This window comes from Acomys minous (assembly GCF_964271855.1).
Source record: "Acomys minous genome assembly, chromosome: 4".
In the NCBI taxonomy this organism is placed as follows: domain Eukaryota; kingdom Metazoa; phylum Chordata; class Mammalia; order Rodentia; family Muridae; genus Acomys; species Acomys minous.
In genome coordinates this window covers 68,709,992-68,854,170 of record NC_140486.1, presented here as the reverse complement: position 1 = coordinate 68,854,170, position 144,179 = coordinate 68,709,992, and the positions used below count along the sequence as shown (strand labels likewise).

General features: G+C 44.7%; 1 protein-coding gene and 1 pseudogene across 4 annotated transcripts; both read right to left on the bottom strand.

Moving 5' to 3' along the window:
• Nucleotides 1–40,323: 40,323 nt before the first annotated feature.
• On the bottom strand, nt 40,324–55,959 carry LOC311596269 (peptidyl-prolyl cis-trans isomerase A-like; annotated as a pseudogene). The gene is made up of 3 exons: nt 55,933–55,959; nt 54,506–54,618; nt 40,324–41,025 (listed from the first exon to the last, which is right to left on the bottom strand). The product of its transcript is annotated as a peptidyl-prolyl cis-trans isomerase A-like (transcript).
• Nucleotides 55,960–78,014: 22,055 nt separating this feature from the next.
• On the bottom strand, nt 78,015–141,341 carry SS18 (SS18 subunit of BAF chromatin remodeling complex). Of its 3 annotated transcripts, XM_084780219.1 has the most exons (11): nt 141,122–141,341; nt 137,721–137,797; nt 127,346–127,430; nt 107,745–107,898; nt 103,623–103,844; nt 92,436–92,603; nt 91,700–91,804; nt 88,413–88,505; nt 87,548–87,670; nt 84,835–84,968; nt 78,015–79,688 (listed from the first exon to the last, which is right to left on the bottom strand). In XM_084780219.1, exons 1-11 carry the CDS (start codon nt 141,188–141,190, stop codon nt 79,662–79,664), a joined length of 1,257 nt encoding a protein of 418 aa, XP_084636345.1. In that variant the 5' UTR covers nt 141,191–141,341; the 3' UTR covers nt 78,015–79,661. The 3 variants fall into 3 exon arrangements, with proteins under 3 accessions (XP_084636345.1, XP_084636346.1, XP_084636347.1); XM_084780220.1 differs by lacking the exon at nt 88,413–88,505; XM_084780221.1 differs by lacking the exons at nt 88,413–88,505; nt 91,700–91,804.
• Nucleotides 141,342–144,179: the final 2,838 nt, after the last annotated feature.

Here is a 144,179-nt window from a genome sequence, read left to right as displayed (position 1 = left end):
CACATGCACACAAGCACAAAGATATGGAAGTGAGGGAGAACTTGCTGAAAAGTAAAGGCGGTTCCAAAGGAGTAGGAAGGAGATAAGAGAACATTGAGGAGGCGTCATGATCAAAATGTGTTATGTGCCTGTGTGAACAATTCCCAAAGGATATATTTTTAAGATAAAAATAATAATAAAGAAGTGAGGTCATTGCTATGACCAAACCTGACTCTGAGGTTGGTAATATCTTGTAAAATAGGTTCTAGGAAGAGTGTGGAAGAGCTTGAAGATGCAAAGCAAAGCTTAAAACAGATGGCTCTGGTGGAAACTGAAAAAAAGAAAATGCAGATACAAACAGCAGTAAGAGGTGTGCACGTGAACTTTCTAACGGGAACAAGGATTCTGCTGGCAGCTGATCTGTGGCCCATTCTTGTCACATTCAGGTAAACCATCTGACCACATTTCGCCATGTCCTGAAAATCCTTGGAGGGCTAAATTCAAAAGTGATGGACTTTGGTGGAGGAAATTGGTAGAGGAAAATGGAGGCAAGACAGCAGTTAGGTCGCCGCAGGTGGTGTTGGCTGTCATAGGCAGGTTTACAGTGATATCAATGGCCTGAAGTCCAAGATATAAATAACAGCCATTTAAAGTGTGGCTGCACTTAAAGTTTCAGATAAAAACACAGCCAAGCACGCTATAGTAGTTATCTTTCTATTGCTGAGATGACACACCTCGACCAAGGCAACTTAGAGACGAAGGCGTATATCTGGGCTTATGGTTTCAAAGACTTAAGAGTCTACCACGGATTATGGCAGGACACATGAGCCATACAACTGTAGCTGAGGCTCACATCTTCATCCACAAGCACAAATCAGCAAACAGAGCCAGCCTCCCATGACACACCTCTTCCAACAAGGCCCTACTTTCCAATCCTCCGCTAGATAGTGCTACTTGCCAAGGACCAAGTAGTCAAAGCCCAAGACTGTGGGGAAACACCTCTTTCAACCCATGGCAGCTGCTGCAGCTGCTGAAAACACTCAAGAGAATGGTGCCATTAAAGAGAACACCTAGCTTTCCCCAAGCTGGGCTAATAGAAAAGGTGTCTTCAGGGTGAGATCCCACCCATCAAAGGCTGTGGGGTACAGAATCCAAGCCTATTAGCAACTTCTACATAGAACATGTGAATAGAAAGAATCACAGGATGTCCTACCAGAATATTACCTAGAAAAATGTTTTGCTTGCTTTAGTGGTCCAAACACTCAGAGGCCGTGAAAGCCATCACCTGAGGTGTCAGCTGGCACCAAACCTTAGCAGCATACACATGGTGACTGGTTTTCAGCCGTATGGAATGCAAGGGTTATGAAGTTATGAAAGTGTACATCAAGGTACTAGAGCAAAGCTTATGGAGCCAAACAAGGTGTAGCAGGGTTCAGACTCCCTGCAGAGGCCCCTAAAGGGCTTTGTGGGTGAACCCAAGTTGCACTTGAGACACAGGCACCACATGAAGCTGCCCCTCCCCACCCCCTACCCCAAATAAACCCCATATATAGGGTATAAAAGGCAGAGCCATAGAAACAGAGCTATCCAGATTCACAGAACTCCGTGATGCCACCATGCCCCAGACACTGCACATGGGATACAGGATTTAATGTCCGACCTGGTAGGTTTGGTCCCATCTTTCCTCGCCATCTTTCTGGTTCTCCTTTTGAGAATGGTGATGTTAGTCTGCCGCTGGATATTGAAAACAACTTTGCTTTGATTTTTACAAGGGATGGCAGTGATGAAATTAAAAGACTTTGAACCTTGGAAAGTTTTAAACAGTGTTGGAGCTGTGAAGATGCTAGGGTCTTCTGAAGTGGAACGCAGTATGTTTTGCAGTATCAGGTTGGGGGCCCAGGATGGAATACTACAGTTTGAATCTGAAATGAGATCTACCTAACATTTTTGAATGCTCAATTACCAGTGTGTGCTAACTGGAAGACTTCGGAGCCTCAAGAAGGGACGATATGCCGGGTGAGGTTGGCAGGGGTGAGGTTGGCAGGGGTGAGGGTGACAGGGGTGCAGGTGGCAGGGGTGAGGGTGGCAGGAGTGAGGGTGGCAGGGGTGAGGGTGGCAGGAGTGCGGGTGGCAGGGGTGCGGGTGGCAGGGGTGAGGGTGGCAGGGGTAAGGGTGGCAGGGGTGAGGGTGGCAGGGGTGCAGGTGGCAGGGGTGAGGGTGGCAGGGGTGAGGGTGGCAGGGGTGAGGGTGGCAGGGGTGAGGGTGGCAGGGGTGTGGGTGACAGGGGTGTAGGTGGCAGGGGTGAGGGTGGCAGGGGTGAGGGTGGAAGGGGTGCGGGTGGCAGGGGTAAGGGTGGCAGGGGTGTGGGTGGCAGATGTGAGAGTGGCAGGGGTGCAGGTGGCAGGGGTGAGGGTGGCAGGGGTGAGGGTGACAGGGGTGCAGGTGGCAGGGGTGCAGGTGGCAGGGGTGAGGGTGGCAGGGGTGTGGGTGACAGGGGTGTAGGTGGCAGGGGTGAGGGTGGCAGGGGTGCAGGTGGCAGGGGTGAGGGTGGCAGGGGTGAGGGTGGCAGGGGTGCGGGTGACAGGGGTGTAGGTGGCAGGGATGAGGGTGGCAGAGGTGAGGGTGGCAGGGGTGAGGGTGGGCAGGGGTGAGGGTGGCAGGGATGAGGGTGACAGGGGTGCAGGTGGCAGGAGTGAGCGTGGCAGGGATGTGGGTGGCAGGGGTGAGGGTGGCAGGGGTGCAGGTGGCAGGGGTGAGGGTGGCAGGGGTGCCGGTGACAGGGGTGTAGATGGCAGGGGTGAGGGTGGCAGGGGTGAGGGTGGCAGGAGTGAGGATGGCAGGGGTGAGGGTGGCAGGGGTGTGGGTGGCAAGGGTGAGGGTGGCAGGGGTGTGGGTGGCAGAGGTGTGGGTGGCAGGAGTGAGAATGGCAGGGATGAGGGTGGCAGGGGTGTGGGTGACAGGGGTGTAGGTGGCAGGGGTGAGGGTGGCAGGGGTGAGGGTGGCAGGGGTATGGGTGGCAGGGGTGAGGGTGGCAGAGATGAGGGTGGCTCTTTGAAGACTGTGCACATTCCTGATCATGGTGCTCACACTCTGCTCCCAGTCAGTGGTGCTCACACTTTGCTCCCAGTCAGTGGTGCTCACACTCTGCTCCCAATCCGCTGCCATATGAACAAGCCTTTGCTCTGCACTTCCCCCACCATAAGCTCTACTGTGCCGCCTCTGCCATGATGGATCATACGCTCTGACATCGTGAACCAAAGTAGACCCTTCCTGTCAGGTATTTATGGCCCAGTGACACCTACACACACACACACACACACACACACACACACACACACACACACACACAGAGTCACATAACAAAATGAGGGTGGGAGGCTGTATATGCAGTGTATGATGTTTTGCATGTATTAACATAAAGAAACCCATCATTTTGTCTACTCACTAAAAAGAAATTAATTTTAAAAAACAGAGCAGCATTAGTTATGACACCAGCAATTATAACTTACGGCTGCAACAGCTGACTTTCTCAACACTCAGTGGCCCTAAAGTGGGTCAGCCATTAGGTAACTGTCATGTGACCCGCCCCCTTAGTCTTTACCGCTTCTTCCTGGAGTCTGGATGCACCTTGTGAGAAGTCAATGAGGCGAAGGAGACATGCTTGCCAGGATCTGCTTAAGACCCAGAAACCCAACCCCGGGAAAGAGGCAAGTCCATTTGGCTGGTAATATGGAAGTTTCCTGTCTCCTGGCATCCTTTCTCTGAGGCCCTGTGAGCCCCCCTTTACAGGAGTGAAGTCATCCTCTCTTTCCCTCATTCATTCGCAGCATCTTCATGTGTTCAGGACTTATTAAGTCATGAGCAAGGTGCGAGGAGACACCGAGGAAGCATTTTGCCCTCGGGTCCTTGCAGAACTGAGGATCGGCTGCAATCTGCAGTCAGCGGTGCGCGGTACCTCGCTTAGCTTCGGCAGGAAAGCAGAGGTGGTTTAGAACACAGCCATACAGCGAGGTGCTGGAACACTAGTGTTCTGGGTACGCCAAGTTGAAGATAAATAGAATGGTAAAATAACTGCCTTTTTCATTTTAACGTCTGCATTTTCTTTTTCAAGCTGGAACTCACTTTTATTTTAAATCACAACAAATGTTTATTTTCTCTTTTAATGGTTGATAAATTTTAGTTCCTGAATATCCTTTTTTCATTTTTATGACTTACTGTTTACAGTTCTGTTTGTTTGTCTATTTATTTATTTATGTAATCACTTAACCACCAACCAACAGGCAAGCATGGGCTGGACCTAGACCCTCCACACATACATAGCCGGGGTACAGCTTGGTCAACATGTGGGTCCCCTAGCAATGGCGTCAGGCCTGTCTCTGGCTCTGCTGCCTGCTCTGGATCCCTTTCCCCTAGCTGGGCTGCCTTGTCTGGCCTAAGTGGGAGGGGACATGCTTTTTCCTACCACAACTTGAGGTTTCAGGGGGGTTGGTACCCCTTGGGGGCCTCCCCTTCTCCGACAAGAAGGAGATGGGGGCAGTGGAGAGAGGGCCGTTTAGGGTGAGACTGGGAGGAAAGGAGGGAGGAGGCCGGGATCAGACTGTAGAGTGCTTTTTCTTTTTGTAATCACTGGAGATTTTCTTCTCTCTCCCTCTCTCTCTCTCTCTCTCTCTCTCTCTCTCTCTCTCTCTCTCTCCCAACAGTGTCACTCCCAGGAGTCTTCACACTGAATGGTCTTTTCCTCAGCATCCGCGTTGTCCCTTGACCACTCAAAGTTCAGCTGATAGCACTTGGTAAGAAGCACCACGTTTGGTAATGAATGTTTCAGGTAAGATTTAGTCCAACTCCAATTCTATAAAATGTCCATGAAATTCTATTTTAAAAAATCCAAACTGTCTGTGCCTGACGACACTACTCCAGTTGCTGACTGTTCTAGCTGAACGGCCTAAGAGCATAGAGACATGCTTATAAAAGGCCGACCTCATATTATTGGGTAAAAATCCCATAGGGATGCTAGCTTGAGGCTCCTTTGGCATCTCATTAATGTTATGTATGTTTTAACAATTATATCTATTTATAATATAGCAATTATGTGTATGCACCATATATATAAATAATATATAAACAAAACATATAAACATATATGTATAATGTACTGTGATCACATACACCCCCATTATCCTCCCTTACCCTTCCTCTGCTCCTGTTGACCCACCTAGTTTCCCTCCTATTTTCCCGTGAGGAGTCAGACTGTTGTGTGTGGTTAGCAGCACATTTCTTCAGACAGTGCTGCCCTAGATTCTGAAGGAAAAAGACACTGATCGAAGCCAAGAAGTAATGTGATTTATCAAATGAAGTTAACAGCCAAGTGCAGGCCTCTAATACCAGCTTCTTGGGAAGCTGATTCAGGAAAATCACAAGTCCAGGGGGTGAGTTCAAGGTCATCTTGGCAGCTCAGTGCCACGCTATTTCCGAAAGCCAAAGGTCAAGAGGGCTTGGGGAAGTGGTAGTGTAAGAACGCACTGTCCTGGCAGCGTCAGGGCCCTGGATTCAACCCCTAGCACTACCAAAAGTGAAGAATAAAGTGGGCAGCTGCGTGGGAAGAGGAAAAGAGACGCACATCAGGCAACAGGGCCGGATGAAAGTGCGGGCTTCGGTTTCTGTCTTTGGTGTGGATGCTTGGAACACTGGAGTGAATCCTAGGCATGAAGTAGAGCCATTACAAAGGGTTAGGGTGGAGCCCAGCAGTGGAGTGTGGGCTTCTGGTGCTCGAGGCCCTAGGTGTGATCCCTAACATGAAAAGATGTTGTAAAAACCCACACAACATGTGGCCTTCAGACACCAGGCACGGTGGGATGTGGGCACTGAGGCAGCAGGCTCTCTTGAGCCCAGGAGTTCACACGGCCCTCAAGTTCCAAAGGCCAGCACCTACCCCGGGGACTCAACCACCTCAGCTCATCATGGTAAAACATTTCCTAATAAATTAATGTCTGCTTTAAAAAAAAAGAATAATATTGTGCCAACTGTGAGAATGCAGTGTTACACTGGACAAGCAATGAGCATCTAGTGTTGAAGACATTTGTCAATCTTAAAAGAAAGTTAAATTTTAAAGACCCTAACAGGTTCTTAAACTTTCCAGTTCCAACTCATAACATGCAATTAGTTTTAGAATTATGGTATGATGAGAACTTTCAAAACATGAATAATACTGAAATACTTCAAAGCACTTTTTCCTGCTGACCGTGTTTTATGTTGGTGAAGTCAATGCTTACACTCACAAGATCCAGTCGTTTCCTCTGTCAGGCATCCAAAGCTCTAAAAAATATAATAAAATAAAATAAGCTATACTAAATGCATTGATATGCTTCAAATGTGCAAGGAATTAAATTAAACTTATAAATGGGACTGGTTGTCTAAGGACTCCCAGTCTTTCCATTTGAGTTAATTAAATATCTACTCCTAGAAAAGCACAAACTTGCTTGTTCTTGCTTTAATAGATTTGTAAGTTAATATTAAAACCTTAATTAAATGTGTTTCACGGTTATAATTCGTATAAATTATTAATTTAAAACTCAAACGTTCTTCTTATGTACGAAATTCCTAGTCAAGACAGGAAAAAAAAAACCTATACACAGTTGCAAGAGAAGGAACCCAAAATTCTTGAGGAAAAAGCCAAGCCAATTCTTATGTTGACATTATACTTGTCTTGCCACACATTTTTTTCTCTTCCAGAATTTACACGCTAATACTTTGTTTTATCTTTGTGTGTGTGTGTTGTATGTGTGCATATGCATATGCGTGTGCTCATTCATGTGTACAATTGCCATAGCATGCCTGCAGAGGTCCAAGGACAACCCTGGGGCTTGGTCCCTGACTTCTCCTTTGTTTCTAACAGTATCCTTTTGTTTGTGGTGCTTCCTACTTGCTGGCCTGTGAGCTTCCAGACCGTCTGCCTCTCTTCCTGCCTCGCTGTAGGAACACTGGGCCTACACACATGTGCTCCTGCGCTTGGCTTTAGATAAGTCATGTGGATTCAGACTCAGGTCCTTATGTTTGGGCATCAACTGCTTTACTCACTTAGCCATCTCAGCCCGGAAAAACTCGTCTTAACTGAGAAGGTAAAAATGAGATTAGATTTCCTCTCCAGCCCTCATCTGCCTGAATAGGCCACGGCCTGTTGGCCCTTGGCAAAATATATGTGGATGTGTTCACAAAATTTGAAAGCAGAAAGTTGTGTGTGGCCATTCCTCTAAATGAGGAACCATGTTGTCTCAGAGGTGCAGAAGGTTCTGGCAGTAAAGCTTCCTGTACATTGTCATGGGTGACAGCTGAGGTGTAACTCAGTGGCTGAGTGCTTGCCTACTATACACAAGGCTCTAGGTTCAACTCCCAGACTACACACACACACACACACACACACATGCACTTACACATGCATACACACACACAATACACACCACACCACACAAGAGATATACACACTACACTACACACACCATGCCATGCACACATACATCATACTACACACACAACACCACACACATATACACAGATACACACACACCAGGCCACACTGTACCACACACACACACATGCAAGCACACATGCACATGCGCACACACACACACAGGGCAAGGGGTTAAAATTTATATTATATTGGACTGGGGTAAGTTGATTGACAGCTCTAAACTCCCTATCTCATTGTTATGAGAAGTAGTTCTTGGCCTGTCTCCTCCCTAGATTCCTGGCTCAAGCTGTCCCTAAAACATCTACTATGGCCAAGCCAGCAGCCAGGTTGAAACACTGGCGCAGACCTGCCTCCTGCTTTGATGCCTCACACCCTTCCTTCTGAGAGAAGCAGGAGAGAGATGGCTGAAAACACAACTTGAGAGCAAACTGGAAAGCCAACAGCATTTACTTTACTTAAAAGGCAATGATAAATTGGCAAAGATTTAAAAGCAGATAAGTAAATTTGTAAAATAAAGTAGACTCCATCGGGACACAGTCCGGAAGTGTTAGAGATAAAAGCCAAGTCAGGGCATATCCCAAGGCGGGGGCTAGAGCGCAGAAGACAGGAAGAAAAGCAGAAATACAAAGAAAAGCAAGAAAGGGCAACTTACCAGACCACGGAAGTCAAAAGGAGATAGGAGTCCAGCGCAGCCCAGAACGATGGCTCCTCGGAGAGTGCTGGCACCAGTCACAAACACAGAAAATGTTTGGGTGTTGGTTTGGGGAGACAGACAATTGCAGATGCTAAACAGACAACAACTTCTGGATTAAAGCACCAGGTCTGCAGGCAAAGACACGGGACTCCCCTCCATCAGAAGGAGATGTCTCAAGGCTACACAGCTCAGGGGAGAAGGGAGGGGCCATCTCTAAAAGGAAGACAATCATGGCGAAAACCAAGTTTTGTCACCAAAAGCAGTACATCAGATGAGTTTTGGAAGTGACAAGGAGTCAGGAAGCACCAGACACAGAAACTACCCAGGCTGAGGAGAACGGATCCACAGCTACTGCTTCTGCAGTGAGGATGTGACAGTGAACGCCAAGAACGCAATGTATTTATATACTTATTACTTTCTAAAATGTACTTATGGGGGCTGGAAAGATGGCTCAGTGGTTAAGGGCACTGATTGCTCTTGCAGAGGACCTGGGCTTCAAATCCCAGCACCCATATGGCAGCTCACAACTGTCTACAAGAGATCTGACACTCTCACACATGCAGGCAAACACACCAATGCACATAAAATAAAAGTTAATATATTTCAAAAAAAAAGTGTATTTAATTTTATTATTTTTAATTGTGTATATGTAGTGTGTGTGTGTGTGTGTGTGTGTGTGTGTGTGTGTATGTGTGTGTGTGTACATGAGTGTAGGTACTATAAAGGCCAGAAGAAGGTGTCACATCCCCCCAGAGCTAGGAGCCTATAACTAGAAACTGAACTTTGGTCCTCGGCAAGAGTAGTATAGGCCTTAAAAGGCTGAACTATCCCTCCAGCCCTCTCTTTCTTATTTTCTTTTTGTTTTGCAAAAGCATCAAGGAAACTTTAAAGTAATTGATAGAAAAGATCAGAATACACTGCAGGGGACGGGGACAATAAGGACAAGGGTAAATAATCTCACAGGTAAGAACACAGCTTGTTAAAGAACAGGCAGGCACTCGGGCCTGGAGAGACAGTGGCTCAGCAGTTAAGAGAACTGGCTTCTCTTCCAGAAGACCGGGGTTCAATTCCCAGCACCTACATGGCAACTGCACCAGCTCCAGTTCCAACACCCTTCTCTGGCTTTCTAGGGCCCCAGGCACACATGTGGGACACATGGCAGGCAAAATTCTCATGCACATAAAATGGTAAAATATTTCCAAAGGCAAGTACTAGCCCAAGAGAGCTAAGTGATGATGGGAAAGGGGCCACATAGAGATTAACTATTCTCTTTTTAAATGTTTGATTATTAAAAGAAGAAAAATACAGAAGGATATTTGAGAGATAGTCAAACTCATTTTAGAGAAAACATTTTTTTCCAATGAAATTCTAACATTAATCCCAGAGTCCTTGCCTAGGTCATAAGTACATGAACACACCTGATTGTCTTGGGCTCTGTTCACTTTGGAGCAAGTCCTACAAAGCCCACCTAAAGGCCTCCAGCACATGAATCCCTGAACATCACTTCCTCACCGTGCCCTTCAAATAACGTGGTGGATTTTATGTCCTTTGATAAACATGTCTTAGTCAGGGTTGCTATTGCTGTGATGAAATGCCATGACCAAAGGAACTTGAAGAGGAAAGGGTTTACTCAGCTTATGTCTCCACATCACAGTTCATCACCAAAGGAAGTCAGGACAAAAACGCAAGCAAGGCAGGAACCTGGAGGCAGGAGCTGATGCAGAGGCCATGGAGGGGTGCTGCTTACTGGCTTGCTCCTCATGGCTTCCTCAGCCTGATTCCTTATAGACCCCAGGACCACCAATCCAGGCATGGCACCACCCACAATGGGCCGGGCCCTCCCCCCGTTAATCTCTAATTGGGAAAATGCCTTACAGGCTAGCATCCTCTCAGATGACTCCAATTGTGCCAAGTTGACATATCCAGCACACATAGGATTACAATGGTTTGCTTACCTACTGTCTTCTCAAGCCTGGGATGTCAGGGTCTACCTTTGTCTCCTGCACAGCTATGTGAGCACCTCACAGTGTACCTAAAACAGAATAGGCACTCAGACATACTTAGGAAGCCATGCTTAGAAAATACCCAGAACACTTAGAAAATACGATGCTCTGCCTTGTCTTCCTAGGACAGAGTACTATCAACAAGGCTGCTACTTCCAAACACCATTTATCTGTCACATGCTTCTGGAGCCTTGGAAGTCCAAGATGAAGGTCATGGTAGGTACCTCAAAGATGCTGCCTTCTTCTGGTGTCCTCGTACACATGGTTTGCTCTCTGAAATGTCACTTATAAGAGCACCAGCCCTACTCAGAGCTTAGCGACCTCCCAAAGTCAACAGAAAACAATGAAAAAAATACCCTCAGTACCAATAGCTCCTGATCCAGTAAGGGAGAAATGTTTGCAAGGAGCAGCAATCAACATTCTAAAAAGTGTGTGTGTGTGTGTGTGTGTGTGTATGTGTGTGTGTGTGTGTGTGTGTGTGTGTGTGTGTGTGTGTGTGTCCGTACAGTGCCTTGGTGGGGAGCGTGCATGAACTATTTAATTCTAAGAACTCTGCGCCTCAGTTCCATTATCCGACAAATGAGAATAATAACCCTGATCTCGCAGGGGTGGATGGCAGTTGAATGTGGCCCTCAGGAGGCAGCTGCAGGGGTGTGGTTTGCTGTCTGCCTTCATCTCCAGCCTTCCTTCAAAAGGAGGAAGTCTGCCAGGGATGGTGTTATTCACCTTAGTATGAGAGTTTGTATACATTTTTACTTATTATCAGTGTGTGTGTGTGTGTGTTTGTATGTGTGTGTGTATGTTTGTGTGTGTGTGTGTGTGTGTGTGTGTGTGTGTGTGTGTGTGTGTGTGTGTAGTGCCCACATGCACAGGCAGCAGTGCCCATGTGGAGGTCAGAGGACAACCTTCAGAGTCAGTTCTCTTCTTCTACTGTGGTCTATGAATCAAACTCGGGTTGTCAGGAATATACACCTGGACTCTGAGCGGTGGCTCTCTGGCCCGCTGTGGGAGTTTACAAAGAAATTCTTGGTGAGGAACTGCTTTACTTGAGCAGGTGCGTTAGGACTGTGCCTTTAAGGGTGTGCCAGACTCGGATGGGAAGAGCTGGAAAAAGGGATATGACGTGTGGGGGCTCGCATGTGAACACGGGATTTTCTTTGGAGCCCTGAGCAATTTGCTTCACTAGGATCACGGTTCGCTCAGGGAGACTCTAGACTAGAAGTTAGATTGAAAACCAAAACTGGAGTCGGGATGTCTGTGTTCTTCCCACATCCACAGGGTGAACCCTAAGCAAGCCCAAGGTTCTTCTCTGATCCAGGGTAACTAGAGCACTGTTTAAATTCCTGAAATTCAAGATTATATTAACAGTAGCAGCAATACTTAGAGGTGGTCTAGTCTTTCGTTTAGCCATAGACCCTTTCTTTAAGTTTACCAAACACAGCCTCATAAACACTTTCTAACCTCTGAGTGAGATAAAGGAAAACTAATGGCGTGAAAAAAAAAGAACAGGACGCCTAGCCACTGTGCTTTTCTGCTCCAGGAGCGCAGGGCTGCATACTTCCCACAGCTGCACAGAAGCTTCGTGGAACACAGCTGGAAAACCGTGACACAGCTAAACATTCACAACATATTCAAAGCATCTAGAAATAAACAAGAAAAAAGATCAGTTAACCAATGGGAAAGTACAAACTCCCTGGAAAGGACTTACTAGACTTACTAATGCTGATAAAGACAGATAAGAGGAGCCTCTGCGACATACAGAATATGACAATTAAAAGTGTTTTTGTTAAAGATTCACTGACAATGAGACAGGTTAACTCCCAGCAACACCCAGCCTACTTCAAAAAAGATGCTGAGCATCAAAAAAACCAAACCAAACAAACAAACAAAAAAAACCTACTTGTGCAGATGGCTTCAAATGTAGCAAACAAGACACAGGGCAAAATGTCCTCATTTCTACCACAGACAGAATTTTGCCTAAAAATGGGAAAGCTTTGATGTAGGCACAGTCGACGGCCAAACTCTGCCAAGATAGGGTAAGCAAGTCCTCAATAGTTCCTACCTCACCAATATGTCTGTCAGATATATTGGGCCAGAAGAATGAAGATGATGCTCCAGTGTTATATATAGTTTTGGGTGACTGTCTAGGCAGAAAACTGTCTCTGTCATTTTCTCATTTTGGAAGCTGCTAACCTGCGCTCCCAGTCTACTCATGTAATTACTTTTATTCCTTCTCAAGTCTCTTATGGGGTTGAAGACCAGATAGTTTAGTTTTACAATTAAGCTTAGTTATTTAGTGGTTAAGATGTTTTTAGGTCTAGATAGATGCTTTAAATTGATAAAGATGAGATATGATAGATATTGATTTACATTCAGAAATTTAGACTCACCAAGATAGGAAAAATGTTTTCTTCATGGCTGCCAAATACAAATAGCCAAAACACTATGAATGTAACATTTATACCATTCCTGATTGTTTCATGGTTTTTCTTGCTTTAGATTATTCGTTATATATATGTGTAATGATATAAATATATAAAATAAAAAATTAATTTAAAAAAGATAATAATGGGACTGGAGAGATGACTCCGGGGTTAGGGATACTTGCTCTTTAGAGTTTGATCTGGCTCACAACAATGTATAATAAGATCTGGTGCCCTCTTCTGACCTGCAGTTGTACATGCAGATAAAACATTGTATACATAATAAATGAATGAATTTTTAAAGCAGTAGCTAATATAACAAGATGACAAAATGAATTTTTTTTAATAATGCACCCAACATGCAGAGTACAGGAGAGTTGTCAGGATCAATCTAACTTTCAACAAAAGTAATACTGAAAACAGTTACTAAACTCTGAGACCATTTGTCCTCTTTGAAGATTGAAAATGGGTCAATGCATGGCAAGTTAGAAAGATTTGACAGCTACTTTTTAGCTGGAAACTGTTTGGGTGAAAGTACCAGCAAGGAGAAAAAGTCTGGGGGGAGGGGGTTACTCTTATAGATTTCAATTATGAAACAAGATGTTCCTACTATACTACTCAGAAAATTAAGTAAGTGTTCTCTGACCTCGGAGGCAATGGAGAGCAAGGAGACCTTATGAACTGCACCTGATCCCACCCAAGACGTCTAAAAGGAGACGCAGGCTGTCTAGCTACTGACGGGTGAGCTAAAAGAGCGGTGGCTGCGGTGAGGGTGGCGGGAACTCCCAGAGTTCCTGGAGGCAAGAAGAGTTGAACGGGCCAGATGTGGACTGTAGGAAAGAGACAACCAGCCTGTCTTCTTGGGGCTTGTCCAATTGAGCCAACAGGGAAGGGGTCAGGACTCAGGTGAAAGACGTGTGTTCCCAGTGGCTGCATAACGGGAAAGCAGCCAGCTGGAAGTGAGTTCATCATTCTTGTCAAGGGAAAATACAGGTGGGAAGTTCCTAGTGCTTGGAAGACGTCCCAAAGAATCCTTGCAAACATCCATGAAAGAAAGAGCCCTTGTTGAAATTTGCCAGATTCAGGAAGTTACAAACCCATTCTATTATGAAAAACATTCCTGTCGTCTGCTGTCACCCTGTCCCCGCTGCAAGCCTGAAACCATAGAAGATGCCAGAAGAGAGCAAGGGGGGTAGACAAAAAAAATATGGGGTGTGGAGAACTTGAACGCAGCCCAAAAGTAAGCTTCCTGCCCACAGCAGATCCTAGCTGAGCTAGGGAAAGATGTAAAACTTAGTTAGAAATGACATCTAAAATTTTGTTTCTCACGCGGTTCCAGACATTTCTAATTCCTGAATTACAGCCTATGAGTTCATTACTTTTGTCATCACTGTGACCACGTACCTGACAGAAATAACTTAAGGAGGCAAAAGATTTATGTTGGCCCGTGGGACTCAGTTCGTGCTTTCTTGGCCCCATGCACTTGAGCAGAACGCCATGGCGGTAGGAAGCTGTAGCCGAGGACAGATGTGCGTATCACAGCAGTCAGGAAGCAGATGGATGCAGGAAGAGGGATATTACAGCCCCCCGAGAACCCATCCTTTCTGGTCTGCTTCATTTTTCCTTCCAACCCCGCCACCTTCTCGAGCGCACGCATGCGCACATGTGCCTGAGGTTGATATTGAGAATCATCCTCTACTGCGCATCCATCTTATTCGCTGAGGCAGGATCCTGGAGGTCCGTTTATTCTCACTTAGCCAGCTTGCTCTGGGGACCCATTAACGTTACCTTGTGAGGCTGAAGTTACAGGTGAGCCACCACCGTCTGGCATTTATGTGGGTTTCTGGGCATCTGGACTTGGGTCCTCACGCTTGCACTCCAAGCACTTAGCCCAGTGAACCATCCCTTGGCCCCCTGTGACCCACTTCTACCCGTAGGCCCCAACTCGCAATTTTCAGAACTTCCCCCAAACACCACTATCATCATCTGGGAACCAAGCATCTGAAACATGAGCCCGCGGGGGGGGGGGGGGGGGAATGGGCACTTTTCAGATTCAAACCTTGACGCTGTGTTACAACCGAAAGTGACTTGTCACCGATTAAGGACACCCTGAAGAGTTGCAGGGACTCTCAGGGTTCAAATCCGGATGCAAGGGAGACGCATGCCCCTCTCAATACAGTGTAGAGGGCCAGGAAGATAATGAACGATGCCCTCGCGTGCTCAGGTGTTCGTCTGTCAAGCACTGGCGTGGCCAGGAGCACTGCTCAGCGCTTTATTGCATTCTTGCCGTTAAGGTGCAGACACTATCGTGGGAAGAAGATGTCAGCTGAATAAAGCACATCTCAGGTGTTTGTGCCTGAGCATATATGCTTGAAGATACTCAGAAAAAAAGAGGATGCTAAGCTGTGTTAGGATTCTCTAGAGAAATAAAGACCAGGATATGAAGCTGTATGTTCGTTCATATAGGAATAGCATTTCCCTCGTATATTAGAAATCTAAAGGGAATGAAGAAGAGACTGAGGGGAAGGAGGTGATGGAGGAGGGTGAGGGAAAGGGGGAGACGGGTGGCTTAAGGAATTGGTTTGTGCAATTGAATCCCAAACGGTCGGGGGAGAGTATCAGAAGCACTGGGAAAGTTGCGGTCCAGGGTCCATCTACTTGAATCTGGCATGAGAGCGTGGGAGCGGGGGAGGGGGCGCGGTGTTCAGTTTTTTATAATAGGGCATTGATGTAATTTTAAGATGGTCTTTGTATTATAGAGAGTAATCGGCTTTACTCAAAATTTGCCTGTACTCAAAAAACCCTCAGAGAAAAGTGCAAAATAATGTTTGACTGCATAACCTGGACACTGTGAACCAGCCAAGTTGATGCATAAAGCTGGTCATGGTGGAAGAATACACACTAAACTATTGGTGCTTAACTGGGTACTTTTGGGGGCAGGAGGTAAAGGGGTCAGGCCTGACTCTGTCTGCGCATAGTCACTATTCACGCGGAGACCTGAGTAAGGGACCAGCACCGTGTTCCTAGACCTACCTGGACTGAGGAAGACCTGAGACCTCGCTGCAGCTTCACACTGACCCTCCTCTGCCATGCCTTCCTGCAAGGCTAGGAAACTCCAAGGCCAGGGGCAAAAGTATACCCAGAATCTTCCCCTGGAAGAGTAGGCAGCCTGGGCTGGAGAGATGACTCAGCAGTTAAGAGCACTGACTACTCTTCCAGAGGTCCTGAGTTCAATCCCCAGCAACCACATGGAGGCTCACAACCACCTATAATGTGATCTGATGCCCTCTTCTGTACATGTAGGTAGAGTGCTGTATACATAATAATAAAAAAAAAATCTTAAAAAAAAAGAGTAGGCAGCTTTTCCAATACATTCCCAAGATCATTCTCAAGGTCAACCCATACCACTTCCAGAGGCATTTATGGTGCTGATGGGGGAGGATAAAGAAGGATGTGCTGGCATGGATACATGCACACAGCCCCTTGCAGCAAGGTGATGTGGTGAGCTGGGGCCAGCTCTCACCACCACGCTACATTTTGACAGAGAACCCAGAATATCTTGGAATCCAAGCCTCATCTTCCAATTCATTAGGAGTGGTGTTTGTCAACGTAAAAAAAAAGTTGGAGACATGCAATTGAACAAAAATGTCTCCAATCTAGGAGCACTGGACATGAAGGTAGAGACAATTGTTTTGTTATTACACAAGTGTCAAGCCAACACAGGGTACACACTGAAGACAACCTACTGTGAAGCTTCAACAACAGAAATCTCACCCTTTACAAAGCCAAACTGAACATATCCCTTTGCATTCATTTTTCAAAAAAAAAAAAAAGTAATAATTAGCCCTGCTCCGCAGGTAGAGATACTTGCTGTCAAGACCAACATCTTAGTTATGTTTCTATCACTGTGATGACATGATCAAAACCAATTTGGGAGGAGAAAGGTTTATTTCAGCTCCATTTCAGTCCATCATGAGGGGAAATCAAGACAGGAACTCAAAGCAGAACCTGGAGGCAGGAGCAGAGGCAGAGGCCGCAGAGGGCTGCTGCTTACTGGCTTGCTCCTCGTGGTTTGCTCAGCCTGCCTTACTTATAGAACCCAGGACCACCAGCCCAGGGGTGGCCCCACCCACAGTGAGCTGGACCTTTCTACATCACTCATTAGTCAAGAAAATGTCCCCACAGACTCGCCTACAGGCAAATCTGATACAAGACAATTTCTCAGTTGAGATTCCCTTTTCCCAGAAGTGTAGGCTTGTGTCAAGTTGGCAGAAAAACAACAACAGCAACACCAACCAGCACACCCAATGACCCAAGTTCAATCCCCATGGCCCACATGGTAGAAAGAAAGAATTGACTCCTGCATGATGTCCTCTGGTCTTCACATACACATGAGCCCATGACATGCATATAACATGCATAACATACATAATGCATACAAATAAGTAAATGCATAATGGTACAAATATTTGACAGTTGGTCTATTATACAGAGTTTGTTCTAAGTTTACCTGATAATTAGGAAAACCATCTGTATTAGAAGTTTATTAGTCATTTGCATGAAAGCACTTAACTATGTTAATGACAGAAAGAAAATGTGAAAAAACAGGCAAACTGCCACCAAAACAGTCTCCTAACCACTCCCAGACTCTGAAAGCAGGGGTGCTGACCCTCAGAATTCAAGCTGATTCTTAGCATTTTGTTTGTTGTTTATGTACGTGCCTCTTTCTCTCTCTCTCTCTCTCTCTCTCTCTCTCTCTCTCTCTCTCTCTCTCTCTCTCTGTGTGTGTGTGTGTGTGTGTGTGTGTGTGTGTGTGTGTAGGTATGTATGAGTGTGTGTGTGTGTGTGTGTCTGTGTGTGTTGGGGTATATATGTAGAAGTCAGAGGTGGAAGTCAGTTCTCTCTTTCACCATGTGGGATTGAATTAAAATCCTCAGCTTGGTAGTGAGTCTTTGCCCACTGGGCCATCTCACTGTCCCATTCAAGGTCTTTGAGAGAGAGAGAGAGCCTAGGGTCCCAGTGCTCTAAGGTAGCAGTCACTACTGTAAAGCCAGTGCTCAGAATGTGGAAGCAGGGGCATGGATAGTTTAAGTTTGGGGCTGGAGAGATGGCTCATGGGTAGAAAGCACTTGCTGCTCTTGCAAGGTCTGAGTCCGGTTCCCAGAACCCACAGTGCGGTCAAAACCACGTGCAGCTCCAGACCCAGAGCTTCTCTCACCCTCTGGCTCCTGCGCACATGCAGTGCACATACATCCATGCAGGCACACACTCGTATATATGAAAATGAATAAAACATTAACGAGAGAGACAGAGACAGAGAGAGACAGAGAGAGAGATTTTAAGGTCATCCCTGGCTACACAGTGATTTCAACAACCAGCCAATTATGCATCAGAATCAGACACTGTCTCTAAAACATATAAAAAAACAAAACAAAACAAAAAAAAAAGCAACAAAAAGGAGGAGGAGCTAAACACAGATTCAAATACTTCTCAAAGAGGCTGAGAGAGGCCTTACAGTTCTGTGTTCTGAAGAAATCTGCAATAAGGGCAAAGGCGGGCTTTCCTGTTTACAGCCAAAAGAAATGGTGTCTTAGTTTTCACTTTTGCTCACCTTGATCTTGACCTCCACCCTGCAGACAGCTAAACATCCTGTACGTTTGTTTTCTAGCCAGATGTTAGATTGTCTATTAGCATCGCAGATGTTAGAGGTCTTTCCTTCCTTAATATTCCTTTCCCCTCTGTGGTGGTTAGAGTGAAAACGCCCCCATAGGCTCATAGGGAGTGGCCCTAATAGGAGGTGTGCCCTTGGAGGGGAAGTGTGTCACTAGGGGTGGGCTTGGAGGTTTAAGCCAGGCCCAGTATGACTCTTTTCCAGCTGAATGCTATCTGGTTGTGGAACTCTCAGCTACCATGTCTGTCTGCACGCTGCCGTGCTTCCTGCCATGACAATAACGAACTAAACCTGTGAACTGTAAGCCAGCCCCAGTTAAAAGTTTTCCTTTGAAGAGTTGCCCTGGGCCAGGCGTGGTGGCGCACGCCTTTAATCCCAGTACTCAGGAGGCAGAGGCAGGTGGATCTCCCACCACCACCCCTACCTCATGGCCCTCATCCCTCCCACCACCACCCCTACCTCATGGCCTTCATCTCTCCCACCACCACCCCTACCTCATGGCCCTCATCCCTCCCACCACCACCCCTACCTCATGGCCCTCATCCCTCCCACCACCACCCCTACCTCATGGCCTTCATCTCTCCCACCACCACTCCTACCTCATAGTCCTCATCTCTCCCACCACCACCCCTACCTCATAGTCCTCATCTCTCCCACCACCACCCCTACCTCATGGCCTTCATCTCTCCCACCACCACCCCTACCTCATGGCCCTCATCTCTCCCACCACCACCCCTACCTCATGGCCCTCATCTCTCCCACCACCACCCCTACCTCATGGCCTTCATCTCTCCCACCACCACCCCTACCTCATGGCCTTCATCTCTCCCACCACCACCCCTACCTCATGGCCCTCATCCCTCCCACCACCACCCCTACCTCATGGCCTTCATCTCTCCCACCACCACTCCTACCTCATAGTCCTCATCTCTCCCACCACCACCCCTACCTCATAGTCCTCATCTCTCCCACCACCACCCCTACCTCATGGCCTTCATCTCTCCCACCACCACTCCTACCTCATAGTCCTCATCTCTCCCACCACCACCCCTACCTCATGGCCTTCATCTCTCCCACCACCACCCCTACCTCATGGCCTTCATCTCTCCCACCATCACCCCTACCTCATGGCCCTCATCTGCGGTAGAATTTATTCTCCCATATATTATATCCCAACCAGTTTCCCTCCATCCCTCTGCTCCTAGCCTCCTCCTCTACCACCATCATCTCCTCATCTCCCCTCCCTATCCACTCCTCCCTTCAGAAAAAGGCAGGCCTCCCAGGGATGTCAATCAAACATAGCACATTGTTATAATATGATTAGGCACAAATGCTCATATTAAGAGGACAAGGGTCCCCAAACCAGGCAAAAGCATCAGAAACACCTTTCCTCCCTCTGTTCGGAGTCCTACAAAAACACCACACTATACAACTACACCGTATATGCAGAGGGCCTAGGTCAGACTCACATAGGCTCCCTAATAATTCAGATCGGACTCTGTGAGTCCAGGTTAGCTGATTCTGTGGGTTTTCTTGTTGTGTCCTTGACCTCTCTGGCTCCTATAATCCCTCCTTCCCGTCTTCAGCAGGATTCCCCAAGCTCTGCCTACTGTTTGGCTGTGGGTCTCTGCATCTGCTCCTATCAGCTGCTGGATGAAGCCTCTCTGAAGACACTTGGGTTAGGCACCAATCTATGAGCACAGCAGAATATCATTGGGCGTCATTCCATTGGCATTAGATTTGCCAGTCATATCTGGTTCTATCCTAAATCTCTGGCCCATATGGCCTCTGGTTTCTGGTCCTCTAGGCAGTGTCAGGGATGGACTCCCTCTCATGGCATGGGTCTCAAGCTGAACAACAATTTCTGCCCCACATTTATCCCTGCATACCTTGTAAGTAGGACATATTTTAGATCAAATATTTTGGGGCTTGGCTGGGGGCCCTAAACCCTCCACTGGAAGTCTGTAGAACTCTGCTTTTTTTTTTTACTCTCCTTTTTTAAGGTCGAAGTTTGGAGATTCTGGATAGCCTCTGAGCTTGGTATAAAAACAATGGGCTCCCTTTCTCAGCAGGGTGCCCTCTTTACCTGCTCTGGGGGCCCTAGATTCCCTAAGGAGCATCATGGAGCCCTCAGGGAAGATTACAGGTCCCACTCTTTCCTGATAAGAAACCTATTCAGCAAGCACCTGGGGATTCCTGGAGACACCCATCCTATGATGATAAGAGGTCTTGGTATCTTGGCTTCCAACCAATGACCTTTGACTTTTCCGGGAGATCTTCCCCAACCCATAGGATAACTAAGTAGTGCTTTTCCCGTCTTATGATAGGACTGTTGTGTTCCATGCAGATTAAGAATCCTGATATCCCTTGCCCCAGTGAATCAAACACATTCACCTTTGAAACCCTTCCCACTACCCAAGGTCTATAAATGTCTCTGATTCCCAAAATGCTCTCTCATGCTCATACCATCCCTCCACCATGACTGTCTGGGGAAGGGAGGGCTCCTCTCCTCCCAGAAAAACCACCACTGGACACCTGGGGCTTGACTGCCTGTCAGGCAATGATGAAGGAGGTGCCTTGGCAGCCTCTGAAGCCAGTTCTACCACTAGCTCAGTGCTGAACATTGGTGAAACATCCACTGGGCCTGCATCTTACCTTCTGCCTTCTGCCCTTCAGGTGCCCAACCACTTCCTCTGTCGTGCTTAGCAGAGGAAGGGCTATAACTCTCTTGGTATCATCATGGGTTTGTGGCGTTCCCACGTCTCCGCTGCCATCTGGTACTGGCAATCTCATCTTTTAAAAGCTAGCTAACTGTAACACTCAGTGGAAAATTCTTTCTACACCCTGGCCTAGTGCTGGGCCTCACACCGAGCACTCTAAGCCGCCCCTGAGTGAGAAACGGGACCTTTGACTTTGAGGTCCATCTGTTTTCGTCTGAAAGCAAGCAGAGCCTGGACCAGCCCTCAGACACTGGAAGCCAAGCTGTGCCACTACTGGATGCTAAATGACCTAAGTCTTGCTTGGTTATAGGAGATGGCCCATTCAGGCTCCCCATTACTCAGACCCTTAGCTAGGGTCACCCTCATAGATTTCTGGGAGTTTCTATTTCACTAAGTTTCTACCTTGGCCCAGTCACTCATTTCCTAATGACAGGGGATAGTTCTGAGAAACCTGTGGGTAGCCAGTTTTGTCAATATTCAGGCATCAGCGGGCAATTGCAGGGTGGCAAGAGCCCTACAAGCATGAGGGACTCTGTCTGATCCTCAGCATGCACATTAAAAAGACAGACACAGTGATAGGAATGGGTAATCCTGGTGCTAGAAGGGCAGAAAAAGGCAGATTCCTGGGGCTGGCTGGTTAGCTGATGTCTCAGTAAGGGTTTCTATTACTACAACAAAGCAGCATGACCAAAGGCAAGTTGGGGAGGAAAGAGTTTATTTGGATAACTCTTCCCTGTTGCTGTTCATCATGGAAGGAAGTGAGGACAGGAAGACAGGGCAGGAACCTGGAGGCAGGAGCTGGTGCAGAGGCCATGGAGGGATGCTGCTTACTGACTTGCTCCCCATGGCTTGTTCAGCCTACTTTCTTATAGAACCCAGGACCACCAGCGCAGGGACAGCACCACCCACAATGGGCTGGCCCCTCCCCATCAATCACTATGGCCAGATCTTATGGAGGCATTTACTCTATCTCAGTGCCCTCCATCCAGTTAACTCTAGCTTGTGTCAATTGACATAAGATTATCCAACACATCAGCCATAGATGACTTGATGATCTCCTGACCAGTAAGAGACCCCATCTCAAACACCAAGGTGTATGGTGCTCAAGGAACGGTAAGTGAAGCTAATATCTGGCCTCTAAGAATACACGCATGCACATGCATTTAAGAACACTTACAAACACAGTCATCACACACACCATGATGGAAAAATTAAGTCATTCAATGTGGCCTCTGATATAAGGGAGAGGCGCAGTAAATATAAAGTGTATGAGGCTGCGATGTTGCAGCAGGGAATAGCTATGGTAAAAATTGGTTGTGGTTCTAAGAATGGAACCCAGAGCTTTGTGCATATGAGGTACATACTCTATGCCATGTCCCAAGCTCCATGTGGTTGTAGTTACATAAATAGTAGTACACTCTAAATAATGATAAAAATACAGATTTAAAAAACACACAGGCCAAAAACATCTCTGTTTATTATCATTATCAAGTATGGCATACTACCCATATTCCAATTTTTGTTTCTTGTATATGTATGACTGCCTATATGTATGTAAACCGTTTGTGTATCTGGTGCCCTTGGAGGCCAGAAGAGGACATCAGATCCCTGGAAATGGAGTTATGGGTAGCTGTAAGCTACCATGTGGGTGCTGGGAAACTAACCCAGGTCCTCTTAGCCACTGACCCATCTTTTCAACCCCCTACTTTACATAGCTATGTGAGAGCCAACATCTGAGCTGTAAGTTTCTGGCTGCGAAAGTCTGGGCCTGGTGTGGACTTCTGAAACCTCAAAGCCCTTCTCCAGTCATATACCTCTTCCCACAAGCCACACCCACCCCATCAAGGCCACACCTCCTAATCTTTCCCAAACAAGTTCATTAACTGGGGACATGACAGAGACCAGGAAGTCCTGAAGAGCTTGTAAGCCAACTAGCCCAGCACACACAAGAAGCCCCCCTGAAATAAGTTCAGTTCCCAGCACCCATGAAGGGTATCTCACAGCCACCTGTAAATATAGCTCCAGGGGATCCAGCGCCCTCTTCTGTCCTCAAAAGAATGTGCACTCACATGCACATATCCACACAGAGACACATAATAAAAGAAAAACTAAATCTTTAAAAGAAAAAAAAAAGGGAATAGGAAACATTCAGTCTTGGTCCTTTTTCTCTCCCTCATCCCTCTTCCTCCTTCCTAGCAGCTGACTGAACTATGAGAGCTGGAGCTCCTGCAGCCATGCTGGGCCATACAGACAAAGAAAGAAACTGGGCTCAAATAATAATAGTAATAACAATAACAATAATAATATAAAAAGAAACTGGACTAAAGATTGTTGTGTAGTTGCTACACATTATTTGATCTTTCCCTACAAATCTCTCTTCCTCCCCACATCCACGGCCTCTGGATGCAAATGTAGAACTGCTCCCAGCTTTGGCACTTTCCTCGACTCTCTTGTTCCATCAACAAACAATACACTCTTCCCTTGATGCATGCCTGGCTCTTTCATCCTTACAAGGGGCCATTTTGCTCAGCATCTTGGTTGTATCCATCCTGTGGTCCCCATCCCTGTGTTCTCTGTGAGTGATGCACCCTACAAGGCAGTAAAGAATCAACACTAAGGGAGGCAGAGGCAGGTGGATCTCCGTGAGTTTGGGGCCCGCCTGGTCGACAAAGGGAATCCAGGATGGCCGAGGGCTCTGTGTAACAGAGAAACCCTGTCTCAAAAAAGAAACAAAGAAACAAAGAAAAACAGAACAAGAATCAACAGCTGTAGAGCCTTCCAGCAAAGAGGTGATTCAGTCACTCATTCTCTCAGCTGGCTTGTGCCTGTGGTCGGCCAACTATAGACATGTGACTAAGCCATAGCCCCTGCTCTGGGAGAGCCAGCCCTTCCAACAGAGAAGATAGGCTTGTATAAATATGGAGCAGAAATAAATAACTAGATGGAAATTTATTTTCCAAAAGAAAGTCTCAATGCCAAGTTTCTGTCTGCCATTCCAGGAAGAACAATGCAAGCCCACCCAGCGTCCCTTAGGCCCAGCCCACACGTTTCAAAAAGAGTCCCACTGGGGCCCCTGCAATAACCTACAGTGTGCCAACGTATGCTGTAATCTCTTCGTGGTTTCAAAATGCCCATCTATCGCTTCAGCTAAGTGGGATTTGCGTGATTACATTCCTTTCAACTGTAAATTTCTGTGTCCTGAGAAATACGTAACTAATGACAGTTATGGTTACCCAGATACACATACACAAGTGCTTAGGGTGATGGTGCTAGAGATGAGAGGGTGAATCTATGGGGATTTAACAGGGAAATTACCCACAAATGCATTCCAGTAGGAAAGAGACTATTTCCTGTCAGTAACATGCCTGAGTGAGTAACAGCCACAACCAGAACTCTCTTATGCTTAAGGCAAAGCGTTTCCATGCGTGTATTTTGGTTGTTTGATTGTTTTTCTTTTTGAGACAGGGTTTTTCTTTTAGTCCTGGCTGTCTTAGACTTGCTTTGTAGACCAGGCTGGCCTCGAACTCATAGAAATCTAGCTGCCTCTGCCTCCCGAGTGCTGGGATTAAAGGCGTGTGCCACCACGCCCAGCTCCATGCATATATCTCATTGCATAATAGCATCCTCATATTTAATAAAATGCTATGGTTTCATGGTCTATGATTATTTTCTATATCCTTGCTTATCTTTAAATTGTTTACATTTATTTGTGAATGGCTTTTTTCTATTTCTTTTTAAAAGATTTATTTGTTTATATTTTATGTACATGAGTGTTCTAGGTGCATCTATGTTTATGCACCATGTGTATGCAGTTCATGTAGAGGCCAGAAGAGAATGCTGGACCTCAGGGACTGTAGTTACACACTCTGTCGTTATAAGCCAACATGAAGGGCCTGAGAACTGAACCGAGGTCCACTGTAAGAACAGCGAGTGCTCTTAATTGCTAAGACGTCTCTCCAGCCTCAAAAGTGGTTTTTTGATCTCCTCTAATAAGAGACAGAAGAAAGATTTTATAAAGCATGAGAAATCAAGAGACTTAAAACACAAATTAATTACTGTGGTAGACTGGATCAGAATGTTTACATCTGTACTCTCTGGCATCTACGGCAGCTTGCGAACCACCTGCTTGTCTCGTTCTCGTCACCTGATTAAAAGAAGCATGTTCATTTGTCAGGTTCACTTTTTAAATTCTAAGGAGATGTCATTGTACGATGCCTAGGAATGAGACATTGAACAATCTGAGAAGACAATATTAAAGAGTAGATAAATGTATGTTATGTATACCTTAAAATGATGCTCAAAATAGCAAAGCAAAGCACCAACCTATGGTCTGTAGAGAACTGCCTAGGAGGATGATAGATGCCTCTTTCTAGAAGAGATAAAGGTTCTATCTTTGAGTCTCCTGAAAATTTGGCAATCCTGTGCTCTCTTGCCAGACCAGCCAAGCTGTCACTTTAAGGCAATACACAGCCATGTGTCATACAACTCTGAAAGAGAATCTTCAGGGTGAAACCTCAGTCAACACTAACACACGAGCCGAAGAAGGGAAGGCACTGAGGCCATAACCGAACCACAGAGGGTCGCGGAGGAAGCTCTGGCAGAAGCAACCCTCCTCTGGCGCTGCCTCCCACAAACCTCTGAACACCCCAAAGGAACTCAACGTGAAAGTCATTGGCCGCACTGAATATGGATCCCCAACGTACCTATCACCTTCCCACAATGCTAAGCGACAGACCTCGACTGATGATGTCTCTTCCTTCTTTCTCCAAAACTTTGAGAGTGCGGGTTTCTCTAGTTCTCTGCGTGGGTGCTGGCTTTTACCTTGTGCATCTAGGCCTCAGTACTGGACACCGTTCCAGTAACCACTTAGCTCTTCATCCCTAAAAGCAGAAGCTATGCCAAAGAGCAGGGACTGAGGGTCTCTGTGTGCAACCCTGACTGTCTTGGAACTAGCTCTGTTACCAGGCCGGCTTCGAACTCGCAGAGATCCTCCTGCCTCTGCCTCCTGAGTGCTGGGATTAAAGGTCTGCAACCATCACAGCCTGAGTCCAACAAAAGGGATTTTTAGGTTTAGTTTTCGGGAGAATTTGTAACCCACTTCTCATATTGAAATCTCCCAAGATCCAGGAAGTGCATACAAGATGCCCAGGAAGTTTCAGACGCCATTTCATACCCTTCAAAGATCCCACCAGCAGCAGCACCACAATCTAGGCTGGAGAGTGGGCGTGTCTCACCCTTTACCTGTACTTCTTCCACTTAGATGAGTCTGCATCTCTCTTGTTCTTTCATCAGAAATCCGGATCAGGCATCGTTACTTCTGGGAAAAAAAAATTGCGCCCAAAGCCTCTCTTTACAAAGATCGCTCACCCCAGGATCTACGCTACGTCTTTATTTTGTACAGATCTCACTGTTTCCAGGATCCCTTTGTGCACTTAGGGTTTGGGCACATCTCTAAACTCCCGGAGGCTATAGCCTGACTGCTCTTTATGATCCACAAGCCTTACCCAGGGCTTACCAGTTTCTAGGTCATTTAGAGTCTGTTCAACTATCATGGGGGGAGGGGAGCTTAAGTAGGGTTTAACAATTCCAAACACGCAGTGAGGAGAATCTGGCACCCAGATGGTCTTGGAAAGTCTACCTTACGTCCAATGCTCACTAACATGATTGTATTAAGAGATGTAAGAACGGAGGACTGGGTCAGCAGTTAAGAGCATGCATTGCTCTTACAGAGGACCCAAGTTCAATTCCCAGGATGTATAGCTGGTGGTTCACAACCACCTGTCCCCAGGGAGATCAGACGCCTCCTTCTGGCCTCTTCTGGCACTGCACTCACATGCATAAACTCACACAGAGATACATAATTTAAAATAAAAATAAAACCTTCCAAAAAAAAGAAAAGAAAAGAAAACAAGTGATTAATCTTTCTCAATTCAAAGCCTGCACTGGTGATGAGCCAGGGTAGGCATGACCAAAGACTAAGTGAGGTTGTAAGCTTGTTGAAACGTGTCTCTGCTGTCCCTGCTTACACAGACCGAATGAGTTATTCTGCTTATTACACTCCAAAACCTATCTCCCCTTAGCTTACAGGAAAACCTAAAACTCTCTCACTTGGAACCAGAAAACAGAAACATTTATACACTCCTCTAGCTAGTAGAGGAGGGGGTAGGAGTGGGGGGGGGGGGTTCAACTCACTTAAACCCAGAGAGAAAAAATGCAAATGTGTGCTTTGTTTTCCTAGAAATAAGAAAAATGTTCCTTCTCGACTAGAAAAGGGAGAAATAGGAATGACACCTGCTGGCAACAACTGAGCCAAAAATAGCTGGAGTCTGTGGTCTGGGCCCAGCATCCCACCCTGTGTGCTCCAAGGACCCCAGGCTGACCGCAGCCCACCAGCCTGGCATATATCCTGGGTTGGAGGGCCTCATGTAAGGGCACCCTCCTCTTTCTACCCGCCCCCCCGCCCCCATCAAGCTCTTAGTCTGTGATCACCTAGACACTAGATCTCTCCTCAAATTGTAGAGCAGACAATACCAGCGTCAGGGGAGAGCAGGAACGGAAAGCCCTCCACCCCCCCGGCCCCCGCAATGGGATCGGTTTTCAGTGCTTCGCCCAACAGCAGCCCAGCAGAGGGACACATCACTCCTGTCGTAACAGCCTGTAACTCTGAAATATGGAACCGTCCCTGTCGCACACCAGGCAGCTCAAGTGCCCAGACTCCATTGGGCCCCACAGGACTGTCGCTGTGTGATCTATGGTTTGAGGAAGAGATCTGCCTGTCTCCAGACGGCTCTCCCTGTCAGAAGGGTCTCTCCGATCACACATGTAGCTTCCAGCAAAGGCCCTCCGGGTCAGCAATTTTAATTCTGGGAGCTCTTTTCAAAACTGTGCTTAAATGTAAAAATCTAACCTAAAATACACATTTTCTTACTTGGTGACTGAGGTGTGAAATGGAATCATGTGGGATAAGGAAGTGGCGGGGTAGAAAAAAGAAACAATACCAACAACACAGAAATTAGTGTTTCCCAAGCTCCGGGAAACACATGTTTGAGAAAGTTAATTCCCTGGGAAGCCCTTGCTTCTCTGTTGGAGTTGGGGTTTTTTTTTTTCTGTTCTACTCTACCACTTCCCTATCCCATGTGATTCCATTGCATGGCTCAGTCACTGAGAAGAAAATGTATATTTTAATTTTGAAGTGTGAACGCTGTAACGCCTTTGAAGTGTGCACCCGTGCGACAAAGCTGAGTCCCTAGGCCTGACAGCTCAGTCACAGAGGTGAGGGACTGAAGAAAAAGTTGAGAGCCAGAAAAGTTGATTCAGCAGGAACATTCTGGATGGCACTAGTTACTCAAAAACAGGTGGCAGGTATGCCACCGAAACCATCTTAACACAGGAAACGTAATGCAGCTAGTCCTGAAAGGCGGGTAGCAAAGAAAGCAAATGCATCTTGCACATTGATTTTTCTGGGGAGCAGTGCTGTAATGTTTGGGCTCAATGAAAATAATTCTAATATTAATCACTGTGCATGGGAAGAATAATACATCCCAAAGGAAGACATGTCAAATACAGCACTGTTGCTGGGTTTTAGGGTTTTTGTTTCATTTCATTTTGTTTTTTTAATCACAGGTACAGTACTACAAATGACCAGACATACTCTGTAATGGACAAAGGGCAATTGTCTTGTTTTTTTCAAGACAATTATTCAATGCTCCTTGCACTGTTTGCTGTAATAGAGAAAATCTTTAAGAGAAAAGGATTAATGGTGGAAGACACAACACAAGCCTGAGCAACACAGAGCACTCCTGTCTAGTGGACAGGTCTGCGAAATCAAAGCCAGCTGTTAGTGTGTGTCTGTGTGTGCGTGTGTGTGTGTCTGTGTGTGTGTCTGTGTGTGACTGAATGTATATGTGACTCTGTGTGTGACTGTGTATTACTGAGTGTGTGAATGTCTGTATGAATGTGTGTGTGTAATTGTGTATATGTGTGACTGAGTGTGTGTGACTATGTGTGCATGACTGCGTGTGTGTGACTGTGTGTGTGACTGTGTGTATGTGACTGAGTGTATGTGTGACTGTGTGTGTGTCTGTGTCTGTGTGTATCTGTGTGTCTGTGTCTGTGTGTCTGTGTGTGACTGAATGTATATGTGACTGTGTGTGTGACTGTGTGTATTACTGAGTGTGTGAATGTCTGTATGAATGTGTGTGTGACTGAGTGTGTGTGTAATTGTGTATATGTGTGACTGGGTGTGTGTGACTATGTGTGTGTGACTGAGTGTGTGTGTGTGTGTGACTGTGTGTGACTGTGTGTATGTGGCTGAGTGTATGTGTGACTGAGTGTGTGAGTGTGTCTGTGTGTGTCTGTCTTATTTCTCATGTTATTTCCTTTTCAGGAAGAAAAAGAGAAAGGCAGGAAGGAAGGAAAGAGGAGGGGAGGGGAGGACAAGGTGTTTTGTGTCCTAGGTGGGCAAATTTCCATCCAGTAGAGTAAGAAGCTCCAGGCTGCCATACTGCCATGCCATGCTACCAGTGTGCCCAGCAACCCCTCCTTAGCCCTGAAGCAAGCATCTCGTCGGTGGGTTCTGAAACAGCTAATCCAGCTTCTCGCTGCACAAGAACAGAGCAATGACTGTACACTTCGTGGCACGGTGTGTTCTAGAAGAGCAGATACGTGGATGTGGAAAGCCGTGGCTCTCCACCGGGCCTGAGCACAGTAGATTTGCCCAAACAAGGAGCTGCCTGAGGAAAGAAGTTACGTAGTAGGACAAAAAGACAGGAACCTCTGGCTAACAATGATCCCGCTATCTTCCACAAAGGGTCTTTTTGGTTGACAGTTGGCCCAGGTGCACTTTATCAGTGAATTAGTTACATTACCTACTAAGCCTCTCTTGAATCTTTCTATAGCAACTTTTCACTGCACTCTATGACTTAAGACAAAGTAGCAGAAAGTGCCTAAACAGGTGAGAAACTTTCTATTAACAATCTTTACTATAATTCTTAAAAATACAGAATTTTACTCTTAAAATGAGATGTAAGTTTTTTCAAATCATGACTATGGATATTTATCATTTTTTACTTAAAGACAAAATCTACAACTTCTGAGGAATGCACATGCATGAGCAAATGGCTCAGGAGCCATATTTATTACTTACTGTGTCTTGTATTTGAGAGCAACACACCTTAATACATTTTGAACTTTTGAGTTTCTAAAGCGAGAAGAATTTTTCTAACTCCCTCCAGTGACAATTTTATGCTTTTAAAAACACATATAAGTCACAGTCATAGGGAAGGGGAGTAAGGGGAAAATGGGAGGGAGGGAGAAATGGGAGGATACAAGGGATGGGATAACCATTGAGATGTAATATGAATAAATTAATAAAATAAAAATAATAATTTTGAAAAAACACATATAACTGAGCTGAAACTAAAGCGCAGTCTACAAAACAAGTGATTCATACTCTTCGAAGACCATCAAGGCTGTGACAAGGACAGACTGGGAGAACTGGAAGGGTTGAGGAACTATAGGGACATGGCATTGAGCACAATGCACCTCCTAGAGTTCTCTCCTGCTATAAAAAAAATTACTGAGGAAATTAGCAAAGTTTGTATATGGCGGATTAGATAGCAGTGGCACGATGAGGCTACTGCTCTGGTTTTGGTGCCTGTGCTGTGGCCACGCAACAGAGGCAGAATTTGCACACTGAAGCATTTCAGGTCAATCAGTCTTACATCTCCAACTTACACTTCAGAAAACAGTTTAAAATAAAATATGTGAGTAAGCTTTTGCCCCCATGCAATCCACGTGGCCTTTGGCTAGGTGGTATGTGATTAGGGAGAAAAAGAAAGCAAAATGCTAAAGTCAAAATTCCTCCTAGAGAGTATTTTGTCTTGAAAATAACACAAGAGAAAGCATTACTTCAAGGAAGAAGTAGCTGACAATAAAACTTCCAGGGAGAAAGGATAGAACAGACAGTTAAAGTAGGTAACCTGGACGGACTCAGCATAAGCAAAGACTTCTTGTAAGTTAGTTGTTAATAGATCTTCAAATCTGATATCATGGCCTATGGGTATTAGAGTACTGGCCGAGCATGTTTGAGGGCCTTGGTTTGACCCCAATATCCCAAAGAAAAACAAAGTATGAGACTTCAGTGTTTCAGCAAAAGGGATGAAATGCTACCAAAGGAAAGAGCTATCTCTCAAAATGCCAGCCTCTTCTGAGAAAGCTTTGCCCACTCCCCATTAGGCTGAGCACCATAACCACGTGACAAGGAGAGGCCGAGGGCTGGAAAGATGGCTCAGTGGTTAAGAGCACCATCTGCTCTCCCTGAGTTCAATCCCCAGCAACCACATGATGACTCAGAACCACCTATATTAGAATCTGATGCTCTCATCTTGCATGCAGGTGTCCATGCAGATAGAGCACTCATATACCTAGAATAAATGGGTTAGAGAGATGGCTCAGAGGTTAAGAGCACTGCCCGCTCTTCTGAAGGTCCTGAGTTCAATTCCCAGCAACCACATGATGGCCCACAACCATCTATGATGAAATCTGGAGGTCTTTTCTGGCCTGCAGGTGTAGCATGCAGGCAGAATACTGTCTACTAAATAAATAAATCTTTAAAAATAAATAAATAAATAAATATGTTTTAAAAACCAGAGGAGAAACAGATGGCAGTGGGAAAGAACAGCCACTGCTCCTCTGAGTGACAGGGGATCCAGCACAAAACTACACTTAAACCGGGCTTGGGTTCATCAAATCATTTATTTTAGCAATTGCTGTATAGCACATTTTCCAAAAAAAAAGTATAATAATTCCTTAGTTTATTTAGTACTGTATATTTATTCATTCTTTGAGAATCTCATGCATGCATAAAATGTACCTTGATCATACTCACCGCCTCCACTCCTTCCGTTAACTCCTAGAGACCCAGCTCCTCCCAATCCCTTCTCCTCGTCCTCTTCCGAACCCACTGCGTCCAATCCCCATGGGTGTGGGACACCCCCCCCCGCAGCATGCTAAACCTACCAGGGACCACATGTGGGGGTCCGTGGTGTGGTGGTGAGAACTCTGGGTTGAATCCTCAGTGGGCCCTTAGCCCCTTCACACCCCTGCCAGACCCCTCCTCCCAAAGGGTGGGGTCTCCCATCTGTGTTAACTACAAGAAAGAGAGAACGTTCTCACCAGAAATGAATTACGAGCAAAGAAGACAGGCAATGGCCCCCGCAGAATCCCATAGCACCACCAAGAAGACAGACCCCTGTCCGTCTGCTCCTACTCGTTTCAGCTCGGTAATCTGCTCTGAATCTATTGATAATTATCCCAGTCTTTATATTAGTGCGAGGATGGGCTGGCTTCCCCCACCCCTTACATAAGGGTTTCCAGAGAGAAATGAGAATATACTGTAAGACAGGAGCCGTGGGATCGCATTAACTTTTCCATTTTCCCAGTCTGGGTATTTTACCAAACTATATTTAAAGTCAGGAAACCCGTTGGTATAAGGCAGAGTACAAAATCAGTGTCAACGGTGCTTGAGTTCAGCCCAACATGAGTTACTCCAGAAGGCGAATTGTCTCTATTTCTGGATGCTGAAATGCCTAACACGCCCTTGTTAATTAGGACAGAACAGTTATTTCTCTTCATTAGATATAATTTCCCTTTCCCCAAAATTACTCTGTCTTTATGGCCTCCACTCACTTTGAGGCGTGCATTCCCAGGAGCCCCAAGAGCCAGGTCACTTGTTTTTACAGAAAGGAAGTTTTGTTTTCTTACCTTCACACAGCATAAGCAACCCAGCTACCACTTGGTTTGGAAAGTTTAAAGTCACCCATAGCCTAAGATGAGACATTTTACAGTCTCAGTTTTCTCAACCCTATGTTTTGGAATAATACAAGAATCTGTTAAACTCACACCACCTTTTGTTTTGTGTTTTGTTTTGTTTTGTTCAAGTTAGGGTCTCTCTGTGTTAGCCTTGGCTATCCTGGACTCCCTTTGTAGACCAGGCTGGCCTAGAATTCACAGCGATCCACCTGCCTCTGCCTCTCGAGTGCTGGGATTAAAGGCGTGCGCCACCACAAACTCACATCATCTTAAAGTTTAAGACTCTGACAAGGGGACAGATGTGATGGTATGGCACTCATCTTTTATGCATACATCGTAAGCCACTGTGTCAAGAAGAAGGAGGAGGAGCAAGAGGAGGAGGATAATTTAGCATAATTATATTTGATTTTTGCAATTTTAGACTTAAAAAGGAATCTATTAATGAATTGGTAATTGTTTTATTTTTTAATAAAACTGTTAACTTGAACAAACAGACCAAGCAGTCTTCGTGACACTAATCAGTTTAAATCAGTTTGCCATTTCCTTAAAAGAACCTAAGGCTTAGATGAAGGTCGGAGCAGGACCCAGAAGGCCCACAGCCCCTGCATCACCTTCTCTGCCGCCCCGCTTCCCGCCCTCACACACGCCTCCTCCTCTCTGGTCACAGGAGCACCTTGAGGCATCTATATGGTCGCTGAGGATCTTGGGCAACAAGTACTCTTCCAGCCAAGGCGGAGAAGGGGGTTTTAAGGAAGGGGACGGTGAAAGAATATGTGTGACCTGTAAGTAGGGAAGGGAAGTGAGGACAGAGGGGCGCAGGACAAGGAGTAAGGAAAGAGGAGGAGACAAAATGAAGTGTGTATGGAATGCCGTAATGAGACGCGTTGCTTTGTGTGTTGACGTAAAAAGCAAACACACACACACACACACACACACACACACACACACACACACACACACACATATATAATATATATAATTCTCCCCCCCCCCAAAAAAGGCCCAGTTTCTCTGAGTCGTTGGAATCTATCACAAGCTTTTGTTCTTCCAATATAAAATTTTCTATCGCTCAAATTCTTCCTCCAACACATTTACATGGCCTCCTTCTAAGACCATTCACACAGCCACACCATTCATTTAGCCACTCAAGCCTGAATTATATAAACTTGAGGGTGCATAGGCGGTATCTCCGCTCTTGCGGAAAAGCAGGCAGACGCAGTAGCGCACTGTTGGGTGGAAGTCCCTGCAGTTCCTACGCAAGCCTTCAGGCACGGGGACCCCAGAGGCAGGCCCCTTAGCGCGGCTAGCAAAGCCAGCAAGCCTGCCGGGCGCTGCGCCCTAGTGGAAAGAGAACATGAGGCAGCGTGTGAGCACACACACACACACACACACACACACACACACACACACACACGGGTTCAGCAGAGGGAATGGGTGAGTCTTAACGACTTCTGGCTGGTTTCATAAGAAGACTTTATCATTTTCCTCAGCTTCCAGTTAGTACCTCATTGAGACGACTAAGTTTTAAGCACCCGCTAGGGTCAACCTAGCACCACAGTGATGACAACATTACCTACGAATTGGAGATGATCTTCAAAACAGCCGGGGGACGGGGCATTTGCTCATAGGTCTCACTGAGACTTCCACGGAGCTCCTTAAGCTGTTTGCCTCCTGGAAGGCAATATCCAGCTTTCCTCCCTCTGTGGCGTTATATGGGGGCTGAGAGCTCCGTTAGCCTCAGCTTAATTCCTACCAGAACCCTACTGAGCATAGGAGATGCAATTTTTTTAATTAGCTATTTTTTTGCACTATTTTCCCCTTCTTGTCCTCTCTTTTTTTTTTTTTAATTTATACAAATACTATTGCACAAGAGGAATGAGTCTCTGGGAAGTTAGGATGTTTTTAAAGACTCAGGGTTAAAAATAGTCCTCTCAGGCAGGCGGTGGTAGCACACACCTTTAATCCCAGCTGTCTGTCTGTCTCTGTCTCTGTTTCTGTGTGTGTGTGTGTGTGTGTGTGTGTGTGTGTGTGTGTGTGTGTGTGTGTGTGTTCCGGTACACCTGCACACGTATGCACATGAAAGCCTTGGATGTCATTCCTCAGGTGCCATCCTCTGTGACTTTTGAAGCAGGGTCTCTCACTGACTTGGAACTTAGTAGGTAGGCTAGGCATCTCCACCCCCAGTTTTGGGAGTATAGGCAGGTACCACCACCCTTCACATTTGTTTTTTTCCCACAGGGGTCCCTCGATCAAACTGAGGCCCTCAGACTTGCAAGGTAAGCACTTTGCCAACAGAGTAATCCCTTGGCCTTTTTCTTTTTAAAACTATGTAAATCGTTAAAATGTATCCCTTTTAGTGACAGGAAATATTTTTTTGTAACAAAGAAAAAATAGTCCCGAAAGATTTTTCAAACACTTATACATATGAAATTATATCACCTTTTATTTGTTTATTTGGTTGGTGGTTAGGCTTTTTTTTTTAACAGAGTCTTACTACATCACCTTGGCTAGCCTGGGATTTATTGAAGCTAGACCAGGCTAGCTTCAAACCCACAGTAATATGCCTGACTCTGCCTCCCAAGCGCTCGTATTAAAGGCACGCTCTACCAAACCCAGACATATCTTTTAGTTTGTCACATAAAGGATAAAATTAATTTCTGGAAATTATAGTATTCTTTTAACTTTTTTTTCTTTTTTGAGACAGGGTTTCTCTGTGTAGCCTTGGCTGTCCTGGACTCACTTTGTAGACCAGACTGCCCTCTGCCTACCTAGTGCTGGGATTAAAGGTGTGCACCACCACACCTGGCTTTGAAAACAGCTTTTATTGAAAATCACCATCATTTTGCTATGATCTGTCAGTCACAAGCTTGAGACAAGTCAGGGCTAACACGGTTTTGAACATTGAGTTCCCCAACACCCTTCTGCCTTTTCTCAACCTTCCTGAAAGACCCAGCAGTGAGAATCAGAAATGTGTCAATCAGTCAGTAGCTAGCCCTCCGTTTCCCAGGACATCAACCTTTCTGGTTGGCATTCATGGCACTCTGTGGGCCTTCCTGTGGCTCTGGCCTACACTTCCTGTGGCTCTGACCTACACTTCCTGTGGCTCTGGCCTACACTTCCTGTGGCTCTGGCCTACACTTCCCAAGTTGAGAACCCTTCCTTCTACTCTATCACTGAAGAGTCAGTGCTGTCTTAACACGTCCCCAACTGAAGCCACAAATCTCTAGAGGATCATATCCCTTTCACAGAAGGGGCATTTTTGCAACTTAATATCTTACATTTGATTATCACTGGTGCATATTTAAGGGTTGTCTTGCTCATCTTGTTTATTACATATATGTATTAAAAACTAATAAAAGCAAAATAATATAAAAATGAGCATTTCATTTCGGCGTCCTCCCTCCTACAGAACCCTGCAGATGTTCGGCTGCCTGTGATGTATATGGGAGGACGGAATTTGCAACTGCTATAATTAAGCAATACCACTAAGTCACCCGAGAGTAAATTAGAAGCTAAACTAGTGCTGTGTGCTCAGGAACCCAAGATTATGGGCTGAGATCCCTATTCAGCGCACGAAGTCAGCCCCCTTCAAATTGATTCTGAAATAAAAGGTGTTATTTCTATTCCCCACCCCCACCCACCCAAATACATAAGTGTATTAAACATGTCCCTAATATCGATTTGGCATGCCAGTTGTAATCTTAAATTGTAGGGGGAAATGTTTGTGTAAATAGAGCTATTTCTGCTTTGCTAGTACTGTTTCAGCTGTAATGGGCAAGAGAAATGCTCGGCTCTGGATGGTTTCCAGGGCGTTGGCTGGGTTCCATTGACTTAGTAGCAGCGTAAAAGAAGAGGGAGGAAAAGAGACGGAGGGGGAAGACCACCCCAGTACATCTTGTTGCTGTTAGAACTGGGTCACGGTAATGTCGCCAAGAACACCGGCTATCAGGGATCTGAGTGAAGCCGAGTCATAGTTGGCAGCCAAATGCCATTTAACAGGGCCCAGCCCATCATTTCACAATATTAGCAACTGAATGCATGTTAAGAAATCACCAAGTAGATACAAAAGCACAGTCTGCTGCAAGTCACCAGGCAGGGCCATCTCTTCGAGGACCATTTCAATTGTGCGGATTAACACATAATGGCTGCCTAGCTGCCACTGTCAAAATTCAGCATCAGCGCTTTCTTCGGTGATGTAAGCCCTGATAAGGTTCCTGTGCTTCCGTCAACAGCCCTTCACCCTCGCTCCTGTAAGCAACCTTAGATTCGTGAGATAACACATAACAAAAGACAGCAAGTGGAAGGGCAGCTTGGTGGGAATACAGGAAAGAGCAGATGAATCAGATGGAAACATATTATATACATGTATGAAAAGCTCACAGTGAAACCCACTGTTGCATACAACCAATACAGGCTCAATTAAAAACTTGTTTTTAAATTCAGCCTTTGAAACTATCTAATGGACATAGTCCTGGACCCCACCCAAACTTACTGAGTCAGAATGAACACTTTCGGGGGACCCCAAGGGGATCATGTGCCTATTTAAATTTTGTTGGTGGTAGGGGAAAAATGATTTTGTCAAGTAAAGGCCTCAGAATCATCCTTAGGAGAAAAGTTTCTGGCCTCCTCCGTCTGTCTGTCAGCTTTGCTTTCCTTTGTGGCAAGCCACAGAATAGGGAAGTCCTCTTCCCCAAAGCATGTCTGGTCATTGAAACCAGAACACCTGTCCCCAAAGCCAGTCGCAAACCCTGAAACACTACTCTCACTTTGCCTGCACTTTTCTGTGTGGCCCTGGCTGTAAAGAAATTAGATCCTTATTCCAGAAATGCCATGCCCCATTCCTGGGAAAAAGAAACACTACAACTGAGGGGCGGGGACAGGGAATAATCTGAACAGATGGGCATTGCATTGCTGGATCCACTCTTGCCCTGTTGTTAGATGGAAACCATATTTTGTCCCACTGTCTTTCTATGACTGTTCTTTTTTTTTTTTTTAAGATTTATTTTATTACTATGTATACAGTGTTGTCTGCTTGTTTACCTCCAGGCCAGAAGAGGGCACCAGGTTACATTATACGTGGTTGTGAGCCACCATGTGGTTGCTGGGAATTGAACTCAAGACCTTTGGAAGAGCAGGCGATACTCTTAACCACTGAGCCATCACTCCAGCCCCCTCTATGACTGTTCTTGCCTCATAGAAACAAAGCATCAAAGTGGGTGGCTTGCTCTGGGCCTTTGGATCTTAAATCTAAAGGACCCCGAGTCATTTGCTTTTCTCTTGCAACCTTGTCATTTGTTTAGAATGGATGGCATAGGTTTCTGAAAGACTGAAAAGAATCACCTATGTTTTTCAGTCCTATAGTTGAAGAGCTCTGGTCCAAACCTTTCACTCCCACCAAGCTTAAAGGAGCATTTGCTCAAAAGCACTGAGTCCTCACTCGGGCCCACAGCATGACTGAAAGCAGGTTAAAAAGCCCCCACCTCTGCCTGCATTCTGTATCTGTCCTCTCTAAGGATCTTAGCTTTTAGAGCCTGTTCCAGGCATCCAAAAAACAGGTAGAAGATGTATAGTCATTTCCTCTAAATCTGCGGTCATTTTGCAGCCCAGGAACAACAGGATTTATTGAAAATTACCTTTACAAGCTGAGTAGTGGTACCACGTGCCTTGAATCACAGCATTTAGAAGGCAGAGGCAAGCAGATCTCTAAGGTCAAGGCCAGCCTGGACTTACAGAGTGAGTTCTAGGACATCCAGGGCCACACAGAGAAGCTCTGTTTTGAAAAAAGAAAGAAAGGGAGGGAGGGAGAGAGAGAGAGAGAGAGAGAGAGAGAGAGAGAGAGAGAGAGAGAGAGAGGAAGGAAGGAAAGAAAGAAAGAAAGACGGAAGGAAGGAGGAAGGAGAGGGGAAGAAAAGTCAAGGACAAAAAAAGAAAAAAAAATCTTTATGATAAGGGACTAAACCTATGCCCAGGCTACAGTGCAGCAAACAGGACAGACCACAACCCAGATGAGTACAGTCATTCATGATAATCAGGCTGTACACCTGTGCAGAAGCCATCATCTTCTGGGAACCAGATTCTCCCTCAAGCAATAAGGACTTTCTTGAACCACCTTACAGATCCAGAACCCAGATAAAAATCAGTCAGACATCTGGACCAGTATCTTCCTTGTATCTGTGTGCCCAGGCGTAATCCTTCCCCAACTTAAACTAAAGCACACGTGGGTGGCCTGAAGGTGTACTTGGGCATCACTGAGCCGCTTCTGGTGTGCTTCCCACTGCGGTCACCTTGACTAACTCTCCTTCTGCTCCTCTTCACTATTACTGGTCTCTTTGATTGACATATTGGAAAAAAATGATCCAGCCCAGCCTCCCGGAACCTGGCTTTTGCTCTAAACCTGTTGTGACAGGTACAAAAGCTGGTATAATTTTGAAAATCCCCTAGTCCCTGAACAGTGATATCTTTACTGTGCCCCCTTTCCTGCATGTGGCTCACCTTCTTCTACTGTCACAGCATCCCAAAGGTCACAGGCCATTTTGTCAGCCTTCCAGATTTCTCCACAGACACCCTCTGGACCAGGACTGTGTGCCTCCATTCTCCTCTCCAAGAGCGGCTTCACAGAGCTTCTTGGAGCAGTGTTGACAAGATATTAATGTTGTGTGCTTTCAGCTTCCTGCTCAGATTAGCCCTCTTCTGTGCCGACGAATGGCTTTCCTCTGAACACCTGACATTTGTCTCTCAAGCTCTTGGTTTGCCCAAGATTATGAAGGCTCCTATTTTTCATTCAGTTTCTTCTTCTACACACACTCTTCTATTTTTCTCCTTCATTGGTCTGAGTTTAATCCATTTTGAAGTGATAGTCTTTACACAAGGGAATCTCTTTGTAAAGTAACATTTATAAAATGTTATAAATTTATAAACATGGCCATCTTATAAATGTGGCCCATCAGGAATGCGTCTTCCCTAGAGTAATTGCACACTTTTCTTCCTCTGTGGCTCCCACTTTTTCATTCTCCTCTAGTGAGGTGCTGGAGACATGTTTTTCATTCTTCGATTCTGTTGGAAGAGTTACAAAGGATTTCAATATCTAAAGGCCTGGAGCACGCATGATGACTTGTCTGTAAACGTGTTTGCTGCCAAGATTGATGACCTGAGTTAGATGCCCAGGATCCACATGGCAGAGGGAGAAAACTACCCTGGCAACTTGTCCTCTGACCGCCACATACATGCCATGTATAAACACGGGTGCACACACAGGGGGACAATTAATATATAGGGGTAAAGAGTTGGCTCCACCCTTAAGAGCAGCTGTTGACTCCTAGCATCCACACGGCAGCTCCCTATGACCATATATCCTGTCCCAGGGGATATGACACTTTCTTCTGACCGCCTCAGGACCAAACATGCACATGGAACACGTGTGCTGTCAAAATACACATACACACAAAATAATAAAATTTTCAAAATAAATAAGAACACTTAAAAGTTTTAAAAGTATGTAAACATATGTGAGTGTTGTAGTAAATAAAAATTGCTAATAATGGGTTTTTTCTTATTTACTTTTTATTCATAATCATAAACTTAACTCTGCAATCTAGCTAAACTTGGAGGGGAATGAGGACAATATGGAACCCACAGAACTTCAGTGAGAGCAGAGATTACAGGGTACTGGGAGCAGATGGGGGGTGCTCTCCTGTGCTACAGAAGGAATGGTCTGGTGGGTAAGATGCCTGCAAGTCAAAAGACTTAGAGTTGTCCACAGTCAGAAATGGTGATCTTCTTGCTGCTCTTGCCATTCCTATACCCAAAGCACTCCATGGCTTCCGCAATGCTCATGCCTTCTTTCACCTTCCCAAAGACCATGTGTTGCCATCCAGCCACTCAGTCTTGGCAGTGCAGATAAAAAACTGGGAACCGTTTGTGTTTGGTCCAGCATTTGTCATGGACAAGATGCCAGGACCTGTGTGCTTCAGGATGAAGTTCTTATCCTCAAATGTCTCCCCATAGATGCTGCCAGTGTCATTATGGTGTGTGAAGTCACCACCCTGACATACGAATCCTGGAGTAATTCTGTGAAAGGAGGAACCCTTATATCCAAAACCTTTCTCTCCAGTGCTCAGAGCACGAAAGTTTTCTGCTGCCTTTGGAACTTTGTCTGCAAACAGCTCAGAGGAGATGTGGCCCAAGGGCTTGCCATCAGCCGCAATGTCGAAGGACACGGTGGGGTTGACTACAGCAAGAGGCAACAGGGGACAGTGGCATCTGCAAAGACACTAATAATATTTTTATTAGATTAGCCTATAATTATTGCAGCAGTTTTATCTAACCCGCTATCATAATCAATAAAGATACAGACACCTGTTGTATTTTAGAATAGCTTCATCTTACCTGGGACTGGGCAGATATTAACCCTCTAAACTATCCCCATCTCTTCCCAGCCCCCATCCCAGGCCATCTGCCTTATTTATTCCTATCTGGGCTACTTCCCACCCATAATCCCAAAATACTTGCTAATGTTCTTCATCTGGGATGCTTTCCTCCATCCACACAGATTCACGCATGTGCTTCTCCCGACACTAACCCATCTCTACCTTCTTTCTTCCTCCTGCTGTACCTGTGCCCTCTCTCCTCCTGCCTCGTGGTCCCCTGACCCTAGGGGGACCCTGCGACCCTCCACCTCTGCCTCTCTCTCCTGGGTGAAATCCCAAGCTTCAGCATTTCTTATTAACCAATCAACTGTGAGTACGCAGAACAAGGTCTACACAACGAGCACAGGGGTGCAGGAGAATGTGCTCTCTGGGCGGCAACCAGATCTTGGGGACCAAAGATTAGCATCAGAATATATAGCACCCCGATCAGTAAGACAAAGGAAAATAAAAACACAGGTCTTCAGCACAAGAGGACTTACAGATGGCAAAGAGCAATCAATAGCTAAGGCAGGAGCCGAAAGGCCACAGTGGGCTTGGGCCACAGAGGACCACAGGCCAACTCTGTTGATACAGATGTAACACAGCTGCTGTTTCTCCTCACCGACTGGTGAGTCAGTTGCCGCCACCATTACACCAATACAAGATTTCTGCTGCACACGGGGTGGGCTTTTGTTTCCACCTGGCAGTTTCAGTGTAGCTGTGTCTTCTGCAGTCTCAAGCTCATGAGTAACTTGAGCAAATAATGGCCCAGAGGGCTCCATCTCAGGGGGAAACCCGCTAGCTCTGGCTTCCAACTCCACTTTCACCCAGAGTCAGGTGTTTCATGCCATGAGACAATCACCTGAGAGACATCCGGCCAGACTCACTACTTGCTTGCAAGTTGCTTATTATTTTATTATGTTAGAATAAATGTTCCTGGATGAAATATACATACATCATATATATTTTAAAGTATTCTATAATATATATATAGAGAGAGAGAGAGACGTATTTACATCGAGAGCTTTCTACATGCTGGGACAAAAACAACCAAGCATTTCCTATGACTATTTTTTTCTTTTTTTCCAAGATTTTTCTCCTCAAAAATCTATCACAAGGACTTGCCACCCAGATGAAAGTTCCCTGTGGCTCACTCTACCTCTGAGCTGTTCACAGCAGCCCAGTGAACTCTACAGGTTCAAGAGAAGCCTGGAACACAGCTTTGCATCTCCACACAGAGGCGCTCTCTAAGCATCTGAAAGAGTAGAGCTCTTGCTGGCAAATCAAACATCATTTTGGTTTAATAGGTTTCTCAGTCAACTTAGCTTAATTTCTGTCCTCCCGCCACATTTTTCATACAACTTCCAAAGGCATGAACGATTTCCTGCCCTCTTGAAACTCAGTGTGCTCAGCACTGTGGGATTTAATCACATTTTCTGAGCGGCTCCGTGCTGTGCTTGCAGCACTCGTGGGCAGCAGAAGATAGTCTGCAAATGAACTGGGGGGAAAATATGGTTTCAGTTTCCTATTCCCAAGCCTGTAGTTGCCTCTCAACAAGTTTGCTTCCACTCTAGTAGCCAATCCTAACACTTGATCATCCTACTGAGAATCACTGTCCCCAAGATGCCACCAGAGACATCTAGAGCCAGATGAGGGTATACAAGGCCAAGGAAGAAAGTCTGTGTGCTGAGTGCTGGCTTGGGATGGCAGTGGCTGAGCACAGAAGGTGCTGGAGCCCGGGGATGGCTCAGTTAGTAAGACACTTGCCATGCAAGCATGAGGTCCTGAGCCTGGGTCCTCAGAACTCACAGGAAGAACTCAGTACTGTGGTGCACATGTACATCACCGCCCCCTCCCCACCCCCCATGCGGGGACAGGGGCAGCAGGTGGATCCCTGGATCTTGCTGTATAGCCAGGCTGGCCAGTTGTTGAGTTCCAGGTTCAGTGAGAGACCTTGTCTCAAAAAAGATGCTGAAGAACCGTTGAGGAAGACTCCCAACATTAACCTCTGGCCCTCAAACATGTGTACATGTGCATACATGTGCACCTGTATGTTCAAAAGCAAATGCATGAACACATGTATACACACACACACACACACACACACACACACACACACAAAACTGCATATTGCTGAAAGCCCTGGTGCTAAAGCTACCAACGTGCTTCAGCATAGACTCTGAGCAAAGGTCAGGAGCCCTTTAACTAGGAGGACTTTTTTCTTCAGTCTATTCTCCTAAATGCTCCCTGGTAAATTCCCTTTTGTGTACGGCAAACAAAACAAACAAACAAAACAATTTTGTTTGTTTGTTTGTTTGTTTCCAGAACCGTTCCTTGTGAGCTTGCCTGGAGCTCCCTACAACCCCTTTTAGACAGGAGATACCATGAGAGACGAAGCAAAGAGAATTATAAAGTGTAGACAAATGCTGCCTGATTCAATAACTCAAAGCAAGTCAGGCTAGGGCATCACCATCTAGAAAGACAAAGCTTATTAATAATAATATAGTGCTACCACTACGGCCTCTACTTTATACTTTGTAAATTAGTCTGCCAGTTTCATCAGCCACCCTCAGGGTTGGCGAGAAGAGTGCTGGCGCCCCAGGTAATATTTTTTTGGCAACCCCTCCCCAAAACAACAAAGCCAGTCCCCCACTGCTCTCTGCTCTCCATTCCTCAGGTTGCCCCATCTCTCTAATTGGTATTCATCCAACGCTGAACGGGAGCGATCAGCACTTATGATTAACAGCCTTGTGAGACCTTGTGCAAGCAGCAAGAGTTGGCTCTTGTATCCACCATGTAAAAGGAACGCCGGAATGTGAGAGTCTTGTTTCAAAGAGATGCAGATGGATGGCACTGTGTTCCCACCATCTGAGTGGGTCACAACAGCAAGGGATATGTGGCTCGGAGAAGTGGAAGGAGACATCGGAATCCCTCTGCAGGGTCGCTCCCAGCATCTCTGTGTATTGGGAAACTTTGGAAGCTGCACCTGGGCCTCCATCACTCCAGCAGAAATAAATCATTTACGTGTTTAGTGTTGATATTCCCCTTTGCCTGTCATTTATTTTTCATTCTTTTTTTTTAATGTGTGTATATTTGTGGTATGTGTGTCTGTGAGAGTGAAGGACACCTGTGCCCTCAGAAGCTAGAAGAAGGCATTGGATCCCTTAGAGATGGTGTTGAGGGTGGTTGTGAGCAGCCTTAAGCAGGTGCTGGAACCAAACTCCAGACCTCAAGAAAGAAGAGCAGCCAGGCCCCACACACCTTATGACACTCACTCCATTTGCTTTTCTTGCCATGTCCTGGTCTGGGAAGTCCTCCCCTCCCCCCCCTTCACTCCAATCTTACAGCCATGTCTGTGGACACCCTTGTGCATTCACAGTCTTGCTAGAGAAGACACCGCGTTCCCTGCAGTCACTCTAGCCTGAGTGGCCCAGAAGGTCTGTCGCTAGGAAGATACCACATGTCAGAGTCTGATCCCGCCATATGGGGCTCTTCGCTCTGCACTGGAGCTGGGCATGGGATTTCAGAAACATGTTTGGAGTCTCATGGATCCACCAAGTATGTTTGGACTGCACCAGATTTTACAAGCCGTGGAGCACATTGTAAATACTTTTTGGATACTGCTGCACGTTTTATAAATAATTCTGGCAGCGTTTTAATTCTCTAGGACTTCAGGGGTTTGTTATATTCAATTTTTCATTATTTGTTCATTTCCATGTGGCCTTATTTCTGCAAACATGATTTCTTGAAAAATGGAATTAGGTCCAGATTTAGCAAATACAAAAGGATGGTTTGCAGCATTTCTCTCATAAACTGGTTCTGAGCAGAGGCAAAATGAACTCATCTGTACTTAGTGAAGCATAATTGCAAATTTATACATAGGCATTGAAGGGAAATTGAGGTTCTAAATCGCACCCATGCTTACAGCTGCTATCCCATAATCTTTGGGGTAACTGGGTCTCTCTATCGCCCTCCCTTTCCTTTCCCCTTCTCCTCCTCATCCTCCCTTTCCTCTCTCTTTTTCTAGATAGACAGACAGACAGACAGATAGATAGATGTAGATAAATAATGTTAGAGAGAGAGATAATAAATAAATAATGGATGATAGGTAGGTAAGTAGGGGGGAGGGGATAAATAGTAAATAGATCAATCTTATTCAAAGCGCCACCATCCCCACCCTGCGGAAGCCAAGCACACTGGATGAGAGAAAACAACAACCACGTGGCCACAGTAACAAATTCCTTTCAGTGAAACTATGTCTTTTCAGAGCAGTTTGTGTTTAACTACATGGTTCTGTAGGTGGTCCCAGGAGAGAAATCCAGCTCTGCCACTTGATGTAGCCATTCTTCTCATTGCTGTGACCAGATACCTCACAAAAAACAACCTAGGGGACGGGGCAGATGGCAGTAAAGTGGCTTCTGCAACAAAAGCATGAAGAGTGCCTTTGATCCTCAGCACCCAGGCTGGTGGGGTGTGCTCTGTGACTGGGAGACTGAGTCAGAGGCTCACTGGGCAGCCTGCAAGCTTAAGCACACATTCGTGCACACGCACATACACACACACAGAGAGAGACAGAGACAGAGACAGAGAGACAGAGAGAGAGAGAGACAGAGAGGGAGGGAGGGAGGGAGAGGAGGGTGGGAGGGAGGGAGGGAGGGAGAGGAGGGTGGGAGGGAGGGAGAGGAGGGAGGAACCCCTTGAGCTTACTGTTCCTCAGATTATCAGGTGTGTGTGGTGGTTCAGTGAGGGATGTCTGTCTCCCTTATGCTCAGCTATTTGGACGCTTGGTCCTCAGCCGGTGGAACTTTTGGAGAGGGTTAGAAGATGCCACCTTGCTGGAGGAAGTGTATGACCTGGGCCTTTGAGAGGTTCCAGCCTTGCCCCACTGCCACTTTGTTTTCTCTACTTGATCTTTGTGGCTGAAGAGATGGCCTCTCAGCTTCCTGTTCTAGCTGTGTGCAGCCATGCCTCTTCCTGACAGGATGGAGCTACAAGCCAACATAACCTCTTTCTTCCATAAGCTGCTTTTGGTCTACATGGGTTGTTTTTTAAGACTTATTTATTTATTTATTTATTTATTTATTTATTTGTTATGCATATGGTGCTCTGACTGCATGTACACCTGCAAGCCAGAAGAGGGCACCAGATCTCATTATAGATGGTTGTGAGCCACCATGTTGTTGCTGGTCCAGCCCCTGGTCTACATGTTTTATCATGAGTAACTAATACAGTAGAGAGGGTCGTGGCAGAAAGAATGTGAAGTATCTGGTCACACTTGAAGCACAATCAGAAAGCAGAGTAAGGGCTGGAGAGATGGCTCAAAGGTTAAGAGCACAGTCTGTTCTTCCAGAGGTCCTGAGTTCAATTCCCAGCAGTGGCATAGAGGTTCATGACCATCTATACTCTTTTAGTTCCCTCTTCTGATGTGCAGGTGTACATGCAGATAGAGTACTCATATTCATGAAATAAATAAAATCTTAAAAAAGAAAGAAAGAAAGCAGAGTGATGGGCCCTAGCCCACGGCACGCACGCAGTGGTGGTCTACCCTAGCCCACGGCACGGTGCCATGCACGCACGCAGTGGTGGTCTTCCCTAGCCCACGGCAGGGTGCCACGCACACACGCACGCAGTGGTGGTCTTCCTTAGCCCACGGCAGGGTGCCACGCACACACGCACGCAGTGGTGGTCTTCCCTAGCCCACGGCACGGTGCCACGCACGCACGCACGCAGTGGTGGTTTTCCCTAGCCCACGGCACGGTGCCACTCACGCACGCACGCAGTGGTGGTTTTCTCTGCTCAGCTAAGCCTCTCTCTGCAAACACTCTCATTACCTTCATGGTAATTCTATATCTAGTCAAGTTGACAACAAAGAGGCTAAAAAACATTTTGAGTCTTTTGCATGCTTATATTCTCTCCACTTAAAATACCCTTCAAGCAGACGCTGTGGTGACTTTTCACTCCATTACCTCTCTGGCGCTCAGTTGCTGTTTTCTTAGGAACCTCTTTCTTGTATCCTGTTTAAAATTGTAATCTCTCAACCCCAAATCCCAACATCCCTTCCTTTTATCTATGTGTGTGCATGTATGTATACTATTATATTTTATATATATATATAATATGTAATGTGCAGCATATAGTATGTAAAATTATATATTAATGTAATATTGGTATATTATATACATATATATAATATTTATATGCAGTGTGTGTGTGTGTGTGTGTGTGTGTGTGTGTGTTTCAAGACAGGTTTTTCAAGCCCTGGCTATCCTGGAGCTCTCATTGTAGACCAGGCTGGCCTCAAAATCTGCCTGCCTCTGCCTCCTGAGTGCTGGGATTAAAAGTATGTACCACCATGCCCGGCTACATTATATTATGTAGTATACTCTGTATATTATATAATCATATATAAGATTATATACATAATTATATGTAATATATGTTGTATATTTTATATAACCATATATATCCATATAATATATGATATTGCATATTATATATGTTATGTACTATATGTTATATTGTGTATAATTATTTTATTATATGTTTCATATATAATCATAAGATATGTTATACATTATATGTGAGATATATATATATAGATATACATATAGATATAGATAGAGAGAGAGAGAGAGATGAAAAATGACTGGAAAGAAGGAGTCTGGGTACAAGATTGCTGTCAGCCTCAGCATCCCTGGAGTACCTGCATGGCTCCTAGATCTACATTTCTTCTTCATACTTCTGGGCTCCAGGTCCATTCGTTCAGCTAGCTCCAACTCCCAGAAGTGTCTCCATGGGGTCAATGGCTGTGGAAGTCCTGCATCAATGTGATTTAAGGTTCAAATGTCTCCAAAGAATACGTCTCAGGACCAGTCTGCACCTTTGTACAGAACTGCTTTTTTGCAGAATCAAGGGCCTGACGGGCCCAGGTCTATCGTCTTCTCCTCCTCTCAAAGCTGAGAGTGAAGTCAGCTTCCCGAGGCTTGCCACAGGAGAGAGCTGGGTGGTTTTCCAGAAGCAAAAAAAACCAGCATACAGTTAGAATAAGAAAGAAGACACAACAACTACCACAAAATAAACAGCACATGGCATCCAAACCGCAAATCGTGCCCCTAATGCTTTGCCTTTACAGCCCTGGTAACTAAAGCTCACGGAGATAAAAACCCGTGCCAGGACCACAAAGGCATGGGCGCTGCTTAATGCCTCTCTAAATCCTTTATGGCCTTGTCTCCTCAGCTAACTCCAAATTTTTCCGAACCTCGGTGAAGCATTCTTGTTTTGGGGAGCCCTTGCGCTATAGTCTCCCTCCTTCACACTGGTGACGTGATCTCATCAGAAGAACCATGCCTGCCTTGAGCTTCCTGTGAACTCTCTGCAAGCCTCCTTCCTTTCCCTGTGTTTACCAGGAAACCTTACTCTATCCATGCACCCCAGCGCCCTATAGCCCTCCAAAAATTTGATAAATATAACTGAACCAACATAGTGCTTTAAACCTTATTATAATGTAACAGGTCTGTGTCTTATTATTGGGAGCTAGAGCCAGCATAGAAAAAAATCATATGAGTCAATTTTATATCGATGAGGAAACCTGACTCTGATACTTTGTGTACAACTCCCATCCTCCCAAGAATTGGGCCAAACCATCCTGGATATAGGTGACCAAAGGTTCGTAGGTCACCAAAGGTTCAAAGGTCAGTGAAGGTTTATGCAAAGGCCAGAGGGCTTAGCTTTTAAAAAGTAAAATAAAGGATAGAAATAATTCTGAATAGCATGGATGTAATTCCAAATGTAAGCCCAGAAGAATGCAGGGAATTGGATGCTTGGGATGCTTAAAGCACAAAGAAGGGCAGTTCTACATAACAGACACAAAACAACAGAATTGGGCCGGGCATGGTGGCGCATGACTCTAATCCCAACACTCAGGGAGGCAGAGGCAGGTAGATCTCTGTGAGTTCAAGGCCAGCCTGGTCTACAAAGTGAGCTCAGGACAGCCAAGGCTACACAGAGAAACCCTGTCTCAAAACAGAACAGTTCACATGTCAGAAAGTATATCTAAGTAAAAATATAGGGCCAGCAAGATGGCTCAGACTTGAATTCAGTCCCCAGAGCCCACACTGCCAAGAACAAATCCCTGAAAATTGTTCTCCAACCTTCACATACATGCTATGTGGCACATTAGCACCAACATTCACACCACACATACAAAATAATAATAATAATTAATCACAATCATAAAATAGCCATGGAGTAGGATGAGCCTGGAAATGTTGATGCTGGGACACAGGATTGGATTCCCTCTTCAAAGTCAAATACTGTTTACAGTGAAATTTTTGTTTGCTCTTATTTTTTAATTTTTTATTCAATTTTTTTCATAGAATATATTTTGATCATGCTTCCACTCTGTTGGGTTAATGGGGTTTGGGGTATTTTGGTTTGGTTTGGTTTGATTTGGTTTGGTTTGGTGGGAGATTTTTGTTTTGTTTTATTTTTTTTGAAACACGGTTCCTTTGTGTAGACTTGGCTGTACTGGACTCGTTCTGTAGACCAGGCTGGCCTCGAACTCACAGCGATCCACCTGCCTCAGCCTCCAGAGTGAATTGGTTTTTTTTTCTATGCCTGTTCTAGCTCCCATATAATAAGAGAGAGACTGTTACATTTATAATAAGTTTTAAAGCACTATAGCTAGACAAATTATCATATTTTCTAACCCAACTATGCTAGCCTGGCCCACTTTCCAGCCACGTGCTCTGTCACATGTGCTACTTGGCAGCACGCAGGACCTGGGCAGGCTCAAGCCAGGCAGGCTCTCAGACCTAAGAAGAGGAAACGGATACCGGGTCCCACCAACAATCAAGAAGTTTCTTCCAATCAAGACAAAGAGAAAAACAGTTTTCTACAACGGCACGTCACTGCATTTACATTTTTTAAAGGTATAAACCTTCTGATTTCTTTAATCAACCTTACTACATTGTAGACATCATTCTCGTGTAAAAGTTTAATTAGTAACTTTCATGTGTAATACAATACTGGGAAAGGATTTGAGTCAATGTAGAAATACAGTGTTATCTGCATTGTTGTGTTAGTGGCAAAAGGACAGGAAGTGGCCGAGAACTGGGGGTGCATTGCTTGCAACAGCAGCTGACAGCAAGCACCTTGGATTCCTTCTCTCCGACCCAACAGGGCCACCCCTGCTGCCAGTCTTCCCTGGGTTTGGAGGAAGCAGGGACCTGAAGCTCTACTAAAGCCCCAGCAGTTAGGGTCAGCATCATTTCTACCGACCCTTCCAGGAAAAACGTGATGCTATGAACAAGAACCTGCCTTTCAAAATGTCAAGTTACACAGGGAAAATGGTACTCAAGAAAGTAAAAACTATTCACAAAATCCGGGCATGGTGGCACACGCCTGTAATCCCAGCACTCAGGATGCTGACGCAGGCAGATCTTGGTGGGTTCGAGTCTACAAAGTGAGTCTAGGACAGCCAAGGATATACAGAGAAACCCTAACTCAAAAAACAAAACAAAACACAAAAACAAAATACTATTCTCAAGATGTGACCCAGTCATATTTGGACCTACTGAGCATGTGATTTGGAAGGCTTTTTTTTTTTTTATGATTCCCATTGGGAAAACTAATATGATTTTTTTTTTTTTTTTGCCAAGACAGGCCTAGTACTGTTCGCTAGACTGATTAATTTTACATCTGTTCTAACACAAATAGCCAGCGGGAATATTATTTCCAGATTCCTAAAGTTTGATGAACAGCAATGCAATTAATCCTTGAGTTCTGAGGAGAGTGCAATGTGCTTTTTTTCCATTTGAATCTGACTGTGGCTTGCCCTCTGTGTGGCCCCCAAAGCAGAACCTCCGTTCACAGGCCCCTGGCTTCTTAGTAAGACAAACAGATCCTTCTGAAAGCCAAAGCTCAGAGGTTTGGAATCCATTGTGTAGCATGGCAAACGTCGTGAGCATCACCGGAACTGTGGCCCTGGCTCAGCTTTGGAAACATCCTCCTGAGAGGACCACCATTTACTATTCTGCTAATGTTTGGAATTTAGCCTGCGATTAGCATCCTTAGGCAGGTCTAACCCTACTGTGGGAAGGGGACACACACACACACACACACACACACACACACACACACACACACACACTTTAGGTATTACATTTCATTAGTGACTTTAACATTCAGTTGAACACTATTTAAACAGAAAGAATAGAAGGCTCTCAGGCCTTCAGAGACTATAAAGATGAATTAATTATAGTCCTTGCCCCCAAGAAGTTTATAATCTAGCACGAGGATAAGACAGTAGTCTGGTAACTTACACAAGAGAGCTTCAAACAAAATAGAGTGGAGATTCAAAAGGGAAAGATAGGTAGAGAGAAAGGACTCACTGCCACTGAGAGGGGCCTTGAAGGATTTTTAACAGGAATCTATTAAGCAGGTTGGGAGGGAAGAAAGAATGCTGTGGAGGTGCCCCAAGGGCATGGCAGCCATCCTGTCAGTCCTCAAGCGCTGTTCTGCCCGCTCTGCAAAGCCACACTGAATATTAAACTGCTGTGTAGATTTTCAAAATTTGGCTCGATCTTTGTCATCGCGGCTTCTGATCACCCATCAGCAAAGAAATTCTTAAATCATTGAACGCTGCCTGAACAGAAAGAAACTGAAATAAAGCGCTCTAGTTAAACAGCTGCTGTGGAGGCTCTAGGTTGTTTTAACAGTCATGCAGACTGTTTGCCAGCGATTTCACCATGGGGTCCAGGGAGAACCCACGCGAAGGGAGTGCTCAAAGTCAGGGCTCCTCCTCAGCCCCTGCAACTGTGTAACTGTGTTCTTTTTGTTTTGGTTTGGTCAGTTGGTTGGTTGTTTTTTTTCGAGACAGGGTTTCTCTGTGTAGCCTTGGCTGTTTTGGACTCACTTTGTAGACCAGGCTGGCCTCGAACTCAACATGATCCTCCTGCCTCTGCCTCCCAAGTGCTGGGATTAAAGGCGTGCGCCACCATTCAGGGCTTGCAGCTGTGTTCTTATGTAACAGATTACCCAGCCTGGCCTGCAGTGTATTTACCCAGTACCACCTGCCCTCGGAGACAGAGGAGCAGTCACTCTGTGGAATTTCCTCACTTCACATGTATCCTTTATTTCTCCTCGATATCTTTCCCTTAGAGGAAAGCGTAATCTAGTACCCACTATACTAACTCAGTAGAGAAGAGAGAGGTTGCTCAGCTGGTAAAACTGATATTTTGTGCAAGCCTGGTGACCTAAGTTCCATTCCTGAAACCCACACATGTAAAAGGAGGGGGCTGCCGACTCCTGAGATGGCTTCCACAGGTGTTCCAGGGCACACACCACCACCACCACCCAAACAACAATAATAAATAATATTTTAAAGCGCTCAGCAGAACTAACTATATCCAATACCCAGGGTTGTACATCCTCAAGTGTATCTCATAGTTTGCCCTGCTTGCAAAACGAGGCCAATTCGAGTTACCTAAGTAACTTAAACACTCCGGGAAGATTAATTGTTCAGGGTTCATTGAGTGCTTTCGATATGAAAAGCACGACTATGTCACAAGCAGGGCTGTGACTTCAGGGGACACAATAAACAACAGGCAGAAATGAGCTTCCAAAACAAAAGCCCTATTCTCATGTAAATGCTCGATAATAAAGGCTATGTGAGAAAGCTGCTGGAATGTAAAATATAAACAAGCATTTTCCATGAGGAGTCAGCAGATTTTATCAAGTTAATAAATTATTACAATAGTGCGTATAAAATCAGACTCGGGCAGAACCAGCCGGAGAGTACAGTGTGTGGCCCCCGGGCCTTATCTGACAGGAAGGAAAGTCATACTGATTTTGGGATATTCGATCTGGGAGATTTTTGTATCAGGCAAGGGTGATGACCCAGTTTGGGTATGAAGGCTTAAAAATAATCCCAAAGAAGAAGAAAGCCTAAGGAGATGTGTCTGAAAGGTAGATATTTTTAGCCATTCAGGCCTATGTGGTACAAAGAGAATTCCAAAAACTGAATGCAAAAGGAAATGTGTGTGTCTGTGTGTGTGTGTGTGTGTGAGAGAGAGAGAGAGAGAGAGAGAGAGAGAGAGAGAGAGAGAGAGAGAGACAGAGACAGAGACAGAGACAGAGACAGAACGAGAGGGAGGGAGCACACATCCATGTGGACTCCCACAGAAGCCAGAACAGGACATTAGGCATCTTTCTCAGTCACTCACCCTAGAACAGAAAATTAAACAAAAAAACAAACAACAACAACAACAAACAAAAAACAAAAAACAGAAGCTCCCATGATCCACCGGTTGCTGCCCCCACCCCCAAGAATGCTAGGATTGTAGACACACAGCTCACCAGGCCTGTCTGGCTGTGCTGCTTTCCTTCCTTCTTGTTCTCTTCCTTACACAGCTAGGTCCTCACGCACAGCCAGCACTCTTACACACTGAGCCCGCACCACAGCACGCACACACTGAGCCCGCACCCTAGCACTCTCACACACTGAGCACGCACCCCAGCCCCACAAAGGAAACTTTTAAGAACTCCACTATATCCCTCCGATTACCATCACCTTTTCACAAAATGCAAAAGGGCAAAGTTTATTTATAATTACATTTAAATTTAAGGAAAACAAATGTTTTCTGATTTTTACTAGTGTATGTGAGAACAAAGCTATTGTATTTTTTTCTAGAATTGTGATTTGACTAAAAATCCTTATTATGAAATAAAAATCAAGCTGGGAATGGTGGCATGCACCTTTAATCCCAGCACTCAGAAGGCAGAGGCAGGTGAATCTCTATGAGTTCGAGACCAGCCTTGTCTACAAAGCAGAGTCCAGGACAGCCAAGGCCGTTACACAGAAAAACCCTGTCTCAGAAAAAAAAAAAAAAGGAAACAAAGACAGACAGACTACAGCATAGAGTTGCCATATATTAAAAGCAGGTGTGCATTTCTGCTTTCCATATGACACTTACCTGATCTGCGTGTCTGTGTGCTCCTTTGATCTCTCGCCACTTAATCATGGCAGCCAGAGCAGGAAATGTGGCTAAAACCAAAATTGTGCTCCAGGAAGTATATTTCCTTCGTGCCAGAAAGATCCAGCGAAGGGATCATGTGTGCTTTTTATGTAGGTGTTTTGGGAAGGTTCAACTCTGGACTTGACACTAGCAAAGCAAGAACCTTACTGGTCTATTTCCTAGTCCCAAGGAAGCAAATCGTGTTAGTTCCGCTGTGGTAAGAAAGTCCTCTGACAAAAGCTCTGTGCAGGGAAGGCCTTACTCTGGCTCATCAGGAGTGGAAGCAAGGCAGCCAGAGTTTCTGGCAACAAGCCTCACACATCCACAGTCAAGAAGCAGAAAGTGGTGGCGATGCTGTCGCTCAGCACATGACGGATGCTGTCCTTCAGCGCCCCACTTACACAGCCCAGGGTCTCATCCAGGGAACAATACTGCCGAAACATCAAACAATAGAATAAAACAATGGAAGACCCAAAAGTGGGTCTTCCAACATCAAACAGTGAAATCAAAACACCCCCACAGGCATGCCCAAAGGCCTGTCCCTCACACGACTGTGGATGCTGTCAAGCTGACTCTTCACACTAACCTAACCACCATAGTTATATAAACTTTCAGAAGGCGCTCTAGAAATGTATGCCAGTTGGTTAACTTGTACATTCAAATATCACGCATTCTGACCCAGTAACTCCATTTCTGGAAACATGAAATACTGCATATGTATTATAAGTTTTAGTGGTCATACTCTTTCCGTTGTCTTTTGCTTTCACTGTCACATCATTTAAAGACTATTTCATCCTTACTCAAATTTTACATATCTTACATATACAAACATATTTGATCAAGTAAAATGTATTATCATAAAGCCAATGAAAGGTTGAGGGATCCCGGAGAGCTTGCCAAAAATAGCTCTCCGGCAAACGCCAGATCCAGACTTGGCTTGAATGTGGGTTGCTGGTCTGTGAGTAGTGTGCAGAAGTGTGGTCCAAATATCATGAGTGACAATTCTGGGCTCCTAGGCTGCCTGAGACTTCCAAGGCAGCACCAGTCATCCCAGCCACTTCCTGGTTAGTTGGTAGGCATTCTACAGACACAGAGACGATCTGCAGGTCAGCTAGAATGCAGCAAAACACTTCCTGTCACCCTGCTTCCTACAACAGACATACCTGGCCCTTCTGAGGCCAGGCTGCCATTGAAATCCACAGCCACCCTTTTAGGCCGATGGAAGTGCAGCCTCCCACTACTTGGGGGCAGGGGTTGAGTGAAGGCGAGAGATAACACTAATCTTTCTGTCCCTTTTTCTTCACTTCAGTGCCTCACAGTAGGGTTTGCTTTCATGCATTCTCTCTCTTCTCTCTCATATTCTCTCCAGTAAGATTCTCTTTTCCTGGTTCTTCACGACCCAGCTCCAATAGCCTCTCCACGAAGCCCTAGAATTCCCACTTCTCAGCCCTGAGAAAGGGCTCGGCTCTCTTCCCAGAGGTGCCCACCGCTTTCAATGTCCACCATTGCCCCCAAGGACACACTGTCTCGCTCTGTGCTTTGTTGTGTCCTGCCTGCATTTCCAAAACGAGTTAAGACACTTCAGCAAGTGTCCCACCATCATCCTGAGATATCGTTTCCTTCTCTGCTGGCACCATATCACTGAGCAAAACTTCACAACTGGATCAGGCCAGCCAACCGCATTCTCCTACTACACTGGGCCTACTGAAGGATATTTGGCTAAGAATACAAAGTGCTGCCGTTACCTGCTTCTCGGCAAGTACATTCTCCATTGGCTTCCTTCCTGTTCTCTGCTTCCACAGAGGAGCTGATCCAAGCCCTAGCCACAGTCAATAGCCACCACTGAGTTCCTCCCTGGATGCCTGTTAGGCTGGAGTCTTCTTTGGAAGAGGAAGACCATTCATCTAGGATTGTATGAGTTCCTTGTTTTGGTGACAGGAGCCATTTGTGATGAGTGACAGTCACTGCTGATTTGACTGGATTTGAAGTCACCTAGGAGACACTGAGGGCATGATGGCGTTGCAGGGTGACTTGACTGGTGGGGGAGGAGTCGTCCTGAACAGGAATAGCCTCACCCTGGACTGAGTATAATGGGAAAAAGGACCAAGGTAACTGAGCACCAGCATCTCCCTCTCTCTGCTTCCTGATTGCCAGTGTATTGTGACCAGTCACCTCAAGCTCCTGCCACCATGATGGCCCGTGCCCTTGAACTGTGCACCAAAAGAAACACTTCCTGAGTAAACAGGAAGTGCAAGTTAGCAACTTCCAAAATGAGAAAATGGCAGAGACAGTTTGCTGCCTAGACAGCCACCCAAAACTCTCTATAGCATTGGAGCATCATCTTCAGCCTTCTGGACCATTATATCTAACAGACATATTTGTGAAGCAGGAACTATTGAGGACTTGCTTACTCTGCCTTAGCTCTGATGGGGCTGAAGGCCAGATAGTTTAGTTTTACAATTAAGCTTAGTTGTTTAGGGCTTAAGTTGTTTTCAGGTCTAGATAGATATTTTTAGGTTGATAGAGATGAGATATGATAGATATTGATTTACATTCCGAGTTGTAGACTCACCAAGATAGGAAAAATGTCTTCTCCAACATTGCCAAATACAAATAGGCAAAACACTATGAATGTAACATTTATATAATTCTTGGTTGTTTTGTGGGCTTTCTTGATGTATGTAGTTTATTGTATATATGTGTAAGAATATAAATGAATATGTAAAAGTGAAAATATCATAATAATTTTTCTAAAAAGGAAAAGAAAAGAAAGAAACACTTCCCCCCTACGCTGTATCTATCGGGTATTCTGGCACAGACACAGGAAGGGTAGCCATTTACACACCAAGACATAGCTACACACTACCCACACTACAGTGGATGCCGCTGGTGCGCCACTCTGGGGGGCAGACACTCAGTCTCTCAGTTGCCCTGTGAGCTGGCTGCTTAAAGTTCACAGCTACTCCCTATGCTGGATCAGTCTGGTCCTCAGCCAGACAGTCCAGCAAAGAAATCTGCAGCTAGAGTTTCCACTTTCTCTCCTCTATAGGGTAGTGTAGTTCTTCAAGGTCCAGTACACTGGAGAAGTAAGAAGTGTAGGAGAAAGGCATTCCGGTTTTGACATATCTGAGATGTCTATCATTTTAAGTGTAGATTTTCTGCTAAGGAGTTGGCAAGGAGGGCCTGAAGCCATGGTGATAAGACCGCCCCGCCTCTCTGCTGGAAGGCGATGGAGATACGCTTTGTGTTGAGGTAGTGATTTAGCATTGCTTCCCAGGAAATCCCAGCCCCGTCCATGAAGTGTCTCTTCATGCATATGTATATCCAGCTTTGCATCTGTCACTCATATGAAGGATAGGATATACAATAATAACCAATTATGCAATATTCTTTATGGCAAATTACATGCCACCAGTAGACCCTCCAAGTGACTTTGCTAAGCTCTTGTAGCCACAAAAAGCCTGAACTTGCAGTTGATGGATGAGTTTGATGCAGGAATTTTGAGAGCAATGGACTGACTTTTCTTGGGCTAGTTGTGTTTGAACATGGGGCATAAGGTATCAGACTGTCACCAGTGCTTAAGATCAACCGGGGACAGTGGCATCAAGTACATTGCCTTACACCAGTAAGGACAAGACGATGCAGACTCCCGTGGGTGTATGCAAAGCAGAAATAAATCTTATTAAGATTACAGGAAAAGTGATGAAGTAAAAGTTGAGGAATTAAAGAGTGTGGCGCTCTCCTGGGAGTAGGAGGAGTTTCCAGAAGAGGACAGAGGCCAGGCCAGAAGAGGACAGGAAGGAGGCCAATGTGGACCTTTGTCTAGAAAGTGGACAAAGACTGGACAAACTGCTCCGAGATCAATTAATTCTCTGGACTCTGCAGACTGAGCCCACATGTGCAATGCATGTCCACCTGGTCCAGCCAGGGGGCGCTCCTGCTCCATCCACACACTCCATCTAATTAGGACTAGCCACAGTCTCCTGTTGCTGCCTCCAGCTTTGCATGAGTTTCTGCTAACTGCTAACTCTCTTTGTTGCCATAGCTTCCAAGGAGCAGCTGCAGTGTCCTCGGTTATCCCCTTGCCTATACCATGGTCTAGAGTCTCTTTTCCTGAAACGGGTGGAGGCCTTTCGAAGTCATCCTTACAAACAAGTGATTCTGTTATATTAGCTGTATTAGAAACAAGAATATGCAAAGGGGCAACAGTGCCTAGCATGTGTTCCCTAGGGGGATCTCACGGCAACAGCCAGCTGGTCTACCAGCACTGGCCAAGCTTGCTTCTTACTGTTTGTATCTGTCTCTTATCAGGTCCACTTGGTTATTTCATACCCAACAGTAAGCTCTTTGTTCCTCTTCAGCAGTGTTTCTGCCTTGCTGGCCGATTGTAGTCTTTCACCATGGCCTCTCCTTCCTTACAGCCTTGTAGAAGATCACTCCTGCTTCAGGTTCATGTAAGACATAAATGTTGCCTAGTGTTTACGTTATTGGGTAATAGAGAATTAAACAAAGAAGAATTTTCTTGTTCACTAAAAATACCAGCTTTTCAATGTTGCTGTTGGCAGAGCCATGTAGATAGATTATTTTTGTTTGTCTTGTTTTGTTTTGTTTTTTTGAGACAAGGTTTCTCAGTAGCCCTTGCTGTCCTGGACTCACTTTGCAGACCAGGCTGGCCTCGAACTCACAGAGATCCGCCTGCCTCTGCCTCCTGAGTGCTAGGATTCCAGATTTTTTAAAAAAATATTAGAATACTTTTGTAATTTGTCATCTTAGCCACAGTATAATACGCTATCCAGCTTAATTTACATTGTCAACACTTTATACATCACTTTCTAATGTTGAAGCAATCAATATGTAAATTGGGGCCTGGTCTGTAGCATTTCTCAATTCCTCTGGTGTAAGTATCACACTGTGGCTGTGAGCTTTTAAGCTCCAGGCAACAGCATCACTTGGTGGAGACGGGAGTAGCATCCTTTTTTGTTGTTGTTGGCTTTTTGTTCTTTTTGTTGTTGTTGTTGTTGTTTTTATTTATTTATTTATTTGAGACAAGGTTTTCTTTGTGCCCTGGATGCCCTGGAACTCAATCTGTAGACCAGGGTGGCCTTAAACTCATGGAGATCCCCCTGCCTCTGCCTCCTGAGGGCTAAGATTAAAGGCATGTGCCTCCATGCCTGGCCCAGAACAGCATACTCCTATATTGAATTTCTACTATTCAGATATGACAGACACACATCATCTCAACAGCACAAATGGAAAGGAATGCAGCCAAAGAATAATACATTTTAAGTATTTATTACCTTCAAAAAATTTAAGATCGGGTTGGAGAGATGGCTCAGAGGTTAAGAGCACTCTCTGCTCTTCCAGAGGTCCAGAGTTCAAATCCCAGCAAGCACATGATGACTCACAACCATCTATAATGTGATCTAATTCCCTCTTCTGGCGTGCAGGCATACATGCAGCCAGAGCATTGTATATAGAATAAATAAATAAATAAATAATTTAAAGACCATCTATTAAAAAAAAAACAAACTCTACATTCATACCACATTAGCAATGGCTAGATTTAGCTCACAACATTCTTGCAAACCAGTCTTGCAAGATTGGTCTCTTCGAGCTGGGTCACCATCCTATGGCTTTGAAGTAAAGTGAAGAGCTCTGGGGTGGGACAGTGAATGGACCAACAGCAGACAAGCCAGGGGTACGTGGGATACATTCCTACAAGGAGAATATAATTAGAAATATGGTAACAGAAAAGTAGCTGAGGGTGAAACCTTGAAGGACACCAAGATTTAAAGAGTAGACAGTTTTCGTGCTGGGAGTGGTGGTGCACGCCTTTAATCCCAGCACTTGGGAGGCAGAGACAGGCAGATCGCTGTCCAGGAGGGCGAAGGCTACACAGAAAAACCCTGTCTCAAAACAAAAAACAAAAAACAAACAGACAAAAAAAGAGTAGGCAGTTTTCAAAGAGATCGATAATATGAGAAATAGCAGATGGCGATGTAGGAACGGTTTCAGGAGCAAAGGGGCTCAGAGGGGCTGCTAAGAGGGCGGTTTGCAGGAGGAAAAGTAAGCAGTACCAATAATAACAAGAGGTGATGACATCAAGGACGTCAACAAGTTACCCATCCCTTCTGGAGGTCATCTGTTCTTTCGTGCAACGTCTCAGATGGGCATTCTTGTGTTACCGTGTAAATGTGGAGTGTGCCCTTCTCCATCCACACTTTGTCCCCCCACCCCCACCCCCACCCCCGCTGGTGGTGCTATTTTTAGAGACCAGGTCCCTGGGGGCAAATCCTTTGAAGGTTAGACCCGGTCCCTATCCTGTCATTCTCGGCTTCCTGTCTGCCATAGCTAACGTCTCCTGGAGCGATGTGAACGGACATCTCTTCCGCAAAGAGACTAAAGTAACGATTCTATCAAACTCAAACATGGTGAAGCAAGGAGTATATTTCTTACAGATCGTGAACAAGAAGTTTCTTGTGGGAATGCAGTGAACAGAGAACAGCGGCAAAGTCCTACCCCAGCATAAATGACAACCCAGTGCAAGCTGAGAGCCCTTCCATTTAACTTTCTATTCCGTACACACTCCAGCATCATCCAGGATCAGTTGCAGCTGGGAGAGGGGACAGGGGAGCAACAGCCACAACCTCAGTTGAAGGTAATGTACTGCTCTCCCTCCTTCTATTAGGGCAAGCCAACACCTGCATTACCGTTGCCATGGACACAGCTTCCTCAGCACTGTTCTACCCACTCAATGGCCGAGACTACTGGGCCAAGAGAATCTCTATTCCAAAGGGCATGGGACGATCATGTTATGCCTGGTGGGGGAAAAGCTACACTGCATCCTACATGAGCAGAGGAGCCTCATTTACCAGCTGCTGTCAAGCTGCCCTGCCTGAGCAGACAGGGCTAAGCTCTCATGGACTGAGCCCTCTGAAACTGTGGGCAGATCACCTTTTCCTCCTTCAAGTTGTTCTCCTAGGTACTTTGGTCACAGCAGTGCGACACCGACTAACTTACTGGATTGCTTGGAAATCAAGTATATTAGCTTTATTTGTGTAAGTGTGTTTTTGTTGTTTTGTTTTGTTTTGCCTGCAAGTATATCTGTACCACAAGTGTGCCAGGTGTCCATGGAGGCCAAAACAGGCCATTGGCATTGGATCCATTGGGACTAGAGTTACAGTTGTGAGCCACCATATAGGTCCTAGGAACCAGACCTGGATCCTCTGGAAGAGCACTCAGTACTCACTACTGAGACATCTCTCCAGCCCCAAGAAGATAAAGTATTGTGTATAAGGTGTCTGTGTTACAAGGGTGGCTGAGATTCTTATGCTAACACTAATCTTATTATCATAAAGGGAACTTGAAAATGCAGGAGGCTGCGTATGACAATCTCACGTTGATCCACTTAATTCAAGGTCATGATGTCACCCAACACTCCTGGAAATGTACCGCATGGGGTTTCTGGAATGCTGAGAAACACAACATAGGTGTCTGACTCATTCCAGAAAACAAGAAACATCCCACATGAGAGACAGCTTGTGCGATATATCGCCTCAGAGCAGAAGGCAATGTCTGAGTAGTCACTGGGCTGCCTCTAGCAGGAAGCACAGCCTGGGGGATCTTGTGATGTACACTGATTAAAAGGTTCCTCTGAAGGCATTCATCCCCTCTGCAGTAAGGCTGGAGGCACATGCGTGTATGCTCACACTGAGGGAGAGAAGAGCCAAAGATGGAATTCCCGCCACTAGACTGAGACACAGATGACCACTTGGTGCATTAAATTCTCTTTCAAAGGGCCAGGTTTGGTGACACACCCTTGTAATCCCAAATTGGGGGAATAAAGGCAGGTGTGTCTCTGGGCTCACCACCCAGCTTAGCCTGCCATTTGCTTTGTTTGTCTTTTGTTTTTCTTTCTTCTTTATTCCTTCTTCTTGTTCTTCTTCTTGTTCTTCTTCTTCTTATCATCATCATCATTATTTTGGTTTGGTTTTTCCTTTTCTTTTCTTTTTTTTCTTTTTTTTTTTTTGTTGTTGTTGTTGTTTTTCAAGACAAGGTTTCCCTGTGTAGCCTTGGCTGTCCTAGACTCCCTTTGTAGACCAGGCTGGCCTCGAACTCACAGCGATCCACATGCCTCTGTCTCCCACATGCTGGGATTAAAAGTGTGCACCACCATAGCCAGCTCTGACAGCCAATTTGTTACAGCTTTCAGAAGTTTGACTAACACAATAAAGGATAGAGCATGCATTTTACATGAGAGTTCTCAGTGAAAGGGTTTTTTTTTAATGTTATTTAGGTTGTTATAGAGTCTAAAGAAACAGTTTTCTAAAGCAAAAATGAAAGCAATACTTTTTTTTTCTTTTTTGAGACAGAGTCTCACTATGTAGACTTGGCTGGCCTAGAACTCACTATGTAGTCCAGGCTAGCTTTTGAACTGACAGAGATCCACCTATGGAGTACTGGCATTAAAGCTGTGTAATAGCATGCCTGGCCAGTAGTTCATATTTTTTATGACACTGATCTAGTCTAAAGCACTACTTAGTATAGGAGATAGATACATCAGCATTTTATGTTATGAAGGAAAAAATCCTCCCAATTTCAGAAATACTAAATGTGAGCAAAATGTGTCTCAGATCAGATGAGTAATAATAGCATATGGTGTTTCAATTAGTACGTCTTACTCTGTCTTTCTGAAGAGAGCATGTGGGGTGTGTGTGCACATGTATGTAAAGGCCAGAGGTTGATGTCCAGTATCTTTTTCTACCATTCTCCAGCTTATTTTTAAAAACAAGTATTTTTATTAATTCTTTCAGATGTCCATACATGTATATAATGCATTTTTTAAGATTTTACTTTTTCCCCCTTTCTTTTTTATTGTTGTTGTTTTTTGTTTTGTTTTCTTGTTTGGTTGGTTGGTTTGTTGGTTGGTTGGTTTTTCAAGACAGAGTTTCTCTGTGTAGCCTTGGCTGTCCTGGACTCCCTTTGTAGACCAGACTGGCCTCGAACTCACAGTGATCCACCCGCCTCTGCCTCCCGAGTGCTGGAATTAAAGGCATGCGCCACCATGCCCGGCCCTGGGAAGAGTTTTTACTTATATTTTATGTGTGTGTTGCTTTGCCTGTATGTGCATCACATGCATGCCTTTCAAGAGAGAGTCAGGTCCCCCGGAATGGATGCTACAAACATCTGTGAGCTGCCACATGGGTGCTGGAAACTGGACCCAGGTCCTTTGGAAAAGCAGCAATTGCTCTTAAACAATGAGTCATCTCTCCAGCCTCATAAGATGTATTTATGTCATATTCACTTCAACTCTTCCCCCAAACTCTCCCTTCAAGATCCACCTCTTCCCAGCTTTGTGAGTTAGTATTACGCAGTAAAGAAAGCCATCTGGAATGTAACAATGTATGAGGAGGATTCTATAAGGGACAGTTAAAGTAAGACTGCCACACCGCAGAAGGAAGTGGCAATGATAAGGCCATTACATGATCATACACTTGGTGCTCCAGGTTTAAAAAGGGTGTTAGCACACACTTTCCAGAGAGGAAGATTCTAACCATTTAGCACCGGGCACAGAGTGGCACACACAGACTGGTGGGGCATCTCCACACTTCAGTTTCAGTGCTAGAGAGTCACAGGTACTGAATTACAACCAGCTATAACAAGACATGGGAGCTTTCACGATTAAAATAAGATATAAGGCAATAATAAGGTACCAGGCATCCAATATTAGATTATATAATGTTTATTAAATGAGCATGGGAGAGAAGGAAGGGGGGAGAGGTACGAGAGAGAGAGAGAGAGAGAGAGAGAGAGAGAGAGAGAGAGAGAGAGAGAGAAGAGGTAAGAGAAGGGAAGAGAGAGAGCCACAAGGAGGGTGTGTCCTTTTATATAGCTCTGGGCAGGACCACGCCCCCATGGCAGGTAAGCAATGACATCAAAGGTAGGCAGACTGAAGCAGAATCCCAACATTCCTTCCTTTTCCTATAACTAAAAAAAAAAAATGAGGAACATTGGACTGTTTTTATGTAAGGTAAGTTAAAATATATAAATGTAGGTAAAGAGAAAAAGCTTTAGCAACAAATGTCCAGATTATACATTGAAGGGGAAGGAAAAGTTCTGCCCTGAAAGTTCAAGGTAGAGGGCAGGCTATGTCAGCCATGTCCTGCAGCAGACAGGGATCAAAGAATGCTGGGAGAACCTGGCACTGTCTGTCCCATGTCTGGAGCTCACCATTTCAGCCTTTTGTAAATGGATAAGGGATGAAGTAATCGTCCTAACTACTTCCTGCTGAGAGTAGGGCAGCAGTAGGGGGTTTAAAAGGCTGAAATGTTGGCCAGGTTCTGGAGGAGCAGGCTGTTGCATTTGCTGTCCAGGGTCTGAGAGCATCTGGGGCTGGGAAGGGCAATGAAGGTCCAGCTAGGAGGAACCATGCAGGTCCAGCTGGCATGATTTGTGAGGTTGGACTGGAGCACTTGTGGGCAGCTGCTTTGAGGGGTGTCCCGGATATAGGAAGTCTAGCAGGACACTAGAAAACATATGTGGGCAGAAGTTAGCAGGTTAGGGAGAAAATTCCCTTTAGGTGTGCATTTGAAACTCTTGAGAGAACAAGAGAAAAGGCTTGAAAATAATGAAAGAGACTGTTTGAAAAATTTGGGGAAAGCAAAGAAAAGTTTTGAACATAGGGAGCTTCATTCCATTTTACCCAATTGCTGGCAATAATTAAGACGGTTTAGTTTTAGATATGTCCAAGTGTGTTTGCAGAGGTGTGTAAGCTTAGAAGCCCTTAATGTGGATATGGGGATTTGAAATTCTCAGAAGGACCCCAGAGGAGCCTGGAGAAACAGCAGATGGACTGTTTTCCACGGAGAGGAAAATCCCCCCGAATGGATAGTGACTCAAGGAAAAAACAGGTGCAGACTGTTCAGCAGCTCATCAGCACTGACCAGAGACCAAAACAGTACAGCTTGGTGGATGAGCTGTCCCAGGGACGTAGCTACCCAGTGTACCATGGTTTTTGGACAGCTGTGGTGGTGGCAGAGACAACAGCAGCAGCAGGAAAGAAGCTACATCAGAAAGCTCACCCGAGCCAGGCAGTGGTGGCACACGCCTTTAATCCCAGCACTCAGGAGGCAGAGGCAGACGATCACTGTGAGTTCAAGGCCAGCCTGGTCTACAAAGCAAGTCCAGGACAACTAAGGCTACACAGAGAAACCCTGTCTCAAAAAACAAAAACAGAAAGCTCACCAGATAGGAACAGACCTAGTTGTAAGTCAGCAAAGAGGACCAGGCTCAGTCATGAAGACTGGGGCTGGGTACTTCTGCTCCCAGTGAACCACAGGTGTCAACTGTCTCTCGAACAAAGGGAAGCATTTACACAACTAGGAAAGGAGAATTCAGCTGGTGTTGGGTGCAGAAAGGTGGCTATCAGGTAGTTAATTGAGGGGAGCCCAAAAACCAGTGAAAAGGGATAGGAATCTCACTCTCAGAGATAGAAAATAGGTGAGAAACTTAGGCTTTGGATGGGCAGGACTTATCTGGATTCCATTTGACCTGAGAGATGCATTTCCTGTAGCTTACCAGAATCCTTTTAAGTTCATAAAGGGAGATAAATTTTAGATATGTTATCATCATCATTGTTTGTAACCTGTAGAGAAATACACACTGTTAGACATGTACACATTGTAGGAAAAGGCAGTAGACATATAGCATAGCAGAGGCTTGGGAAAAGAACTTTGTGTTAAAAGCACAAATACTCTTTGAGGTAAGTTTAGGAAAGGCAGAAGCCCTGTGGAGGGTATATAATTTAAGCACAATGAGAAACATTTTTTAAAAAAGACAAACAAAAGGAAATGTAAAATCTTGAGTTTGGAACTATGATAGGAACATGTAGTGTGATGTTTTACCATAGTTAGACTAATAAATCGGAGCTCCATTGATCAGTGCCAATACTTTGACCAGTTAATACAACAATAGCATAGTGACAGGATGAATAAAGCATCTTTTTAGACATGTTGATCTTCATAACTTGCATTTACCAACTTAAAACACCTTCTTAGACCTTCTAACATTCTTAAAACATCTTCTTGGAAGCTTTAAGATATAGGTGAAATTGTTGTAGGCAGCTACTGTCCTTTTGCTAAAAGAATGATAACAAGGCAGACTGTATCTAGAACTGACAGTTAAAGTTCGGTCTCCTGCACATGACAAGGGCTGGGAAGGTATCTGAAGCCTCCTATGATAGAAGTTAGCCATGTGACTATGTAGTCAGTGTGTGAGGTTAAAACAGACCTGTAGCGTTACCCTGGATTTGGCGAGGCTGCTGAAGCTAAGAGTCATCTGTACTCTACTAGGCCAAGGAGCTTGAAGGATGGAAGTGTCTACAGCTCTTGGTTGAACCTCCAGTGACTAGGAACAGAGGACAAGCCTGCATGTGAGCATTTTTACATCCATAGGCCAATCTGCGCTGACAGGCACGGCTGTGGACCAGTGTTCCTTTCTGCCTACAGCAGCTGTGGGACCAGTGTCTCCTTTTTGGCTGCATCCGAAACAGGTCCCTGGTGGAGCTGGCTCAGGCTGGCCCCGGCAGGAGGTGGCATTGCAGACCTCTATTTTTTCCCTCAGGGGTAGTGGCTCAGGCCTGTAGAATAGTTTTTGCTGCAGTTGAAGCTTGTCGGGAGGGCTCTTCTTGGGTTTTAAAGATTTTACCAGTTCCTATATGGGGGTTCAGAAGACATCCTCGGCCTTTTAGTTAAGATGGCAATGAGACCACTGTCTATCTTAAGAATATTTAGATGGACAAACTTTGCTTATGGTTTATCTTAATACTTAAAGACTAAGACTTTAAATTTTATCCCTGTTAAGTTGGAGCATTAAAACAAAAGTACAGTTCAAAACCACAGTCCATAAAAAGAAAGCAGAACAGTTTTTTTGTATGATCAATAATATCACATTTAGAATTCTAGGCTAAACATGTTCTAAGGCAGTGATTTAAATTTTAACTGTAAACAAATGAATGTTGATGCAGCATAACATTATAGAATAATTTTAAAAAACATATCAAATCCATTAGCCAGGAAGCCTATAGTTGAATCCAGGTTAGCTGGTGACAGGAGGAATAGCATTTATTTACTTGTCTAGGAATTAGTAAAGACATAAATTAGAAACGACAACAGTTTGGATCAGGGTACAATAAAATGAGACTTCTTGTTGTATTTTATCTAAAAGCTGATAAACAGAGGTTTGGTTGTATATATGGTCCAAACAGCACACGTAATAAGCAATCATACATTTTCCCCCTTAGAGTAGAAAAAGAAATCAGAGACAATTTTTATCTTTAGTTGAGAGCATAGCATTTTTGACTCTCTCAGCCCACATTTTATTAAACTGGCACAGGTAACAGTGGAGCTGGTTACTGCATGTAGGGGTGACTGCTCCTGGCCTTCCTTGGCCCACCTTTGGGCAGGCGGGACTTAGGGAGTAGGGGTCACACCTGTGTATCTCCAGTGAATCTCTGGCACATCTGTTGTGGGAAAGGGAAGGGGCCAGGGCAGAGGCAGGAAGCCGGCTATAGTCACATGATTGTCCTTAAAGATGGTGGCTAGCCACCTGATTGCCCCTAATAAAGATGGCACAGAGGGCAAACGCTCCATCTCCTCCGTCTCAAACCAACATGGCGACTGTCATGGCTGTGCGGGCAGATTTAAATGCTATCAGGGTGTAGTGACTCAGGGTGGTTGAGGACAGTGCAGCCAAGGAAGCATGGCAGCATCAGTGGTGGATTTTTTTTTTCTGACCCTGTCCTGTCTCAGCTTTGTGCAGCCCATGGGGCAGGAATAACCCAAACCTGAAGGATTCCCTGAGACGTGCCCAAAAGATCCCCCAGAGCCCGAGGCTAGGGTCCCCAAGCGCAGGAGCCATGGGGCTGTACCCACCATGCACAGCTGGTGGGCAGAGCACAGCCGGCCCAAAGTTTCTCCCAGCAGAGGGACCCAAAATTAGTCACACACTGTGGTGGGCACTTGATTATCAATAATAGAAGGTCTGGCAGTCCGCTAGTCCATACTGGGGTTCGCTTCAAACAGAGCCACTGTGGGGAAGGTGCCCAGCCATGAGACAGAGTGAATCCCCTGTGTTGGGTCTCGGGAGAGATAGGAGCAGGGGGAGTTGACCCCAGCTTAGAATCAGGGTCTGAAGGCAGGGAGGTGATGGGAGGAAAGGATTCCAGACTTAAGACAATTCTAGAAGAGCCTTTTTCATATGGGCCACCAATTTTATGATTAAAATAAGATATAAGGCAATAAGATAATAAGGTACCAGGAACAGATTAGACTATATAAGGTTTATTACATAAGCACGGGGAGAGAAAGAAGGGGGGGTACCCGAGAGAGAGAGAGAGAGAGAGAGAGAGAGAGAGAGAGAGAGAGAGACAGAGACAGAGACAGAGACAGAGACAGAGACAGAGACAGAGGAGGAGGGAAAGGAGATAAGAGGCAAGAGAAGGGGGTGAGAGACCCAGGAGTCGAGTCTGTCCTTTTATATAGCCCTGGGCAGGGCCATGCCACATGGCAGTGAGGCAATGACATCACAGGTAGGCAGACTGAAGCAGAATCCCATAGGCACTGCATCCAGGAAGCAAGGACAGGCAGGCCATCAGGAAACCAGGGGCCCCATCACTGCTCCAGGGTACCAGAAAGACCGGAGGCCAAGACAAAAATTATTTTGGGAACTTAAAACTTAATGTGGATTTTAAAGCTGCTTGGAACTGTGTCTTCCTTTTTCTTTCTTTTCTTTCCCTTTTTTTTTCTTTTTTTCTTTTTTTAGTTTTTCAAGACAAGATTTCTCTGTGTAGTTTTGGCAGTCCTGGACTTGCTTTGTAGACCAGGCTGGTCTTGAACTCACAGAGATCCACTTGCCTCTGCCTCTCTGAGTGCTGGGATTAAAAGCCTGTGCCACCACTGCCCTGCTTAATCCTTTCCTTTTTTCTCACAAAAATATGACACTTATTTATGTGAGTGCGTGAGCTGTTTATGTTGCGGAAGTCAGGCACGTCTAGTGGACATGTTCTCTCCTTCCACCATGGGGGCCTCAGACTTGCTGAAGGCCCTTCACTCACTGAGCCAGCTTCCAGGTCCTTGTTTACATTAACGTTTGCTGATTTCTGTGGTTGTGGAGGTCTGAGTACTAGAAGAAATCTGTCTTCTCCTTTCTACCATGTGGGTTCCAGGAACTGAACTCTAGTTGCCAGGGAGGGCAGCAACCACTTTTATCTGCTGAGCCATCTTACCAGCTCACAATCCTCTACTTTTTAAATTGCATTACTTTTCTCTTTATTATCGCCTCAAAAATACCTCCAAATATTCCTATCCGAATTTAACCTTAACCTCATGTACATTCACAAATTGAATTTCAGTTGCCTTTGGTTTTTTTTATGTCCATGAGTATTTTGCTCACGTTATGTTTGGACAGCGCATGAACACCTTGGATGGCCTGTATTTGGAGTTATGAGCATTTGTGAGCCATCATGTAGGTGCTGGGAACCAAACCCAGGTCCCCTTCTGTTGCTGGGATTCAGGCCCAGGACCTTTCGGGACGTGTGTGTGTGTGTGTGTGTGTGTGTGTGTGTGTGTGTGTGTGTGTCTGTGCGCGCGTTTGTGCTGGCCCAGAGTCAACGACACAGACTCCAGAAGACAGGCAAGTGGCAGAAGCAGACTCATTTATTGTGGAAATAGGGCATGTCTTTTTTTTTTTTTTTTTTTTTGAGACAGGGTCTCTCTGTGTAGCCTTGGCTGTCCTGAACTCACTTTGTAGACTAGGCTGGCCTCGAACTCACAGCGTTATATCCTCCTCCCAGTGTCTGGTTGGCTCCCAAACTGAGGAGCTGCTCCTGTGGCTCCTCCTCCTTTGGGCGTGCGCCAGCACGTCCAAGCAGGTCTTGGACAGACGCAATGTGAAGGCCCCCTTCTACGCATGCGTGTTGCCAGCCCCACCACCAGCAGGGGGCGCTTGTTCCTGCTCAAGGCAGGTCTCATATATTCCCCCTACACTCTTCAAGAGTAACAAGTGCTCTTAAAAAGAGCCATCTCTTCAGTCCTCTTTGTGTTTTAAAATAAAAGCGTTTAAAGCTTTCAACTCATTTTTTTCCGATGTATTTATTATTGTTGTTGTTGTTGCCGTTATTATTATTATTATTGTTATCATCATCATCATCATCGCCGTTATTATTATTATTATTATTATTATTATTATTATTATTATTATTATTATTATTATTATACGGTGCTCTACCTCCAGGCCAGAAGAGGGCCATCAGATCATACAGATGGTTGTGAGCCACCATGTGGTTGCTGGGAATTGAACTCAGGACCTCTGGAAGAGCAGACAATGCTCTTTACCTCTGAGCCATCTCTCCAGCCCTAAAGCTTTCAACTCTTTTTTTTAAAAGGACTTCATTGTCATCTCACTTTTTCTTTTCTGCTGCAAATGTGTGCATGGTGTGTGCCTGTGTGTTGCCATGTATGTGGGTGCGGGTGTACACACGCGTGTGGATGTGAATGAGTGTTTGCAGAGGCCAGAGGCTGACCTGGGTGTCCTCCTCTCTCACTCTCCACTTTGTTCACGGAGCTCTTCACGGAGCGCAGAGCCCCCGAGTTTGCCTCGTCTCCTTAGCCAGCTTGCCTGCCCACCTGACTTCTTAGACGCAAGCTGCAGCTCTCACATTCTCACAGCAGACACTTTAGCCACAGAACCATCTCTGCAACCCTTTCCCTCTTACATTTTTAAGTGTGCCGTACATTATTGTTGACTACAAATATAGGTTTTGATCAAGAACTTTCATTGTAGCTCATTTCCACTTTTTCAAAACTCTTTGATTTTTTTTTTTTTTTTTTGAGCACAAGCTGCTGAATAATACATTTTCAAAATTCCCGGCACATGTATTATTATTATCAGAAAAAAAGTGGCTTATGCCCTACTGAGCCTTTGAATTGTGATCAGGCAGCGTTTAAATCAGCGAGAGGTCAGTTAAAAAGCAAAACCCAAAACCAACGTATTACATATACTTGAGAAGGCTGTGAAGTGCGCGTTTCTGCTTGACCTGTTAGATTTTCAGCATCATCACTCTCACATATGCTACATGCACTGGCCAGATGTGGCTACTGAGCACCTGAGATTTGGCTACAGACACTAGGAAAAAAAAATGAATGGGATTTTAGTCTTAACCATACAAAGGATACAAAATGTCTCATAAATTTACATGTTGAGCTAGCATGTGAGATATAGTAGAAAAAAATCAAAGTAATTTTTCATCATTTTATACATAGTTGCTAAAAAATTTAAAATCCCATCAGCATGGTTTGTGTCTTCTTTCCTTCGATTCCAGGAATTGAGCCTGGAGCCTCACACATGATCAACAAGTGGCCTTCAACAGCTACATCTGAGTGCCCCTCTACCTCAGGTGACGCTTGAACTTGTGATGCCCCTGCCTCAGCCTCCACAGCTGCTGTAATTACCCCACCAGGCCCCAGCTGACATTATTTCTAGTAGAACTGTCCTATGGTGTCAGTGATGTTTTGTCTGAGCTGAGAACCCCGCATGACGTGGGTTCATCTCCCCCATTTTATACTATGCTTATAAGCCTTTGCTTTATGTGACCCACAGTTATGTCTTAAATGTGTCGTGTTGTTTGGGTTCCTTCTTCAGTGATTTTTATCTAAACTGTACTCAAACGTTGGAGCACCCACTTCTTTCATTTTTTTTTTTTTTGCTCTATTATTTTAGGACTCCATTCGTTGTGCCTCCTGATATATGCAGATAGAATTCTATTGCTTTCATTTGTATTTTTATTTAATTTTGAGACAGGGTCTCATGTATCCCAGGCTGGCCTTGAGCTTCTAATCCTCCTGTTTCCACCTCTAAGTGTTGGGCGACAAGGTATGTACGACCACGCCAATTTTTACAATGCTGGGAGTCACAACTCGCAGATAAGCGCCCTGCCTACTGGGCCACACCCGTCCTTCCGTCCTTCCCTCATCATGTCTTCCATCGTAGGACTACATTTTCTCGATTTCTTCTTCCTTTCCTCTCTTCTGAGTCTAAATTTCTCAATTGGCATTTTAATGATGATTTACATTTCAATTTTGTTTTGTTTTGGGTTTTTCAAGACAGGGTTTCTCTTTGTAGTCTTAGCTGTCCTGGAACTCTGTGTAGACCAGGCTGGCCTCAGACTCACATTGAGCCACCTGCCTCTTCTTCCCAAGTGCTGGGATTAAAGGCGTGCGCCACTACGCCCGGCTTAATGTTACTATCTTCCCTAAAAAGCTGCAAGAAAATATGAAGATTTTGTTCTGCTCACAAAACCTCCTCAGCCCTCAGATTCCCGTTCACACTGCCATCTTGAGCCGTACCATTTGAATTTTATTTATTCCTACAATACTGCTGCAAAACGTACATGCATGTTATCAGTATATCATACATGGCACAGAAGCCGGCAGAATCCAGAGAGCCTGGGGAGGCAGGCCTGCCCACGCAGCTTCGGTAGTTGCCTGGGTGACGGGAGCTTTTGGAATAGATAGCTTCCGGGTTGTGTCCACTGGCTTCAACCCGTGTATTCTATTCCCCTCCCACACTAGCCTGAGCCGGTTGCACGGCAAAGGCAGAGTAGCAAGTGGAAGTAACTTCCACAAGCTTGTATAGGTGTCTGCCAGCATCCCATTGGCCACAGGAAGTTGTCCAAACTAATCTGTCAAGGGCGGAAGTATCAGCTCTATTCCTTCAGTCAAGGGCTCTGACTGTAAGGGGCCCAGCCCAGGGGCATGGCCTCGGAGGGATGAAATCTTGAAACCATGAGAATGATCAGCCTATTGCATTTATCATTTCTTCAAAGCTAGAATAGTTTATCAAAAAATTGTACTTTACCAACTTCATATAATTTATAGCTTTAAAATTCTACACCTTCCCTCTGGATAATTTCCAATTTAAGTTCATCTCCCACTCATGGATGAGGAATCCTCTTGGTTGTCAGTAAGCCTAAAATGCTCGTGTGCTCACTGCAGAACCCTAACTCCTTACTCTTTTGTTTGCAGACAATTCTCGTGGGTAACATACCTTAACTTTGAGGTAGTTTTTAAAAGTTTCCCTCTCAGACACCAATATAATATCTGGATGTGAACAGACTTCATTTTTATTTGATCTGATTGGACTACACGGAGCTTGCGTGTGTACCTGGACTCCTTTGTGAGAAGTTGTCAGCTTTTCTTCGTGTCTTGCTTTCTTTTTTTTCTTTTTTCTTTTTTCTCCCTTCTTCTTTACCAACCCCCTCTAAAGGTTTTGTGTCAACACTCTGCTCTCAGCTTTGCGTAAATTGCTCCTTCGTATTTTTCAAAACAATGTTTCCTGGTGCTCTGGAATAGGACAGTTTCTCACACTATCATCTACCACCCAAATTTTCTCTCCAGGTCTGATCTATAATTTACACCAATTGAGCATTTTTGCAATGACTATTTTTTGCTTACAAGATTTCCAAGGGGAGTTTGGATCTAACTTGTTACCCCATCTGTTTGAAGACCCGTGTGGACTAGGCTTGAGCATCTTAATGCGCCTTCACTTTACATGCTACAGACACATGCGCTGGGCCTGACATCATTTGAAGATGATTCATTTGTGTGATAAGGTTTTGTTTCTCTTCCCCACTTCACCATGCTTCCTTATATACTTTTCATTTGTTTCATTCACTTGGAAACCAAGTGCAGAGCCAACTCTTTGAGAACTTGTATCCCCAAGGCTTTGGGGGATTTTTCTCACCTGATACCAGTAATACAAATGTGAGTGCTGAGTGGGGAGCAAGGAAGTGATGATAGCCACTACTTTATCACGCAGCTCAAAGACATCCTGGCTCCCGCCCGCACCTCAGGGCAGTACCGAAGCTCAAGGAGAGCTTGGTTCCATCCTAGGTCTCCATCTTCCGCCATTCCTATGGACCACTTCCTCAAAACAACTCCAAGTAATTGACAACTAGCTTCTCTTAAAGGGGAAGCAAGCTGACAGCCACACAGCAGCCCCAGCCTGAGCACTGGATCCTGGGTGTCGTTCTATAGGGGACAGTTCCCCAAGTGCCATGACTCATGGTTTAACTTTTCTTGTCGCTTATGTTTTCTTTGCCCTTTTGGTCCACACAGATGCTTAACTGTATTTGGGCCTGCCTTATCTGGCCCTATTTGTTTTCTCCATCTGGGGCAGCAGGAAACAACAGTAGTTACACTGTTGTTAGAAAGCTCACACCAGTACATGAAGGGCCCTCAATCAACCCCCCACCCCCATGAAACACACATACACACATCCCTCAACAAGCCAAAACATCATTAAGGCTTCTTGTTCTTTGTCTAGAAATTATTAAACCCAAAGGTGAAAACGCTTTTGGTGACACTGGTAATTGAACCATCTAATGACAGATTTCAGTTCAATACCACTTAATCACTAGCACCTTTAGGCAGAGTTTACTTCACCGAACCAAAAAGAGTTAAACTCTTCTCATTTGCTGCCTGAATGTGATTGCTTTTTATGAAAACCGGGTTATATCTTATTAAAACTCCAAAAGCTTTTGAAGGGGGTGGTGTTTCAGAAGAGGATGAATGACTGTGAGAAGCGAGCCTGAGAGTCGTGAATAAAGAAAAACATCGCTGTGTTTATTTAGAGAGTATTACTCCTCGGAGCCCGCGCTGGCACTAATGCGTTCTACATTAGCGTGCCGCATCAGGAAATCCTGACTTTTTGGTGCCAAGGGGGTAATTAATATCAGTTCATGTTTTCAAAATGGCTGTGTTTATGTGGGAACGAGGGCTGAGGACTGTCGTAGAGAGCTGGAAGGAAGAAAAGCTGGCTGGGAAGCTAGATCTGGGGAGCAAAGGAAAAGGGAAACCAGCAGGCAGGAAACAGCGCAGGCTTGAGCGCCCTGACACTAGGTCGGAAAAGGAATGCTCCCACCACATTTCCCTGCTCTTACTTAACATAACAGGCATGGTTCTCTAGTGTAGGATAAGGAAGAAGGTAAAATATGTGAGAGCTATACACAATATTTTGATCGACTGTAAGTCCTGGTTATAAAGCCTAATCGTGTCCATAAAACATGAAAATTTACATTACCTCAAAGTGTTTTTCCACAATTTAGTTCATTTTCCCCTGAGGCTATGTAGACAAAGCCTGCTTGAAACTTCTGATCCTCCTGCCTCAATTTTACCACTTTTTACAGACCTTAAGCACTCCACCTAGCTGTAAAATCAAATGTGAATAATTGTGTTTTTTTTTAAGTTGGCACGTGACCTATAGTCAAAGTACACCCATCAATAGAGGAAGCCAAAAAGTTAAGTAACAGCGAAGATCTGGAAGAGAGTAAGAGTGAAACAGAAGCTAAAATACAAGTGAAAAACTTCATGGGTTTTGAGGTCTCACACAGAACTCCCATCAAACACACAGAGCAGGCTGGTCGTGAAGTTCAGATACAATTAACAAAAACATTAAACTATTCAGTGTGTTGTTATTTTTAAACCAGGTAGACCTATGCAGCGAGGCATCCCACTCAAATGATAGCAAGCACAGGATGGTCTTAGAGGGACCAACAGGCTCTGCCCACTTTCTCAAGCATCTGCTTCTGAGACTCTGAACTAATGAATACAGTAAGATTTTCTACCTGAGACTTGAACTAGTAAATAAAAAAATTTTTCTATTGATTTCTTTGTTTGTTTTTGTTTTGTTTTGTTTGTTTGTTTGAGACAGGGTTTCTCTGTGTAGCCTTGGCTGTCCTGGACTCCCTTTGTAGACCAGGCTAGCCTCAAACTCACAGCAACCCGCCTGCCTCTGCTAGGATTAAAGGCGTGTACCACTATGCTCGGCTTCTACTGATTTCTTACCTTTTTTTTTTCCAAAGATTTATTTACTACATATCCCGTGTTCTGCCTACATGTAGGCCTGCACATCAGAAGAGGGCACCAGATCTCATCATAGATGGCTATGGGAATTGAACTCAGGACATCTGGAAGAGCAGGCAGTGCTCTTACCACTGAGTGATCTCTCCAGTCCGATGTAGTTCTACTTAAATGAATCTATTAGTCACTGAAATGGAATATTTAACAGACCTTACATATAATTAATTTTTTTTTTTTTACAAAAGCAATAGAATGGTATCTCAAATCACTGCAAGAAAATGACTGACATAACAAATGGCTAGCTAGTTAACGCCCTAAATCACAACAAGTAACACTTTAAAAATGTAAACAAATAGGTGTAATTTTATATAAACTTGTAAATTAGGGAAGTTTCAAGGCAGTCTTTTTTTTTTCCTACAGAAAAAATTTAAATCAACAGAAGACATTGTAGTCGCAAGTTTTTAAAGTGACAGGTAAAAAGATCTAGAAGATATCAAAAAGACAAAAGACCAACATACGCATAAAGCTAGCACACGAAAAGTGAACGCACACACAAAGAACACTGCTGGATAATTTATAAAACTGTTTCTATAATAGTAAACAGATGAACGGCAACCCAGAAAGGAGCATCCCAAGGTTTGTTTTTTTTTTTTTTTTTTAAAGAAGTTGTAAAACAGTAACACCCAGTTCTCTTGTTGAGAAGAAAACGAGAAAATATATTGGTATATATGTTGACTATATGTCAAAAGTCAAGTATTATCTTTTATCACTTTTATGTAATTTACTTGCTTATTGTTTGACGTAAGAGAAAAAGCAGCAGTCTGAACACACAGACTCTGAAAGTTAGAATTTCAGGAGCACAGACGCCTCAAAGTCAAAGGCATTTTGTGAAAAATGAAGAACCGTTCGGGTCCTTCCTGAAATATTTATGAGCTAAGTAGCAGGGCTTGCCTCTGCCCATGAGAAGGTGTGTAGACAATAGAAGGCCACCGAGTGCTGAGCGAGTGAGGCAGGAACGCGGATGGGAGCTCATGTCCCCAGTCTCTGCACTTTGGTTTGAAAATTAGTTAAAGCCCCAGCCGTGTGCCACCAAACCCAGCCATGTGCCACCAAACCCCAGCTGTGTGCCACCAACCAAACGAAGCTGCAGAATAGTACAACCAGCACCCTTGACTATTCTGAAGAGCTTTATCAACAACATTATTCCTGTTTGGATTTTACTTCTTGGATTGTATGGGGTGCTATAATATTTGCTAAAATAAATTTGATAAAAAACTTTACTTTTTTCTATATGCAAATATCAACTTTGGTTAAAAAAAAAAAGCAAAAGCTACTGGTGAAGTTATTTATTGTTCCTACAGGCATCAAAGGAGTAAGGTAATCTTTGTCACCACCAATTAAAAACTTTTCCGAAATAGGACTGTTATAAAACAATTAAACCTTGCAAATGCACCAGTCTCCAGGAAGAAAGTCCTGGAGGAAATTCTGCTTATTAAAATTGCAATTTTAGTTTCCATTAAAGGAGAGTAAGACAACAGAAGATGGGCTGGCAAGACAAATTATTTCTTAATGTCAGTTGAGCTCATTTCAAATGAGATAACGTATCTCCACCAGGTTGGGATCAGCACAATTTTGTCTCCTCAACTCATTTATCTAATTCAGTCATCGTGATTATAGCCTCACGGACTTCATTTTCAGAGAAAGAATTCTGCCACAAACAGCCTACACAACATGCTGATTACTGAACAGTTAATTCTAATTAACTTGGGCATGGCAAGAGAATTTTGATCAAGTCCTAGAATACAAATTTCGTCTATTTGTACTGGACCAACTTACATAAAAACCCAGAGTACAGTCTCCAGACAAAACAGTAAGAGTCAAAGAGATCTAATTTAAAGAAACAAATGAGAACATTAGAATCACAAATAATTTATTCTTTCGTTAGAGTTGATACAGTTTTAAATAGCGACAAAGCACACGGGGGCACAGAGGCTGTACGCACCTCAGTTGTAAGGCTCCCAAACCTCATCTGTTCACACTTGATGCCTATTTTCTACTGACCAAGTTGAAGAACACCGCGTATTGTGACCTTACACGCACGCACGTACTCTCTCTCACACAGACACACCGAAACCCTCCTTTGATTACAGTATGTTGAGAACAGTACGCTTCGCTTCTCTGAATTTACGGCACTCCTGTACTGTTTCCAGTTACAAGTGGCAAAAACAAATTCATTTACAAAGACTATGTTATACTGTCATATTCCCGGGACACAGACAGTTGTGAGGCTATGGCAACTTACCTTTGGACTAGACATTTTCAAAGTATGCTTAAACAGATGTGCTTAGAAATCTCGGTGCATGCTTTCTTGCCCAGTGCAACGTCCCCAAATTTAGCTAAAATCTGTCTCAAATAATGATTAAGTATGTCTTGCTTAAAAACAAGGAACCGTAAAAAAAATGCAACCTCTAGGCTTTCCACACAAATGAGAAATGTTTCATCATAAGCATGTTCCTGATAGAGTGACAAAGGTGGAGAGACAGGAACAGGAAGGAGCCCCTTTATATACCCAATGAAGAAAGTTAAAATGCAAGCGTGCGAAGTCTCCACGAACCAAGTATGCTCATGTTAAAAATAACAACAACAGATCAACACTGACTCCTCTGTGATGTGCCTAAGTGCTGACTGGACTTGGTAAGCTCCCTGACTACTCCAACAAGGCAGACACCAACACTTTCCCTTTTCAGCCATTGCTGTTGTAAGACAGGGTTCCTCCCACTCATTTACACAGACCCGCCGAAGTTCACAGATGCGACCTAATTATTGCCTTGCACTTGAAAACAGTATTATAAATCATCTTTACAAAAAGGCTTTAACACACAAAACTGGAAGGCTTTTAAAAAATGTCTCTGTACTCAAAAACTGTATCACAGTGCCCTTGCTAAACTGGTAGATAGGAGAGAAGCGAATTCCCTAAGAACTAACAGGGACGTGCACGGTGCCTGTCTTTCCCCTCCCGTGTCGTCACAGAGCACCACACCGCCAAGCCAAGTCTACCACACTCCACAGTCACAGGATTTCTGATTCTGCCCAGTGTGTAGTGTACCGCCTTGCATATTCATCACATGAAATAAACATAATATACAAAATATTGCTGCTGTAAAAAGTGTACATTTCCCCCTTCCCCTTACAAAATAATCTGTGGAAAAGTATGAACCCCCCTCAACCTCTGTGAACATACACGGCTGTTCACACCCTTCAGTCTGTGACAGTCCATTTGGAACACAGCTCCGAAACCACTGCAAACGACTCATGCCAATGCATTTTCTGTCCAATGTTGCCATCTAGAGTAGAAACGTGAAACGGGCCTATTTGGAAGCTACTAAAGCCTTTACAAACTAAATCACAAAGGCGCTTGCTGAGGAAGCAGCCACTTAGCCAAAGACTTTTCCAAATACGAGGTGGACCGGAAGGAGTCTTCACAGGGAGGCGTCCACAGCGCAGGAGTTGGGACAATATGGCTGCTAACAGGTACTGGCTACTGGAATGTAAGGACATTTTCACTGCTGGTAATTTCCATATTGTCCCTAAAAGACAAAGTTAAAAAAAAAAAAACAGAATTAGATAACAGCTTAATCTAAATTACTTTAACACAGAAAATTACCAATGTAATTTGTAAAGTCATCATATGAGGAAAGCAATGATACATCCAATAAGTACAAATGTTTATATATTATGACTCTAATTTTCCTGGTACTATATTTAATTGCAAATGGTTTTCCAGCCTACATGGCCCACAGGATTCAAAGCTGGACCTAGTAACACAGACCTGTAGCCCTTGAGTTGGGTTGCGGGTGGCAGGCAGAGCAGGTGGATCTCAGGAGCTTAACTAATGACCAGTGCAGTCAAAATGAAGCGCTGCAGCTTCTGTGAGAAACACATATACAGACCCACACACAGACACACACGCATGGGCACAACTAAACATTAAACATTTTAACTGGGTAAGGCCCGTGCCCTGAAGCTCACTGTTCCTTGTTACAGAGCCTAAGCCCAGCGCTGAATTAGGTTCTAAGCCTGCCGCTACCTTCATGGCTGCCGAAACACTCAAGACTCAGTTTCTTTGCCCACGAACTGAGAAAGGATGAGCCACATCAACATCACAGTTTCCGTCCCATCAAGGACTCTATATTAAACCCCACCTCATATCCATTCTAACCCTAAGAGGTGAGGCCATGACATGGCCTTCCACAGGGAGCAGAGTAGCGTGGTCTACACTGGCCACCACGGAGGCCAAACAGGACTGCTTCAGCCTACAAGTTTGAAACCAAGAATATGGTGAATACTTGTTTCAAAATAAGTTAACTGATTGACTAGAGCAAATTGATTGATTATAGCACACCATGTCTCAGCGCTGGAGGGGGGGGGGGACGACCCTTCCCTGTGCATGTATGAAGGGAGACGCTAATGATGAAAGCACACTTTACACAAGGGGCCTTGCCACGAGGCCTGAAGACTGAGGTCAGGACCCAGTACTGGAAGGAAAGAACGCCTCCTGCAAAGGTCCTCTGCCTCCACAGTGCGCCATGTGCTAGTGTGCTCCTGCGAGCGAGTCCACACAAGCCAAAGTGTGAATGAGCCAGGAGAGGTGGCACACGCGCCTTTAATCCCAGCACTCAGGGAGGCAGTGGCAGGTGGATCTTTGTGAGTTCCAGGCCAGCCTGGTCTAAAAAGCAAGCCCAGGAGAGTCACCCGGGGCTACACAGAGAAAACTTGTCTCAAAAAAATAAAAATAAAAAAGCATTAATGTTTTTTGTTTACACTAATTTTTAGGGAGTTCTTTTTCTCTCCTTCTATCCACTCATTTAGCTCTGCTCTACTTTCAACTGTTCCCAGAGGGCGCATCTAACTTGTTTTTCGTGTCTCAGATTGTTGTGTCTCTGTGCAGCGGTCCTGGATATAACAACTACATCTTGTGTTTTGTTTAACTGGTTGGTACAGGCTAGGAGGCAAATCTATCTTGACAAGAAAAGCCCTTCACTTTTTCAACAGTGTATGTTTCCCTCAGTGTAAGCTCCGTGATGGCAGTGTCACTCAGTCTGTTTTTGTCACCACTGAGTTGCTGTCACCTAGAAGGCAACCACACAGAGTCACCGCGTCGGTTTCCAGGATGTACGTGGTCAAGAAGGCTACAGTCCCAGCACTGACTCAAACTAAACACATGTCGACCGTGTGACAACCACACCTAGGTATTTAGATGAAAAAAGTAAGTGTCTGTGTCTACAAAGACTTGAACCTGAAATGGGAAGAAATCCTATCACAGAATGCTAATTAGTTATAAAGAACTGTTCACAGTCACAACAACATGAGCAAATGTCAAAACAGTTATGGCCAATAAAAGAAGTCCGACTGGGCTTGCAAGATGGCTTACCAAGTGGCACCTGCTGCCAAGTCTGAGGACCTGGGTTCAATTTCCAGGACCCACGGATGGAAGAACCAACCACCAACATACACGCACATGTGAACACATACACACACATCTTAAAATATGTGAATAAAGAAGTCAGATAGGGCTGGAGAGACGGCTCAGTGGTAAAGAGCGTCACCTGCTCTTCCAGAGGTCATGAGTTCAATTCCCAGCAACCACATAGTGGGTTCACAGCCATCTATAATGTGACCTGATGCCCTCTTCTGCAGATAAAGCACCCATGTACAATAAATAAATAAATCTTTAAAAAAATAAAAAAGAAGTCAGATAACATATGAACAACTGTGTTCTCTTTAGTGACAGAAGCCTATCAGTGGGTGTCTGGAGAGAGGGTGGATACTCAGGAGACTTTAGAGAGGCAGGATGGATCCTTCACTGTTTTGGTTTTGTTGATGACGCCAAAGTGTAGACAGTTAAAATACATCACTAAACTGTACAGCTTTACCGTGCAGTTTGTTACATGTAAATTAAGCTTCAAGAAAGCTCTTTTGTTTGTGTTTTTGAGGCAGTCCCATGTAGACCAGGCTGGCCTCTAACTCACCATGTACTGGAGGATGACCTTGCACTCATGAGCCACTGTGTCTCAATCTCCCCAGCGCTCAGATATAGACATCCGTCATCACCCCGGCTACTTCAAAATACAGAAAGGAAGACCAAGTGCGGGTCGTCCACTACTGCAGTCTCCCAACAAAGCAGCGTGGGAGGGACTGCAGGTGGGGAGGAGGGAAACGGTTCTGAGGCAGCCTGATGCGCATCAGAAAGAGCAAGAGGCCAGTGTGACTGAAATAGAGTAAGAGGGGCAGCTACTCAGGTTGTTAACACACAGCACGTGCCCAGACAGGAGGCTGGAAGGAAGCCGGCCGCCGCTCTCCTCCCCAGCCGATACAAGGTGTAACTTAAACTGTTTCAAGGCGGAAGCCAGCACGGAGGGAAGGGGCCAGAATGTGGCCACTGCTATTAAAACATCCCTCCAGACGGGGGCAGGAAGGATGGACCCAGGGTCCACATGGGTGATAGTCATAGTGCTGGCCTGAGGAAGAGGTTTTAAAAAGTAGATAGCTACTAGATACACTTTGGAGGGAAAGGTAGTGAGATCTGTTGCTTGACTCCATGCTCAACTTACCAAAAACAAAGGTGGGGGGGGGGTGAATGATTCAAGGTTGTCAGCCTAAAGAGCTGGTTACAGAGACGGAGAACACAATGCACGCTGAAGACGCGTTCGCTTTCAGCTTGCCCTGAACTATAGAAACCACCATGGCAGTTATATCAGCACTGGGCTACAGAATCTGCTTCGGTTTCCATGCTCCCCTCCATCCTCAATAACCAGCGCGGAGGCTGGACGGGCACGGTGGCCCTCCTGTAACCCCGGGGCTCCAGGCGCACAGACGACGGCGGCCCCTGCAGCAAGCTGGCTAGCTAGAGGAAATCAGTGTGCTCAGGGTTCAAGTGAGGGATGCTGCCCCGGCCAGTGTATGAGCACACATGAGTACACACCACACACAAGATAAAAGCGCAACAGATCAGCAGGACAAGTGGAAAGCTAGACTGCTCAGGGACTTACCCAGGCACCTAGGCTCTCTATCTAGCAATTCCGACGGACTCTGATGCAGAAGAGCTGCAAAAGCTGAAAAGCAGCAGAGAGGTGTTGACGCTAAAGACCTCTAAGGGAGAAAAAGGAGCACGTGCCAAATGCCAGAAGGAAGACGCAGCTGCCCGACAAGCCCTCAGCATCCACCTGCCTGTGTCATCCGTACGGCACGGGGGCAAGAATAACAGGTGTTATGACTGGAGTCTCACCTTATAAAATACTGAGTTTAGAAATAAAGTATTAATTTGGAGTTTAGAATGAATCAAATTATCTAATTAGATTTTTAATTTTTAATAGTTTATCTTAAGTTATGCTACTTGTATGTATCTGTACATAGCTATAGGCACACAAATACAGCCCACGTGACAGTCAGATTCCTTGGCGCTGAAGTTGCAGGTGGCTGAGGCAGCTGACATGGTGCTGGACACTGAACTCGAGTCCTGCCAGTACAGACAGGGCCCTCCCTCATCAGGTCTCCTTACGGCTTCTTAAATAGTCAAGAATAATCCTACTTTTCAGGATGGCTCGGCGGTTAAGAGCACTGGCTGCTCTTCCAAAGGTCCTGAGTTCAATTCCTGGCACCCACACCTCAGCTCACCACCATGTGTAACTCCAGTTAAAGGGACCTAGTGCATTCTCTGACTTTCACAGGCACCGTACACACATGGTGCATACACACAGATGTGTGGACAAAGCAGCCACACGCGACACATGACAAAAGAACTAAGCTCATTTCTGCCCTCTCCTCCTACTGTGACCTGCTTACAAGGGAGCATGGCTTATGTGTCTGCGCGCTTCTGTCGGTCTCTTTGCTTAGAGAGCAATGCCGGCACAGGGTGCTGCGGCCTGACCGGGCAGGAAACACTGCTTATGGCTCTGACGCTGGTTGGCGGAGCATCTGGGCTGTTCTCAAATTAAAACTTCTAAGCTCACACAGTTCCGTGTGCACAACTCCTCATGTTAGGACAAGCGGTGAACACATCCAAAGGTCCTCACTGAAAATCCACAGCGGACAGAACAAACACTCCATGGCCTCTCAATCTTCCCACAGCAGCGAGGATAAGAATGCGGTGTTGGTGAGTGCCTACAACAGCACACGCTACAAGTCTGAGGCGCCTGATTAAGAAGAGAAGAACTTTCATTTTTTCAGGTTTCAGAAAATCGTATCATAGGGTAAGATACATGTCAGCACGTGAAATCTAAGGGTAGAGAGAAGACATGTGGCGGTAGATCCACCCGTGGAGGGACAAAGCAGATCTACAGTGCGGAGCAGGGGAAAGCACAGGCCAGCTGCACCCTTAACAAACACGAGGGACAGCAGAGAGACACTGACAGAGAGTAATGCCCAAGGACAGCGAGCTGCACCTTATTTCAAGTTGTTACTAGTAAGAGTAACTGTTATTGAACTGTGCAGGCATCCTAAAATATTTTAAAGTACTATTTGGGGTGGGTAGTGGCTAGCAAACAAGAGAAAGAGGCTATGTGTGATGACACATGCCTGAAATTCCACTTCTTGGAGGCCGAGGCTGGTGGGTCATCAGCTCAAAACCATTTGAGCAACACAGTGAAATCTTGACTCAGAAATCAGGAAAACAAACAAGCAAACAAAGTCCAGAGAAGAAGAGCAATGTGGCAGCTCTACCAGGAGATACCTTACCTGGTCGTACCCATAAGGCCTCTGCTGGGGTGGCTGTGGTGGTCCTGGCTGTGTTGGTCTATAGCCCCCATACTGTTGACCTTGACCCTGAGGATAATTAGGATACTGAGGACCTGGACCGCCCTGGGAAGGACCTGCGAGAGAGTTAACAGCAACAAGCACTCAGGTGAAGCTAGAAAGAATCTCCACAATTTCAGCAAGGATTTCAAATGAGACGTTACGACAGTCTTGTATCTCAACTAAAAAGGACCCGTTAGCACCTTGACCTTCCCAGGGTGTGTTGTGAAGTGAATGTTAATGGTTGCAGTAAAAGTGAAAACAACAGCCTGTTGCCTCAGTGAAATGACTGTGCTAAATGCACACACTGGAAGTTGGTAAGACAGACCTGGGAAGCTGCCCGGCAAAGCCATAGTTAATCTCTGCACTTACCCAGGAGGCAGCCAGTGTAGCCAAGAAGCTGGACCACGCCACAACTTCCGAATAAATTGGGGAATCAATGACACATCTTGAAATCACCAAAATGATTTTTTTTTGGTTATAGTACTATCAATCAACATATCCCCCACAGTATTTTAAAATGAAAATGAATGACTCAAAAGGCACAAGCTACATGTGAAAAGTTGATTGAAAATGTACACTCTGAGGGCTGGAGAGATGGCGCAGAAGTTCAGAGCACTGTCTGCTCTTGCGAAGGACTCAGAGCGCTTTTTTCCCAGCACCCCTACAGCAGCTAACAACCATCTGTAGCCCCAGTAATCCATGCCCTGTTCTGAGCTCCTGAAACATCAGGCACACACGTGGTGCACATACATACATGCAGAGAAAACACTCACACACACCCCAATACAACTAAATAGATCTTTGAAGAAAATACACTCTGAGAACCAATCACTGTTAATACTTTAACCTCACCCATGGGGAGGGACGGACTGTCTGCTTTAGAAGCTCAACTAGTGACGGCTGGGACACTTCAATGTCTCCCCCACAGCCACTGAAAACAGTGACAGCAGAGAACCTCAGAAGAGAATAATCAATTTTCAAATTCAAATAAATGCTACCAGATCATTTGAGTATTACATATTAAACTGTTGTTGTTATTATTATTATTAGTTTAGTTTTTTCTTTTATTTAATTTTTAATTTATGTGCATTGGTGTGAGGGTGTCAGATCTTAGAGTTACAGACAGCTATGAGCTGCCATGTAGGTGCTGGGAATTGAACCCAGGACCTTTGGAAGAGCAGACAGTGCTCTTAACTACTGAGCCAACTCTCCAGCCCTAGTTTTTTCAAGATAGGGTTTCTCTCTATATGTAGCCTTGGCTGTCCTGGACTCATTTTGTAGACCAGGCTGGCCTTCAACTCATAGCAATCTGCTTGCCTCTGCCTCCCAGAGTGCTGGGATTAAAGGCGTGCGCCACCAGGCCCGGATGCATATCACAGTATGAAAACTCTCAAATAGAAGTTTGACAAGTGAGGCCTGTAAGTGAGCACAAGGGGAAAGTCTCCCTTAGGATTCCTGTCATTCATAAAAAAATTTTGTCTTTTCCCACTATATCAGAAGTTCATTTAGTGACATCAAATTTATTCTTACGCAACTGCAAAAAAATTTATCTGACATGCAAAAGTCATGAAAAACATAGATAGATAAGATAGATAGACAGATAGATAGATAGCAAGCAAACAAAATTATTTAAAGCCAGATATTGTAATAGGCTTTTTGGTAATGGAAGTACTAGGGATTAAATCCAGAGCCGTGTGCACACTAGGCAGAGGAAGCAGATAGCACTATGAATGTTTCATAGGCAACACCGCTGTACTTTGTCCTAACTCTGTATGATGCACCAATTCAGTAAATACACTCCCTTAGCAGTGCTTTTAACTACAACGCCAAACACTGCCTTCATGCATTCTGAATGATCATTCCCACTGCACTAAAAAGGGAACTTTTATAGGGACAGTTACTTTTTTATATCTAATTACTACTGGCCTAAGCTCATACAAAACTACTTTCTGTTCATATGCAGACCTGAAAATTCATTTTTGTCTTTAAACTGTCACCTTCCCGTTAAGCAATGATCCAGCTTTAGTCTGTAGTTCTTTCTGAACAGCTCATTAGTTTACCTCAGGGGACCCTGTACATGTGTGTTCACATGTATGTGCATGTCCATGCTAAAGCTCTGCTTTGTGTTTTCAGACAGCCTCATTGGGTAAAACTAACTGGCCAGTAGGCCCTAGGGACCCTCCTGCCTCTGCTGTCCAGGGCTCTGACTAAAGATGGGCATTTTTAGGTGGGTGCCAAGAATCTGACTCAAGTCCTCATGCACGGGCACACACTTTTACCAACTCAGTTATTTCCCTGTGCCTTTAAAAGGGTATTTTAAACCGGGCTAAAATGATGCTTGTAATATGCTAAGGCTGGAGAGATGCTGATGCAGTGGCTAAAGGCACTTGCCACCAAACCTGATAGCCTGAGTTCGATTCCCAGGACACACATGATGGAAAGAAGTGATTCCTATAGTTTATCCTGACTTCAACACGTGCACCATGCTCCGCGTGTGTGTGTGTGTGTGTGTATGCGCGCGCGCGCTCCCTCTCTAAATCAATCAATCAATGCTTAGAATGTAAGATAAAAGTTAAACATTACTTTTACTTGTATGTTTCAGAAGAACAATCACCAAACGTTTTGGTCTAAAGGCGGGACCCAGAGGACTCACCGTAGCCCTGCTGCTGCCCCGGGTAGCCCTGCTGCCCTGGGTACTGCTGCTGCTGGGGTGGGTACCCTTGCTGCGGCGGCGGTCCCTGGTAAGCATCTTGCTGTTGGCCGTACTGTGAGTTTCCTACAGGGAGAAGGGGAAGAGCAGACGGAAGCACTGAGAGGGGCCGCCTCATCAACCCTTTGTTCTCCCCTAAGATGCACAGCCAACAATACAAGAACAAAATGAAATGCCATACTGATTTTTTTTTTTAAAGTTAACAAAACAAAGAAAAACTCAAACCAAACAGAAGGATTTCGGCCAAACAAACTGCAGTTAAAGCCAACTGTGCAAGGTTGAACTGCAGCTCTGCCAGCGCCTCTGCCATTACGAGCATTACATTACTGGAGCACCACAGTCCAAAGATCATGACTACACTACGTAAAATAAAAAAGACAAAATTAAAGACAGCTACAGGAGCACACTCTAGCTACACAACACCAGCAAGCTGTTCCCTAAAGGCACTATGCTGGGAGGTAAACAACACAAATGTGTACACACACACACACACACACACACACACACACACACACACACACAGAGGGGTAGAGGGAATGGGGTCAATGGATTTACGGTCAAGGAGGAAATTCCCACGGAGCAAAGAAGCATTTTTCAATGTTTTAGTCTTTTTACTGCTGTTAGAAATGACACGTTGTGGTTACACATTCTGAATATTTGTAAGGTTGTTTTGGGGAGCTCTGTAACTTTCCAGACAGCCAGCAACTAGTATTCTACAAGGGCTTTGCATGGGCAGACACTGTCCTATGGAAGAGCGGCTGTTCCTGCAGGAGGGATGTGCTGTGCATGTGTGAAGGTATATAGATACCTCCTTCGTAGTAATGTTGGGAGGATTCCTCATAAGGCCTATCGTAGCCTTGTTCAGGATACGACGGTTGCTGATAACCGTAATCATTATGACCTACATCAATTCGACAAGAGACAGGAAGAAACGTTAATGGCCACTGAGTGAAAACCCTACAATTAAACTTTAAGATAAAACTGAAGAAAAGAAAAAAAAAAAGAAAGAAATAGAAATGGAAATACATAAAAAATAATTTTAATTGCATTAGCAAGTATTTACCAGCGTGAATGCTTTCACAGTCAGATAACGTGCACATTTTTTCAAAGCAAAGAGCAGTAGTTTTAGAAATGTAACAATCGTTCTCTTAACTTTGATCATCCTCACTGAGAAAAAAAAGCCCTTAAGTTCTATTTTAAAAAAGAAAATGAGAACATTTAGGCCTCTCACATGTGAGTAACTCGAGTTAACTCAGAATGAACAAAGGATGCAAATTATCACACAGCCCTGTTCTGCGGCTGCTCACAGCCTATGCTATGAACACCACAGAACAGATGAGGCGCTGAAGCTCTTCCCCTGGAAAGGAGCTCACGTGAGTTCTTAACAGGTAACACTTTATTGCACCAAGAACAAGTGTTTCACAGTGTTTTCAGGGTTTTTTTTTGTTTCTGGTTTTGTTTTTGTTTTTGTTTTCTTTTAATTTTTTAAGGGTCTCTCACCCTGGCTCTTTTGGAATTCACTATGTATACTAGGGTAGCCTTGAATTTAGAGACACACCTGTATAGCCCAAGTAAAGATGTATCTCTTAATGCTGTCATTTTAAACATCTTTAGAAGTATTTCTAAAGTATACTGTACAGAAAAGTTCATACAATTCCTATTTTCTGAGTTGGAGGACACCTTAAGTTTTATGACACAGTAACTTTCACTATTTTCTCATCTTCTAAAGTTTCACTTTAAAAAATGTAGGAACTAAGTTGCTGAAACATGGTACTAATGTTCTGAGGATGCCTAATTAGGATGAAGGACTACACTCACTACACGATGGAAGCCCCAAGCCACTTTAAGAGCTGACAAGATGCGACCAGCCAGCATCCTGCGGCCAGTGCCCTGCTGGAGACACAAGTTCTACTGGGAGCCAATCAAGCCCATTCACTTAAGCAGTGTCTGCAGATGCTCTCTTGTTGTCATTAGGGTTTGTTTACTCTGAGAGCTCCACCACGTGGCCCACAAAGCACTCACTGCCTGGCCCTTTATAGACAACTAGGCCAGCTAGTCATCCTGTGTTCATGGGCATCATTATCGGGACACGAGAAGAGGCTCTATTTTGCCTAAGGAAATATAATTGTTGATATAAACAGAACATGCTACACATGTCAAGACCTGTGAAAACATGATACCACTTAAACTGAGAACATTCAAGCACAAGTAATTATAGTAACTTTAAGTTTAATATTTACAAAGATAACACATCTATTTTGAATAGAAACGTTTAAAATAAGACAAAATTTTTACATTTTATCAAATACCCAGGACCAAAAATTGAGTTCAATATAATTGCTTAAGCTGTACTATAAAAACTTTAAAGATCATTTATTCTCAGACATCACCTTTAAATTTTTTCTGTAAACATACTATAACCTTATTAAAGTTTCTCAATTAAAAAATACTTAATATATCTACATAGAAATAAGGGAAGGAAAAAACCCAACATTCTGAATATTCATGGCAAGAAAATCTGAGATAAAAAATACACCATTCTAACTGGAGCTACCTAGGTATGCTGTCATCATTAATAAACGTGCACTGTGTATATATAAAGCACCACGGCAGCCTGCCCTCTCTGTCCCCATCAGTGCCTCTGTGGTGACAGTCAGTGTCTACGCAGATCCACCTTTATGGTTTCATGGATGAAGAGAGGCAGATAAAATGCTCTTTGCAGCACACCAGACTCCATCTTACTGGTGTGCATCAAGTTCTAGCCAAGGAGTCCTAATACTTTAGCCTGAACTTTCTTTGCCATACAATTTACATAAAAAATAATGAAAGAACTTACTATATGGATAAGTATTTTGGCAAACCATTTCATTATAAGACAAATCACTGTTTAATATTACTTTTTACCTATTACTATTACCTATTACTTTACCAGTTATATGTATTTTAGATAACTTTTGTTCAACATAAAAATACTAAATTTTCAAACAAAAAAGATGTTTAAAACGTGTAGTAAAAATCGGCTTGTGTGCCTAGAATGCCATCATACGTGCTTGCTTAGTGAGCAGAGTCAGCGTCTCACAATTCGCCTTCCCTTTTAAAGGAGGTGGGGAGCCACTAAACTACAAGTGCAAATGCCTTGCTTCCTCAGTACTATTTAGTGCCTAGCTATTGGTATACTGTGGACACAACTTTTCTCAAAAGCAATCATATAAGCCACAGCACTTTCACAAGAATGTGACATAGAGAAAATGAAAAATACTCAGGAACTATGCTCTGTAGTTCTTTCTACAGAGCCATATTCTTTATATAGAACATGTAAGAGCAAATCAATGGGTTAACTCTACAGCATGTAAATTAAATCTCTGTAAAGAAGCAGGGTGTGGTGGTGCATGCCTTTAATCCCAGCAGAGGCAGGGGAGGCAGAGGCAGGGGAGACAGGCAGGCAGATCTCTGTGAGTTCGAGGCCAGCCTGGTCTACAAAGGGAGTCCAGGACAGCCAATGTTACACAGAGAAACCCTGTCTCAAAAAACCAAAAATTCAAAAAGGGCCGGAAAGATTTCTCAGTGGTTAAGGGCACTGTGTGCTCTTGCAGAGGTTCTGAGTTCAATTCCCAGCAACCACAAGGCGGCTCACAACCATCTATAATGAGATCTGGTGCCCTCTTCTGGCCTGCAGGCCTAATGCAGGCAGAGCACTGTATCCATAATAAACAAATCTTTATTTAAAAAAAAATCTGCATAAAGATACAGGAAGGAAGGAAGGAAGGAAGGAAGGAAGGAAGGAAGGAAGGAATGAATCAGTACCATTTGTTTCGGGTTCAAATGAACAATCCTAAACATAGAAGGATTCTCTTTCCCATGAGAGAAGAACATTATGACAAGTGCCACTCCTGTGGTGCCAGCAGTGGCTTACAAATAAACCCTGACGTAATTACACACCAGTGCTTACTGCTGGTACTGTACAACACCCACATAGTTCTAAATGAAAAACCGAGCTGGCAGTTCCTTCACCCTTCATTAAAAAGCCGTGAAACGCTTTCTACATTAACACTGGGCAGGGAGAGGGCAGGGAAGGGTAGCATTAGGAGAGATTACCATCAGGGTAATATTGCTGGTTCATGCCTTCTGGAGGACCTTGTCCACCATGACTGTATTGGTCCCCAAAATAGTCTTCCTGGCCTGAGTACTGCTGTGGTGGGCCTGAAAAACCACAACCAGTCAAGACGTAAATCATTTGTTCTCTATGTCATCCAAGGCGTTCTTTCTAATCTGACGTTACAAGAGACCTGCTTCTCAGCTGTAGATGCCCCTCCAATGCTCTGGCACTTCTGACGCTTTTAATCACTTCCATACATGCTAACCTACGCACACAGCAGGTCCACAGTCACATTTATAAAATTAATATAAGACCACACACATAATATCAAACAATACAAACTCAGCGAAACAGCCCCATAGAAAAGGCTGAAGCTGGTGGAAACTGACCTTACTTTAGTGTCAGAATACTCTCAAGTAACACTGGCCTTGTTCCTGGTCATATATTTAGTAGCTTCTAAGAGAAGGAAGCACTTTCTGTTGTAAATTTTGATTTAAAAAAACTTTTATGACATAGTATTTTCCTAGAAAATAACAGACAAAAGGCAGCTATGTCCTGGGAGGCTCCTGTGCACCTCATGACCCTCTGTACCCTAAACCCTGCTATCTTTGGAGATGTTAGGGGAGTCCAACAAAAAGGCCTGGGTTTACCTAGATTAAAAAGCTCATTAAAATTTAAAGCCTTTCAGTTACTGTTATTTACATTAAACGAGGAATTTTCCAAATGGCCTCTCACCCTGCTGCGGAGGCCTGTAGGGAGGCATCTGCCTCTGGCCCATCATGTGGTTGCCTTGGTTAACTTGTCCCATCATCCCCATGGGGGGCTGCTGTCCTTGGTAATGCTGCCCACCTCCAGGTGGCATGCTGTACTGCTGAGAAGGAGGTTGCTGGTGCATCATGGGACCTGAGGACACATAAAACATCATCACACAGTATTTCAGCACAACATTTCATCATCTCAAGATAAATGTAAGAATTTCTTACAACAAAATACAGGAAATGTGCAACCAGACAAGGAGCAATGACGTCAAGGATGAATGAGTCTGTGCACTACGCTCACACGCCCAAACTCATCTGCAAGGAGGAAAACAACCCAAGCCCTGGGAGTTGCCCTCAGGTCCCCCCGAAGAGTGCTCCAGTCATGTTTAAAAATCAAAATGGAAACCTCTTCCTAACCATATGCATTTCCTCTACCATATCATCTAGAATGGTATGGTAGAATAAAACCCCCTACCGTTGTATGAGAAAAGCTATGAAAAATAAACCAAGTGTTCCATACCAAACCCAGTAAAAGACCCAAATTTCAGGATTTCCATTTCACTCTTTCCTGCAGCTGGGAGCTAAAGATTTCTTTATTCATATGTATGTAAGCTTGCATGATCTATGCACGGCACATGCATGCAGGAGTCCAGTGAGCAGACGTTACAGAGGTGTGGGAGCTGCCCAGCGTCAATGCTCATGTCCTCTGGAGGAGCAGCAAGCACTGTAACCACCGAGCATGTCTCTGGCCCTTCTCTTCTTCCTTTTAGTAGACATTTATTCAACAGTGCTAAGTAGAAAGCTATACACACACTTGCCAAACAGATCACTTGGGTTTTATAAACTCCAATATTAGGACAAAATTTCAAAAGGAAATTTTTTTCCCTTTCCCAAGCTTTATAAACTTGAAATAAAAGAACTACAGTTCTTCTTTTAAAAAAAAAAAAATTAAATTTGGGGGCTGGAGAGATGGTTCAGAGGTAAGAGTACTACTGACTGCTCTTCCAGAGGTCCTGGGTTCAATTCCCGACAACCGCATGGTGGCTCACATGATTTGATGCTCTCTTCTGGCCTGCAGATGTATATGCAGGCAGAGCACTGTATACAAAATAATAAATAAATCTTAAAAAGTTAAATTTTGTTTGTATGGGTGTTTTGCCTGCATGCGCATGTATGCCCACAGAGGCAAAAGAGGGCGCTGGGTCCCCTAGAACTGGAGGCACAGATATGTGAGCTGCCATGGTCCAGACTGAGTGCTTCTTAATAACTAAACCTCCTCACCTGCTGAGCCCCCCTCAAAAAAATGACCAGGAAACGCACTGTACAATGGCATGGGCTCAGAAAATAGAGCCACACAATCTACAGGTGAGAATCCAGGGGAGCAAGTACCACTGCTGCAGCACACACAACAGTGAAGAGTTGTCACATGACCAGCAGATCGGGTCTCATGCTGCCACCTCGCAGTGTAAGCTGTCCCTTAGAGGGCTGCTGGGTAATGGCACAACAGAGCTCCTCATTCTACTGACCACTCTCACCAGCCTGGGGGGGAGGGGGGAGGGAGAGGAGGAGGGAGAAGGGGAGGAGGGAGGGGGAGGCAGAGGGAGAGGAAAGGGAGAGGGAGAGGGAAGAGGGGAGGGGAGAAGGGGGGAGGGAGATCTTGCAGTATCCCACTTACATAGGGCTCCCTTTAACTAAATTAGGAGTGACATAAGAAAGTACAAAAGGCAAAGACCAGAGAACTTGGGAAAGTTCTGCAGGTAACAGTGACTCAGGTGAGCCAAAGACTCATTATCCTGTACATTGCCATTGACAATGGGACACCAAAACTTTACCTCCTTGGCAATGTGACCAACTGCTTCATCTAAAGAAAGAAGAATATGAATAATAACTTCAAAAAATAAAAATGATTAAAAAGAAGAAAGACTTTCTCAGAGCTGTTTTCTTCATAACTACCTTTGTCTGTTCTGCTTTTTTTTCTAACTCTTGTCTCTTCTCTCCAATTTTTATTATGGTAAATATGAGCTTTCCACAGCTTACTCTGAGGCCCCTAAGCATGGAAATACTGTCACAGTAGGGACAAGCTGGCTCATAAGAGTGGTGAGGAAGCAAGCCCTGGGCACCCAGCAGATGCCACTCAAAGCATTTCACAGGCATTTGCCCTGTGCTCTGACAGCCAAGGAATCCAGAGGCCAAGATAAGACAGCTGGGGGCTGGAGAGATGGCTCGGAGGTTAAGAGCACTGACTGTTCTTCCAGAGGTCCTGAGTTCAATTCCCAGCAATGTTATGATATGGTGGCTCAACCATCTATAATGTAATCTGATGTCCTCTACATACAGGCAGAGCACTGTATAATAAATAGATAAATAAATACGTCAGACAGCTGAGGTACAGGGTGAGAGGATGCGTCTCAAGTTCAAAGTGCACACCTCCTTCTGTCCTTCTTCTCACTTGCCAAAGTTCACAGACCCAGAGCAAACACTGCCACAGAAAGCTCCGAAACACTCACGAGCGTCACTGAATTTACCATTTTTAACACTTGTGCCTGCACATGCCAGTATGCCACATTCATGCCTGGAGTCCACGGAGGGCACTGGAGTTACCAACAGCTATGAAGTGCTAAATGGCTGTGCAAGGAGTCAAACCAGGGTCCTCTAGAAGAGCAAGTGTTCTTAACCACTGAGTTATCGCTTGACTCATATACTTCAAACTCTTATTTCCTATATGGTAAGGTATTTATAATGTTATTACTCATAATTGTATTGTCAACCTGACTGGACCTTTGTATAATTTCAAGAAATGAAAGCTCTGTCTTATTTTTAAAGAACGCCTTGCTTAGAAGTCACTGTGTTAGACCATATCTGTATACTGCAGGCAAAAAATGAAACAGTAATAGCTAGGGAAGGGGGCCCCATAAAAAATCCACAACAGCAAAATTCTGTCTCATTCGAAAGCTCTTCCAGGAGAAAGAAAACACCAGCACAAGCCACAGCCAGGCAAGACCACGCCATCCGAGCCCTCTCTCTTGGGACTGCCATCCAAGCTCCAACCCCCAAAACCTCAATCACCTCCCTTTTATTCTGTCACTCCTCTCCAGGATCCCGACACCACTCAGGATCCATCTACAGGCAGAGCAGACCGGACAGGACGGCACTACACGGACCGGGCGATCTGCACCACCCTTGAAAGCCTGTCCAGGAGAAGAGCTCAGCACCTCAATTCTAACTGTCTAGGACACACACTGTTTCCCTTAACACACTAATAGAAACAAAACAGCTAAATGACAAAGGCTAAGAATGTATACACTACAGAGGAAAGCACGCTTGCAAATGAACCTATTACAGATAATCATTTCTTTTTTTGTTGTTTTGGTTTTTTGACACAGGGTTTCTCTGTGTAGCCTTGGCTGTCCTGGACTCCCTTTGTAGACGAGGCTGACCTCAAACTCTCAAAGATCCGCCTGCCCCTGCCTCCCGAGTGCTGGGACTAAAGGCGTGCGCCACCACGCCTGTCCCCAGATAATCATTTCTGCAAATAACATCAGGCATTATTATTTACTTCACAGATATTCCTTCTTTTTACATGAATTATTTTGATATTAGGCATACTACAATAATACATACACAAAAAAAGTATCATACCTTATTAACCTAGGCTACATTTTACCATGTATTTTGCAAAGGACATAAAAGAAATAATCACCATTTCCACACTATTCCATCTTGAATTTTACAACCTACTGCACAGTCTACATAGCAAGTCTATATTAAACACATGGAAAGTAGTCCAAAATTGCTACATTTTATATTACTGGAACCCTTAGAATTTTGTCAAGAAGCAAATTTGTGTGCTTTTTATTATGTACCAGGCCCAAGGCTAGGAGCCAGGCTGACAGACAGATGTGAAAGGGTTGGGGGTATAGTGCCTCCACCACCACCACCACCAAGTAATTAGCTACACTCTCAAAACCATCAACAGCAGCAAGGTAAGAAAATCTGGTTTTCTTGTGGGCATTGCAGGCATCCTCACAAACTAGTCTACGAACTAATTGTGGATTTTGCTTCCTGGTGTCTGAAGAAAATTAGATGTGTTGTAGATTAATAAATCGCCAGGCGTGGTGGTGCATGCCTTTAATCCCAGCACTCAGGAGGCAGAGGCAGGCGATCATTGTGAGTTCAAGGCCAGCCTGGTCTATAAAGGGAGTCCAGAACAGCCAAGGCTACAGAGACAAACCCTATGTCAAAAAACCAACAAATAAATAAATAAATAAAATAATTAAAAATAATTAATAATAATAGTAAGAAACTAATAAATAAAAAATAAACAAATCTAACAACAAAGCTAGGGTATATTTTAGTTAGCAACCCCTCAAAAAATTACTTACAGTTTGAACTAGACTCCACAGTGACTCATAAAAACATTCATTGGTAAACATCTGTTGTTGACTGGATTTCAAAAACTCTGGATGTGTGTGGCACAGTGACAATCTGCTGTGAAACAGCCTTGCCTACCTGAGTAGACAGCCATGGGGATGGGCCACAGTGGAATACACAGCTTGGACTGGTACTCTTTGCCTAGCATTCACAGAGCACCTGGATGGACCCCCAGTGGTACGTAAACCAGGCAGTACGTAACCCGGCCCGCATGGAGGCAGTGTAGGCAGAGGATCAAGACTCGAAGGTCATCGTCAGCTACCTAACAAGGTGGAGCCACAGCCTGGGCTACAAAGTAAGGAGTGGGGGGGGGGGGGGATTGGGAGGGCTTGGCGGGAGTAGAGGGAAGGGGAAATATATAATTATTTTACAATTTCAAAAAATAACAGCTGAGGGATGACAGAACCACAGAGAAAAGGATGTTGGTTATGGCCAAAGGAAATCTAGCTAACTCTCCAGCCATTCAGCCACATGATGTAGTGTGACCAAAGCAAAACACAGCATCTAACTGTCATGAACATGATGATAGAGGAAAAAAAATAAACAATTATGCAATGAAAACCACTGAGCTCTCTATGAACAGCCTAAGCCTAAGTCTATTCTGCTGTACCGACAGGCCATGTGTATGAAACAGTTTAAAACCAATGTCAAGTCTGGAAGGGATTCCTTCTTCACGTTGTGTGCTTCTTTCACCTTCCAGAGTTTTCTTATTAAACAGAAACTGGTGTGTTACAACAAAATATATGGTCTGGACTACAAGAGAAAAACTGCAATACACTTCAAGCCCTTCCTCAGTGCACCCACGGGGCCAGCAGTCGTCGTAAGACTTCAGTCATGATGGGGAGGAAGGACAAGGATGACATGACTCAGTTACGGAAAACACTAGTTACCAACAAGACACTCCCATGAATTGCTCCAAATAACTCATTCGTTTGCTCATTTTCTATTCTTGAAATTTAGTGAATGAATTATTATTTGTGACCACCACCAAAAGTTTCAGAGCAGTGAGGCCGGTATTGGAAACAGTCCCCAAACAGTAAAATCATTTTAATTTCTAAATTGGCGGTCCTACAGTTCCTGAACTTGGGTTGCGTCTGGAGCCATGAAGCAGGAGTCACAGCCAGTAGGTTAATCACGCTGGCAATCGTTTCATCAGATCTGTCTAAGGAGCCCAAGGCAACGACTGACTGGTGAGCTATGTGTGCGGTTCCCCTGGCAGGTGACCAATGCCTCCTGATGCTCAGAGGAAGGCAGCAGGGACAGCATCCCCAGTCCCCCTCTCCTGATGCTCAGAGGAAGGCAGCAGGGACAGCATCCCCAGTCCCCCTCTCCTGATGCTCAGAGGAAGGCAGCAGGGACAGCATCCCCAGTCCCCCTCTCCTGATGCTCACAGGAAGGCAGCAGGGACAGCATCCCCAGTCCCCCTCTCCTGATGCTCAGAGGAAGGCAGCAGGGACAGCATCCCCAGTCCCCCTCTCCTGATGCTCAGAGGAAGGCAGCAGGGACAGCATCCCCAGTCCCCCTCTCCTGATGCTCAGAGGAAGGCAGCAGGGACAGCATCCCCAGTCCCCCTCTCCTGATGCTCACAGGAAGGCAGCAGGGACAGCATCCCCAGTCCCCCTCTGAATGATGCCTTTGCGCTTCTTCCTCTTCTTGGTGAACCTATGCCTTGGGGACAATAATCTAACATATCTACATGTAGAATGGCATTCAGTTGAGTTCCACGGGTTCTTCCAAAAGTCACAAAACCTAAAGGGGGTTGGAAAAAACCCTCAGACTTACTTGCTCTCCACTAGGAAGTGGGGAGAGACTTAGTGAGCAGGAATAAACTAAGATGGCAGGGGCTGCAGTGAGACAACTGAAAAATCAATGCCAACTTCTTATGCTCATCTAAAAAGAAAACGGTTGAAAATCTCTGACCGAGTGGTTTCATATAAATTATGCAAACGCTTACTGAATCAGAACTTTTATAGGAATCACTTCCCTTAATCTTTTATCGTCATCACAAACAGTGGTAGTGATAGTGAGTGAGGTGGGCGGGTCAGAAGACAAGTTTTTTTTTTTTTTAATTTTATTTTGCTTGCATTTTGCCTGCGTATGTGCATCAGACTCCCTGGAACCGGAATTGTGGGTGGTTGCTGGGAATTGAACCCAGGTCTTCTGCAAGAGCAGCAGGTGGTCTTAAGCCCTGGGCCTTCTCTACAGCCTTTCAGAGGGCAATTGCCAGAAGTCAGCTCTCCCCTTCCACCACAAGCACAGAGGACTCACACTCAGCATCTCAGGTGTGTGTAGCAAGCACTCCTAGCCACCGAGCAATCACACTGGCCCACTTCACTCCATCTTCAAGACTTTTAATTTATTTATCAAAGAAAGGCCCAGGGTCAAGGCTTGAATCTGGGTCCAAAGAATTAGTACATAGAGCTTGTGAGCCACATTTTAAACACAAAACAACAATTTGTGAAACTCTTTATACCTGACATTTAATTAACAAAATTCTATTAAATTAGAAAAGCTGCAATCAATGTTTGTGAATGAGTAATATACTGCTTCTAGCAAATGTAATTGTGGGCCATTTCCAGAAGGCTTTTCTGTTCTAATTTGGCTTATTTTTGCTTTATTAAACATCCTTCCAGATTATGACATGACATTTAGTTCTAATTCCTAGTCATCAAAGAAACAGATATGCATGACCCCAGGCAGTGCTCTCTGTGGTGAGAGTCAGGACGAGAGCAGAGCAGAGCCGCTCCCGGCCTCTTTCCCTTCTCAGTTTAGTGCCGCCTGTCCATGCAGCTCTTGCTCTCCCAGGGAAGGCTCCAAGTGGCGACTGAAGAACTTCATCTGGACAAGACTGACACCAGTAGTGTGGGGAAGCAGACACTGGGCTGTCTGCTACATTTAGACTATGGTGTGCCACAGGCGCACACCTGTAATCCCAGCAGGTGGATCTCTATGAGTTCCGGGTTAGCCTGGTCTACAAAGGAAGTCCAGGACAGCCAGGGCTGCACAGAAAAACCCTGTCTCGAAGAAAAAGAAAAGAAAAGAAAAAAAAAACCCAACATTTTATTTTTCTCAATTTGTGTATGTGAAAAACTCAAACGAACTGAGAGTTGATACTTATTACAATACTATCACATGAGTTGTTTTAACAATTTCTAAAGCCAGTATTCACTTTAGTAACTACAAAGTTACTAAAATAATTAGTAAATATAACAGAGCTGACTTTACTGGAGGCCTGCTACGTTGCTCTCGGCTGGCTCACACTCCTAGGCTCTAGTGAGCCTGCTCAGCCTGTGCAGCTCACCGGCACCCAGCTTTGTGGAGCTCTTTAAAATGATGTATCGTAACAAGTTCTTATGAGTTTGCTACTTTAACTTTTGCATCAATTTAAACTTTTTCACAAACTATTAAAAAGCTAAAGACAGCTTTTCCTCCTGAGGATCAAGTAAAAAGGGACCATGAGAGGGAGCTTGAGATCCTTCGGGAAGCAGAAGGAAGCAAACGGCCTGGTCTGAGGGTCTGGGCACAGGGAGGGCAGCCCAGCAGGTGGACCAGTTAGAACAAGTGTAATGAAACACTGTATATATGACAATACCACACTGAGCCCAGTACCTTCTAGACTCACCTAGAAAGTTCATTTCAAAAAAAAAAAAAAATTTTTTTTTTTTTTTTTGGTTTTTCAAGACAGGGTTTCTCTGTGTAGCCTTGGCTGTCCTGGACTCGCTTTGTAGACCAGGCTGGTCTTGAACTCACAGCGATCCGCCTGCCTCTGCTTCCCAAGTGCTGGGATTAAAGGCGTGCGCCACCACTGCCCAGCTTCATTTCAAATTTTTTTAAAGAATTAAAAGTCCAAAGGAATTCCACAGTTCTACCACTTGCTCTACTGTGCGGCCTAGGCACCTCAGCACCAACCAATCTGAAAGATGAATAAAATAGCCACACATTAAATGTATTTCATATGGACTAGTAAAATTACAAAAAGGATAATTTGAAAGTTAATTTTTTCCCCTATAATTTTACATTCAAAGTAGGGAGAGATGTGGGAGGGGCAGCAGAATTCTTACAGCACTTTACAAAGAGAGTGGGGGAAACTAGCATCAAAGACGCTAGATTGAATGCATTTAGACTCTTCCTTGCAGTGTTTTTGCTTAGAAAACTACCGCCACCCTGGGGTGGGGTGGGAGGGCGTGGGGTGCAGCTTGGTAGAAGCATACTTGTACGCACTCATAAGCACAGCCCCAGCAAGAGAAAACTACAACACAATCAGCCAGTTGTAAAATACCACTAAGCAGTAATAACACATACATTAGCAAGTGACGCACTGCACTGGTCTGCTGCCACTCCATTACTCCTTTTTTGGCAGCACAACTCAGCAAAACCTTTATCCTTCCTTTCCTCAAACCCACAGTGCTGCGTGTACAGAGCACTCTTCCAACCAGAGACCTCTGTTCCTCCTGACCCCTAAACCAGTGTGATCTTACAATTTCACTAATGATTAGTTTCTGTAACTCAGAAACCCCATTAAAAAAATGGTAGCACAGGATTGTGACCCCCGAATTTACCAGGTTGAGGAAGGAGGGTTTGAGGTTTAAGGCTAGCCTGGATGACACAGTGAAACCCTATCTCAAAACGAACACAGACGGGCTGAGGTGGCTCAGTGGTTAAGAACATTTGTTTTCCTGGAGGTCCTGGGTTTGGTTCCCAGCATCCACATGGCAACTCACAACTGGCATTGTTTCCAGTTCCAGGATGCCCCCTTCTGACCTCCGAAGGTGGTGGGCATGCGTATTCACGAAGGCAAATGTTCACACACATAAAATGGATCTTCAAAACAAAACCATAACCCACAGCAGAGAACAACAGCAAGTACTTTTAAACATTAGTGTGTCTTGACACAAAGATAAACATGAAAATATGGAGCCTGTCTAATAATTTTTGCCATTTTTAATGCAAACAGAACAAAAACAGAAAAGCAACCCTTATTAAATTTGAGACCTGGGAGCAGGGCAGTACCAAGGACTCTGGGTCCTGTTGAGAAATTTTTAAGAGATGAAAATGTAAAAAAGTTCCTTTTCATTTTTAGAATTTTCAAGGACTATTTGTAAAGTAGTGTCTTCTAATCTCTGCTATTTTTTAAGTCTAAACAGAAAAATAATATATAGCTTATTTTTACAAAAACTATCTAAAAAAAGGTTTTGTGATGAAACAAACACAAAAAAGTTTAGTGAAACTTTCATTTGCTAGATCAGCTTTTCATCCAAGAGGCCCCAGGTAACTGGAACATGCCTAATCAAAATTATGTAACTGTATCAGTGTTTTGAAGTTATATTTCAACATAAATAATTTTAACAGAAGCCCAACTTCCTTTATCTGAGTACCTTTCAGTGAGCTGAGGTTTTTGATCATCACATTTAAGGCTCACTACATTTTGCGTGTGAAACAGCTGTAGGTGGCACTGTGCCAAATGCTTCAGCATGGCAAACAGCAGAACAGAGCGCCACTTACTGGCTCTCAGTTATTATTTACAGGATACTTACAGGAGAAACATGGCAGTAACTTCACTAAGACTAATAACAAAATGCAGTGCATCCCAGCCTGGGAACCAGCTAGGGCGGGGTGCAGAGACACCCCACTAAACACTCAGAAGGCAAACCCTTCAGAAGGGCCTTCCCTGCCTCAGTCACAGGAAAGGCCATCAGAGGTCATCAGAAGCGCCCCAGCAAGTGAACAGAGCCCGGCTGGTGAGTTTTAAGATAAGCGTGCTTGTGAAGGCAAACTGTATGCCCCAGTTTTCTAGCATAAAACAAAACGCTGGCTTACCCAGGGACCAGCATTATGAAACAATTAAACAACACAGAACTCCAAATAAAATGTGCAAAAGGCAGACCAGCTTGAAAAGGCAGATTGAGCAACTTACTTTCTAAACACAGATAAAAGACTCAAGGCGGCCTCTACTCAAGTGCTGTTTTCTCATGAGCACAACTGTAACTCAACTCATACTTAAGACAGAGACTGTCTTAAATCACCAAAACAAAGCAACAGGGCATAAAATAGAGCTGGGTGTGGTGGCGAACGCCTTGAATCCCAGAATTTGGGAGGCCCAAGACTAACGGATCTCTGTGAGTTCGAGGCCAGCCTGGTCTACAAAGCCAAGGACAGACAGGGGGACACAGAGAAACCCTGTCTCAAAAAAACAAAAGAAAAAAGAAAAAAGAAAGAAAACAAAAGCATAACGGTCAGTGCCGGGCTTATGTGTGCAATGCCAGCACTGCAGAGGCTGAGGGCAGCCCCGACAGCCCCTGCTCACCAAAACAGGAGTCAGAGACCCAGAGAGCTGCTACACAGTGTCTACCAGACATGACAGGGAGACCGTACCCATGACATCTCAATAACACCGTTGCCTAAACAAGACCAGCATGGAACCACCAGTTGGCATGCAAACATGCAGAGGAAATTGCACAAAGTCCTACACGTAGATGAAGAGCTACAAGTGGTCCAGTCGCTGCTGAGAGAGAACTAGGCCGCTCCCAAACAGGTTATTCCAAGTGGTCAGCCCTAAACACAAGCAACGCTGAATGGACTCCAGTTGTATATTCATGTGTGTAAACATGTGTGCATGTGTGTGTGCACACCCCCAACAACACTATCAGTTAAGGAAGAGGCCATGAGTTGGGAGGAGGGGCATGAAGGCGCCAGAGCTGCTGAAGAGGGGCAGGAGCGATGAGGACAGAGTTACCTTGATTTGGTTGCATATTCATGTTTGGTCTGGGACCATAGTTTCCCATTGGCTGCCCTTGACTCATCGTCATCTGGTTCTGCACGGGCATGCTCTGGGATGATGGCACGGAATGGTTGTAACCTCCCATGGAGCCATGGCTGCTTGAAGGCATATTCATGGAGCTGTTTGTCATGTTGAGCTGATTGGGCCCAGGTCCCTGCATCGGCATATGGTTAGGCCCTTCGAAGAAAAATGGTCAGAATTGAAAATGAGAGTCAAAAAGAGGCACGGTACAAGTCTTTGTTTTGTTTTTGGGTTTTTTTTTAAGTTACTGTAGTAACAGCCTAAGCAACAACTTGAATATTTAATCATTAGGAAATAAGTAAACAGTTTAAGCAGATAACTCTGATAAGGTACATGTTGCTATTTTCCCAGTTTAGAGATGAGGAAACTGATCTTAGAAAGCCAGGAAGTGTCTGGAGAAGAATAAGGAAGGAACACTAGCTTGCCAAGACAGTGAGACTCAAGAAATAATCAAGTATGTGGCACTAGCTGACACAAGCAAACAGGTACCAGTCAATGAAGCACAAGAGTATAAAAATATGTCGAATACATAAAGTAGCAAATGATAAAAAAAATAATAGTAACATTTATATCCATGGTAAAAGAGACAGTCTTCAGCACAGAGGGCACTAACAACTGGATAGCCACTTGGAAAAACATCTAGTTGGATCCCTAGCTCATTCTTTCCACTAAAACTAATTTCATGTATACAAAAAATGTAAATATTAAAAGGAAAACAAACCATAAAGGATAATTTCAAACATGAAACTTTGAAAATAATCTTAGAAAGGGGAAGGCCTTAACTATGCTTGAAAGCTCAGAGCCATAATAAATGGATAAATTTAGCTACATAAAAATAAATCTGAATAAAAAAAACTAAGGGCTGGGCATGGTGGCGCACGCCTCAGTGCTGGGAGGCAGAGGCAGGTGGATCTCTGTGAGTTCGAGGCCAGCCTGGCCTACAAACTGAGTCCAGGACAGCCAAGGCTACACAGAGAAACCCTGTCTCAGAAAACCAAAACCAAACAACAGCAACAAAAAACCCTAACTAGAAGCTAGGGATACAGCTCAGTTGATAAAGTGCTTAGCGGGCAGCCATGTGGGGCTGGGTTGGGCCCCCAGCACACACCTGTAAGCCCTGGGGCTCACTGGCCAGCTAGTCTAGCCCATGAGTGAGGCCCAGGCTCAGCGGGACCCTGTCTTACACACTGATGCAGCACACTGGGAAGAAACACTTTCATACATTGCTCAAGGAATACAGATCTAACTAAGTACTGTTTTTATACAGAGCAATTTGCAGTGACTATGGATTTGTCCTGAATTTGTTTTGGTTTGGTTTTATGATACAGAATACTCCGTAGCACTGACTGGCCTTAAATTCATTATGTAGTAAGCACCACTAGCCCCAGTTTAAAATGTACTTGTGATCTAATCATTAAGTTGTAGGAAATCTACAAGTAGAAAGTTTTGGAGTATATATCTATGTATGCAAAAACATACACATGTGCAAAGACATATCACAACACTATAAACTTTACCAGAAAATGGCATACAGATTAGATACATCTACAAAGAAGGCTGCGAGGCTGGAGCCGCGGCTCAGTGGTTCCGTGCACTGGCTGCCCTTCCACAGGACCTGGGTTTGATGCCCAGCACCCACCCTAGCTTACAATGTTGGTAGCTCTAGTCTCAGGGGATCCTGTGCCCCCTGCTGGCTACCTAGAGGACTGCACACACGTGCACAGATGGCAGGAAAATATTTTTGTTTTAAAGCATGTGGCATAGCCACCAATGAGAATAAGGCAGCTCTCTGTACACTGAATGGAAAGAGTTTATGTAAAGGGTGTTTTGAGAGAGGGGGGGGGGGGGGGAAGAAGAAGAAGAAGGAGGAGGAGGAGGAGGAGAAGGGGAGAGGGAGGGGAGGGTAAGGGAGGGAGAAAGGAAATAAATCAGAAATTACACAAGCCCCTTTCTTGCTCCCCAGACCTTAAGCATCTGAGAGGCAAAGGGTGCAGAAATTTCTGTGCCTTTTGATTTTGGTTCCATAGTCATGTGAATTTTATCTATTTTTTTTTCTGTGAATTTTATTTTTTAAGCTTAATAAAAAACAAAAACCAACAACAACAAAAATTTCTTTTTGATAAATTTGATTAAAAGAAAAAAGCTGTGACTGAAAGATTATCTGGCTAAGATCAAATGATGCAAGTGGCCCTGAAATTAAAATCATATAAATGAACTATTAAAACTATGCTAGGAAACTAAAAACAGATGAAGAAAATATAAGCTATTTGTCTTTCAATCTCTCACAAGAGCAAGCTTTACACTTTAAGACAGTGATGGGCCTTGTTCTAGAAGCTCTGTAGTGTTCCAGCACCTCTCTCATCAGCTGGTAGGTAACCTTTGCTCAGGAGAAGTTATTTCCAGGTGTGCGAGAAACAGCTTAGCAGGTCACAGCATCCCTGCTGTGTAAGCTGCTCTAAGCCCAGTGCTTGGAATCTACATAAAAGGCCAGACACAGTGGCACACACCTGAAATCCCAGCCCTCCTCCAGCGACATGAGAGACAGAAGACAAGTCCACAGGCCAGCTGGCCGCGAGCACACAGGGCAGCGGCAGAAACGAGACCTTCCCTCAGTAAGGCGGACAGCCAACGGCTCAGTCCCCTCTGACCTCCGTACACAGCCACATACATAATAAGCACTTAAATGTTTTAATACAAAATGTCGTATCTATTACATACGCTTTATTAAAAAAACAGTATGTCAGGCTAACAATGAGTATATGCTTCTCAGCTGTTTCCTCGGCCTTAGGTCTCAATGTAATCTGGAGAGTTGAGTAAGAATTCTAATCAGTTTCCACCACACAAAGTCACGCAGCCCCAATAGCTAACCTGGACTAGCACCGGGCCCAGACAGGCATGGACTTAGCACGCAGCTTTCTCTCGGCGACAGTCTGACTGTAAACTAAAACGCAGTGTGTCTCGATGGCCACCCCCGCGCTGCACATGGGTCATCAGTGCGGCCAGCCGAGGGCTGCGCGTGGGTCATCAGTGCAGCCACGGCAGCAAACAGAGGAGAACCACGGAGACACCGCTTGCCTCCCGCGCGATCAACTGCACACTAGTCTTAGCCGGCTACCTCGTCTCTCGGCTCAGTGCTCTCCCTTTGTTTCGCTTACTGTGTCCGTCATCCATCCTTGGACACCAATGCAAGCAACGACCCAGCCGGCCGAGTAAGAGTATGCTGTACATATCAATTATCAGGCTAGTAATAATTTTTTTAAATAACAGAACTGTTCTGTTATTTTAATTTACTCTACTGTTTACTGAAAAGTGCTTTTTTCTTTTTCACTAATGAAAATAATCCTAGACTCCAAAACGTAAAAACATTCTCATATTAAAGGCGGAGTACACTTTACCAAAACTTATGCCCCAGACTATTTGTTACACCCAAATAGCCCAAAAAGGTTACTATTATACTGATGCTAAAGTCAGGCTGGGTAATATGTAAGAAAGCTTGTATTAGTGTTCAGCTTTCAATACTGCTTCTAAATCAATCCCCATGGTAATGATACTCTATGAAGCATAAGTACTAGTAAGACTCTCGAGTCGGCTTTAGAACTCTCTGCAAGGAAAGACTAAGCACGCTAGCACTGCAGGGACAACCCTGCCCCCAGGTGTTCTCTGCAGTGCTCCCTTTCTGAGTTCATACATTTCAGGTAACTAATACTACAGTACTTTTATGGTACGAACAGGTTTTACTTCTCAGGCCATGCACAATCCTTTTTCCCCTGAAAAGCTCCCAAAGCCAACTGTACTGCATAGTTTCAGACAGACTAAATTTAGCCAGTTCTGTTCATCAGAGGAATGCTGTGTGTCAGCTACAGCAAAGCCCAAGGGCGGCCTGATAAACACTGAATACAGGTCACGTAGCTCTGTAGCTAACAAACTCGAAGAGCGCTTGGACTCGGGGGCATTCAAAGCAGTTTTGTCATCAACAATCTAGTATCCCCTGAGCCCCCGTGTCGTTTCAGTTGCTAAGCAACTCTGGTGTTAATGTCTTAGAGGAGAAAAACTTACCAGGCATCTGGCCGTTCATCTGGCTCTGCATGTGTGGGGCAGGAGGGCCCCCTCCCACCATCCCGTCTGAAGGCATGTTGTGAGAGCGAGGGGGGGGCGGGGGGCCGCTCTGGCTCATCCCTCCAGGACCCATCGGCAGAGCCTGCGTGGGCGGCTGAAAGAAGACACTTAGTCAACCAAGGGAACAGTAGGCTAAGGTATGAAAGATTCATAGGAATGGCGGCTGTCTATATTATTAAACTGGATATAAACAAAACAATAAATGCATTTCAGTGCCTTCTAATGCATTTTAATGATGGACTTATTAATATCATATTTATTATCCCTCATAAGTTCAAGAGCCTTGGAAACTAGACTACAATCAAAGCGCGTTTTAACTTTAAAAAACCTCACAGGGAAAAGGCATTTTCTAGCAGGCTATACAGATTTTTCATTTATTTATTTATGATCTCTAATGTGCCTTTGCTGTTATTTAAGTTACATTTAAAAAACTAAGTGTCCTTTCAATACAAATGTATTTGGATGTTTATTAATGGTAGATTTTTACCTGCAAAGGAGATAATAGCAGCAAAATACATAAAAGGAGCAAGAAGTCAGAAAAAACAATGTCTTTTATACTTCGAGGGTGAGTACTGGCAGTGGGAAAATGCTTTAACACAGGAGCCAGCAGCTCGATCGGCATTTCTGTGCCAATCACTGCTACAGCAGGGAATGTTACCAACGGCTTCCAAGGGTACAGGGACGGCGGCTTCTAAAGGGCCTGTGGCAGCGTTCCTAACAAAATGCTGAAGAAAGCCACTCGCTAAACCTGAGAGTTCACAAAACCGTGAAAGAACATACACACAGGCACACGCACACGAGATGCTCAACACCTGCCTCCCTCCGTGCGCTGGACAGACAGACAGCTGGTTAGCTTCTCTCCAAACCCTCACTTTCAGCTGACCGGTAGGAACACACACACACACACACACACACACTCACACACTCACTCTCTCTCTCCACACATCTCGTCCTGCCCTCCTTCCTTCTTCCTTCCAGGCCTTATGGTGATGTCCACTTCAGCAGTTCCTCACATTTGCCACCTCTAATTAGTTATTATGTAGCTTTCCAGATCTGAAGAAAGCAGCACACACACACACACACACACATAGTTCTTTAGCCAACACCATTAACTACTCACTGTTAATGAATCACTACCAGTTGCAGAAATACTGGTTATTTCTAATAGTACCATTTGGGGGAGAAATCACAACTTTTAACCTCCTTATTAGTAAATCCAGATTACTAATCCAGATTAGTAAAAGTTTTAAAATCTCATCTTCAAGTCTTTAGTTTGTATCTTTATGTACTTGATAATTTAGTTCTGATTTATTTTTAAAAAGGGACATCAAGTCACAAATCTTACTTTTAAATATATATATATGTATATCACCTCCAAATCTGATTAACTCTCTGTACATCCTGAATCACTATTATTATTACAAAGTATAACAAACTCACTCTCCTGATAGTAAAAGTTATCGGGTGCTAACTGGGAAACAAAAGAACGGCCCGAAGGCACTAAGGAGCCAGGCGGAGGAGGACTGAAGGCTCCAGCTCCACACAGAGGGTCTAATGGAAGAGCACGCAACGGACCTTGGCCTTTCCTTGACTATGCAGTGCGCAGGGCGAGCCCCGGGAGAAAGCTATCGTTCTGCAGAATCTCTAACAACTGCAAGAAGGAAAATGTGAGTTTAAAGCATCAAAAGAAGAAGCAGATGAAGGAGAAACAGAAGTGACAGAGTGAAGCAGATGTCTGGAAGACGACTGGAGCCCACCAAGCCGGAGGGGCTTTCATGAAGGACCCAGCTCTCTGCAGCACACGGCTACTGTAGAGTGCGGGCAGCCTTCACAGGTCCGCCTGGATAGGGAACCTCTGGGTATCTCAACACCAAAGGCAAATGGTTCCCTTCGGAAGGAGGCAACAGGGATGTGCACTGCTGTTGTTCAGCCACAGTGTCAGGCATTCTGTTAAACTCACAGGGCATTATGAAAAACAGGAGGAAATATCCAACAACCGCAGGATGCTGTGATACATCAGAGTAAGGACTTGGCAAAACAGCAAATGTTAGGGGACCCGAACCTCCCATGTCCTGGTGGGGATGTGACAAAGGCGCAGGCACCATGGCAAACGTCACCACTCAACAAGCTTAACTCCGAGTCAGCACTGAATCTAGCAGTTCCAACTCTTGTGCATGTTCTAGAGCTGAGAACAGTCGGTAACACTAAGGCACCCACAGAAGAACACCAAGTGAAAACACCGTGGTGTCTGCCAGCCAGCGAGGGATAAACAGAACACCGACCAGCATCAGAGAGGAGCAGTTAGTATCTCATCACACAGAAGCAATGCGGAAGTGATGCATGCTCAACAGGGGGAGCCTGAAGGACGCCAAGTGAAAAAGGCTTCCTGGAAGAGGCTATCACATGACTCCGTTTTTTACAAATGCCCAAGGCGAGCAAATGCAGGGACAGAGAGCAGATTAGTTGCTGCCCAGTGAGGAGCAGAAGGGAGAATTGATCTTCTGTGGCATCAGACATGAGGGGTTTTTCCCCTACGATTTCTTTTTTTACAGCTGTTTGGTCTCTCTCTCTCTCTGTGTGTGTGTGTGTGTGTGCGCGCGCGCGCCACATGAGTGCCTGGTGCCCCAGGAAGCTAGAATGGGGCAGTGGAGCCACAGGAATAAGAGGTACAGATGCTCTGGGTCGCCATGCAGGCGTGATAACTGAACCCAGGGCTGCCAGCTGCACATAGAGGTTTTGTGATTTTGATACGACATAGTGGTAATGTTTTAACTGCACATACTAAACGGCACTGACTTGTGTGTTTTATAACGGCTAACACAGTGAGTGGACTTTATCTTAATCCAAAAGGATAGACAGATCAGAGAAACAATAAGAAAATTACATTTTAAAATTCTTATTTGTACTCTGTGTCGGGGATGGGGGGGGGAAGGGGACAGACACTGTCAGAAGGCAGTTTGAGGGAGCAGTTCTCTCTCTTCCCTATGTGGGTCCTGAAGATCAAGCTCACATTGTCAGACTTGGCAGTAAGCACATTTATATCAAGCAACCTCCCAAATCCGGTAAGTAACAAACACACAGAAAGCAGTCAGATTTTAGGGCTGTCAGAAACCTTAATAGCCATGCTTGATATTATCAAGAGTGGAAAAGAACGGAAGGAAGGAAGGAAAGAAGGAAGGAAGGAAGAAAGGAAGAAGGAAGAAGGAAGAAGGAAGGAAGGAAGGGAAAACCAGGAAAATGAATAATTTCTGTAAAGTCTTAACATGTAAATTCTTGAAGCAGATGAAATCACTGAAACTAAGAATGCAATAGATAGAAACAAAAAAACTAAAAATATTTATAGAAATTATAGACACAAATACAGAGACATAAAAGAGAAAAGGCAAACAGCACAGAGAGAGTGCACCCTGGGGACATCGGTGGTGTAAGCAGCCTGTCTGCATGCGCACGGCCCAGCACGCAGAAAGCGAAACCGGAAGCATATGTGACTGGATTTACAGAGCACAGAGTAAAACAGTGACATGGCTGGAGAACACGGGCTAAGAGTTGTCCACAGTTAGTATAAGGACTCCTGTAAAGTACTAAGACACAAGCCAGCCCAGCTCTACACTAAGATAAAATACCCCTCTGTCTGACTTGAGGATGAAACAACAATTCTTTAAGGTGAGCAAAAGAGAGAATTTGTTACAGGAGGTTCAGCAAAAGACAACCGTGGTCTGTCTGGAGACATGGCTCATCAGTGCAGAGTACCAGCTGCTCTTCCAAAGAGCCTGAGCTCAGTTCCCAGCGCTTATAGCGCAGCTCATAACCTGGGAACTCCAGCTCCGGGGGACCTGACAGCTTCTTCTTGCCTCTGCAGGCAACAGGTGCACACATGCTGCACAGACATGCAGGCAAACTCTCATACACTAAAAAGAAATCAAATCTTTTTTTTTTTTTTAAGATTTATTTATTATTATATATACAGTGCTCTGCCTGCATATACACCTGCACTCCAGAAGAGGGCACCAGATCACATTATAGATGGTTGTGAGCTACCATGTGGTTGCTGGGAATTGAACTCAGGACTCCTGGAAGAGCAGTCACTGCTCTTAACCTCTGAGCTATCTCTCCAGCCCCCAAGAAATAAAATCTTTAAAAAAGCAAATAGTTATCTATGTAAGAGCATGTGTTTGAAGAGTATGAAGAGATGAATGAATGAATATATAAATAAATGTAAATTCCTACTAACATTCAAACTAACAATGACATATGGGGGGGGGCTGGGAACAGATCAGCAGTAAAGCAGCGCGCAAGCACAGGGCCCTGGGATGGACAGATCATCAGTACCACTAGAAGGAGGGGTGCTCTCCGGGATGAAGACACAACAGCAAGAGCTGACAAGCAGAGTGTGTGTGCACTTCACAACACAACCTCAAAGATCCAAGCAGAAGCTGAGAGAACCAAGGGAGGAAGACACAGAAAGAGTCAGAGAGTCAGCCGGGCGTGGTGGCATACACCTTTAATCCCAGCACTCGGGGAGGCAGAGGCAGGCGGATCTCTGTGAGTTCAAGGCCAGCCTGGTCTACAAAATGACTCACAGTAAAACCCTGTCTCTCAAAAAACTAAGCAAATAAACAAAAAACAAAGTCAGAGACTTCTGACATACTTCTCCCAGCAATTCATAGATGACCAAAAAAAAAAAGGGGGGGGGGGGAAAGCAAAGCAAAAATGGCAGAACAGGCCAGCAGAATTAACTACAAATCACTAACAAAATTTTAGTCAAGGAAGCAATCACATGAGAGCAGAAATAAATTTTAGTTGAGTGATTACTAAAATGCAGCATCACTGTGGTAGCGCAGCCCAGGGTGCATGCACAGAATTCTTCTAAGCCGTTGACAAGGCGAAGGCTGGAGGAGCCATGCTCTGAGACACTCAGAGCTGCACAGCAAGATCCTGGCTCAAAAAAGGACAAAGAACAGTGACGTGCAGCTTAAGCTACAAGCAGATGATAGCTTATAGTTTAAAGAAGTCAAATGCTGGTTCTTTGAGCTACCAACGGCTGGCAAACCTTGGCAGAAATAATCAAGAAAAAGGAATATACAAATTTTAATTAAGAAATTAGGGTACAAACAGTGAGCAATACATACTTAATAGACTAAATTAAAACAGACAGCCAGAGACCATTCAGAACAGGTTTAAATAAGACATCTGATAACTCGGATGAAGGAGACAAAGCATCTGGAATACAGAGCTTAAGGAAAGTGACACAAAAAATACAAAGTCTGAGGGGCAGTCCAGCAGTGGAGCAACTAATAGGTGAGGCCCTGGATTGTCCCAGCAACAAGAAAGGAGAAGGAAGGCAGGTAAATTTGAAAGTTTCTCTATTAAAAAAAAATTCAAAAACAAAAACTTGATCCAGGCACTCTTGGGAGGCAGAGGCAGGCAGATCTCTCTAATGTTGAGGCCAGCCTGGTCTGCAGAGATAGCTCCAGGACAGCCAGGGTTACACAAAGAAACCCTGTCCTGAAAAACCAAAACCAAACCAAACCAAACAAACAAAAAACTCATCCATAACTTAAAATCTTTCCTGAGCAGTTTCCAGTTCTTTACAAGGCTATTACACCCTCACAAAGATATTTCAGGAAGAAAAAAAAAATCACAGGACATGTTTTCAGACACTAAAAACCATTGACCAAAATAGAGCAGAGCAAGTCGATAGAGCAGGGAATGGTGATGCAGCACATCATAAGCAGTGGACTTCACTCTGAGAATGCAGGTCAGCGCAGGGGGCTGTGGGAAGTGGCACAATGCACCCAATCACCAAAGTGACATCTACAGACTATGAAGAGAAAACATTCAATAGATTGAATAGCTACATATAATAGTCCTCTGCAAATAACAAGAGGAGTGGACCTGGCCAGGTGGCCAAGCAGGTAAGGGGGCCCAAGCCCCACAGTCCAAGTCTGATGAGTAGGGGCATGACCCCAAGAACTCATCTAAGGTGGAGGAGAGAAACACCTCCACTGAGCTGCCCTGTGATGCTCACAGCATACATGGCCCTCACAAGCCCCATCTCGCTTACACACAAAATAATCATTCTTTTTAAAAAGGGCAAAAGAATCAAATAAAACTAACTTATAGGAAGTTTACAACCAACATCATCTTACTAACGAAATATTGCACTCCTGCCCCTCCTGCAGTTATGAAAAATAAATAAATAAATAAAAAGACATGGCACACGCCTTTAATTCCAGCACTCGGGAAGGCAGAAGCAGACATATCTCTGTGAGTTTGACGTCAGCCTGGTCTACAGTATAACAAAGGCCATACAGAGAAACCCTGTCTTGAAAAGAAAAAAGAAAGACAAAAATGTTTATTAATGTTGATATTCAGTAAAATAAATCAATAAACAAATAAATGTCAGAAGTAAACTAGAAAAAAAGCAACAACAGCAGAAGACTGAGAAAGGAAACCAATTCCTTTTTTCTTCCCAGATGCATGACAGAGTACACACGGAGAATAAGTGAATACATACATCAACTGTGTTACTGTGCATTTCCAAGAATCTGAAAATGAAATTCTCAGCTGGCAGCATTTATCGTAAGGCGAGACGAAACACTGTTGAGAACAACTGAAGGCAGGTGGCAACAAAGGGACGTGCATCTTTGTTCAAGGCATAAAGATAACGGGTTTTCCAATGCCAACCCAGAGAAGACTTGTAGGCCATACATCTAAAGCACAGCTGGCTTTTCCCAGGAATTCAAACTCCCTAACATTTACACGTACATGGGAAGGATTTCAAATAAATATCCGGAGACATCTTTTGGTTTTGGTTTTTCAAAACAGGGTTTCTCTGTGTAGCCTTGTGTCCTAGACTTGCTTTGTAGACCAGGCTGGTCTTGAACTCACAGTGCTCCGCATGCCTCTGCCTCCTGAGTGCTGGGATTATCTTAAGAATCATGACTAGCAAACATGAAAACTAACTCTAAGGTACAATAATAAAAACATGTGCTTGGTGCAAGGACAAACAGACCAAGAAAGGAGCCTAGATGTTGGTCCTAACTGAGAACTCACGCACACAGTAAGGACAACAACTAGCATTCATTGTCAATGAACACTTCCCAATAAATGGAGCTGAGTGAGTGTGCTATGTAACAGATTGTACACAGCCTTTCCTTTTATCCCCACCAGAAACTGGACGCAGGATGTTGTTGGATAAGTTAAGGAAATACAGGCATACCTTCGTAACCGTGACACAGGAAAAGGAACACTTACATCAGAGAAATATTCATCCAGTGCTGTTATAAGCAGACCAAGGCAACTTTCAAAGTAGAAGCTATGTGAAAGAAATACAGACAACAAAAACTTACAAGGCCCTGGGTTTGAAGGCCAGCACTGAAGTCTGGGTTTGAGGCTCAGTTTTTGTTTTAAAAATTCCTACAGTCAATTAGGAAAAGGTCAAAGGTCTAAAAACTAGTCGAGAAAGGGACTCTGGGAACTCTGGGGATGACAGCAGTGTTCTGAGGAGCAGTAAGCTCATGGCTTTATGGAAATGACATGAGAGCAGCTGGGTCCCCCACTGTCTACTCCCAGCATCCCAGGTCTCCTCCATCGCTTAGCTCAATTCTAATTTTCCACGTTTGTCACCGCTCAGTGTCTGTCAGTTCTTCTACACAGTAAGTTAAATAATGCTGAGGGCCACAGTTACATTATTTGCTTGTTGTTGGGGATCTCAACCACCCAGTATCTACTTGATAAATATGTGAGAAATAGCTATGAAATATAAATTAGAGGTGTTCCACTGAACATTTGTTTTCCCCAGTGCAGGAATCTCAGTCTCAGCCAGGGTCTTGGGCATGCTCACAAGCACTCTTCACTGACCCTCCTCCTGGCCCCACTATTTCTTCACCTCTTCTGGAAATCTCAGACTCTAATACTTGATTACCTCCCATGCTCAAATCAACTTATCCCGAATCACGTGGACCCACTTCCACGCCGAGGGCGGTGAAGCCACCTCCAACATCCCTTTCTCAATCCCGCTGGCATTACATTCTCCGTGTATCCTCTGCCCTCTACACCTGCGCTGTGACCATGTCTACCGCCTCCTGCACCGTCGTCCTGGGGCAGCTACTGCCACATCTCTGGCGTCACAGCTGCCACCTCCTGAGACCTTCAACCCACCCACCCTCTTCTATAGCACAGTGTTCAGAGTCTGCACAGGACCCTGTTAAAACAATAACTTCTCAACTCTCAAAGGGAAGACCCAGGTCCTTCAGGCAGCCCACAGAGCCACCTTCTGTTGCCTCCTTACTCTCTTATCAGCCAAGGGCCGCCGCACTGCTCCCTTAGCAAGAGACAGTTTCACATCGGCCACTTTGCCCAACTTCCTCCAACGCCTGTTCAAAGGTCGCCTTCTTAGCACCCCAAATACACATCTCCTGCTCTCTGCCTTCCCTCTCCACAGCTCAGCATCTTTCAACACCCAAGAGGAATGTTCACTCTGCCTGCCTTGCCTGATGGAAGACAACTGTGAGGGTTCTGGCTGCTTTGTCCGCTGACTTCAGAAGCACTAGCTGCTACAGCCTAACGTAGTGTCAACAAGATACACTCAATAAATTAACGAATTCAAAAACTTCAGTTTGCCATAAAACTATAAATCATCACATCAAATTACATTCAATATCTCTTTAGAATACAAACAAACCACTACAAACAGATGTTTAGCTTCCTCATTGTCATGTAACTGACATTAATAAAGCTCTCACAAGGAGGCACTCCACTGACACAGAAACGTGAGAATCACAAACTAGCAACAAGAGACATATGCACACGCAAACTGCGTAACGCTGGTAAAAGCTATACACGCACATACACCAGAGCCTTGGCTGGCCATGCATTGACACAGGATGCCACAGCCTCACCAATCCATCCGACTGAGATGGGGTCGACTCTTGTTGGTCGGGTTGTTCTGGAACCTGTGATCCTCCTAAGTGAGCCTTCACTTCCAGTAAGAAAGGAAAGTGCATTCCTCTTCCCAGGAGAGGAGTTTTCTAGAATATGCTTCAAGGCAAACAAAACATGGGCTGAGGACACAGCTTATGGGAAACACATGCTTCGTACATGTGAAGGTCTGGATTCATCTCTAGGAACACAGAAAGTAAAATAAAGGTTGTATCACTGCTCCCCGGTTAAGCTGGCTGCCGCCCACCCTCTTCTCCTCCCCTACAGCACGTGGGTAACATGGCACACGCTCACACCCAGCTTCTTACGTGGGTGCTGCGACCCACAGTCAAGACTTTTATTTCTGACCGTTGGCTCCAGCTGGTGGACTGTTTGAAAGTATTAGGAGGCGTGGCCTTAGTGGAGGAGGTGTGCCATTGGGGTAGCCCTTGAGGCTTCAAATGTCCACGCCACTCCCAGCGAGTTTTCTCTACTGTAAGTCTCAGCTTTTGTCCGGCGCCGGCCTGACTGCTGCCATTTGTGCACAGCAAGCTTTCTTACCCACTGGGCCTCCTCTCCAGGCCCAAGTACTTAAGGATGTAAATGACTTTATATGCAAAAGCTGGACTCTAACTCATAGCCTTGCCAATATCAGGCGATTAAATGCTCAAACCTGCAAGCTACAGGCACACCATGCATTAAGGAAATGAAAGACAGCATGTCAGCTGGGCGCGGTGGTGCACACCTATAAATGCCAGCACTCGGGAGGCAGAGGCAGGTGATCGCTGTGAGTTCAAGGCCAGCCTGGTCTACAAAGTGAGTCCAGGACAGCCAAGGCTACACAGAGAAACCCTGTCTTGAAAAAACCAACCAAAAAAAAAAAAAAAAAAAAAAAAGAGGAGGAGGAAAGAAAGATAGTATGTGTGTCGGTTAATCCTGGATGTCAAACTCGCCTGCTTGAGCAGAGCCCAGGAAGATGTGCCACACACTTCTGACTGCCTCCGGGGCTCCTTCCTGAAACCATTCCACGGCTAAGTTTTGACCGATCAACTGATTGAGCAGACTACTGCAAGCAGTGAAACAAAGGGACGTGGGGACCAGCTGAGGCCGCTGGCCACTGGGGTCACTCGCTGAAGGGTCCTTTCCTTCTGATTCTCCTGCTTCCCTGGCCTTCCGCCATGGTGCTTCCGCCATGCTGGAAAAGCCATGGAGCCAGCTGACCATAGACTCCTATTCCTGAAAACGTGTTGCCAAAGTAAATCTTTAATCCTTAAGTTGTTTTCTTGGGTAGTCTGTCACAGCAACCAAAAAAAACCTAGCACATTTATATTCATTCTTTGTATTGTTCTTACATCTATATTAATTTGCTTAAATTATAAAATCAATGCATTTACAAACATGAAAAAATAAATACAATTAGGGAATTTAACAGCTTAGTATACACATTTCTTGAAATTTAAAACAGACCTCTATGAACATATGCTTAATTTTTTTCAAATGTTTGATTTTTAAACTAGGACAGCACTATTGTGCAATTTAAAAACATCTACTATACATTCTTTATTATTGTACAAATCAACCTTATTGAAGCATAAAATTCTACTAAACAGCTTCATCTGTTTTTTTTTAACTCATCGTCAATGCTGACACTTGCTCCTATTCGTTGATTTTATTAATATAAACACTTCAGTGAGCAGCTTTATACAAACACTACTGTGTACTTGTGTAACTAGTAACAGGTTGTGGGGCTGGGGAGATGACTCAGCTGGTCAGGCGCGTCACACAAACGTGAAGAACTGACTCCAGACCTCCAGCGCCCATGTAAAGCTTGGGCGTACGGGCTGGAGAGCTGGCTCAGAGGTTAAGAGCACTGCCTGCTCTTCCAAAGGTCATGACCTCAATTCCCAGCAGCTCACAACCATCTATAATGAGATCTAGTGCCCTCTTCTGGCCTGCAGGTGAACATGCAGACAGAGCACAGTATACGTAACAGTGAGGACCAGGTTATGTAAGATGCCTTGACACAAAATAAAAGACCTAGAACTGAGGAAAATACCCAAAGCCAACCTCTGGCTCTACACACAAGCCCATACACGTGAACACACTCATACATACTTTAAAAACACACACAACATATGTGCATACAACTGCAAAAAGTAAGATTCATCTTCCAACACCTGGGTTCTTTTCTTCATCGCTTATATATAGCAAAGAGATTCTATGCCCTGTAGCAAACAATGAAACATTATTTCCAATTAAAGTCAAAGAAACAACCTTTACGTTCCAATGGACTGTACTTTACTGTTTATACCTATGCAAACAACATAGCCCACTCTCCTTCACACACAAACACACATTCTCTCTCTCTCTCTCTCTCTCTCTCTCTCTCTCTCTCTCTCTCTCTCCTATTCACAGAAAAATACAGGCAATACTCTTTACATACATAGAATAAACTGCAGAGGCTTTTGAATTTTACAGATAAAAGTCCAGCAGAAACTATGTTTGTCTTTATTGGTAAAATGCTGCCTGTGATGTTATTAACACGTAACATGCACACAGGCCAGTGTCCCTTGCGCAGCTCCCCGTAACCAAGCAAAGCTAGTAATTTCATCTGCTGCTTGAAGTGTACTTTCAATACACACAGTATTTCTCTATAAAATACACATTGCCGCTGGGCATGACGGCACACGCCTTTAATCCCAGTACTCAGGAGGCAGAGGCAGGTGGATCCCTGTGAGTTTCAGGCCACCCTGGTCTACAAAGGGAATCCAGGACAGCCAAGGCTACACAGAGAAACCCTGTCTCCAAAAAACAAAAATAAATAAATAAATAAAAAATAAAATAAAATACACACTGAAGGCCAGTGTGGTGGCCTACGCCTTGAATTCCAGCACTCAGGAAAGCAGGCAGGTGGATCGCTGTGAGTTCAAGGCCAGACTGGTCTCCAAGACAGCCAAGGCTACACAGAGAGACACTGTCTCAAAAATACAAACAAACAAAAATCCCACACTTAAGCCATCTGGCTATAAACATTCAAGGCAATAAAATTCTTTGTTTTACAGTTTTGAAGGAATCAAATCAATATTTCTACAGTGTTTTCTTTTTTATGTTAAAAACAAAACAAAAACCCCTTCACCAGAAGATCAGATAGCACTGCTGCTCTCCTGTGCTGGATCTAATGCGCGCTCCTCCCCAGTACTTCATGAGCAGCTTAGATGAGGAAGAGACGCCCTCAGAACAGCCAGACTAAGAGAGGATTTTGAGACAACACACACAACCTGGAAAGACCAAGACCAAGCAACTCAGCCAACTACCTGGAAAAAAAATAATAAAACAAACAAACAAACAAACCGAGCTGCTTGGAAAGGCTTAGACCAACAAAGGCACCTGCAAAGGACACTTTTCAACTCCTGAGTGGCCTGCGCCTGTGCAGTGTGCTCCAGAAGTCCCCAGCTTTTCTGAGCTGTCTCCTGTACAGGAGTGGACTTTGGTGATCTAGCTGTTTTGAGTCATTTCTGCTCCTGTAAGGAACTCCCCACCCATAATCCACAGTGAGACACACTGGTTCACCAGGGTGGACTTTGGTCTATCATGGGTCCCTCTCTGGGGTGAACAGTATGTGCCGCATCGCCTGCTGCATCTCCCCAGGAAGTCTGAGCCCTAACAGTCACAATCCAGGTTTTTGCTTGTTTGTCTTTATACTGTGTTGAAAGGCCTGTGGAATACAGAAATAGTTGTGTCTAATGGAAGCTAGAGTCTTGTCTCACGCTCAGGCAAAAAAAATCCTTATTTGGAAGCCATCTATTTCTAGGCAGACCTTGAAGTCAAGAACACCGGAAACTAGGAGCGTAAGTGGTCCCCAGCGGAAGAAGTATGTGCGCTGAGAAGATGCTCAAGAACAGAAGTACACTAAAAACTAACAAGGTGGAAGAGATGGCTCGGTGGGTAAGACTGGACTGTTCTCACAGAGGCCCAGGAATCTCACAAAGACCCGGAACCACAGCTCCAGGCAATCCGACACCCTCTTGTGGACTCCATGAACACCTGAACTCAGACACAGTTTAAAAAGAAAGAGGAATCAGGAGTCAAAGAATAAAAACATCAGAAAACATAGTATTTTGTCTAACACATACTTAAGACTTTGTTCCAAAACTTCGCACAAGAATGTAAGCCTTTCATCTAAATATCAAATTAAAATCACACAGTAGAGATGCTGTCGAAAGGCAGGGCCAAGTAAAGTGTTCACCACACAAGCTAGTGTAGGTTCCAGAACCCACGTGAAAGCTGGATGCATAGGCACCCTGGCACACACCCACATGCACTGCACAAACGCGCACACAGACAAAAGCAAGAGCAGCTGCCATCTCGTCAGCACAGTGCAGGCCCTACACAGCGGCAGAGGGAAAGAGCGGAGCAGCAGATGGGACACAGCAGTGCGCACGCTGCAATCCCCAGGACGTTCTACAGCGACATCGTTTGTTTTCACTTTACCTATTGTACTTATAAAAATAGTTATATTAAATTGTAGTCATGAAGGGCCCTAAATGATGTTCTGCCAGAAGACTCATTGAACTTAACACTAAAAATCAATTCCGCTAAAGCTTTTGGAAAAAAGAAAAGCCATTAATTATCTCCCAAGGGCTTTCCAGGATCTTAAATGTAACATCACCTAAAAATTACAGGCCAGAAAATGAAAGTATTGTCTAAAACGTAAGACTGACTATGTGCTCTAAATCAATTTTTACCCATAGATCAGTCTTTCATTTACAATTACCACTACCTTTAATTCAGTTAAATTTAAGACATATAATTGGTTAAAGGTGAGCTATTTGAAACCTAGTATCCAAAATGAATTAAATGAAAAGCAAGATAAATAAGTGGCAGCAGCTGACAGCCTACCCTCAAGATCACCATGAGCCTCTCTGTACTTGGGTAGCCTTTGCCTCCACTACCACAATCACCTGGTATTTACTGAGTACCTCCCTAAATGCTAAACACTAGGGATTTGTATTTAATTGTAATACTATTACATAGTATTCTTTGTCATGCTACGTAAATGACTCATAACTGACCTTGTTAAGTTCACACTGTAAGAGTATGTATGAATTGTATTTTTCTGGTCTCATATCCATCCCATAATAGCACTGAATGCTTCATTCAAGAAGCATGGAAAGACAAGCCTCTCTCACCTCACTGCCCTCACACTCACCCCGGTCACTAAACACAGAACCAGACCTCAGCCGCAGACAATGCAGTTACTGCTAGTGTTAAGTAATTTCCTTTTATGGATGACTCTGAGATGCAACCGAGGTTGAAAGTCTAGGCGATGTGATATCCAAAAGGTTTTCCAACACTAAAACTCCTGATTTTATGGACTAAGATGAACTGGTGCAACAGAAGCACCATTTTCTCATGAAAAATACATAAAAACTTGAAACTTGATTGTGTTTGTCATAATTTTTAAAACCATTTAATTGTACACTGTGTGTGTGTGTGAGAGAAAGAGACAGACGGCTTCAAGTAGCCCAGGCTGGCCCCAAGCTTCTGGCTCTCCGGCCCCCATCTCCGAAGCCCTGGGATACAGGTGCATACAAGCGCACTTACCCGGGCGCTAAGATGCTACGGCTCTATTATCACAGCATCCTCAAATTCATCCTTCCTCCTGTATCACTTCCAAAGCAACTGTTCATCATCTGGATGGCTTTCTGTTTGTATGTATGTTTTCTGAGTCCTCTCTATGTAGTCCTGGCTGTCCTAGAGCTCACAAGGTAGGTTAGGCTGCCCTTGAGCTCCTAGAGATCCAGCTCCCTCCGCCTCCTGCCTCCACCCAGGTGTCCAGATAAAGTTTAACTACTCAAGCTTCCTGTTCTTTACCAGCTTAACCCTTTGTTGACTCTATCAATGATTCGGTCATTTCTGTTCTTCCTAAAACGCTACCTCCACACGCTCAGGGTCGTAAGAACAGTCACTCTATTTCCCTCTTAGGCAAAATTTTGTTTTATAACAATGAAATATACCAAATAACAATGCAGATAAGGACTTTTTTAGTAAAACAGATTATGGATGGTGAATTCAGGTAACTGAATCTGAAATGCCTCTTTGCTATTTTTAATCGTGTAACAGCAAATTAATAGATTACATGCATTATTAGTTATAAAAATTAGATGTGATAATATATGAGTAAATGTTTCTGTACTAATTGAACTATAAGGGAAAATGTAAACTTTAAAAACAAATGCAAAACAAAAGCATTTATAATTTAGCAACAGATGAGATTCTAGATTAGAGATTTACATTACCAAAAATCATTTCTTTGCTCAAATTTACCATATTAGCTTCTCACAAAGTATTATATTCCTTTCTTATTCATTCATTTTATGTGGATGAGTGTTTTATTTGCATGTATGTATGTGTATGTTGTGTATTCGTGCTAGATTGAGAACTGCCATTCTGCAGGAAAGGTCTTTAATAACCAGGGAGGTAAACAACTCAAAACAACTTCAGGAAGTCCCTGAAACTGACTAGATTCACTAGTCAAGAGTGAGGCAATTTTATTGCTGCCAGAGTAAGCAATGAAAGCTGATAATCAAGTCAGGCTACAATGACAACTTAAGACAAGTCAAGTTGTAAAGTCAACACAGACCAGACAGGTTGCCTGGAAACAGCAGAAACTAGCCTAGCTGACTGGGAAGTTCAGGCCAACTGAGTCACATGGAAAGAACAATCTCTAGGCTGTGTGAGCTCCCCTGTAGACTGTGTGGTGTGCTCCAGGTCTCCCCAGCTGTGTGAGCTGTCACCCATGCGGTGTCTCAGTCACTTCTGCTCCTCTAAGTAACCCCAATAAAACTCAACGGGTCACCAAACTGGACTTCAGTGGCATTCATACCTTGCTCTGTCATAGGGTTTCTCTCTGGGGTGAGTACTCGTGTGTGTTCTGCCTCCCCTGGAAATTTTCTGGCATACAACAGTGCACGATATACATGCCTTGTATCCAAGTAGGTCAGGAAAGTGTCCAATTCCCTGGAACCAGAGTTGCAGATGGCCATCAGCCATCTAAACTGCACAGTGAGTTTGCGGCCAGCCTAGACTACACAAGAACCTATCTGCAATAATAACATCACGAGGATAATGAAGATGACGACGATGATGATGTAATAGGTTCTGGTCCAAAAAGCCTGAAAATTCCTTCAACACAGAAAAATCAGAGAAAAAATTGATTCTTTAAAAAGATTTTTAAAAGCCAGGTGTGGTGGCACCTTTAATCCCAGCACTTGGGAGGCAGAGGCAGGTGGATTTCTGTGAGTTTCAGGCCACCCTGGTCTACAAAGGGAGTCTAGGACAGCCAAAGCTACAGAAAAACCCTGTCCCAAAAAAAACCAAAAAAACGAAAAAAAGATTCTGTCAGGAATGACAGAAGAGTTGGGCACAGCGGCACACACCCATAATTACAGAAGTCATAAGTGAATATACAAATAAGTTATGCTTAAAAAAAAAATCAAAGTTCCAGTAAAACATTTTCATGCAAAGAAAACTAGATGCAGATCTACTCTCCAGAATATTCTATCTATGGAAGCATGCCAATCAGTTACAGTCACAGTCAGGAAAGAGTAAGAAAATTCCTTTTCATTTTATGAAACCTGTAACAATCAATAAGAAAGGAGAATCAGACATCAGTCACAAAGATGCAACACCCTAGAGGCAGAATATAGCAGGTATAAAGGACAGTGACCAAGCTGGGCATGCTCACACACACCTGTCTCAGCACCGAGAAACAAGGGCAGGATTCTGAGTCTCAAGGCCAGCCTGGACAACACAGTATGTCTGGGCCAACCTCAGCTACAATGACATGTACCATCTCAAAAAAATAAAAATAAAATAAAATAAAAAAAGTCACGACCAAGTGAGTCATACACAAGGAAGTTACATATTCACAAGATGTGTTGGTCAGTTACAGTGTAGTTTACCATACGGACAGACTAGAGATGGGCCAGGTCACCTCTGAGGTGCAATGCATTTGAGACACACGCTTTCATTTAGCACACCAGAAGCCGGACCAAAGGGGACCTATTTATTGTGCTAAGTTATCTATAGAATGCTACAGGAAACATAAAACCCTCCTGTAGGCTCTGTTTTTTAACAATTAAACTTTATTATACAACCCAACTAGCTTACACAAGAGGGAAAAAAGGTTAAAGGGAAAAAAGAGTGAACCTTCTGCTATCTGTTCCATGGGACGGGTCCCTAGGTGTCTCTGGCCTGTTCACTGCTCCTCCTTCTGATCCACGTGCTCAGACCCCCTCTGAACCTGTTGCACCTCTCTCTGCCTGTCTGTCTCACTTGTCAAGGGCAGTCTCCCTCTCCCACTGAGGGTCGATTAGAAAAATAGTCCAGGTGGAGTCTCCAGGACCCCTTCCTGAATTCTAGACCCACGATGGCTCCACCCAGTCGATCTCAAGGTTAATCTAAGGGAGTATTCGAGGTGTGTCCAAGGGTAAAGCCCGCCAAGACTGCTTTCACCTGTGACAAAGCTTACAGTCTTCCCCACACCCTCCCTCTCAGGTCAGGAACCAGACAGGGATGGCCTGTGTTATCACTTATAAGAAGGGGGCGAGGGGGTCAGGACTGGCAAGGAACAAAGAGAAAGCAAAACACCAGCAGATAAAGACAATGCCGCCATGTCCACACATGCGGTAAGTGTGCTAATAGGAAAGCTTAAAATTAGAGACTGGCCAGAGAGACAGTGCAGCACAAGCCTGGAACTCACGGACACGTAGAAAGAACAGGGTTTCACCTGTCCTCTGACCTCCACGCGAGTGCTGTGGCGCACACGTGCACATGAACACACAAATACACGCATGTGCGCACATATAAAAACACACACACCCCTGAATGAAGTGCCTAGCACAACCAACAGGAGCAGAGCGACTCTTCAGGAGAGAAAGCCAGAACCGTAACCCACAGGTATTAAAGGAATGAAAAGGGAATTCATATAAACACTCTTGATGTGGAGGAACCAATATTGTACAGTATTAGTTCTTCGGTCAGTGACATCAAGTCCAGGTAATAATGAAAATGCCAACAGGGTTAGGCAAGGATGGAAGCTGACAGGCTGATGCTTAAGTTATGGGAAAGTTGAAGGACTAATGGTAGCCACACTACTCTAGAGGGGGGGAGAGGAAAAATTACACTATCAGGTGTTACAGGATCACGGAGTTTATTTAGAAAGACCAACTGAACCAAGGTCAGACACAGGGCCACACATATACCAATACTTTATAAACCAAATGACAAAAAGGCCACATCCAACAATGCTGAGAGAGAACTAGTCATACAGGAGCGACCAGAAACAAGCCAATCAATTCCTCCCACTGCCCACAAACGTCACCTCAAGAGCAACGAAGTCTATGACATTATCCATACAAACTGTTTCATGTTCAAGACCAAATGTCTTGACTATCCCAGCAGGATGCTGCTCAGGTCAAGGGTCATACGATCAGGTCCTCTCACGGTCTTATGCAACACCTTTTAAAGCAATGCACTGCAGTCCTGCAGATGGAGTGAGGAGATAGCAGCAAAATCTAACCTAGGTAAGAGTAGTTTCCAGAGCGAGCACGGTCCTGCATGCCTTTGGGAATCAGAGGCAGGTGGCGCTCTGTTGAGTCTAAGGCCAGCCTTCTCTACATAGAGAACTTTGGGCCAACCAGGGCTACACAGTAAGACCTTATCTCAATAAAATAAAATAATTAAAATCAGTAGAAATATCACTTAGATCTCAATATCTTAAACGTATTTCTTTTCCCGCTAAAAAGGCCCGGGAACCATGAAAATCTTGTAACGAGTGTCCCAAGTGTTCAAACTGACATCTGAGTCAAAGAAACGAAAAGGAAAAGAAAGGCCTTGGAAACAGCTGCCTCCGTGTCTTGGGCATGCAGGATAACTAGTGTGCTGACACCCGGGGCCCCTTGCCCACTCCACCCAGCAAGGAAGCCCCAGTACCTCCACCAGCCTCACACCCATCCCAGTCTCCGCCTAAGTAGCAGTTTGTGCCACTGGGATGCAGGGACGTGTTATATAAAACTGTGACAGAGCCCAGAGTGTGACCAAATCTACACAGCATGTGGCCCAGTTCCCCAACATAAAAGGATAAACTGACAGGCACAGCAACCAGTGTGACACCAGGAATTCGCCTGTACGTGCAGCAATCGAGTAAAGGTTTGTTGAGTGAAGTGATGAGACCCGATTAGACATTCTCAGACGCTGAGAACCACTTCACTCTGCTGCAGAAAGTAACTAAAGCCGAAGCTAAAGATTCACATGGAAGTGGTCAGTACTGAAACGATAGGAAAGATCCCAGACACAATAGCAATTTACTTCATAATTAAAAATATACCAGAGGTAGGTGGACAGGTGAACAGATGCAACTTCCTCAGGATTGGGTGAACTCAAATTAAGTGAGTGAAAACAGCAAGGCACTGAGAGACTACAGGACAGGTTCACGTTCTCAGGGTAATTAATTAATCCAGGGTTTACAACATAAAATTCAAGATCACTGAAACAAAACTGCGTTACATCCCATAGCTACAGAGACATCCACTTCCCACTATTTTAATGGTACTTACTGCTGGTAAGAGAGACTGCATATTTTGATTAGAGTCTGCAATTGTTGCAAGGTATACCAGGTTTGTATGCAACATCTGCTGATACCTATTAAAACAAAACAAATACCAATATTTTAAAAAATCTTCCTGTTTAAATTCAAACAACATCATAATTATTTTTAGAGCTTTTGTTGTTGTTGTTGTTGTTGGTTTGGTTTGGGTTCGGTTTTGAAGACACGGTTTTTCTCTATGTAGCCCTGGCTGTCCTGGACTCCCTTTGTAGAGCAGGCTGGACCCCAATTCACAGAGATACGCCTGCCTCTGCCTCCCTGAGTGCTGGGATCAAAAGCATGTGCCACCATGCTCAGCTATTTTTAGACATTAATGAAAGGTATGTTACCTGAACATTAACAGCACTTCAACTTTTCCTATTTCCTCTGCAAAATAAGTTACGTTCTGTGTGCACACATCTCACTTAATATGTAAACCAGCACTAGGAGTGCACTGGATGGTTTTCTGTCAACTTGACACAAGCTGGAGTCAGAGAGGAAGGAGCCTAAGTTGGGAAAATGACTCCATAATGCCTGCATGAGATCCAGCTGTAAGTCATTTTCCCAATTAGTGATCAGTGGGGGAGGGCCCAGCCGAAGGAGCAGGCTGAGCAAGCCAGTAAACAGCACCATGCCCTCTGCATCAGCTCCTGCCCAGCTTGGGTCCCTGGCCTGACTTCCTTTGGTGATGACCAGCAACTGTGGTTTGGTCACAGGATCAGTGTCTTGCTGCAGCAATACTAGCCCTGAGACAGCGAGGCAGCAGCTCTTACGCTCACTGAGCACTCACGGTTAGAGACTGCTGAGTTACACAAGAGTCCATGGCCGGTCAAGGGGACAGTGCTGTAGCTTTTGTCAGACATACAGTAGACTAAGTTTTACAAGAACTAAAATGAGGGACGTCAGTGAGCTATGCTCACCACCCCACGCGTCCCTCTGCTTTTGTTGTGGCTGTTGTCTGGAGACAAGGTCTCAGTCTATAAAACCCTGGCAGGCCTAGAACTCAGATCCACCTGCCTCTGCCTCCAAGTGCTCCTCTGCCGTCTGCACTTCACCAAAAGCTTCAAAGCAAAGAACAATCCGTACACACTCCCTTTTGCATTGCAGCAGCTGATTTTAGCCAAAGTTACACCCCTCTTCCATAAAGACATCTTTCCCAACATAATGGGCAAGGCACTCTTCAGTCACCTTAAAAATGCTACAGCAGATATGGACAAAATGACAGAACACTAAAGGTATTAACAATTCACTTTAAGGGCCAGGCGTGGTGGTGCACACCTTTAACCCCAGCACTCGGGAGGCAGAGGCAGGCGGATCGCTGTGAGTTCGAGGCCAGCCTGCTCTACAAAGTGAGTCCAGGACAGCCACGGCTACACAGAGAAACCCTGTCTTGAAAAACAAAACAAAAAAGCCAATTCACTTTAAACCTATAACTCAAATTCTTAATACTTAATATATAGTCAGCTACAATTAGAAAAAATGGCTTTTGGTAATATTGTTTAACAATTAATTGAAGTGGCTTCATAACTTCTTAAAGTTAGCTTGTATAAAACCAGAAACTGTCAGTGATCTAATTATTGTTTGGTTTCAACACATGAACAGAGCAAGTGCCACAAGCACAAATTTAAACCCACAATGTCCAACTGTTTTAAGAGTTCATTTCTCCCAGGCCAGGCATGGCGCAGAGGCCTGTGGCCCCAGCACTTGAGAGGCTGGCATGGAAACATAGGCTAGCCTGGGAATACTGCAAGACCAAGTCTCAAAAGCTGCAACTCACTTATTACAGATACTAGCTATAAATTTAAAATGATGTGTCAAAAGAATTTCATTCAAATAAATGAAGTAGTCTAATTCAGATCCAAACTGAAAAAATTCTCTAACATTGCTGTAAACAGCCAAGTGCAGTTTTCAGACAAAGGACAGGCTTGGCTCTTTACTGACCACAGTGCCCTCGTTAAGAAGCCTGCACTGAGTGTGCAGTTCCTCACATACACCTAGTGAAAAGGAGGCATTTTTGTAAGGTTCTTGAATATAAGAGCAATTGTTATGATTAATCATGTCTTTGAAATTCTTCAAACAACACTGACAGCAAATCTCATTGTTGTACACAAGTCTATTAGAAAAAAAAACCAAACAGCCCTTTTTTTCCTTTTTTCTTTTTCCTTTTTTTTTTTTTTTTTTTTTAAGACAGGGGTTCTTTGTGCATCCCTGGCTGTTCTGGAATTCCCTTTGTAGTCTATAGATCAGGCTGGCCTCGAACTGCCTAAGTTCTGGCCTCTGCCCCGCCCCCCTCCCCCCCCCCCCCCGAGTGCTGGAGTTGAACATGTGCGTCACCATGCCTGGCCCTATAGTGGTGGGGGGCAGTATGAGACTCACAAGGCTCTCCCTCCACCATGTGAGCCCAGGGAATCAAACCAAAGCCAGGTTTGGTTCATAGTGAGCACCTTTGCCTGCTGGCACGGTTGGTGGGGCTCAAGCAGCCACTTTTAATTAGGATACTCTGACTTCACAGACTGCACTTTAAAATCCTCCTTTTCTTGAGTTTTACTACTGTGCTGGTATAATCCTCCAGGGAGATTCCCAAGGAGCACTAACTACACCGCCATGGCAAGTAAGAGCAGCCGACCTGAAGACTGTGACCCCACCTGACCTCCTAACAAAGCCTCTCGTGCTGAGCAACCCATAATAAGGCAGCCTTAGAAAGTTACTGAGTGCCCCGTGCTTAACTTCACTGTTTAATAGTCACTAAAGCAGGCCTCAAAAGCCTCTGCAGCTTTAAGTGTCTATACTCAAAACTTAACTCAGCTAAAATGTCAAGATATTTATCCAACTGTTCTCAACATCAAATCTAACTTTTAAATTTGAAATGATCTTAATTTTTCAGAAAATCACGGATGTGTTGGGAAAATCTTTTACATCTTTCTTTCCAAATTGCTGCACAGTATTTTATAGCATTGGTCTCAGTCCTATGGACATAGGCGTTTTGTCCAAACTGTTTAACAGCCAGTTGCAAACATGATACTTCAATACCAATGCCCCTAAACAAGGGCACCCCTTAGTACCAGCATGGGGCGTTACATAATTACAGCACCCCATCTAATCTAGAGACCCCCATTCCCAAGCACCCTGCTGCCTATAAAGGCCTTTCCCTAACATGAGAAGGTGGACAAATAAGGATTGCCAAACACAAACAGCCAAACACTATGAATGTAACATGAACATGAACATAATTCCTGGTCATTCTGTGGTTCTTGCTATATGTAGTTATTTTATATGTGTGTAATAATATAAATGTATACGTCAAAAAAAAGAAATTAAAAAAAAAAGAGGTGGGCAAATGAAAGTTATTTGTGGTTTCTATTTTGTTGTTGATGTTTTGGTTTGGTTTTTGAGAAAAGGTCTTAATTTATAGTTCAGGCTGGCTCCAGAACTAGCTTCATAGAGCAGACTGGCCTTTTTGCCTACATGTATTTCTGCACGCCGGATGAGGGCACCAAATCTCACTATAGATGGTTGTGAGCCACCATGTGGTTGCTGGGTATCGAACTCAGGACCTTTGGAAGAAAAGGCAGTGCTCTTAAACTCTGAGCCATCTCTCCAGCCCCCGACCAGACTGGCCTTTAACTCAACAATTTTATCTTTGCTGCTGCTGTTGTTTTGTTTTGTTTTTTGAGACAGAGTTCTGCTGTGCAGCGTTGGTTGTCCTAGACTCCCTTTGTAGACCAGGCTGGTCTTGAATTCACATGTCCCACCAGCCTCTGCCTCCCTGAGTGCTGGGATCACAGGCGTGCAGCACCACGCCTGGCTCTTTCTTTTCGTTCTGAGAGCTTTAACTGGAATTAGTAATCTGCTTGCCTCAATCTCCAAGTAGTGAGACTACTGGCAGAGAGCAATAAACTAGGCTAGACAGTACTCTTTGACATAAAACTGCAGTAAGAAGCCGGGTATGGTGGTGCACGCCTTTAATCTCAGCACTTGGGAGACAGGCGGATCACTGTGAGTTCAAGGCCAACCTGGTCTTCAAAGCGAGTCTAGGACAGCAAAAGCTACAAAGAGAAATCCTATCTCGAAAAACCAAATAAATAAATAAATAAATAAATAAAACTGCAGCAACAAAAACAAAAAGCTACAACCAAACAAGTCTCCAAAGTGATTAACAAGGTGTTTAACTAGAGTGAGGTCAGTGGAAATAACTGTGGGAGCTCACTTTTCTGGGTTAAACTTTTCGGTTTGTTCATTTCTGAAATGTCATGAAAGCCAACAACGGGGGAAAAAAATGATTAACAAAAATCTGGTTATTTATATATTTTTCTCATTCTCTTCTGAGTTTGTATGTAACCTAAAATGGAATTAAAAAACAAGTCCACAAGAAGAATAACAAAAACCCACAGGAGAATCTGAATTCAGTTCAGATGGTGGAAATGAAGATAAAAACAGTTTCCTGAGAAATTTCATGTTCCAGTCCATAAATGCCATGTGTCGCTGCAGTCCTTATGAGTGCGTGCTCTTCCACACTTTAGTCAGCGATGCAGTGCGGTACCCACTAAGCAGCAGCACGCCCAGCACTCCGTGCAATGTGCTCTGTAAAGTTTACACAATGACAAAGGTGGCCAGCAGTGCCTTTCACAGCGCCCCATCTTTAAGCTAAGTGTACCTTCCTCACAATACTATGCTAACAAGAAACATGAACTCTGCTTGCCTCAGTCTCCAACTATAAACTCACGGGAGATTACCAATCACAGTCAACACCTTATATTTAATGATGGTAACTGCTAGAAGCCAGCTGCAGTTACCAGATACATTAAAATCTTATGTTTTTACTAATTAAAAATGAATTTGAAAAGCTTAAATTTAAATAAAAAGTAACCTTAACATAACACATTTACTGGATGTCAATCTACAGTTTATAGAATAAAAGGGTTTTTGGTTTGGTTTGGTTTGGTTTGGATTTTCGAGACAGGGTTTCTCTGTATAATAGCCCTGGCTGTCCTCGAACTCTCTTTGTAGACCAGGCTGGCCTAGAAGTCACATGATCTACCTGTCTCTCCCTCCTGAGTGCTGGGAGAATAAAAGTTATTTTGATAAGCAGTAGTTTAAACTGAAATTCCATTAAATGGTGACAAATACCAATTTTTTTAGCATTAAAATTTATAAAACACTCAGAAATAGTTGTAACCATTCTAGAATGCCACGAGGGCAGCTAATTAAAGCAAAATCTGTACTGATTTAGAAAACATCCAAAGCACACAGAAGGAAGCAGTAACAGTCGCAAACGTGGAAGAATATGAGTCCACACACACAATGCTTCAGGCCACGGATCAGACAATAACACGGGTTAGTTTTGTGTGTTCTAATGACACCAGTCAGAGCCACATGCAGGAAAGAGTCACTACCGGAATCCGTGTGCTAAGGATGTGTTCATTGACTTGTTTTTAATTATTTGCTTTCTAATTTTTTTTTAATGCATATACTGTCAACAGTTTAAATACAGGTTTTGTTTGGTTTGCTTTTTTTGAGAAAAGGTCTCATTATATGGCTGCCCTTGAACTCATGGCAATCCTCCTGCCTCAGCTTTCTGTGTGATAGGATTACAGATGGGAACCATACAGCTAAGTCTTCTTTTGTGTGTTGGGGTGGGGGGTTTCCAAGCTCCTGGGTTGTTTTTTTTTTTCCTCCACAATGGGGTGAGGGAGATCCACACATTACTTAACCTGCTAGAGCCGGCTAGGGCTATGTTACACCACTGAGGACCAGGACTCCCTCTCCCAGCACCACTAGCTGCCTCAAAGATCCTCTCTCACCCCGAGCGGAAGTAAGGTATTTTTAATCTATGAAGTTGTATTCAAGGGAAACTTGAATCAAAGCCAAGCTGTCAGTTCCCAGACAGCTGTCAGTCCTACGGTTTCTCGGCATGGTCCTTTCACTCAACCATGAGCAGCAGGAGCATCTGTCCGTGCTCAGAGCAGGGGATTTTCTTCTCTTTGTTCACTTTATTCACAGACTGCATCAACAACCTGAAAACTCACAAATACCAAAAGAACAGTCAAAACACAGGTTCCCCATCAAAGCAGCACAGAGCTCTGACCACACTTCTTTGAGGCTGATACAGGAGGAAGACACACACACACACACACACACACACACACACACACACACACACACACACACACACACGGACATGGGAGTAGAAGTGGGGGACAGAGGGGACAGAGGACACAATGGGGGAGAACATCATCAGAGCACATTACATACAGGTATGAAATCGTAAGAGAATACATGAAGTTGAAAAACATAAAATAAAAATTGCAACAACCAAGAACTGACGGCAGTGCTGAATGACAGAGCAAAGCCCCTTGATTACAGGTAGAAGAGAGCTAGAAAACTCATTAGAAGGGGAAGAGAGTTAGAAAACTCATCAGAAAGGGCAAAGTTTAAGCTTCTACCTTAGCTCAGTCTGGGCCCCAGCTGCATCACTACAGGGGAGGGGTTTCTACGATGTGTAGAGGGGGATTGATGGAGCACACACGGACGCCAAGGATTCGAATTTAAACCAAACAGGACCAAGCACAGCTGGGTATCAGTAATGCTGGCTCATACAGAGGAACAAAACCTGTCCTACACCATAAAATCCTTCGGCTCTATACCAGGTTCTGAAATGCCTCAGGTGAAAAAGGTCACTCCAGTAGTCCCTGCATGCCCAGCTCTGGCAGTCACCGCACCACAGATGATTAGCCACGGACAAACAACACAATGAGATCCACTACTTCTTAAAAATTAAATTTCAAATACATACAAACAAAATGTATTGAAGAAACAAAACACATAAATGGGAACGGCTATAGGAAATGCAAAATGTGTAAGTGATTGCGAAACAAGATAACCTGGTAACAATGTTTTGGTTTCTAAATTTCAGCCTATACATTTCAACAAACAAAAACACTACCAATCTACTCTTAAGAGAAATGGATGACTCCAGATTTGTACAAGAAGAAATATAAAGTAAAACTAAAACATTTCATGGTACAGAAAAATAAAATGCTCAGCCAAGAATGGTAGCACATGCCTGTAATCCCAGCACTCAGGGAGGCAGAGGCAGGAGGATCTCTGTGTGTTCAAGTCTAGCCTGGTCTACAAAGCGAGTGTAGGACAGCCAAGGATACACAGAGAAGAGGAAGAGGAGGAGGGGGGAAAATGCTCAAAAAAATTAATAAAAAAAAGTCTGGAAGCTAGACAAGAACGGCTTCCATTAGCCAGCTCTACAACAACCTAAGACAGAAGACAAAGTATTAGAGCAACACATAAGGTAGAGAAAATACAGTATAATACAGTGCAAATCCATTTAAAGATAGAGGTGTGAAATAATGGAGAGAAAAGGTGAGGTGACTTCTGTACAGTAGAGCTCCACATACATTTAGGAGTTGCGGACAGTAAGAGCCATCATGGGGAGCTCATCAGTGGGTACCAAAACTAGGATGCTCAACTATAATGAGAAAAGGTATGTGGGCGTCAAGGTGCCTGCCTAGTGATGTGCGTATGAATTACAGAGAGAAAACAGCAACTCTCTGGTGGACAAAACAACAGGCACCAGGGGCTGTTCAGCTAGGGAGGACACAGTCACACTAATGCCAGAGGGCGGGCACAGAAACATAAGCTGGGTCTTAAGTGAGGAGCACTCCACAGACAACTGCATTCTGCAATGTCAACACGATAACGCATCAAGTCTGAGGAGCAGTGGCAGTTACCTCCACCCATGAGATGTACCCACCAAGTGTAAAGTTTGACCCACTTTGGGATCTGAAAAAAACACACTAATGGGACAACTGGCAAAACCTAAAAGCTCTGGAGCTGACAGTCCTGATTCACCACTTCAATAATTTATACTCGGGCAGTGTATGAATACGTGCCCGACCTTAGGAAAACATAGGTTATTAAAAGTAAGAGAATCTGCAGTCAGTTTCAAATGTCTATGAAATAAAGAGTGATTGGGCTCATCTGTTAACATCTTAAGAACCTCAATAAAGGGCATTCAGTAATTTCTTTTACTATCATTGAGCCTTTTTCATTAAGTAGGAGGGAAATGCTTTGAACGAGTATTTGTTCAAAAACTTAAGTCTTACCAGTCAGATATACAGAATTTTGTAAAGGACGGCCAATATCTACAGCTGGCAGTAGTGGGTGACCACCAGGACAGGGATGAAATGAAGTGAGGAAATTTTTGGCAGGGCAGTTTGGCAATTTAGCCTGGTTTCTGACCTAGTAATCCATTTAAGTTGCAACCTAGGACTGGCAATCACTGTGTGGAGATAGCACTTGCCAAAGAGAAACAAGGCCCAACAAGAAAGAGAGGGGAAAAAAACTTCTATAAGTACCAGAACATCAGAATTTTAAATAAAGGGAAAAGAGAGACCTGAAGTTCAGCAGTAGAGTGACTCACTGGAGGGCAAGACACCAACAAAGATAGAAAAGCAAACCAAGCGCTTGCTTGGGACTATCTCCCAGGAGCAGGCCAGTGAGCCCTCTAGGAAAGGACCCGCCCCAAACTAAAGTAAAGCTGTGTTGTCAGGTGCAGCAGCGGCTGAACACAGTGCAATAACACACTTGTCTGTAACCCAAAACACTCCACACAACTCGGGATGGAAAGGGAGCCTGAGTCTCAATGCTTTCCTATCGGTTATATATGACAGTATTTTGTTTTAAAAAAAAAAAAAAAAGTGAAGCATATACATGTCATCTTTCCCTGCAGCATCTACTAGATTATAGGGTGTATCTTTACACACACCTGCTGGACAAAACAGGCAGTTCTGCCCCGTCACAATCTCCTTTTGATCTGTTCTTGTGGTTTGTTTGTTTTTAAGACAGGGTCTTGAGGTAGGGCCCAGGCTGGCCTAGAATTTCTCCTGCCTTAGTTTAAAGGTGCTGGGCTTCGTGACCAAGCCCAGCCTCACATCTGATTCTACTCGGGCACACACTGCTTCCTTCTGAGAGATCACTTGAAAATAAAGTTTGGTCCTTGTAAATGACAAGCAGTTCTCTAGGGTGGCACACGCCTTTAGTCCCAGCACTTGGGAGGCAGAGGCAGGAGGATCTTTGTGAGTTTGAGGCCAGCCTGGTCTACAAAGTCCAGGCCAGCCAAAGCTCCACAGAGAAACGCTGTCTCGAAAAACCAAAAAGATCTGCTCTCTCATCAGTATCTTCAGAAGTAATTACATACATGAAAATTTAACTTTTCTTTTTCTTTTTTTCTTTTCTTTTCTTTTTTTTTTTTTTTTTTTTTTTTGGATTTTTGAGACAGGGCTTCTTTTTGTAGACCTGACTGGCCTTGAACTCGGAGACAGACATCTGCCTGCCTCTGCCTTCCAAGTGCTGGATTTAAAGGTATGTAGCATCGCACCACCACCAGGCTAAGATTTCTTTTTCTATAGATGAGGTTCTGTAAAGTTTAAAGTCATTATTTTCTAATATAAGATTAAAACATATACATACATACATACACACACACACACACACACACACACACACACACACACACACGACACCTCCCATCACAAAGGAATTTTCTTTGTGGCACAGTCCTTTAATCCCAGCACTCGGAGACAGAGGCAGGTAGATCACTGTGAGTTCAAGGCCAGCCTGCTCTACAAAGTAAGTCCAGGAGAAGTAAAGGCTACACAGAGAAACCCTGTCTCGAAAAACCAAAACCAAACCAAACCAAAACAAAAACAAACAAACAACAAATCAGGAAAAGACATATTGGCAGCAGTCTCATGAATGGAGACCTGGAAACCACCCAAAGGACAGGGTACAACGGAAGCTCATTTGGCTTTATAAGGAAGTACTCGTGCATTTGCCAGCATCAATCAGTCTTGATACAACATGCCGTGTAAAATAAGAGAATCAAAGCTGGGTGTTGGCTGCTGGGATGTGCACTTCAGAGGCAGAGACGGGGAGCAGGAGTTTGACGCAGCCTGGGCTTCATGAGACCCTATTTCAAAACCCACAGGGGAAGAGAGAGGTCAGTCAAAACAGTCCACACGCTCTTGGAATCCATTTGCACAAAATGTCCCCAACAGTCAAATCTACAGCAACAGAAAGTAGGCTGTGGGCTAAGAGACTGGTGGGAAGGGGTCCCAATGACGGCCATGAAACACATGTTCTCTTTGTGGTGATGAAAATGTTCTCAATGGGCTGAGGTGACACTACCACAACTCCACAGGTAAAAGTTAAAAGAGAAATGTACTTTTTTTTTTGAAATAATAGAACTCACTAAAGCTGTTGTTCAAAAGAAAAGTAAAAAGTAGCAACAACAACAACAAGACCAAACACAAAGAGCTTCTCCTCGGTCTTACTGCGAGCACTCTGAGGCCTTTCCTTTGTTCTGATAGTCCATTATACACTGAATAAGATGGTTATTTTCATCCAGCATCTGAAATAAAAACCAGAGAGTTTACTGTAAATCTAGTGCATCAAGTAAAATGAAAACCTAGGAGCCTGAAGGGGGAGAAATGCATGCACGCTACATACAGAGGCTTGCAAAGCAACAAAATATGGTTTCTTTCGAAGCCATCAGGACAGATTACAAAACCATCAAAGTGAACATGGAAAACACATCCTCTTGGAATCGCTTTGGGTTAGTGTTTCTACTTGCTGCTACAAAATACTTGAAAGTTTATAAAAAGAAACATGAGACTGAATTAACTTAGTTAAAATTTTCCATTAGTGTTAAAATGTATAAATCACAACATAAGCTATACATGATTCACATAGATAATCCTACAACTAAATTTTGTAATTTGGATTTTTCTAGAAATGCATATCTACATGGAAACTGAACCTACTGGTGGAATCGTCTGTTAATATAGATTATAACTTGTCACACACAAAAATCTGACTTTTGTATATTGGTAATGAAATCACATTAATCAATTATGTTTAATACATATTTCAATTACTCTTTCCTGAAACACAGAAGGGAAATCACTGTTTCTTTCTACTTGTTTATCACTAGAGTGTGTGTGTTCTCTCCTGTTGCTGTCATGGGCACACACACCAGAGTGGCATGGTGTGAGGTCAGAGGGCAACTCTGTGGCTTTGATTCTCTGCTGAGCCATCCTCCAGGCCCCATGGTTTTGTGTCTTTAATACAGAGACATTTAATCACCTCTCCCCTCTGTTAGTAGCAGTTGATTTTTGAGCATTCTCATGCTTTGCAGTACGAGGGGAAAACCTGCTCTTACCCAGAAGGAAACAAACACGTGACTCCTGCTGCCCAGGGGACTCCAGGGAGTTGGGTAGCTTCATTCCTAACTGTATACATTTATGATTCTCCAAAAAATGACACATAACTGAGGATCTCCATGCATGCGTAAGATTTAATAGGATTTAAGCTTATGATAGAAAATGAGGCATCTCAGAAAGTTTAAAAACCATAAGATACATCAATTATTATTTTACCATCTTATAACAATCTAAGCAACCTCGGCTTTGAGGGTTAAATAATTCATCTATGCCAACGGCACTAGACAGAGACCTACAAAAGACCATGTTAGTGCCAGCCAGCACACTGTCCCACGCACACCACCTAAGTTTGTGGGAGTTTTTTGTTTAGTTGGGTTTGGTTTTTCGAAACAGGGTCTCTCTGTGTTAGCCTTGGCTGTCCTGGACTCGCTTTGTATACCAGGCTGACCTCGAACTCACAGCGATCCGCCTGCCTCTGCCTCCCAAGGCATATGCCACCACATCCGGCTAGTTTGTGGAAAATTTAAGACACGGTAATGGCCATGCCCCACTTTTCTTTCTTTCTTTCTTTCTTTCTTTTTTGTTTTGTTTTGTTTTATTTTTAAAGACAGGGTCTCTCTTTGTAGCCTTGACTGTCCTGGACTCCTTCTGTAGACCAGGCTGGCCTCGAACTCACAGCGATCCGCCTGCCTCTGTCTCCCAAGTGCTGGGATTAAGGGCGTGAGCCACTTCTCATGATTCAATGAGTAACCATGGGACAACACCAAAACTAAATCATTTAATGTGATTTTCAACTAAAAACGAAGATCCCATTACCATCAACTGATATATCCTGCACATTTATCATAATCTTTGACTGCTAAGGGTAACCACTTTTCTAAGATGTGCTCCTTAAATACAGTCACTAGATATGAAAAATACACTTTGTTTTGTTTTGTTGTTTTGAGACAGCACTTCTTCGTGTAGCCTTGGCTGTCCTGGAACTAGCGCTGTAGACCAGGCTGGCCTCGAACTCACAGAGATCTGCCTGCCTCTGCCTCCGCCTGAGTGCCATCAATTCAACTCAAACCAAGGAATTCCTTAAATAAACCCCAACCATCTGTCTCCTGTCTAATACCAGTGTCTGACACTGCAAACAAAACCTAAGTTGGAATCCACTTTTGAGGGGATGGAGAGATGGTGAGGACAAGAGCACTTTGTGTTCTTGCTGGGGAGCAGGGTTGGGTTTCCAGCACCACAAAGAGGCTCACATCTGGCTGTTAACCCCACTTTCAGGGGAAAGGATGTTTCTTCGAACCTCCCCAGGCAATGCATGCACTGACAGACACATACACAAAAATTAAATTTAAAAAAAAATGTTTAATCGAGTTTCACTTCGCATCTGAGAATGAAAAATAGCCAGCTAGCACCTTCTAGATCACTCAAGATAAGCAACAAATAGACTTATATAAGAAAAAAAAACTATTGAGAAAAAGAAAAACGCCAGACTTTTTCTAGAGTTCAAAAAGAAAGCGTAAATTACTCCCAGAAACAGGCTTTCTGCATGTGTGTACTTAAAGGAAGCTGTTCACCAGACAGGCTCAACCCAGCGCACGAGAAAGCAACTGCGTTTCCAAGCACTGCCAGGCGGTTTCTTCAAAGAAAATAAAGCAACAGTTGGGCAAATGTCAAATGCCACACTACGAAGACCCTGACAGTAAACTGTAACCGACAGGTCTGCAAGAGTGCCCTGATTGGTACTACAAGTTGATTTTTCTCTCTTTAACCTTGCTGCACGGCAATAAACAAGATGGAAATACTCAAGGCAGACTGCTAAACTTAACAAGCGACTTTTAAAAATCTACCACGCTGTGATCTAGAATACTGCCTTGCTCTTAGGCACAGACTCAGAGGATAATAAAGAACCTTTGTGTCCCCAACTGGCAGTCCCGGAGCGGCGAGTGGGGTGGCACTCTCCTCTGAGGACGCAGCTCCCAACGCTTCTAACGCGACTTAATGCAAACCGACCGCCCGTCCATGTAGACAGCCAACTCCGGCCGGCCGGAGGAGGCTCGCCCTCCTGAGCCCCAGCGCCTGCCCTGCGCGCTCAGGCGCATCTATCTGCTGCAGAACGGAATGGATGCCGGGCGCGCCCCCGGGGAAGCCCCGAGCCTTACAGGCTCCTTCCTCGCCTGCCCCAGCCTCTGCGGAAGGTTCCCAAGTTCTCCAGGGAGGGCCTCAACTCGGAGGAGTTTGCAGCGCGGCACTCTGAGCTCCGGCTTCCGCGAGTGGGGTCCCGGCGGGGCGGAGCGACGCTGGAGTCTCGCGGGCCGCTCCTCTCCGGGCCCCGCGGCGCGAGGCCACCCGACCCGCGGGGAAATCGGGCGGCGGTTGCCGGCGCTTTTGTGCGGGTGGAGCAGGCGCCAAAGGGCTCCTCCGGGAAGCCGGCGCCCGCCCGCCCCCACCACCGCCCGGCCGCTCCCCGCCACACCGCCTCGCCTCGGCCCCGCGCCCGGCCGCCTCTCCCAGCTCACCTTCTGGATGGCGGCGGGCGTGATCTCCCCTTTGCCCCGCTGCCTCGGGGCTGCGAACGCCACAGACATGTTGCCGCCGAGCCCGCGACCGGCGAGTCCCGAGCGCTCCGGGGGGCCACGGGGCAAGGGGCCCGACGCCCGCCTCCCGGGCAGTCCCACCTCACCGCGCGCGGTAGGGGAGGATGCTCCGGGGCCGCGCGCATCGCCGGCCGAGTCGCGCTCTGCGCGGAGCTGCAGCTCCCAGCCACGAAGGCGTGCACGAAGCTCGTGGAGGCCAGGGCGGCTCGAGCCCCGGGGCCCGCCGCGGCCAGCCCGCCGGCGGACCACGCTCGCGGGTCTCACCCCCGCGTCCGCCTGCTGGTGGTAGCGCCGCGCCGGCAGCCTCCACCCGGACGCTCAGGAAATGGTCCCGCCGCCGCGGGAGGGAGCGGCTCGGCCGCGCTGTCACAGGAAACGTGGGGCCCGCCCGCCACGCTGTACCTAACTGCGCGGTGGACCCTCGGGGGAAGAGGCGACAGTCCCGAGTCGCCCCGGCCGCCACCGAGAGGGGCAGAGGGGAGCCGGGACTCCTGAGCGTCTACCGGCTCAGCACCGAGAACGCCGATTCGCTAGTTTAAATGGCTCCACGTGCGCACTTCGGAGTCCACGCTCGCAGGCTCGCGGAGTCTAGCAAAACAGTTGAAAGGACGCCCGCATTCGCAGTTTAGCTGGGGATAAACCCTTCCCACACTTGTGGATCTATTTGATCTGACCCGGGGGCCTTTGGAACGAAGCTGTGAAAAGGCATTCTCTTTTCCACTTAAATACTTAGTGCTTGTTAATTAGGCCCAAGCTTCCAGGCTTTGAGTCAGTATGATGGGAATAAAACAAACAGCTGCAAATTAGTAGGGAACACGTTGCTACGGATTAATTTTGCAAAGGGTGATGCTCATTGCCTTTAATCCCAGCAGAGGCAGTTCAAAACCAGCCTGGCAGCCAAAGCTACACAGAGCGACACTGTCTCGAACCTCCCCCCAAAAAGCATTCCTAAATTATTAATAAAGTGAAAAACAGTGCCAGACCTGGTGGCGCACGCCTGTAATCCCAGCACTCGAGAGGCAGTCGCAGGCAGATCTCTGAGTTCTGGTCTACTAGGTGACTCCAGGACAGCCAAGGCTACACAGGAAACCCTGTCCTGAAAAAAACAAAACAAGAAAAGTGAAAACAAACGTGTGTTTTAATGTTATTTCAGATAAATCTCACAAGTCAGTTTAACTCATTCAGCAGTTCTGGGCGTCTGTGCCCTGCTGCTAGGAAGTACGTGAGAACTATCCAGCCACACAGTTTTTGCCGTTGTAGAAAAGATACACCAAAAAAGAAAAAAATGTTATATGAAAGCAAATGGGCATAGATGTAAACTTTAACGATTAGCAAACACGCACAAAACTGCAGAGCTAGTCATGTGACTTAAGGTGGGGACTCTCCATTATATTTAAAGAGATCTAAAAGGTGAAGCCAGGGCCATCAAGATGCACAGTTGGTAAAAGAGCTTGTGACCAAGCCTGACATCCTGTGTTCAATCCATGGGACCAACATGGTAGAAGGGGACAACCAACCCAGGCAAGTTTTATTCTGACTTCACATGTTTATTCTCCCCAACCCCATGCATACACACACACACACACACACACACACACACACACACACTGACGACTCAAGCCATTCTAAGAATAAAGGATGGAACCCTCCCTCCCTTACAGTGGTAACGGTTATTGGAGTTAGCTCTCTGCCTTAACCATCCTAAGCCTGAGCAGGGCACTGTGGTATCACTTGTGTAAGTGGATCCCTGCAATCCCACTCAACTGAAAATTCTACCAAAGGCCGAACAGTCACCCGCTACTGCCCACCGCTAACACGGTGTGCCCAGTGCTTGGCATGGATGGTCGCATTTCATTTACCAACAATACCTTAGGATTGGGAACACTGTTTCAGAGGGAAAAGTAGATCTGAAACAGTCCTGTTGCTCCACTTGTGTCCACCCTGCAGATAGCATGGAAATCCTAAAAGCACACCAGTCAACACTTGTCTGAATTTCTACATTTAAAAAGAAAACACACACATTTGAAAAGTCCTCACAGTCCAGGGCGGACTCAGATACCTTAGAACATAGCTTACCAAGAGCAGAAAGGGGGACTCCACACACCATAGGTTATAAGCCTTCAAGTATTGGGAGTAGTGGGATAGAGCCAAGAGCCCTTAAGGTACCATGCAGGAAACAGCCATAGCCTTTTCTGTGGTTGTCTGATGAACATTAAAGCACTGGTTTTCTCTATGTTCCTTTGCATTACATCCATTGGAAGCATTGGCCAAAAGGCCCATCCAAAAATGCAAATGAGCTCCAAGAAAGAAGACACCTAGTAAAGGACCTTACTTTATCTTCAAACTTCCTTTGTAAAAACCCTATCAGTTAGCACTCCCTGGAAAAGTAGAGAATTCGGAGGAGGAGGATTGCAGCCTGGAGAAGCCCTGAGCTAGGGGATACCAGTGTTGCAAACACTGTCATCTTTAATATAAGTTCGGCAAGAAATCCTGAGGCAGATGGGTGGTTTGGCTCCCATGGATTCCTGTGTTTGAATCTTCAGCCCATTGGGAGTGGCACTATGAGGAGGCGTGGCCTCATTGAAGTAGGTGGGGCCTTGTTGGAGAAAGCCTGTCACTGCAGCGGTAGGCTTTGAGGTCTCCAAGGCAGAAGCTATGTCAGTGCGGCACACAGTCTCCTTCTGCTGCCTTTGGATCACGATGTAGAACTCGCAGCTCTCCAGCACCATATCTGTCTGCATGCCGCCATGTCTCCTGCCATGATGGTAATGGACTAGACCTCTGAAACTGTAAGCCAGCCCCAATTAAATGTTTCTCTTTGTAGGAGTTGCTATGATGCCAGGTGTGGTGGCGCACGCCTTTAATCCCAGTACTACGGAGGCAGAGGCAAGCAGATCGCTGTGAGTTCGAGGCCAGCCTGGTCTACAAAGTGAGTCCAGGACAGCCAAGGCTCCACAGAGAAACCCTGTCTTGAAAAACC

Excerpts from the sequence above, each read along its gene's own strand:
- SS18 (XM_084780219.1), bottom strand. The coding sequence starts at position 141,190 with ATGTCTGTGGCGTTCGCAGCCCCGAGGCAGCGGGGCAAAGGGGAGATC. Across the intron at positions 103,845-107,744 it reads GATGAACGGCCAGATGCCTG|GGCCTAACCATATGCCGATG; the intron begins GTAAGTTTTTCT and ends TTTTCTTCGAAG. Across the intron at positions 79,689-84,834 it reads GGCCTTATGGGTACGACCAG|GGACAATATGGAAATTACCA; the intron begins GTAAGGTATCTC and ends TTTGTCTTTTAG.